The sequence below is a fragment of the Lycorma delicatula genome, chromosome 2 (genome assembly GCF_047948215.1).
Source record: "Lycorma delicatula isolate Av1 chromosome 2, ASM4794821v1, whole genome shotgun sequence".
Taxonomy (NCBI): domain Eukaryota; kingdom Metazoa; phylum Arthropoda; class Insecta; order Hemiptera; family Fulgoridae; genus Lycorma; species Lycorma delicatula.
Window position 1 is genome coordinate 101,493,166 of NC_134456.1, and position 144,179 is coordinate 101,637,344.

General features: G+C 29.3%; 4 long non-coding RNA genes across 5 annotated transcripts; 3 read left to right on the plus strand and 1 right to left on the minus strand.

The window, feature by feature from the left end:
• Positions 1 to 10,243: 10,243 nt before the first annotated feature.
• LOC142320226 (uncharacterized) lies at positions 10,244 to 66,045 on the minus strand. Its single transcript, XR_012755319.1, has 3 exons — positions 65,935 to 66,045; positions 15,650 to 15,730; positions 10,244 to 12,265 (listed from the first exon to the last, which is right to left on the minus strand). It is a non-coding gene; the product is annotated as an uncharacterized LOC142320226 (long non-coding RNA).
• Positions 66,046 to 69,954: 3,909 nt separating this feature from the next.
• Positions 69,955 to 73,965, plus strand: LOC142319050 (uncharacterized). Its single transcript, XR_012755095.1, has 3 exons — positions 69,955 to 70,113; positions 71,381 to 71,588; positions 72,998 to 73,965. It is a non-coding gene; the product is annotated as an uncharacterized LOC142319050 (long non-coding RNA).
• An 815-nt stretch (positions 73,966 to 74,780) lies between these two features.
• LOC142319051 (uncharacterized) lies at positions 74,781 to 94,457 on the plus strand. 2 transcript variants are annotated; one of them, XR_012755096.1, is made up of 7 exons: positions 74,781 to 75,068; positions 75,884 to 76,021; positions 82,201 to 82,514; positions 85,266 to 85,498; positions 91,038 to 91,271; positions 92,703 to 92,972; positions 94,173 to 94,457. It is a non-coding gene; the product is annotated as an uncharacterized LOC142319051 (long non-coding RNA). The 2 variants fall into 2 exon arrangements; XR_012755097.1 differs by lacking the exons at positions 74,781 to 75,068; positions 85,266 to 85,498 and having other exon boundaries at positions 75,729 to 76,021.
• Positions 94,458 to 105,020: 10,563 nt separating this feature from the next.
• On the plus strand, positions 105,021 to 124,101 carry LOC142319052 (uncharacterized). The gene is made up of 2 exons (XR_012755098.1): positions 105,021 to 108,809; positions 123,899 to 124,101. It is a non-coding gene; the product is annotated as an uncharacterized LOC142319052 (long non-coding RNA).
• The last annotated feature ends 20,078 nt before the right edge of the window (positions 124,102 to 144,179 follow it).

Consider the following 144,179-nt stretch of genomic DNA (forward strand, 5'->3'; position numbering starts at 1 on the left):
TTCAAGAGTAAAGAGTTAGTTTCATTTTGTAAGAATGTAGGTGCAGCAGTAAACTCATTGAGAGGAGTGAAATTTTTTCTGTTGCCTTCTTTACTGATCCCAATGTATTTTAATGCATGTAAGCAGTCTTGCTGGAAGAAGTATAGATGCTATTCATCAAAGTTGTTATTAATTAATTTTCATTTTTCAGTATATTACATTACATTTCAGTACATCTTCATATCAAAGAAAATATTCTAAATATACTGGTCAATAATGATTTTGCTACATAGTCAATATTTGCTGAATCTTATGTGTTTTTGGATGCCAAATATGAAGTCACAATTTCCCAATTGGCTTCAGATATTTTTGTAATTGCTATTCTAGTTGTCCAGCAACCACATGTGATGAACAATTCAAGTACAGTATATTATTTATTTATTTTATATAACTATTTTATTTTATTTATTTTACTGCAATAAAGTTGTAGGTGTAAAATAAACTATAATTTATTTATTTGAGTTGATAAATAACCTTGAAAACATAACTATTAATATTTATACACTAATTAAAACAATTAGAAATGATATACATATGATTTATGTCATATTTTTTTCTAAATGTAATTATGTCACCCTTAGTCATATATACTGTTTAGCATACACAAATTTTGTTTTGGTGACTCAATACTGGATGTAATACTTATAAAACATGTACCTTGCTGGTATGAAAAATACTACATTAATATGTATATAAGATGTTTAGAGATTTCAATACATTTTTGTAAGTGTATTGCAGGAAACATTTTAATAAAAATCCCATGCAGTGTGTTAACCATCCAGACAGTTCCTGTTACATTTGTGGTGAAGTAACATAAAAGATTCAGAGAAGAGATATAACCTCACTGATAAAAATTATATGAACTATAATGATGATTAAAATCATAATGATATAAACCTATAATGATGAGAAAACTTTTGGGTAAGTGTTGGCACATCCTTACCCCTATAGGGAAAGATACCTCTGCACTCCCTCTGTTTTGAGCCCTAACAGGCTTTATCGAAGGTCATCTTCAAAACCTTGGCTTTTGACATATTCCAGTCTGCCTCGGCCAGGATCCCATGAGTGACATTCTAATCAGTGTACTACTAATTAATGAACTCAAAACAAAACACATCTTACAGAGTATTAAGTAAGACTGAAAGGACCTAACTAAACAAAGGAATTGAGCTACCTACCAGGTAGAAAGTAAAAGTAAGTTCAACACACAACATGAAACATAATAATATTACACGGAACAATAACAACACAGTAACACTGAAACAAAACAAAGGACAAAAACATAATTTATAAAACAAAAAAAATCAGCAAAAACAGAATACAAGAAAAATCCAAGCAGAGCTCTAGATCCCCTCAGTAATCCTTTCTTTTGCTAAGTACACTATAAAACTCTCCACTATTGCCCATTCAGCCTAGCTTCTCCAGTTTACATGGAGTTCCAACACCAACCCGATAAGATCAAGCCGACAGGTGGTCTCCGTACGCATTAACTCGTACTTCGAGCACTCATAAAGATCATGGTAGGTGTCCAATTGAAAACAGAATCCAATTGTCCACATTGAGGACACATCCCAGAATCTACCAGGCCGAATTTCTGGTCTGTCTCTAAAAGCATCATGGCCGGAAAGAAATTGCATCATATATTTATTAGGGTGCACCCAAGAACCATCCTGCAAACCAACAACATTTGAAGATAATAATAACTCACCATCATTCAAAAATTGTTTCAATAACAAAGGCGGTGAATTTTTGAACAGGATTTTAAACTGTGATGAAACTTGGATGCATCACTTTGAGCTGGAGTCCAAGCATCAAAGCATGCAGTGGAAACACCCTGAATCACCTGTCCATAAGAAATTCAAAATGCAACCATTGGCTGGTAAGGTCATGTTAACTGTCTTCTAGAGTGCCCATGGTCTGATTTTCTGTGATTATTTGGAGGAGCAATGTACTATCAACAGCCTGTACTACTCAGCCATGTCTGAGAACAAAGTCAAGCCCATGTTGAAGAGGAAATGTCCGGGATAGCAGAGAAAAGACGTGCTTCTTCTTCAAGACAACACTCGACATCATACGGCACAACTGATGCTGAAAACTATTGACAAAACAGGTTAGGAGCTCCTCCTCATTATTCCTTACAGCCCTGACCTTTGGATTTTTATCGGTTTGGTTTGATGAAATAAGCTTTGCATGGCACAAAGTTCAAAAGAGGTAGAAAAAAGAAGTACAAAACTGGCTTTGAGATCAAGGTAAAGAATTTTTCACTAAGGGGATAAGAAGACTTGTAAAAAGATGGGACAAGTGCATAGAAGTTGGTGGGGATTATGTGGAAACGTAGACAGAAAAAATTGTATTTATTTAATAAACCAGTTTTGCTGTACAGTTATTTGTTTGTTTAATTATTGAATGACCCTTGTATTTGAAGATAATTTTAATGATTATGAGGTTGCTGCATGGAAAACATTTAAAAAGTCTTCCATTTTAAAAGAACATGTAACTGAGCTTCTTTAATATAAAGCATTTGGGTGTAGTATGTCACACTAAAGATCCAGTTCTTAGATTTTCATCTGGATTTTTCCCTACTAATTGTGGACTGTTAGTGATGATTATAAAGAATGTTGGATACACCTACAGCAAACTATACCAGAAAATTCAAAAGAAGAATATTTTAGGCATGTAGAAATTGTAGGTATAATATTGTTGTACTATCATCACAATGATTTTTTCTTACAAAAAAAAAGCATAATTACAATAAAACTATGCGTGAGAAAGAAACCAGTTATTTATTTAAAATCAGCTTCAAAAATACTATAAGATTCAGCTATTAACATTCTTGTAACGAACAAAAAAACAAAATTGTATTGTCCAGTGTTATAGAAGATTTGTAATAATTAAAAAATGATTTTAACTTTGGCTCTTCTTAATACTATGAGCATTTTAGTTTATTATTATTTTAGTTTAAAATCTCTTTATTGGAATGAAAATAGCACAAACAAAATAGTACAAACAGCCCTGAGGTAGGTAATCCCCACGTCCGGAACACAACATCTATGTTCCACGTCCAGGGCGGCAACAGCTGTACTTACGTACATTACATATAGCTGGCTAATGGGGTTCCGAGTGCTGTTCTCGGATATGCTATTTTCCGCCAAATTTCATCTACAAGCTGAATTTCAGGACTGGATTTCTCGGCCACCTGCAGGTATGAAACTTTTAACGATTATGTACATCGATTGATACCACCTTTAGAGCTGGCGATGTGGCGGCCACGGTCGAAGTTATTTGCGGGAATAACGGGGGCCTTTCGTTGTCCACATGCCCCCTGCGATGGCAAGTATGTAGTTAAGGTGCCCATGTTTTTCGGGGCATGGGCGTCCTGAAAACCTCGGTGTGTAAGAGCCTGGAGTCAGTGCAGAGACTGCACATCCGCTCTCTGCCAAGACATATGCCGGTTCCACCGGAGTACCGGAACAGACCTCTAGGGTTGGTAGCCCTGGAGTAGAGGTGTACCCCGGCGGCTTGCCTTACTACAGAAGGGATCAAAGATCATGCAAACTGATCAAAAACCAAACGTGGCAGAGGGTTCACGTAAACACCCTCGTCTAGAATCAGCCGTTTCGCCTGAGGCAAAACGGAGAAAGAGTGTGGAGTTCAAGAAAATTGAAGTTGAGGCTAGAAAAAGCTTTTTTCAAGTATAGTAATGTTCCAAAACCTAAATTCTTGGTCATTACAAAGGAGGATGGCAATTTCTCGAGAGTGAGTCCTTTTCTCATTGCTCGGGAAATAACTAAATGCGCTGGAGGCCCTGTAAAGGAAATAAGAAAAACCTTTACTGGACTACATGTGGAGACTGTGATGCACAGTCTCAGAAGATCCTAGGGCTCCAAAAGATAGGAGATTTTGCTGTACGCGTCGATCCCCACAGCACGCTCAACACTTCAAGGGGTGTTGTGGTCTGTCGGGATCTTCTAAACTGCACGGAGCAGGAAATCGTCAAAGAATTAGCACCGCAGGCAGTATTAGAATGTCTGAGGTTGAACATGAGAAGGAATGGAGAAGTCCTACCTTCGGCCTCTCATGTTCTTACTTTTAACCGGCCAACTTTACCGGAGAAGATAAGAGCGGGAATACATCGTTTGGACGTGCGGACATTTGTCCCGCAGCCAATGCGATGCTTTAAGTGCCAACGTTTTGGCCACACCGCTGTTAGGTGTGAGAGACCGCAAATATGCGTGTGCGGTGATGAAGTACATGAAGGAGAGCCATGTAAGGAGCCTCCTACTAATTGTAAAGGACAGCATTCTTGTAGATCCAGGAACTGTCCTGTCTACAAAGACGAGGGGGCTGTGCAGAAAGTAAAAACCCTGCAAAAGGTCAGCTACTTCGAAGCAAAGATTGTAAATGCCCGCAGGCCTAGAGCAACAACAACCTATGCTCAGGCTGCGGCTGCTGTTCCTGCTCCTGCTCCGGTTGCTGTTGATGAGAATGTAATCATTAACAAACTTGCGCCTACTTTGGCTGGCTTAATTGAAAGGATCATTGAAAATAAAATGAAGCCTTTCAGCAGTAAAGAAACTGTTAAACCAAGAATAATGTACAACCTCCTGAAGATACATCTTCGAATCAGAAAGTTGCTCCTTTGCAGAAGAAAACGGACGCTAAACCAGAAGTTCAAGTCCGTCTTAGTGAGATTTTAGTTGATGAGAAGAAAGTGACTGCTTCGCAGTCCGTTATGAAGGCTTCCAAGCCTCCTGCAACTGAGGTGGCCTCTAAACCACAGAGGCCACAAAAAAATCACACAGGGGGAGCAAGTGTCCCCCCCTTCCACAGGCGGTGACCGGTGCTACTCCCGTGTCGGGGGTCGGCCAGGTTGCCGCCTCTCAATCGGCGCCTGAAACCGGCGCCGATCCATGCCCGTCGTCGTGAGCGGCTTCGATGGTCTCCGATTCGGAGACTGGAAGCTACACGGGCGACGACGTTCTCCGCGAACACGAAGCTGTTCGAAATATGTAGAAAAAGAGAAAAAAAGGTTGGCCGAAAGGAAAACCTAGTCTATAATTTAATTTAAAACCAGCGAATCGATTGTACAATGGAACATCAATGGACGTTTTTCAAACATCCATGAGCTCCAACGCTTGGTACATGATGTAGACCCGATTTGTATATGTCTGCAAGAAACACATTTCAGCCGAAATAAAAATTTTAAATTAAAAGGATACGAAATATTTCGGCGAGATCAACCGCCAAATGTAAGAGTTAGAGGTGCAGTAGCCATATTAACATCGACAAGAGCTACCGTCGAAGCTGTTGATCTAAATACAAATCTACAAGCGGTCGCCATTAGAATGAAGCGTCCGCTTCAGGTCACTGTTTGCAGCATATACTTGCCGAATTTTGATTGGAAGGAGGATGACATAGCACGATTAATTTCTGAGCTTCCCCCACCTATTTTACTGGTGGGTGATTTTAATGCTCATAATTCTCTTTGGGGATCGGATCGAGTAGATCCCCGCGGAAGAGAATTGGAAAGGTTCCTGATGAATTCTGAACTTATTCTCTTAAATGAAGGATCGGAAACCTTTTTCAATGCCAGAGATGGATCGACGTCCTGTATAGATCTCGCACTCATAAGCGGATCGATAGCACCGAGGTACACCTTCCATGTTTTAGACGATTTGCATGGAAGCGATCATTTCCCGGTGCAAATTGTAACTGATGTTACAAGAAAAATATACCCCATCTCTAAAAGATGGTTGATTGATAAGGCAGATTTGACAAGCTTCACAGCCAGAACGATACTCCCTGAATCAACTCGGAGACGATGTCGACGCAATAACAAATGCGATACTTGAGTCGGCATCGAGATTCATTCCCAAAACATCCGGGAAACTTACAAAGAAACCCGTTCCATGGTGGAACGATGAAATAAGTGAAGCTATAAAAACAAAGAAAAGGGCGTATAACGCCTTCAAGAAGCGTCCTAGCATAGAAAATCTTGTTGCCTTTAAAAATACAGGGCGTATGCAAAACGTCTTATGATTGACTCGAAAAAACGATTCTGGCAGCAATACGTGTCATCCATCGACAGAACCACTACTGCATCAGATGTTTAGAGGAAAGTGAAAGCGATTTGTGGGCGTAAAAATTTTTCTCCCATAACTAGCCTTCAAGATTAAGATGAAATTAAGGACACTCCAAACAAAATCGCAGAGTTATTATCCAATCACTTCGAGAAGGCCAGCAAAACGGCTAACTACGAAGAAGATTTTCGGACAAAAAAAGAAGAACTTGAAGGTCTATTAAATTTCAGAACTGAGTATTACTCATATAATGTACCATTTAAAATGGAAGAATTCGTGAAAGCGTTGGAGAAAGCAGGCAACACAGCTGCTGGTCCGGATGAAATCCATTATAATATGATCAGGCAGCTGAATACCACTGCAAAACGCAGATTATTAGAACTGTATAATCAAATATGGTGGGATGGAATGTAGCCGCAGCAGTGGAAAAAAGTAAATGTTGTTCCAGTAACGAAGAAAAATAAAAATTTAACAGATCCCAATAGCTATCGTCCTATTTCCTTGACGTGCGCTATGGGAAAAATACTCGAAAAAATAAATGATTAATAATCGACTCGTTTGGGTTTTAGAAAAAGAAAACCTGATATCACCATATCAAGCAGGTTTTCGGCAATACCATTCTACCACCGATCAAATGATCAACTTAGAGAACATTATATATAACAGCTTTATTACAAGGAAACATTGTGTCGGAGTCTTCTTTGATCTTCAGAAGGCTTTCGATATGACCTGGCGACATGGAGTAATGCTCCAGATACATGAATGGGGCATTCGTGACAATCTGCCAGTATTGCTCAGCAACTATATGAATGACCGTACCTTCCAAATACGTGTCAACAATGAATATTCATCTGAAAAAATCTAGGAAAATGGCATACCACAGGGTTCGCCGCTGAGCGGTACCTTGTTTACCATCGCCATTAATAAATTGATATTAGCCATTCCAGTAGAAATCAGCAAAAGCGTCTATGTTGATGATTTGGCAATTATGTATGCCAGCAACAAGACTGCTATGGTGAAATACAAATTGCATATATTATTTGGGGAATATAGATATAAGGAATATAGATGAGGTAATAAATAAAGTATGGGTGCCCTTAAAATATTTTTTAATGTTAAAACAGAAAAATAAGATTTAGCAGGAACTCTTGCTTCAAAACAGACAAACACACCCTAAACACCTCACCTAGGCAGGGTGCAGAATTATTTCATGGTCCATCTCACCTAGTGAAAGGGAAAGTGAACGTTTTGCTTCAGCAAAGGTGGTCATAAACATGATGTCTTTCAACACAAATTAAAAAAAACATTGAAAAAAATTTATATTTTTATATATAGTACTATGACATAATTGTTAACTTGGTGAGTTCATCATTATTACTTAGCTTTGATGGAGAGAGTCCCTCATTTAAAATCAAATAAAAGCAGGTAATTTGAAAGAAATTATACTGCTCGTAAATTACAAAGTAAACTACCAAGATTAACTTTTTAATTGTGATTTGGGTTACAGCCACTTCTGAGATAATATGGCCTGCAATAAAAAAAGGTACTAATAAATATAAAGTTTTTACATTCTAATTTTTTAATACTTTTGTTAAAAAATATTTTTATCATCAAGAGGACGAATACAAAGAGAGTGAATGTGGAAGTGGTTGGACTGAGGTTATCCCACAGTCATTCTTTTTATGGAAGATAAAAATGAATAAAAATAAAGCAGATAATGTTAATTATCACACTGAGGAAGGTGAATAAAAATCGGTAAATATTATCTCTTTTTTTTTAGTAAATCCTTTAGTATTTATGAATACAAAAAGCAATTACTATTTCAGTTAATTTTATCAGTATTTATTGAAATATTCATTTACTGATACTACTAAGTAAATACTGAAATGTAGGTGAATAAATTATTAAATTTACTTAAATTTATCAGTAATTACTAGCTCACTGATTAGTTAGTAGTAACCATACTGAAATACTTACAGCTTACTATAATGGCCGCATTTATCAGCATTCATAATGTAAAAATCACAGGAAGCACGAACAGTCAATGGTGATCTGTACAAGAAACTTTTGTGTTTATGAAAGAATCAGTTGAGTTTTTGAAAAATTTCTTTTTACCTCAAACAAATGAAAGACGTGTTTGATTTGTTGTGCAACAAAAAATGGAAATTTTTCTCACATTAATCATATCCAGGATTTTAGAATGATGTTAGTGAGGATTTCAGTACATACAGAAGTATGTTACAGAAACATTCAATTAAGTTCTTCAGAAAAGAGTTTTTAAAGCAAATTAATGGATTATTTTTTCATGAAATGCTTAAATCAAAGTAAAGTGAAGTAATAGATTCAAAATTCCATTTGTAATCTGTACTCTTGATTGTATAAAAAAAAAAAAACAATTATATTTCATTATATAAACTAAAAGGATTTGCCAGACAACATTGTAATGTGGACAAGAAAATAAACCAGCACTTAAGCCTTATGGTCTAGAAGTACTGATGACAGCTGGATTTTAAGACCCAGTATAATTTGTAATGAAATTTCTAAATTTAGATCTAAATTCATCAGGTTCTATAAGTACCATCCTGAAATATTATTTTTTATACAAAATATGAGTAAGGGACTTGACACCAGACAAGATAATCTATGTAAAAGTCTCTAGTTCAAGGGCACCTATTCTATCCACAGTTTGTTGGGTGACTGAATTATGATTTTGCAGGATGACAGCAGTATATGAATGAAATGCAGTATACGGATGATTTCCTTTAACCAGTGAAAAAACAGTTGGAGTAGTTTATACTTGCGCCCATTGATATAGAACCCCCTAAAACAGCAGTACAGAAAAACTCTCCCTCACTCCTCCCCAGAAATGTGTAATCTATTGAAGTATCAGATTGAAACATAAGGGCAGATTCACACTAATATTTTATCTAGTTAGAATTTGTTATTATTTAGGAACCTACAAAAAAAACTGATTTTGGGAAAAAAGCAATTGAACTATTAATGCTTGACCAAAACTGACTGAATTTCCTCATGAAAAGGCAAAATTAACTGCTCCTATGAAACACACTTTTCCAAACCTAATTCACTTTATTTATAATTTGTGTACTTGTATACATACTAACTTGTAAATTATTATTGTGTGTTTTTGCACTTTGCATGGAACAAATATTAGCATTCACTGTTAGACACATCACAGAAGTTTGTCCTAAGACAGCTTATGAAGGGAATCCTGAAGATTTCCTGATGGCAACTCCAGAATCAGTAGCATATATATTAGTTTGTTAAATCTTTGTTTGTAATTTTGACTGTAATTGGAGTTGTGTTTTGGTGCCTTATGCTAAATAAATAAATAAATTAGCATTCATTATATTTCAGACCAGTTTCTAAGTATTTTTACATAGAAAAAAAATTATTAAAATCATAATAAAAAATTCTATTTCTCTCCAATCTCTGTTAGTTATAATATTATGTAATGTAATGAATGAAAATTGTTAATCCTTTTTTCCTTCTTTCTAACCTTAACTAGTTTTAATTCCTATTTCTTTCCGTGATCTCTTCTTTATAGTATGTCAGTGTTACACAACAGTAAACTATGGTTCTGTAGATTTTCATGAATTGACAGAAGAATTGTTAATAAGCTTGTTCAAAAAGAAAAAGAAAAAAATAAGGAACTAATAATAACAATAAATAATAATAATTTATTTATTTATTTTGTGCAACAGAACAGCTTTACAAAGCCTTCATATGTTGCACAGTATTACATAAAAATATATACAATAGTTACAATATCTTTAAACAGTTATAAGTAACAATTCACATACAAATTGAAAATACAATATTTAAATACATAAATATCGGAATACAATACCAATAATAAATTATAAATTCACAACAATGGAAATAATAATTAAAGTTTAAGTCATTAGAAATGAAAAAATGGCTTTCCCTAAAGTTTGTTTTTGATAATAATTATTAATAATCTTTATAATAATTATTTTATTTTATGAATACATTCATATTTAGTTAATTAACCTGCAATCATTACCATTTTTTGACAAATCTATGCTTTCATAATTCTTGTGTATTACTTTTTTGTACTGGTGACCAAATCTATATTAAAATAATTTTATTAGTCAACATAAATTTTGTTAACTGATTTAAAAAATAATGAGGTCATAAATTAAACAAGTAATTTGTTTTTATTTTTAGTGTTAATATGAGAATTGTTTAATAATTCGAGAATTGATTGACATGAAATTTACTGCAGGTTATAAAGGATTCTTCGGAGATGGTTATAACTTTATCTAGTTCTGTAACTAGCTAGTGGTTATAATTAGCTAGCTGGTTTCTTAAAGACCCTATGGTCTTATAATCCATCTTCCTGGCTGGAAAGTAAACAATTTAAGCTACAAAACTATATTTTAATTCCAATGACCTTTTGAAACTATACCCCAGCCAAACCTTTTGTTGCTGAGATCTAATTAACAGTGCATTCACCTTTGGTGATCCTGAGATATAACAAGCTACAGGTACATTTACATGAAGAAGGGATTCAGTTGCCTAAAGACCTCAAATCGATGAAGTTCATTTAGATATTTGAAACCTATCTGTCATAAGATTAACCCAACATTTCTCAACCTTTCAGCATTTGGACCCAATTTTCAATCATAGTTTTTATTGCGCCCCCACTCTCATGCAATAATAATGTATTTTTAATATTTTGATACTAATGCTGCACTATGACCATAATTACAAACCATACAAATTACTAAGAATAAGTAATTTTATTGATATTTGGCAACACCGATCAGCTGCATGGACAAAACCAGAATTGATGACTGTCTTTTTTTTCTGTTTAGCCTCTGGGAATTACCGTTGAGGTATTACCTCAGAGGATGATATGTATGAGTGTAAATGAAATGTAGTCTTGTACAGTCTCAGTTCAACCACTTCTGAGATGTGTGGTTAATTGAAACCCAACCACCAAAGAACACTGGTGTCCACAATCTAGTATTCAAATCCGTATAAAAATAACTGGCTTTACTGGAATTTGAACTCTGAAACTCTCAACTTCCAAATTAGCTGATTTGGGAAGACACGTTCACCACTAGACAACCTGGTGGATTGTGGGTTGTGGAGCTGGGTAGAGGGTAGGTTACTGTGAGCGTGTTCTGCCAAAGTCTTGCACCCACCAGTGTGAGTTTGTCACTTTGGCCTTGACAGGGATTGTCCCACAGGTAAGCATATCAGAGACCTTAGTGCTACGTATGAGCCCTGGATGTCAGTATCGTGGATCAGGCAGTACCTGACTTCCCATCCCATGTTAAATTTGTGGTAGGCGGCTGACTGGGGGAACCCAGGTAGGATCAAATTATAGGAATCATCTACTTCCACGACATCCGTGGCATAGGGTCCATGTAAAAACCATCATCTTGGAGAGCTCTGTCTTCACAAGTAAAGAGGAGGAGAGTGTAGAATTCGGTGATAAGGAATAGTGCAGTGATCTGGAAAAGAAGAAGGAAACTACTTAGTTTCTACCGAAGAACAGTGGATCAATAACAAAATATCAGAACAAAATTTAGTTATTGAGAGGAAACATGGTAATCCCTCTTCAAAAAAAAGATTAGCCCTTTCGTGATAGCTTGTGGCATTACGGAAGCTGCTAGAAGACAGGTTGAAGGGACAAGGAAAACTGCTGTGGGACTGTTTGTATAAACTATCAATGATATTCAATCGTTACGACTAATCAAAGCCAAGAAGACTATGGTCTTGGACATTGAGGTTGCTTCTCATAGTACCCTGAATACTTCAAAGGGTGTAGTCGTGTGCAGGGATATTTTAAACTGCACAGAGGAGTAAATTGTAGATGGACTTCAGGAACAAGGAATTGTTGTGTGACGTCACTCAAACACACGATGCAACAGAGTAGTTCTACCCTCTGCGTCGCAAGTGTTAACTTTAGTAAAGCGAAGTGTCCAGAGAACATTAAAGCTGCATTCACAGGTTGGATGTACGTCCATTTATCTTGACTCCTTTGTGTTGCTTTGGATCTCAAAGATTCAGACACAAAATGGCACATTGTACAAGGAAGCAAATCTGTGTATGTGGTGAACCATACATTGATTTGAATATGATGAACCGAAGAGCTGCAAAAAATAATTTTGAAAATTACTTTTTTAAATTAATAAATAATGCAGTATTTGGAAAATGTATGTTGAACATTAGAAAGAGGATCAAAATTGAAGAAGTGTCATCACCAAAGCAATTGCAAAACCAATTTCCAAAATAGGATAATCAATTCAGAAAAGCTATGTACAGTCCAGCTGTAGAAAATAAATATGAAGTTGACAAACCCATCTATATAGGATTAACATTGCTAGAGCTGAGAAAAACCCTTATATACCACTTTCATTATGATGTAATGAAACATAGGTATGGTTGTAAAATAGATCTGCTTCATGTAGATACGATAGTTTCTTTTACAATGTTATGTCTAATAACTTCTATTAGGATATGAAAGACAACCCCTCCCTGGATTCTTCATTTGATACCTCATACTGTCCACCCAAACACCTTGTTTCTCAACCATTAATGACAAGGTGCTAGGCAAACTCAAAGATGAATGTAACAGTTCCCCAATTGCAGAGTTTGTTGGGTTGCAGGCGAAGATGTACTCTTTTACTTTAGTTTTTCCTACATCTATTTTCATTCCTTCCTCCAGAATTATTAACAATTTTTGAAGCAGGAGTGTGCCATCAGCTAGAATTACCATATTATCAGCAAACCTTATATATCTTATTTTTTGTCCTCCGATATTACTTATTCCTTCTTTTCTTTCTTCTAATATATTACTACCTTCTTCAGTGTAAGTACCAGTGAGAGGCAACATCCTTGCCTAATACCTTAACCTACCCAAACAGTCATATTCTTATTTATTTCCATTGTTGCTATTTATATCATACATAATTGTTTAATTAATCTTCTATCTTTCCATTACATTTTTTTCTCTTTAAGAATCTCCATCATTTCCTTTCATTTGACTCTATTAAATGCCTATTCTATATCTATGAAACGCAAGACTCATTCCTCGTCCTCTCTCAAAATATATCTCTCCACCCATCCTTACTAAATTAATAAATGATGGCATTTCTGATTTTTTTCCATTTCCTAAAACCAAACTGTTACTTCTTGTATACTCTTCCATTACTCTTACCAACCTCTGTTTTAGGATTCTTAATAATATTTTAGCAGTGTGGGCTATTAAATTCATTGTTCTGTGTTCTGTATATCTTCTAGTACCTGTTTTGTTTGGAACTGGTATCATTACTGTTTTCACAGTCTTCTGGCCATTCTCTGCTGCTGTTCATCCTACTACACAGTTTAATCATTTCTTCCACTCCTTCCTCCTTAATTAAAACATAATATTTATTTAAAAATAAATTATATGTATGCTTGAATAAACAAATAAAAATTATTATTATTATTTTTATATCGTCACATGGCTTTTTAGCACCAATTTTTGGTGCACTTTAGCTGGCCATTGTGACAATGATACTACTGTATCTGTACGGGTATTATGGCAATGTACAGTAGACAACAACTGCCGGTGAGACAATAACTGCATATACTTAACAGCATTCATAGGCAGATTTTTCATTATTGTGATTCCATGAAAACAAACTAATATAATGAAACAGCTCATAATACATTTTAATTTGCATACAAAGACACAATTAAGTTATAACTACCAGAATTATGGACGAAGAATTGCAAAATAAAAGTTGAGTTAATCTCATTTCAAAAATAAAAAATTTGCTCAATTCAACATTTATAATTAAAATAAGTGATATGGTGTGTATTTGTTTTAAATTTTTTTGAATCTATATGTTTCTATTAATAACAGTGTATTACTGAATATTTAGTATTAATTTACATAATGAAATATAGTTTTAAAGGATAAGTTATAGTTTTATAAATGAAAATAGTGTTGTTTATTTACTTTTTACTTTATAACCTCATGTTTGTATCATGACATAATTGTTTTATTATGAGGAAGGCTGGATGAAAGAATAGGTGAAATTGATCTCCGTATCCCAGATGATAAAAATACAGGATTGATTACAATTCAGGCTTCAATTTCTTAAATTTGAACCTATTGGCTATTGTCATTTCTGTAATAAAATCAGACCAGTTATATCCTTCCACCCTTACTGTACCATAATTCTGTAAAAATGAGAGAATGCTTAACTGCAGACTGATATGCTGTTATAAGAACAACTAAAATCACACCAAAACAATATATGCAATCGTTTTCATAGTCCATGGAACTCATGATTTCCCTTGAAGCAGCAGTTAGAGATGTCTTGCTCTATAAAAATAATTTCTTCAAATGAGAGAAGACACACACAAGACATGTATTAACAATGAAATAAACTTTTTGTCAGGTTTGCTGACCACCATTACTCAAGAGGGCTGCACTCTACTTAAGGAGGTTAGCTCCAAGAACCCATTCTTTTCACTAAAATATTACATTACACAAATCTACTGAAAAATCATAAAAACATCAGTTATGTCTCTAACCATTAGAAAAATTAAAACTACACAGTTTATGTAATTATTTTTCTTTCCTAGGATGGAAACTTGCCGACCTCAATCAATAATCTTTTACATTAAAAGAAGATCTGGAATCATAAAAATACTTTTTTTTTACAGGGCATAATAGGAAAAAAATAGAAAAATATTGAGATCTGACTTCTCCTGTTTTGTTTAGTTACAAAAAAAAAACTTTTCAGAGGTGTGATAGATTTAATTCATTGTAAGATTATGGTTCAAGGTGAAGTTTTATGACATCTGGCATGACTTAAGCTGTTAAATACTGAAACAAAAAAATATTGTTTTCTATCTTAATAAGAATTTAATGCATTTATGCCCCACATACATGTCAACATAGGAAATTTCATAATTGCAAGTTTGTTTTTGGAGATAAAAAAATAGATATTCAATGCACAATTACAGCCCTATGTTTTGTTCAGTTTGTGCTGTATACAAAAGGTATAGATGTCCATCACACAGATTTTTCATTATGCACTATTACTGAAAATTTATGTAGCAACTAAAAAAGTATATGACTAAAAATTTTTTTTTTTACAAAATTTAATTTTTTACTTTGTCTATTCATAATAAAATTCTACAAAGGTACTGTATTTTCTAAATGTTTGTTTATATTTTGTGTTGTATTTCTCTGAATTGTCTATTTTTCATCTTTATCCCTGATGACAACCATTAGATAGGAGAGAAATGGTTGAAGGATTTGTTAGAAAAAGTTACTGAATCACATTTAGTATGATATTAAGATGGAAAGCAATAAAATCTTGATGAAACTACAAGAGAATAAAATGAAGAAAAACATTAATACTTCACCTAAAAATTAAGGGTTCCGGTACCTCCTAAATCAGGGTAAAGGACTAAGATGAAGTAAACAAAATTATTTTTCAAAATTTACATACATAGATATATATATATATATTTACCATTAATCGTATATTAGGGAGATGAACATTAGTAGATGTAAATTTAATACATATCTTCTCCAAGTTCACGTTGACCAGAATCTAAAACAAAAAAGTTACCAAAGTTTTAAAAATAATTGCATCAAAATATTAAATATAATTTAAAATAAATGGGTTTTGTGAATGTTTTTAACCAGCTATGTGGTTTCTACAAAATATCAGTTGAAATAACAAAAAAAAAAAGCATTTAAAAAATATCTTATTTAATTTATGAATGTTCAGCATATAAAAAATATGTGCAAAAAATAAAAACACGCATTATTATTAACAAAATTGAAAAAAATAATCTGAATTATTTGAACATAGATTCTTCTACATAGAAGCAGCCATTGCAAATTAAATTAACATATCTCAAATTGTATTTTTACATTTATTGCTTTCCAGTTTTGAAGGCTGCTGTTTTGAAGCTTTTGCACTGCAAGTAATATATATAGTCGTAATTTCTGAGATGGTCTTTCATCAGTTTCATCTAGATCTTATTTTGTGGCTGAGATGGACAATATCATTTCAATTTTACTTTTAATTCAAGTCATCGCTTTTAGGTTTAAGTTTATTCTGTTAGGTTGTTTCAAAACTAGTTCACAAGCAAGTTATTTAAATATTTACCTTTGCACTGGTTTTAAGTTATTTCACTTTAACAAGTTGGGAGTTTGTCACACTTATATTCAGTATGCCAAAAATATTACTATTGTCTTATGATATTCCTCACAATATTTTATCTGTAGTGTCAACTATGTAGTTGCATCATAAAATGCAAAAGGGGGATAGCTTCTTTTTATTCCCTGATGCAGCATCTATTTTGTTATTGTGGAATGTTGACACTAGAATTAATGTTCTTAATGTTTTTTTGTTGGGTTTACTGTTTACTCTATGTATATATATATATTATATATATATATATATATATATATATATATATATATATATAATATTGTATTTACCTTTGAAAGCCTCTAATTTTCATTTGTTGCAATGTTATTTCCAAGAGAATAATTCTTCTAGCAAATACATATCTGTCATATCAATCAAAATTTTTCTTACCTTTCCAGTGTCATGATCAACAAATTTAAAATTTTGTATAAAAAATTTTAATTTCTGGACACTCTCACTTAAAATTAATTTTTCTACTTTGTCATCATGCACTCCCAAATGTTGTTATAGACTCTTTCTTGTGCTATAGGATCCTAATAAAACCAGAAGATTGGTGAATACCTTCACTTTGATTACATGTGTTGGTTTCCCATCTTGCACATGGCCTTAATTGGCTTTTATAAAAAAATGTATTAATTTGTGTATCTGATTATCATTTTTAGCACAGAAATAATATACCCATAGCAATCATGCTGTTTAAATATCCAAATTCAGAGACCTGACAAACATTCTTTAAAAGAATACACTCACAACAGTATAATAACGAGAACATTATGATTTTGGATTTAGAGTTCTACAAAGTAATTTTGTAATTTTGACTATTAAAGTTTGAAATATATTTAGATGTATGTAATGGTGATAATGTAATAAGATAAAAAGTACAAAGTAATAACAACTTATGTATTGAAACTGGGCGCAAAGAAAAACGATTTCATATACTAAAGAAAATTTTTAAAAAACTATTTACTCAACGTAGGTTGTTCTTTTATTTATAAAACCCATTAATTCCATTCCCTGAAAAAAGGATATTAGAAAACCAAAAACAGGCAAAAGTAAAATAACTTTAATCTTTATAATAGCATCAACACTAAAAAAAAAATCAATAAAAAGATAACAATGCTATATTTCTACATACTTTTTTCTTTAAAAAACTATTTACTCAACGTAGGTTGTTCTTTTATTTATAAAACCCATTAATTCCATTCCCTGAAAAAAGGATATTAGAAAACCAAAAACAGGCAAAAGTAAAATAACTTTAACCTTTATAATAGCATCAACACTAAAAAAAAATCAATAAAAAGATAACAATGCTATATTTCTACATACTTTTTTCTTTAAAAAACTATTTACTCAACGTAGGTTGTTCTTTTATTTATAAAACCCATTAATTCCATTCCCTGAAAAAAGGATATTAGAAAACCAAAAACAGGCAAAAGTAAAATAACTTTAATCTTTATAATAGCATCAACACTAAAAAAAAATCAATAAAAAAATAACAATGCTATATTTCTACATACTTTTTCAAAATGTCATACTCATTTTGAAACAGGAGCAATTTACTATTAAAAAAAAAAGGAATGTTGTGAAACAAATACTCAAATTCTCTTGGTGATAAATTACCAAAATATTATGGTTTTAGAACCAGATTTCAAGAAAGAGATGAATAGGTAATATAAAAAAAAAATAATTTTTCCTCTAAAAAATAATTTTGTGGTTATAAATGAAACATCCTGTGTGATCCTTAAATAATGTAGGAGAGATACAAGGCTCAATAGTGGATTTAATTTTATTTTGACTGTTCTATTAAATCAGCCTAAAATATAAAAAAATCAATCTTTTTGGAACTAAATGAAGCTGGCTGTGACTTTTCACTACTATATAATTGAAGAAAATAGGTGTGTAGACTTATAAAAGAAACAAAATTAGTAAAAAAATTATCCATTCTATTTTTAAATACTAGCTGGTCATACCATCGAGTTTAGTATTAGGCATGATTTACTTTTAATACTTATCCATGAGTTAACATGTGATTAAAAAAGTCACTGCAGATGATACAATATTGATGCGATGCAGTGCTGTTCATCTACAGAAACTGTCGTTTTTTCTTTTCATTTGGGCACTAGTTTATGGGTTTTTCATTCCCTTCATAAAAAATCAGTAAACAAAATTGTCATCTACATGAAAAAAACATGAAATGGATCTTTTCAGTGTTGTCTACATGGAATGTAACAGTTACTATAACTTCAAAAATAATTTAAAAAACAGACTTTTAGAAATAAATTCATGTACAGTACACATAAATTATAGTGATGGTAACAATTCCATTTTTTTATTGCTTTTTTATTAAAATTTGTAGACTTGATCTCTTTGCTTGTCAAATAATTTATTACTTAATGTTTCAGTATTTTTCTAGTACCGCATTATTTCTGCATTGTTACGCGCCGCAACAGCCAATCATATATGATAATAATTTATCACCAGGCATCTTTTTCGCTGACATCATGATTACACTAGGATTTTTAGTGGCACTTGTGTTGTGAGTTACTAAACCCTTTAATATCTATTTCACTGTAGATTTTATACTAGATTAGAAAATAATACATCTGAATTTTTAAAAGTGTGTATGGATGTCATTGCACACATTAGATCATTGGTTTAGATTACCATTTATCTGGATACAGTTTATTCTAAGTCTGGATCTTATCAGACGGATAATCGAGCTTTTCTGGAACAAGAAAAGCAGACCGAACTGGTTATATGAAGTACAGAAAGACATGGAGGAATTAGACATAACCCATGAAAACCTAAAAACGAAAACCGGAAACTATGAGAAATTAAAAAAAATAAAGAAACAAGATTCCTATCAAAACCCAAGAAAACAATAAGCCGGTGTACTCTGAACAAGAAAGTGCAAGAAGATCTGAAACCCTTAGAAATTACTGGCAAAAAAGAAAAGCTGAAAAACAACAAATCAGCAAGAAAAGAAAGAACTTGCCAAAAAAAAATGAACTGAAGTGATCCATTATGGTCTTAAAAGTAAAAAAAAAAAAAAAAAAAAAAAAAAAAAAAAACACAGATGATACCATGAGCACACACATGTGGATGAAAGGCATTGAAAAGTGTGGTAACCGTTAAATAATTTTTCAACAATTAAAAGTAGAAAAATTTAATTTACCAAATGCTTCTATTTCAAAACAATCTTTTATTTATTATGAAATCACCTCCACAAACCCCCAGGGAAATAAATCAAACATTTTAAAAAGAAAGGATGGATTGTGAAACATCATTTAAAGGTTATTAAAAAACAAAACTTTTGACAAAACATTGAGCTACATCAACTCTATAAAATGTGGCAGCCAATTAATGTTTTTCTCATCTAGTTTCTAAAATGATCCACAGTACATCTTAGATAGGTTCTTGACTGTTTAAGAATATAGAAGAGAACTGTAAACCACTTCGAAATTAGCTGTAACAAATTTAATTGGCAACATTTTGATTATGGCTATCAAAGCCTCAAGTTCTTTACACCAGAATTGTTTTTTTAAATTTCTTTCATAAAAACGATGGTTATAATTTTATCTTTTCTGTTTAAAATTTTTGAGTTGCTCTCTCCCCCCAGGCTTGAGTGTAGTGGTATCATACCAAAAAAAAAATCATTCCAGAGTAAGAATATTTGTTAAATTTCATTTTTGTATGTTTAATGATTGAAAAGTTAATTAAGGGTTCCATAATTAATTAATTTATTACATTCTCTAGTTTCTTTTACCCAAGCCTAGGTACAAATAAGAAGATTATCTATATAGAACTTAAATAAATATTAATTTCTGTATCTAATTTAAGTAAATTTTTTTATTGTAGTTTAAATAAATTAATTAAAATGGATGAAATACATAACCCTGAAATGGAGTATGTAATTACTAAACACATCACTATGTTTTTTTTTCCATTTGTCTGCTGGCAATTTTATTAATCAAGCTAATGTGCAACTACTTTCTAATAACTCAATAATCTTTATGTTAAAAATAACAAACATTTCACCTGAAAATAGGAAATTGCCGAATTATTAAAATTGCTTACGATGAAAACATGTTAAAAGTAGAAATTTTAAAAAAGGTAAAATCAGTTAAACAAAAATATATTCATTATTGAGTAGATGAAAAAACAAAATCCAAAAAATTGTCTTGTTGGGTCTTCCTCAGTGTCAAATATTATCCGCCTTGGTATATAACTCAGTTGTTAAGAGTAATTATTCTTGTATATAAATTGGTGATTCAGTATAATAAATATAGAGATTGTTCACTTTGTATTTATATATGATCCTTTAATGTTTGAATGAATGATACAAAGATTATGTGTCTAGTGTACTAAACTATATAAATGCTTAATTTGTCTACTACATTTTTAAATAATATATAGTTTACTGTACGTGTATTTTAATAGATTGAAGTGTAAATTTTTTTTACTAAACAATATAATAATTAGTAGTGATATTTTCTAAATGTCAGCAGGTGAATTAGACCAACTGAATCGTAACAACTTTATACTTTACATGAATAAGAAGAAGGAACAGTTAGTTTTTCATTCATAATTAATGAGAAGGAAATGATACATGAGTCTGAACACTCAGTACCACTGCAATTTGGAACTGATAGAATTGATATGGGCACAAGTTAAAGGCTACAATGAGAGTCTTAAATATATATACAAAAGAGAATTCTCTTTTGTATATATATTTATCACTATAATTTTTGGTATATACACCAATCACTATAATTATTGCTGTATATACTATATAATCATTGCTTGATCAACTGAAACTGCCGACAACAGAATTATAAATGTAAATGACTGAAACTTGGTGTACACTCCTAGAAGAGGTGAGGGAAACTAAGAATGATCTGAACTTTGTACTATGAGTGTCATCTATTGACTTTGTGTGGTCTTATCAAATATCCCTTGTTGAACATAAACAGAGTTTACTAGTTTGCACATAACACAAATTTTAATATTATTAATAATGTTACGGAAGAATTATTTGATTATTTATAATAGGTATATAATAAATGTAAACTGGATGGTTACTGCATGTATAGTTATGATGAAACTTCATTGCCAAAAATTCAAATTCTTAATATGGGCAGTGCAAATTCTTTAATTGTTAACTAATATTTGGCTTACAAAAAAATTTGGTGAATACAACACTTTAGTAATAGGGTTGTTCACAAAATGCAGCTGGGGACTTTATCTCATGATTTTATCCCATTTGAGAGCAAATTTTAAACAGTATATGTTACATAGAGTATGAACAGATTCTGTTCGATGTACAGAAAGTACCCTTCCCTAAACCTGGAAGGGTAATTTCTGAAAGTTTTCTCTATTGTTTGAAATATTTTAAGAAGTTCCTAGCACCATTTACTAAAAAACCAGCTCTTTTATTGCTATATAATAATAGAAATATTTTAACATGAAAAAAAAGCTGACAACACAGTTGTCAACTGTGTTGTCAGCTTTTTTCTGAGCACAGCTCATACACACAACTTAATTTCAAATATTTATCTTTTTTTTTTTAAATATAATATTTTTTAATAATTCAATGATTCTAACTAAAGCGTGCATGCCTATACAGTATTTCATTCACACGGGTGTAGTGCTAGAAACGGCCACTTTAAATACTTTTTTACAGTTTAAATAATATTTATTCATTTAATTGTACTGCTCTCCTGTGACGTTACAACATAGAACACGACTACAGCAGCTGTACATTAGTGCTACACTAACACTTCTTGTGATGAGAAGGGGTACTAATGACACACTATACCCACTTAGCCACTAGTTTATTTAGAGCATTTTTTGGGGTAGGGGTGCAATTGGGAATTTTTTTTTGGAATTATTAATTTTTAATTGTTAACAAATGTGCCTAAGAAAAATAAAATCTTAATTAGTTGAAATCTTGAAATAATGAAGATGACCTTGCTCTACAGCCTCACCTCCCTTGACCTTTTAAGTTTTAATGGCATCAATGCCCCGTATATATAGAAGTAATCTGCCCAAGTCTGGTCAAAATCGGTTTAGTAGTTCTGGAGGTAATTTAGGGTGCGACATCTAACACCTAAGACACACGTACAGACATCCGGAAAATTCCCATCCAGTTTTTTGGATTCCTTAGGTGTCAAAACACAAAGATCTGATGAAAACCATTTATGTCCAAATTTGACTGATTACCTACTTTCACTTCTCTAGCTCTGCTGAAGCGCTAGGCGGGAAAGTAAACTTTTCAAATAAACAGATAAATTTTTATTCTGTTTGGTACAAAATAATATACTATATAGATCATATCAAAAAGGGATGTTAAAAAATCCAGATAAACACTGGATGTCCCAGCGTTTGTCTGGATTGATCAAGGCAATCAACCATCCATGATAAAATGATAATCAGAGCAGCATCCCAAAATGCACACTTAATTATAAAATTAAAAAAAATAGATGAAATCAAATTTCAAATTAATTATTTAAAAAATAAACACATGAAATAATGTTAAGGTGCATGAAGATAGTAAATGTAAGAAAAATAACTACAAATTATTTACAATTCAGAAGGCATTAATACAAATTATTTGAACACGTATTTTTGTACTTACTGACTGGGATGCAAAAAAATCATGGTTTATTTTAATTAATATTATTTTCATTGACAGATTTAGTGTAAAAGAAAATCTTTTAATTGTATTCTAAATAAATTGATGGGAAAATGTTTTAAATTGTTTTCAAAGAAATATGTTTATTAATGTATTTAAAGTGACAAGCTTAGCATTTTATATTAAGGCGCTTCTAACTAAAACAAACATGCAGTTTGATTTTATTGTAAATGAAATTAATTTGAGTATTCCAAGAAAATTTGTTCTCTAATAAAACACTAAAAAAAAATTGTTTTATGGTCAATAGAAATACTACAATTATCATAAATAGGAATTTTATCCATGCAATTAAGTACAGTAAGTATTAAAACTATGCTTCCCAATTCTACAGAATGTAATACAACATACTTGTTAGATTGCAATAATTTTTCTTCTCCAAAATAAAATTTAAAAATGTAAAAATCTTGAACTATTTAAAATAAAAAACCAAGTAAATCTGAAACTTAAACTGACAAATATTTTTAAAAAAATATTTTCAAATTATTTTTTAAACATAAGAATAATTACTTAATATTTTACTGGATATTTATAGATTTTTTGTGGTAATATTGTTTAGTATTGATTTAATGTACAGTAATAGTTTGCTATTTATTCAGTTTTATTTTTGTTTCAAAATTCATTATTAGACCACATTATCAGGAAAAATAACAAATTTACTATATTCTAAGCTATTTCAATTAAAGTTTATATATATTGCATTAATATAACATATGTGTTAATATTTAAGTCACCTGTTAAATACTGAAAACATAAGGAAATGCTTAACATACATTGAAATTATTTATTTTTTCAGTGTAAACCACCATAACCCAATCCTCAGACAGACTACTCAAACATTTTTAATGGAAAGGGTTAGATTGCGAGAAATAATTTTAAAAAATTTTAAAATATAAATTTTGACAAAAAAAATGTTGGACTATGATGACATTAACTAAAATAGTGGTCATCATTAAATGACTGCCACTTGAAATATTATTACAATTATTATTGTTGTTAAAATATTATTTTAACAATTACCTTTTCAACCATTAAACCCAGAAAAATGAAATCTGGAAAATGTTTCTACCTCAAAATGATAGATTTTTAAATATGAGACCATTAACTGCAGACCAATTTTGAAACTAGCTGTGAAAGATATAAAATGGCCCATTATTTGGTTAGGACTGTTGCCCTGGATTTCTTTTCCTAATATGTAGTTGCAATCTGTTCCGCTAGTAAACAATAAGAACCCTCCCACACACACTCCAAAAATATGAGGATGATATGTATGACATTTAAATAAAATGTAGTCTTGTACAGGCTCAGGCCAACCATTCCTGAGACATATGGTTAATTGAATGACAACCACCAAAGTACAATGGTATCCACTGTATGGTATTCAAATCCATATAAAAGAAACTACATTTTACTAGGATTTGAACCTTAGAACCTTCAACTTCAAAAATCAGCTTTTAAACAGCTTTGCAATGAGTTAACCACTAGACGGCCCAGTGAGCTGATGTTTTTTACATTAAAATTTATATTTTTTAATGTTTTTAATCTTTAAAATTGCGTGTCCTTTGAAATTATTCTTGCTGATTAAAATTTCTGATATGCTCTCTGTGAAGGCTTCGGAATGTGGTGACCTCATTCTGAAAAATAGATTTTTCTGAGGTAGGAGCATTTTCCTAATTATATACTTCTATATTTAATAATTTAAAAGTTATTTAAGGTACCTATCCTTTAAGACTGAATATATATATATATATATATATATATATACATTTAATTTAACACAATGAAATTTAAAATCATACTTATGAGCTGTATTTTTCTTTTAAAAAGATTAAACAGACCATAGAGTGGGAATTGTCTTGACAGCTCAATCTAGTGAGCCAGCTGCCAAGGTATATCAGTAGGGAAGGTATATGTGTATTGAACTGCAGTAGGTCTGATGGTTGCTCTCACTATCCTACCTTAAAACCTTTTTACTTTTATTGTATTATATTTACTGAGTGTGTTTTTATTATAACACTTTTAAAAAGAGCTGTGTTGAAACTGGGTGGAGTCCACTGAAGCATATGACTGTGGATTGAATAGAAACAAACTTGAGACATATATATGTTAAGAACAATGACAAATTTTGTTTTAATAAATTTCATTGAATTTTTATTTTTTGCTGCGGGTTTTCTTTTTTTTCTAAATTAAATCTTTAACATCTTTTAGTTTTGTATAATAAATATTTTTTTCTGTAGCATTAGGCTACTCTCTACTGGAAGAGACTACAAGCAATTAGAAGATCACACAAGTATGATTGAAGTAGCGCGTTTGATCCCAGTGCAAAGAGTGCAACAGAAAGGTCTCATCAAGTAAGCAGATATGCTTCATCCTCCAAAATAACATACAGAACATTTATATTCGTTCCAGGAAATGCGACAACCTTTCAAGGATTCTGGAAAGTTTGGAATTAGAAAAAATACCACTTTCATTCTCCTTGCCATATGCGCCCAATTGTAATGCACTTGTTATCGGGCCCAGCAAACCTTGCAATAAAATGGAGAAGTATTGTTTGTATTTTCTGAACATTGAGCCAGCATTATTGGGATTAAGTAAGCGCTCATGTTTCCCAACTATGCAGCCAATACAATTCAGTAATTTCCACTTACTCTAAAACTGTTCTACTATAAACTTCATCTCTTCATCTGTAAGGGGAATGGCATTTGTTCAGCGATTGTTTCCAAATCTCCTTGAAAATTTACTTAACTATTCGTCCAACTCTTACTCTGATATTCTAAATGTGTACTCCCAACGTCTTAAATGAAGACATTGTTGCTAACACATAAATAAACATAAAATATCTATGTTTCACACTAGTTCACTTTTACTCTAACTATATGACTCACAATTATTTACTACAATTAAAAATCATTTCACTAAAAATAAAACTATATTTACAAAATTTTGAACATAATTTTAAATATAATCTAATCGGAAGAAGTACAAGGGGAAATAAGTAATCACCATTTTATTTAACATTTCTCAGTTGATAGATTACCAAACTAAATCGTAATGTTGAAGTTTAATGTTGACTATTTCTTCAGTATTTTACTGTTTTCTCATGTCATTAACCTTTATTGCTAACATTTTTTTTTTTTGTAAACTGTAAATAATAATATTATCAATTTCATTTAGGAAAGAGTTTTCGAGGTTAAAATTAGAATTATATCAGCTCACAGGCTTTGCTTTGTCCTTTGCTGAAGCATAGCACAACAAATTGAAACACTATTCTATTTACCTGATTTTTGGTAATATGTTTTTTTGTTTTTTTTGAACAGTGTTTGATATTCTTTTTTCTACAATAAACCAATTTGATGTAATGTAGACTATTTAGAATCTGGTAAAAAATAAATTTTAACTGATTCTTCAAAGAAACTTGATTTGGCTGCCTATTGTAAAACACTAATCAAAATGGTCTTTTTTATTTTGTTTTAGTGGTAAAATTAAAGAAAAAATGGAAGGGGCTTTTAGATATGTTTTGGGAAAAACACAAAAAGTCTTGATTTTAGAAGTCTCATTTTCATATCATTTACTACGGTTACACTCGTTGTTAGAACAATATTTAGATCAGGACTCATTTCTTTGGAAGCCACAGCTTCTTTGTGGATCATGCAATGTGTGGATACATACTGTGGAGATTTTTGTTTCACAGGTGCTTGTACACTTTGGAATTTTCCAGACATTGACCGAGCACCATTGGTGCATATTCCGATGTAATTTTTCCACTCTATATTTGCCTCGTGCTAAGATAGCAAATAATGTGAGTGCTGTTGCTTTGAAGTCTATTGGTTTGCAGAAAAGTACTTCTTTTACTGTTGACATACCATCACAAAATCGAACACAGGCAATGAAATGAGCATCTTCATTGCTACCTGTTGCCTCAACAAGTTGTCACACAACTTCCTGAAAAGGTGATGCTGTACATCTTTAGCTGTATCACCAATTTGGCAGGCAACAGTACATTTGATAGAGTAGTGTACTGTAATTGTTTGGCAAAATTATCTTCAAACATAGGTCAAAATTTAAGTATTCTTGAGAATATTTTCTTAATTTTATTTTCAGAACCATGCTCTTTTATGCTCTTGTTGGTGTTTCACTATCTAACTAATGCTCGCTTAGGCCCACTTAAAAATTTATCCATGATTCTGTATAAATCTACTGCCGTGAATATTTAATATCATGAATTGCAATTAACATGCAAGTTACAACATACAGATTCACAATAGATTCGATAGCGATAGAAGGATTGTCTCAACTGAGACTGGCTGGAATTGAACAAGGTGCAGCATTTATACACATTTGCGCAGATGTTCCAGAATGTTAGAGACAAATTAGAACTTCTCGTGAAGTCGCAAGAATGTCTGATATGGTAGATGTAAGACAGAGAGCAACAGAGAGGCATTGATTCTGGTTTTGTCAATGCAGCGGATTGGTGTTGGCAAATATCAGTAAATTTACTTATTCTTGGCAATTTGTAAAGTTTGTAATTAAGATCGTTGTATAGCTTTAGCGTCAGAATATATTATTATTGTATTCATTGTTATTGTATGAGAGGGAGCGTAATGAAAATTATGATTGAAAATTGGGTTGCAAATATTGAAAGGATAAGAACACTGCACCAATTTATTTAAAACACGGTTAAAAGATTTTCTTTTACAGAAAAAATAATACATATGAATTGTTTGAATTTTTAAATTAAACTAATTAACAAACTTTAAAAAAAAACACTAAATTTTCTGCATCAACATGCAATTTTAACATATAATTTTCTGCATCATGTTCAACATGTAAATAAATCTGCTGCTTAAACACTTTTAAATTATCAACACCTCGTGTTATTTTAAATCATCCAGACAAATGCTAGGGCAGTTTTTTATTTATCAATGGAATAGCATAACCACTAACTCTTGATGTGATCTGTATAATGGATTAGTGTGTACCGATTAGAATAAAATATTTATTTATATATACCTATCATAAAGGAAAACAAAAAAATAGATTCTGTAAACAAATTCTATAATTAACGAAAAGGAACAGAAATGAAATTTTCCATTTATTGCTCACCGGTAACAAAAAAACAATGGGGTGGGTCATTCAATAATGGAAAATGTGATGAAGATTGAAGGGGTATGATGAAATATCTGCTAAAAGAAAAACAGCCCCACCTAGAGGATAACTCTAGGGACTGCTACTATGAATGCTGATCCCACTCACAATCTCTTCGATATTGAAAGCAACAAATTACTGATAAACGATTTTATGTTTTGCTCCGTAAAAGTTTTGAGTTACAAGAAAACACTATTCTGTTGTTGGTTTTGATAAAGGTAAATATCATAATTTTCTTTTTAAGAATAAGAGACTCTTTTTTTCAGCAAAGATTGCTCATCAATAATATATAAACACATTTTTAATATACACAATTCATACTTATAGGCATAAAATAATGATTAATGATCTTATAGCCATCTTTGTACCTTGATAACTTGTATTCAATGGAGAAGATTTTGTAATTATGTGAAATAATGGATTTCATAAAAATATTTTTGCTGTTACAAGTATTATGATTCAAATTGCCTATTAGAACTCCAGAATAAGTTTAAGGCTGCTTTTCCACTGAAAGGGACTATGAGTGACTACAGCCGACTTCAATTTGTACAGCTATGAGAGACTGGGGTCGTTTTTTATAGGCTAGTTCACATCACTGCTGGTTGATGTTTATTCAAAGCTTATAAAGTATTTATAGTATCAGTGTATGTAGTTTATTTTTAGATTGATCTACTTTTTAAGTGTATTGTAGACAATGATCCAATCCTTATTGGTGCCGATATTAATGGAAAGTTGCTTTTCTGGCACAGTGGGATCACTGATCATGGCGGTGGCCTAATTGACCGGTACAAATATTGGCATCACTATTGGTAGGGACATCCCTGGCAGGGTCTTTGACTGGTCTGTAGTCGACTACAATCAATCGATCATCGATTGATACTATTCGAAATAGTGGATGAGCTGCGTGATGGCCATGAGGGACACCTTCCTGTTCAGCGGGGGCGCTTCCTGCATAGGAAGGCAGACTGGCCGAAATTCTCCTCTTTGTTGGAGTCCAAACTAAAGATTTTTTCTCGAGACCTTGACGGCCTGCCATTAGATGTCCTGGCCGAAAATTTCACCTCTGCGGTGGTGGCAGCGGCAGAAGCCACCATTCCTAGAGGCACTTGCTGGGAACGTATATCTGGTTGGTGGTCTCGGAATCTGACAGGAATGAAGCAATTAGTGAACCGACTCAGAAGGGCTGCGCAACGAGAGAGTGATCCCGATCGGTGTGCGGCCCTAACTGCAGGTTACCGCAGAACGAGGACTAGGTACTTTCATAGCATTAGGACCTCCAAGCATAATTCCTGGCGCTCCTTCGTTGAGGAGCAAGGGAATAGAAACCCTTGGGGTGTTGTGTATAGAGCCATTGGACATAAGCGCAGAAAAGATGTCCTCCTGTCAGATTTGTCAACACTCGAGGGTGTGGTAATTGATAAGGACCGTGCCTTAACCACCGGCGTGTCAAACGGGAAGTTGCGATTTTCGAGACCGACATACAATCTTCTGAGATCACTGAAGCGGAAGTGCGCCAGGTGATCTGTAGTTTGGCACGGCACAAGGACCCGGATATGATTGTAATACAGTGGAGCTTCTTGTCTGAGCGCTACCAGTGGTCCTTAGTCCTCTAACTATAATATATAATAGGTTCCTCTTTGCCAGCCACTTTCCGGCGTGTTGGAAGCATGGAGACTTAGTGTTATTATTCAAAAGTGGCGACAAAGATCCTACTGTTTGTTTTTCTTACCATCCACTAACACTCTTGCCCGATATTGGCAAGGTTTTTGATAAGGTCCTATATTTGCGTATTAATGTTAGATTGGCCACTGATCATTTGGTAATGGACAACCAGTATGGTTTCCGACCGGGCAAGAGCACTGAGGATGCCATACAAAAGGTAATGGATATAGCTTCCTCCAGTCAATGTAAATATGTATTCGGGTATCAACTTATGGTGGCCCTCTGCCCTGTTTCAGATGCAGAACCGTAAGTGTACACGAAATGAACTAGAAGTGCTCTCAAGTTATTTCAGCCATCGGATCGTTTCCCTGTGTGATGGCGGCTCGGAGGTTCGTAATACCTTAACTGAAGGATGCCTTCAGGGCAGTGTTCTGAGTCTGCTTCTTTGGATCATAGAATTCCATTCGATGTTGCGTTTAAGGTTGCCATGTGGTTGTCGTGTCATCGATTATGCTCACGTCGCGTTGCTACTGCATTACTATTTTATTGCGAGATAAGATGGTTATCATGTGAGGAATTTTTGCAATATTTTTATGACTAAAGAGATGATATCATCATTTTTCTAGAAGAGGAAAACCAACCAGAAGCTAAGAAGTTTCAAGTTGGTTTATTTGTGATGGAATTGAACAACTTAGTCAACATATTCAAGAAATTAAATACCTTGCATCTTCAATTCCAAGGACAAATACACATATGTTGGATATGAGTGATAAAGTAAATAGATCTACTGATGGTCCTGAGTGCGCAAAATACTTTTTGTAGAAAATTGGAATTGTGGAGCAGAAATTCAAAGTGAAAAAACCTAGAAGTATTGTAAATGTGAATGTATGTGTTAAAACTTAAAAGGCTGAAGAAAAACATGTGAACGTTGTTTTTGTAATCATTGAAAATCATTTAGCCATGCCAGAAAAGAATTCTAAAAAGTATTTTCTTGCTGACGACAACTTGGTAGCAAGTTACGAGTGGTTAGGGATCCATTTCAAAATACTCTCGAAGGGCTCTCAACTGCCAAAGAAGAAATCTTCATAGACTTCACGGCAAGTGATGAAATCAAAAGACACTTTAGTAATAAATCACTATTAGAATTTTGGGAGGGGTGGATGATGAGTTTTCTGCACTGAAAACAAAAGCATTTTGTATGCTATTACCATTTTCAACATACCTTTGCAAAACCGGATTTTCTTCAATGGCTGCTTTGAAGACAAAAAATAGAAAAAGAACAAGTGTCTATTTCTAATATTAAATCTACCTTCAAAAAACTTTGCTCTGCAAGACAGACCCAAGGGAGTCACTAATAATTATTAAACTTGTTTTTAATTTAGTATTGATAAGCTAATTTTTAAATACATTGGGCAATACTAATACAATCATATTTATAAGTGTATTATATCAGTGTAAATGTGTATCTTATTATTTATTATATCAAAATGTATTTTGCGTAGCTTCCTTTCAGTAAATTAATAAATTTTTTTAACAATATTTTCTTTTCAATATGCTTGCACCTCCCATTTAGTGTTATCACACTCTCCTGGGGGGGGGGGGGGCGTGTCCCACAGGTTGAAAAACACTGAATTGGTGAGAAGATTTTTTAAATGTTTTGGCAATTTATTAAAAATTAAAGGAAAATAAGGCCTTTATTCATGAGCTGAAATACTCTGTTGAGTTATAAAAAAAACCAACTCTTTTTGGTATGATAGAATTGGTTGTTATAATTTTTTTAAGCATAAGCAGCTACTCTTTTAGAAAAGACTGTACAATCATAAATATAAACACTAAGTTTATAAGTTTTAATTTTATATCAGTCTAAATATTTCATACTTACGGGCATCAAATAATAATAAAAACAGCCAATTTTTGTTATCATTATGACTTATTGAGAGAGCCCATAGAAATGATATACTAAACAAGAATATATGTAAGCAAAATAAATATTTAATAATGATGACAAACTTAATGATTTATTAAGATGCTCCAAAGCACAACAGTATAATTTATTTTTGTTACAAACACAATCAATTTGACATCACCTGAGAATTTTTTTTAATAAATTAGCCCCAAAAATATTTGCTTTATGGTCAAAAAAAAATATTACAGTTATAATTACTGAGAATTCTATCCCCATCATCAAATACAATAAGTACAAAAATGTAATACACTTTGAACTAAATCAACGCTTCCCTATGATAAAGTAAATTCAGTCTAAAAGCAAAGGTATTCAAAGAGGTAATACAGTTTTAGATTCTCCTTCAATCAACCCTGATGATTATTGTTAACATACCAAGTACCATTACAGAGATTGCTGCAATTCAGTATATTTTTACTGCGGTTAGCAGATCTTAAATTCGATTTCAAGTAAAAAACAAACAAAAAAGTTTTATAAAGATGGAAAATACTTCTAGACTATTCAAAATTTTTTAAGTTAATGAATGAAAATTATAGGTGAATTATCAACCAAGTCTAGTAATATTTTGTTAATAATTTTTTATTGTTCATGTATAACACAACGAATAAATTTTGTTATGTATGTAAAAATACTAAATCTGACCAGAATTTGAATACAGTACTTCCTGGATGAAAGACAGGGCCGCTACCACTTCACCACAAAGTTTTGTGTAACAATAATAAAAATACAATGGCTTTATTTTGCAAAGAATAACTTATAATGCATTTACCAAATAAACAAAGCTGGCAATAAAGTGCTAACCCCTTGGCAGATTACAACTTAGGGGAGGAAATTATTAATTAGCCCTTAGCACTAATAACTTAATGGATTTGCTTTAGTATACTTTCAGTTAAATTTATAACGTATTCTTGTTTATAGAATCCCACAACTTTTTGATTTTCTTACAAAGAATATTAATCGATCACTGGCTCTACACAAGCAGTAGCTAATTTTTAATGGGATCACCAAACTTCTAGGAGGATTAAGGTCCAAGATTTATGGTTGTAAATCAAAATAGTAAATTCCTTATCATTTAGCTGAATCACCCGACTGATTTCTTTGAATTTTTTCGGTCTCTCTTGAAAAATGATATCAGCTTCCTCCAGTTTCATATTATTAACTGCATGCATTAATTTTGATTTTAAAATATCTAGATCTACACCTCGATTCATAATCCTATAGCTAAAGTGTTTAGGGTTCATTCTAGGCATTGACTGACTACTTACTTCTTTTGCTTGTTTTTCCCAACAAATTTTTAATTAAAAAAACTTATTTTAGCCAGTAAAATAAAGAAATTTTGACTATACGTAAAATGTAAAAATTTGACCTCACCCTTTTAATTTAGGGTCTAAAGGGAAACAGCACAAAAAAAATTTATGAACCTCATAAGAGATTATTTAAATAAAATTATTCTATCCTTTGAGTAAATGTTGAGATATGGGCCACAAATTGATTGTATCCAAATTTAAAAGGCATCAGTGACTCATGTTCAGAAGTCATCGTACAAAATTTCATAAAAATTGGTAAATCAGTCTGAAGGTATTCAAAAAACGATAACGTGAAAAAAAATCAAATACAATGTAATCCTGCTATAGCGCGGTTACCGGAGGACTTAAGTGACACCCGTGTTATAGGCTAACAGCGTTATTTCGAGAAGTAAACTTTAAATCACATTTCCTTTACAGAATATGTTTTTCGTTTAGAAGACTTGTTAGGCAAATACGAACAAAAACAACCACTACAAAATCTAATAAATTTACCAACGTAATAAAACTTAACGATACTGATAAACACAGTAAAATCAGCTCGGAATAAATCACAATATGTAATAACATTCAGACACCGTATATTGTGCTTGTACAGGGAGCACATTGATTGTCTAATCGCTGTTACAGGAAATAAGTCATGTGCAGTATATCGTAAGAATTTCTCCTATTACTGTATTAGAATCACAGTTAAGTTTTATTGAATCATGTTTTTTGGGGAATTCCAAGGCTTTAAAACTGGTCGTGACTAATTGACAGATGTTGTATTAGAAGCGTATTTTTGACAATTTCAAAGGATTTACGGTGGGTTTTTCTCCGATATCGAATACAGAGGTAGGGTGACTAACATTACTTCATCCTGTTTCATTTTTTTCAAATATTCAGATATTTTTGGGAGACAGGTTGTAATCCGCGTTATATTCGTATCCGCGGTATACCGACCCGCGTTATAGCGGTACTGTATTAGGCTTATTATACCTATCCCTAAATAAAATTACCCAAATATATAACAAAAGTGAATAATAATGAATTAGAATCATCTTAGTGGTACAAAAATGCGACTTTGAGTCCAGAAGACAAAAAAGAAAAAAATGTTTTTTGTCCCCACTCGTTTATGTAAATTTGAACAAAACCGAACGCCATCAGAGTATGATAGTTATGTAAGGGGGCATTAAATTATGTGAAAAAATTGAATTACCTTTTGAGTAAAATTTTAAGGTACGGGACCTATAACGTCCGTATCTCCCTGTCTCCTTACAATTATAATGAAAATCATTCATAAATACATTCATCATTCATAGATACAGCCATCTGAAACATTTTCATGCTAAAATTATGCTTTTTAGTTATTAAAATAGATTTCACCCGATTAGCATACTTTCCTTTATATAAAACACTGTAGCTAGTCATTTTTATTGTACAGCCGAAAAAGTATATCTGTAAAATAAAATTAATTTAAATGAAATAATAATGGAAAATCTTTCAACTACATAAGCGAACGAAGCATGTCAAATTTATTAAATTGGGCAAAAATACTAGTATTGAGTAAAAGTATTAAACAAAAAATCTGATGTGGACAGAACATGACTTCCTTGTACGCCAATTAAATTACATATACACATTTTTAAAAGTACATGAAATGCTATTTCACTAATAACTTTTTTTTTTTATATATATTTTTTTATTGATATTACTGAATAATTATTTATTGTAATTTTTCTTACAATCAGAGGTAATAATTAACAAATCAATATATTTAAATTTAAAAAAAGTTAAAAAAGAAATAAATTTAAAAAAACGAGATTCGAACCGATGTACCTTCCCTTGTAAGATCCAAATATTTCATTAATTATTTGGCTATAACTCTGGAACCAATGAAAATAAGTATCACTTATGATGATATATAGTTGAAAAGCTCTCAATGAGGGCATATTACTGCAGATAAGAAAAAGTCCAAAATCCATTTTTTTGGATACGTTTGGTTAGGTCGATTGCAATCAAAAGGGGTGGTGGCACAACTAGATGTTACAACAGTTCCAAATCCAAAATTTCAACATACTACGTACGGCTAATCGTTTTTGAGTTTACAAGATACATACAGACAGACGTCACCCCGAAACTAGTCAAAATGGATTCAGGGATTGTCAAAATGGATATTTCCATTAAAATCGAAATTTTTCTCGATCACAGTAATTCTTTTACTTCGTACAAGGAAGTAAAAATTATTTTTAAATTAATTTTGAATTAGCAATAAAGATTTTCTTTAGTTTACGTTGTAAGTACGATGTTTAATGATATAATAAGTGCGGTATTTCAATGAATCATCATTTAGTTTTATATATAACTCACCTGTATTGGAAAGTAAAATATTTCCTTAAAAGGAATTCTTGTTATAAAATGTAAAATCTCTATTTACGTTGTTGATTGTAATTCTTTTTAATTTATCTTTGTTTAAATAATGTTTTTAATATTTTTAGTGTATAAACCCCTTTTTATCCCTATGTAATTATATATTTGCTAAAACAGTTTCCTGTTTTCTATTTATAAATGAGTCGTTTGGCAATTACATGAGTTATTATTCAATTTTTTTTAACAAAAAGAGATTAATTCCTATAAATTAGTTGGAAATAAAAACGTCTATGTATTTATTAACATGTAAGTATATCTGTTTGTAAAATATATAAATATTAAATTTTATTGGAAGAAGATAATTATATATCTATTTATATTATCACTTAGATTGCCTATTCGGTAGATAACCAGCATTTAGCCTTGTACGGAATAGTTTTGATGATAGCTGCTGTATAGATCTGGCAACATCGGTAACGTTTAGGGAGGCGATACCGGTTATGAGCTGGCAAGGCAGCATACATAGTTTGACTGCTGTACGTTAAAACCACTGAAATATAGAAATACTGGAATGGGCACTGCTTATGTCCAACGTGAGCGGAAAACGAACGTGAGACAGATAGATTTAGTTTTCATTGTCGCACAATGCAGCGCATGCGCATTGTACCTAACGTACCGTCCCTTCAGAAAGTGATTCCTTTATACTTAATTGTAGTTAATATTAAGTGATAAAGTCTCATATTTCTATTTAATTAATAGAAAAATTTCAATGCTAATGAATATAAAATAAATGTTGTGTTAATCATTGTATCATATAAATGTTTTTATAAAAACTTTCTACAATAACTTGAATTATGAAAGATAACTTGTGATTTGTGATGAGAGATCGTCACAAACTTTTTGAACGGACTGTAGACAAAGAGAGGTAGACAAAGAGAGGTAGCTAAATCAGCTATCTTTGTTGGCAAGGATTTTTAACGCTAGTGCCCATTCCAGTATTTCATGGTTAAAACCGTCTAGCGGTTGTAATCTTTTACCGATGAAATATATGCTTTCTACTCCTTGTTTTCAAATTAAAATGAAAATAAATAAATGATTCATTTTAAAATGAATTATGATTAATAAACTACTATTATAATTCCATTCAAGTTATTCAACATATTTCAGATGAACAATATTTTTATAGGTTTTTAATAATTTATGTCAACATTTCACAACCGGATGTAATGAAATGTTTTTAACGGGCGTAGTGATTTAAGTTGTAGAATACTAGGTAAATATTTTTACCTAACTGGATTTTAATTAGTCAGGAATTTATTATTGCTATTAGTAAATTATATCTTTTATTCTACAATTTCAGGAAGAGAAATTATCTACATATATCCTTCGTTTGAATTGCTGTACACAGCTGCCATTATGAAAGCAGGACATCTCAACACAACTGAAATGTGGAGTAACACACATGGAATTACCCTTTACAAGTTTATTATGTCGCAAAATAGATTCAAGCCATTTTGCTAAACTGTTTACATTTCGACATTAGATTGACTAGAAATGATAAAGATAGATTTGCACCCATTTGATCACTGGAATATTTTTATAAATAATTGTAAATCTAGTTATAGTCCTCATGCTCACTGTACTGTGGATGAACAACTGCTTGGGTTTAGAAGTAATTTTTCATTTAGAGTTGAGCCTATAAACCTGACAAATATGGAATAAAAATTAAATGTTTGTGTGACTTCTAAACCTATTATATGATTAACACATTACCATATGTAGGGAAAGAGGAAGATGTACAACCACTACCAAGAGTATCAACAAAATACGTCAAGGAAGTGACACAAAACTGGCCGTAATTTGACAATGGATAATTGGTTTACGTCCATCACATTCGCAGAAACCATATTGAATGATTACAATCTAACAATTGTTGAGACACTTTGTCACAACAAAAGAGAAATTCCTCCTTCTTTTCTACCATCAAGAACTAAGAGGTATTATGTTCATCAAGTTTTGCTATTGATCGGCGAAAGACATTAGTCAGTTTTTGTCCAAAGAAAAGGAAGTGTCATACTCCTCTCAACCAAGCACGACAATAAATCAGTAGATCCAGTAACAAAAAAAAACCTGAAATTATAAATTTTTATAATTAAACTAAAACAGAAGTCGATACATTTGACCAGAAAACCATTTATACAGTGTCAGCAGGAAAACCCGAAGATGGTCTTTGCGGTACCAATACGGTATGCTAGATCAAGCTGGTATCAACGCAAATACTCTGTATAAAAATAAATATGTTGACAAAAAGGTAGTAAGAAAAGAACTTTTGAAGGAACTGGTTTGCAATTAGTTAAGTCGTACATGGAGGAGCGGCTAAAATACCTATCACAAAAGAGCTATCTGATGGCATAAAAAATTCCCTTGGTGTTGAGGTAACATTACTGACCAATAAAAATAAAAAAGAACATCCAAAACAAGCAATATGTAGTGAATGCCCCAAGAGTAATGACAGGAAAACTAAAATGTTTTGTAACAAACCAATTTGTTACGAACATAAAAAGGTGTCTGCCAATCGTGTTTTGAATAATTTATATTTTTTATATTGTACAATTTTTTTCCAAGTGTTTGTAATTCAGTTCTAAGTAAAGTGTATCAATAAAATTAATTTTTATAAGGTTATAAGTATATTTTTAATTTTGGTGCTGTAGCACCCCATTTGTGAATTCAAGTATGTATTTTTTGCCTGTGCGTTCTAGCGTATGATCAATTACTAATACATGATACGAAACATAAAAAAACTACTGTGGGAAAAAACAGAAAGTTCCCTTTCACGGTTTTTCGCCCATCACAGACCTTTATTTCTATTACACCATTGGCTATTTAAATACTGACTATTACTTTTGATCGATCAAATAAATTATGAAATAGAAATAGGAAAACGATTTTTGAAATCGATTTTAGATAATTCGATTTTAGTAAACAATTTTTGATTCGGTTCTACAGTATTTCTTGAGGTTCTGGCGATATTTCACTAACTGGTACCTCTTGTAAAAATTAATGATCCGTTACATATTTCACTTATAAGGAAACGTTTTAATTAAATCTAGCGCTCTAATATAAAATCTTTTTAATAAACAGACTGGAACTGAAATCGGAACCTCCTTACCAGCTAATTCGTGGAGCTGCAGATTGAAAATTATATAATCTGACAAATTATATAGTTAGATAAATTTATACCTATTTTCAGCATAATTTTTGCATTCCACTTTTAACAATTTCAGTCACACAACAAACAGCTGCTTATTTATCTATTTGAATAAATGAGATGTCATTTTGTTCACAATAAAAGGCTTAACAATATATATAATAAAACATTATTCGATAAAACTAATATTTGCAGAGCTATTAATGATAACAAAATTGAAATGGCCGCCATTCTGGAATTTTCAAAGGTTCATTTTCATACTTATTTATTATGTAGATGTTTTTTGGTACTTATAGAGCAAATTTCTTTAAACATCAGTCATATCTTAAGTTTTTTTTAAAAAAACACTAAATGGCGAACAGAGAGGGAAATTAGGAATATTAGCTACATGAAATTGTTTTTTTTTTTAATGTACTGAATCATTTCCGTAGTTTGACTGACACCCGTATACCTTTTGCCGAAGGGCGGGTGAAAGGCACAGATGGTAAATAGAGCGAGACAGTGGATTTGTCTACATCATTGATTCTCAAACTTTTTCGCCCACCGCCCACATTGAGAGTCAAAAAATTTCAACTGCTATATCTCAAAACAGGTGCTAAAAGAAACTTGTGGTTAACATTTTATCCTTTCAGCATAAAATGTTAACCGAAAGTATCAAAACTCAAACCTATAGCTTTATTATTGCTTTCAAAATTATAACTCAAAGTTAGAATTTTTTGCATGCATGCGCGAACTACCAACAAGTACCCTTTTTGCAAGATAGCACAGAAAATCAGCAGTAGCAGATATAGAGCTACAATTCGGTAAAATGGCATTTAAGACCGCAGCGAATGTCACGCATAATTTGATGAAGTTTGGAGATGGTCGACTGGGGGACCTCTAGTCCACTTGACATGGAATGACCCAAAACATAAGTGAACATTTTTAATTTTCTAAGTATCGATAGGACTATTCAAAATTATGGACGCCATGTAATAAATTGACAACCCAATTTTATGTCTTGAAAATTTAATCTGTCTCTTCTAAGGAGCCTTAAGAAATCATACGCTTCATAAGTATAATAAATATTTAATAATAAAGATATGCTTAACGTTTTATTAAGGCGGTTCAAAGCAAACCAATGCGGTTTGATTTTGTTACAAACAAAATCAGCTTGAACATTTAAAAGCATTTATCATCTCATCACTTCCAAATATTTCGCTTTACTGACAACAGAGATACTAACGTTATCATTAATTGCAATTCTATCTGTGCGATTACCAAATTGCTAGTGCGATTTCCAAGCGCTTCATAACAAATTAAAAGTTAGATGGTTACAATCCATCGAGTGAAAACTTCTTTTTGAACTGAAACGTAGAATTTTTATTTAAATCCTTCTTGTGTCTGATTTGAAAGAAGTTGATTAAGAAACAGCTGATGAAATTAAAATCAAGCGGGCAAATCGGAAAACGATCCGTAAGCAAAAGATAAAATAGTTAACATCTGCTGATGGTTCCGGTTATTCCGATTGAAACAAGTTATGAGAGCAATAAAAAATATATGAAAAACAAAGTTATAATCCGGGAGTGTTTTGATACAGAAAATAAATCATATTTATATATATATATATATATATATATATATATATAAACTTATGTGAGTTTTCAGAAGATTTATAGATATTAAATGGGTAAATAGTATAGTTTGAAATGAGAAATTTTTAAGACGAACTCGAAAACAGAAAAAGAAGTTTGTGGCAAATTCTTGTAAAAGGTTTCTGGATAGTGGCTATGAAACCAAGACAATCAGTAGGCCTGTTAGTGAATTTGCTTCTGGAGAGAAATGTGTTAAAACAAATAAATAAGTAAAAACAATAAATAAACACAAAAATTTAAATGTACAATTTATATAATTGAGAATGTAGGATGTAAGAAACTTGCTGGAACTAAGATATCGGTACAAAACAGAAAAGAATGGAACGATAATACATCCGGTGAACAATTGAAGAAATATTGTAGAACATTTATAAATTATGAATAAAGTAACGAACACGTTAAACTAAATATGCCGGTATCAAAAATATATGCGTTGAATAAAATCAATTCTCATATCCAATTAAAGAGAATTTGATAGCAATCTCATTGCTATAAAATTCAGGAAAAAACCATAATAATTTTGCTCTCAAAATTTTGAAATGCAGTATTACAAAGGGTGGGTTGATAAATTTCTTTAGCAATGAAAATATATAAAACCAATATAAGAACATAAATCATTTTTACTAGAAAGAAGCAAGGCCGGATTAACCGATACACAAATAAGATGATGTCTAGGGCCCTTAATTCGTAGCGGCCCGGCTTAAGTACAGGAAAAAATAGAAATAAAAAAAAATATTTTGTTTTTAATCATATATAATATCAAGTTACTATATTTAAATAGTAAAAATAAATGTCATCATAATAATCGTCAAAGTATATATTTATACTAATTAAAGATAGATATCCCAGTTACCTTGAAACTGCAGGATCTTACACATAATTATTCCCTTTTTCAAATTACAAAATCTCATTCTGATTAAATAATTAGATAAGGAAATATATAAGGTCAAACTTTGACTTCCAAAATGTTGCGATTAATTTTTGGCTGAAGAAACTTGTCAATAATAGATTCGGATAAATTTTTAAAAATGTTAACCAACAGTACTGAAATTCGAATCTGTTGGTTATTGCCGTCAAAATTGTTAGTCAAAGATAATAATTTTTACATGTGTCCACAAACTATAAGTAAATACCCCTTTTTCAAGAGACAAAAAAAGAAATCAGCCATTGCAGATAAAGAGCTTTAATTTGGTAAAATCGCATTTCAGACTTTGGGGAACCTTCACTAAAAATTTGAAGATATTTGGAAATGGTAAACTGGGGATGATTTTTTCAAAATTGGACCACTTGACATGGAATGACGCTTTTTTGTCTTATGTTATATTTATGAATGTGCTATCTTTACCAAAGTGTATAATAGTTTATCCTTCAAAAAATAACATCTATATCTAACAAACCAGAACAGAACTATTTTTCATGTAACTGAACACGATACTTTCAACTTGTGTCGAGAGAAAAGGCCTAATCACGCTTTCTTTAAAATTTTTAATAAATTACTGACCTTTTTAAAATAACTTTCCAATAATTAATTTCTAAAAGAAAGATTTTATTTTACAAAAATAATTTTATTCTGTTGATGATTATTTAAATAATAGTAATACAAAAATAAAAATTAAATTTTCTGCATCGTGTATTATTAATATATTTGATAATTAATTTTCATTAATCCTTTCTGAGCTGTAGTTATTTCGTACATATTTATTATCCTCACGTACTGTAATATTATTTCATGTGTTCAAATTAACAGTAATTAACACGGATTTAATCAGATGTATTTTTCTTAGTATATAATTGAGTATTTGTTATGCTGTTTTATTTTTTTTAAGGTTTTACTACAGTTTTATTTATCGATGCAGACCAGTGCGGGGGCAGTTCTTTCTTTTATCCGTGGAGTTATTCAGTAATTAAGATGTGATCTATGTAATGTATATTATGTTCCGGTCAGAATAGAATATTTATTTATTAACGCGTTTAACTCCATTTTGCATTGCAGTTTGTGGTTTCTAATATTCTATTTTTAATATTTTATTCTATCATACTGTTTTTTTCCCCGAATTGAGTCTTCAATAGCCTTTCTTTATTCCGTACAAATGTACGTAAGGATACTAATTACATTTTTATAAGCCAGTAAAGTCAATGTATGATATTTACTGTATCTTTCTATTACCTTATAGAAATGGGCCTATAATAACACTTATATATACTAATTTACACATTTTAATTTTTTTTTATTTCAGATAATTTGAAACTTTGTTTTTGAAACAGGCATTTTTTTCAAAATGTAATTTTTATTGTAATTATCATGCATTAGTTCCGTCTAAACTTATGAATTATCGATTACTCTGACGCAAGTACAAAATCACACACGTAGTTAAGTCTATTTTTGTAGGTGACGTTTGTCTTTTTGTTTGTGTTTTTACAGTGAAATATGAACTCCAGTATTTAAAATATTGAATTTGAATGTATATGTTTTTAAAAATTATTGTATGTTTAGTTTTATAAAAACTGTATTTTTATTAATCGTTAATATTTTGTTAAATGTTTTTATATGATAACGCCAATAATGTTTTCTATTCATGTTTTACTTCTCAAGTGATAATAACGTTTGATTTTCGCTTGTAAGAAATGAAGGGAAAGTTTTATGCTTTTTTATTACAATATGTTTGAGTGCGCGGTTAGTGGTAGAACTGTAGAGCGTAGAGTGTTTGTAACAACCAAGATGGCGTCATCGTAAAACTCGCTGCATAGGGTACAAGATCTATGTTTGCATAGTGGGGGATTTGTATACACGAACGGCAGCTGACAACCCATGAGGTGCCTCAAACTGAACGTGATGTAGCTTATTCAAGGCTCCCTTCTCTTTGTCAATGACCGATTTCACAATATTATTACTTCTGTTTCTATCTTTCGATTACTCAGCCTTACATTATAAATATTTATCTACCGAAAATATACGCAACTATACGTTTCTTAATCTACTCATTGTAATACATTTTTTCAACATATCAATTTACGATTTTTGTAGTTTTAACTTCGCATTAAAATTTCCTTTTAATTACATGTTTTTTTCCCAGTAAATTGTCAAATTTCCTAGAATTAAGAGAACTGACTTCTTTCATATTAGAGAGAAGGTTGCTGCACTTTGTCGAAAAGAAAATTATTTTTTCTTTGTAGTATTATCTAAGACTTTCCATTCATTTAATTTGTTATATTTTACTAGAGGGTAAAAAATGTAATAGATCTGGTCGAACAATTTTTGATTCAGTTGGATAATTCTAACTAAACAATGCACAAAACTAATTTTCAACAAAATCTTGAAACATTTTCTTTGCATATAACACAACTGTATATTTGAAAATAATTATTTAAAACTACTTGAAAATTTTCTGGGATTATTGTAGATTTCGTTTGGAATAAAATATTACCTCGCTGTTGTGAACACTTTAATAAAACGTCTAAATTTATCATCATTAAAATAAACATTTGTTATGTTAACTTAAATCCCGTTTACTATTCAGTTTAATTATTTAATTATTATTATTATTTAATTATTATTATTTAATTATTTCTTAAGGCTACCACAGAAACTTCAAAACGAGTTTTCAAGATACAAAAATGGGCAGCCAGATCATCGTCTGGTAGCCCAAGAAATTTCAGTCATTTAGATCGATATTTACAAAATTTTAAAATGTTAATTTATTCATGTGTTTATGTTTATGGCAGTTTTGTTAAAAAGAATGTCTGTGGGCAGTCTTTGCTGAAAAGAATATTCCCTTATCTAAGAAAGGAAAAAAAAGAAAAAAAAAAGTTACAATGTCCGCAGATCGGTCAGGGTTGTTATATTTTAAAAATATACATGTATCTGTTGTTTTTGTTTTTTTTCTAGTTTTACAGAGTCGTCTCTGCCGATGGAGCTTATCCAACACCTTTTTCCTTAATTACTGTATCGGACAGACAACACAAAACTAAAATAGGCTGAAAGGACTATTGAATAGCTACATCATTACTGATTTTAATTTTGGATTCAGAATACAAAATGGTTCGTTATTTTATCTTTATTTTCTATTAAGGTAAACAGAAAGGAGGTTTATTTTGAAAAAAAAAAACAATTGGAAATTGATTGAATTCGTAGTAAATCTTGCCGATCTTCGTGGCGTAGTGATAGCTTCTCTACCTTTCATCCGGAGGTCCCGGGTTCGAATCACGGTTAGGCATGGCATTTTTCATACGCTACAAAATTCCATTTTCATATCCCACGCACAACTTCAAGCCTCTATGGCGATATCAAGCAATAAAGAAAAAAAAATTTGTAGGTATTTTATAGTTTTTTTTTATTTTCTCAGGATTCGTTTGAACCGTATTAGCAATGTACACTTTTTACAAAGTATAGTATGCTTTTAAAATACTGTAACCCAAAAACAGTTGTAGATATGAAACAGATAGGTCTACTTCAAAGTTGCCAAAGAGGCTTTATAAAGAATAACTAGCGTACAGTCGCCGCCAAGTAAAGACGATCTTGGAGGGCAACGATTACTACCCAACGTATCCATGTATCATGTTTATACTACTAAGCGATGACGAATCGTAGTGTGCCAATGTTTCAGAGAACAATAGTGTAGCAGTGACGTGCGGGCTGATCATTATTTTATTTTTGTTTAACCTCCGGGTCCGCAGTTAAGCATTTTTCCGCAGAGGATCAGACGAATGCTTCGTAGCGTGTGAAAAATGCCATGCCTGACCGGGATTCGAACCCAGTACTTCCGGGTGAAGAGCCGAAACGCTACCACTCGCGCCACGGAGGCCGGCTGGGCTGATCATCCTTTCTTTTTCCTGTTTAGCCTCCGGTAACTACCGTTCAGATAATTCTTCAGAGGATGAATGAGGATGAATGAGAATGAGGATGAATGTAAATGAAGTGTTAGTCTTGTACATTCTCAGTTCGACCATTCCTGAGATGTGTGGTTAATTGAAACCCAACCACCAAAGAACACCGGTATCCACGATCTAGTATTCAAATCCATGTAAAAATATCTGGCTTTAGGACTTCAACGCTGTAACTCTCGACTTCCAAATCAGCTGATTTGGGAAGACGCGTTAACCACTAGACCAACCCGGTGGGTTTGGGCTGATCATCCAAACCGCTGTTATGTAACGGCTACGTACCATGTTATTATTAGGCCTACTACGGGAATGAAACGGTTTTACTTACGTTCATTTTGTTGCATAAATGTTCAGTGCGCTAAAGTCTAATGAGATACAGGTAATCTTTAGACGGCAAATAATATATTCTTTCTGTTCACAACAGGAACTGGCTGTAGTGAGCAGCAGCCTGTTGCAACTAAATTAATGTATATTCCTTGCGCTCATAAAGAATTGCCTATTATTCAGGAAGTTTTTGTTGTATCTTATAAGCGTATTCATCTCATCAAAATAATGACAAAAATTAATATGAAGGGTATCTCTGGAAACTATTTGTTTTCGAGTTCGGGTAGCGAAAGTTTCGTTCACTTTACTAAAACTATATGGATACAAATTACTGTGCAAAATGACTGGTTCTATAAACAATCTTACTTTAAAAATGAAAAATATAGGTTCTAGATTTATATTTCTAGCAGTTTCCGAAAAAATTGTTGCAAAACCAACAAATTTCAATCAAAAAACATACTTTTTAGGCTTTAGGTAATTTTACTTTGTAAACTTCCGATAACCAAAAAACATTTTAAGAAAAAATTTATAGAAAACTTGATTACAAGAAAATTTATGTAATTACAGTCAATGAAATTTGAATAATTTTCTTTTAAAAATCCATTTTTACTGAAAATTAAACAAGGTCTAGCCAATATGATCATGAGTTTAAAATGATAGCTTGGAGCTTTTTTTTTTATTACAAACTGTATAAGTCTGAATTGTAATTTAATATTAATTATTAGTGTATACTGTGTTCCCTACGGATGCCAAAGTCTTATATTGAGAAGCAGGAAGGGTGAAAAATTTCAGTTAATACTTTAACTCAGAACAACGTTTCCATAACAATTTGAATTTGGTAAGATTGCTTCAATTTGTGAGACATTGATGACATTAAAATAAGTACACTTTTCCTGTTTATCACCATTACAAGTAATATTATGTGGAAAATTTTGCAAACTCGTCCCTTCACTAAAATCATCAAATTTATAAAATCAACCAATATTAGTAGTCATTAATTCTATTGTGATTTGGTAGTTAATTATAAATGTATACATTTCTAAGGGTAAAGCTATAGGGGATTTATGCAATTCGTTATCGTTAATATTTTTTTACGATATAACGTTATGTTTGATAATGAACAAATTAATTCAGTGTAGATCAGAAAGTTATTACTGTATTCATAACCAGCAAAGCCTGATCCCTAAATTCGAATTCTTAGTACGGACATATAAAGGCATTATTAATGTTTGCGATCAAAGATGCGATCATGAAAATTAACTTTTTCACAAAATCATGTTTCCCATTCAAGAAACAAAAAATCAATCGTAGAATGTCGGATAAGGCAGTCGCATTCGTAAATCATCGGGTATAAATGTACACTTACACTCGAGACGGTCATTTGTAACAGCTAATGCAATACCGTCAGTGTACGTTAATTTAATGCCAAATTAAATTATTAAAAAAATTATTCTGAGAAATAGATTTTCACTTATCATATGTAGTGCAAGATTTTTAGATTTTTTTTTACTTTATCTTCAATAAAAATGGACTTAAAGAAATTTTATTGACTTTAATAACATCAGTTTAAATTCTATACATATTTTGTCTTGTAATTTTAATTCCTAGTTGGCGATTTATCAAAGTAAATTTATGCCAGATCTGAAAACCAAGCAGCGCTTTTCAACTTCAATATTTGCGTTTTACAACAGTTTTTTTTTCGGAAACTACTAGAGATTAAGTTTTAGGACCCGTACGTTTCAGTAACTTAGCATATAAAACCAATTGTTTCACTCAGTAATCTCTGTTCATATAGGTTTAGTACAGTGGGCGACATCTTTCCGCTAACCACAACTCGAAAACAAAGGTTTCCAGAGGTGTGTTTTTATCATTATTTTGATGAAAGGAATACGGCTATAAAGTACGGCAGAAACTTTCTGAAACGTCCGCTATAAATTGGTAATTTGTTTATTCTATTTTTATTTTATTAGACGGACCCTATTGAAATCAAGCGAATCCTTATCGGACTAACTTTGTTCACAACTCCTTTGAAAATATTTGACCAAAGTTTTTGAAATTCTTTCTTGCATTATCTAGACTATTCAGAGGGTGCACAATTCAATTTTGGTATTTCTAGAGAACAACCACAAAATAAGGGATTTAACGAAGAACACGATATCGACCGGATTGTTTTATGATTAAAATAGTAATAAATTTAAAAATCTTCAGCAAAAATTTGAAGAGGATTTACAGAACATACAGTTTCTTATGTGTATCAGTTGTTTAGGGCTTATTATGCAACAACAATTTATTAATGTATACATTCACAATGTAAACGGAATCCAGGTGGTTCTGAACAACGGAGGTAACGAGTTTCAAGCTGGCTAACTTACAAGGGTTTAGACGTTTAAAAAGCCGCTTTTAAACCATCCAATTTCAGTTCAATTCAAAGTTCAAAATTTTGAAAGTTTATTGAAAAGTAATAAATGTTCAGCAGTGATTGAATGTCGAGATGAGTTACAACGAAAGTTGAATGTTTCTAATGAAATCGAATATATTTTCATAACTTATAAAAAAATATACACTGAGGCCAGTTTGAAAATAAGTACATATTTGTGATATAGGTAAAATATACGTATATTTTTATAAAATTTATTGTCAGTCGATCATTAATAAATTATACTTAAATAAAAATTCGATAATTATTTCAATTCAAATTGGATTCATTACTAGCAATCGGATTGGAATCAGCCCGTTTTTGTCGTTAGACACCCCTAACGTGGATAAATTTTTTTTTTTAATTTTAGACTCTGTCCACTAATTGAACCCGAAACCATGTTGCTAAAGATTATACAAACTGTGCGTTTTCACGAAAAAAGTTATTGCTGATAAATACTGAACAGCAAGAATTTACTACTCGATTATAAATTTACACGATCATGTTAATACGATGTAGATTTAGTTTCATTGTTCAGCGCAGTTATGTATTACAGAAAGGGGTATTAGAAAATTTTCTTTGTCGCCGATATTGATCTAGGTTGTATTATAAATAGTGGGTAAGTTATGGCATTGTTATGTTAATTCAATTCGTATAGGGTAAGCTTACGTGATTCCCTGCATGTAGTACTGACTACCATTTAACCGGTTTTAGGCATTAATTAAAATCCTTGAATGTTGTTTATTTTTTATACATACTTCTTTCTTTTCCTTACAGGATCCTGTTTTTATTAATCATAAATAGACGATATATATATATATATATATATATATATATTTTTTTTTTAAATAAGAAAGGGGTTCGTAAAAAAAAACAACAAAAAAGAAACGGTCTCTTAACACAATGTAAGTGTTAACCAGTTTCACTTTTCGGTTCAAGTGAGGCTACAAAATTGAAAATAATAGCTGAATAACTGCAGTTAATGTTTCTGTGAAAAAATGGAACTGACTACTCTGTCGCGAAATCCCGCTCCAGTGATTTTATAAAATGCAATGATTTTTCATTGTAAAGTGAGGACTCCCGTAAATGCGAACTCGTTTTGGCTGTTAATGTATTCAGAAAGATGAAATCAGGCTTTATCTGAACAAAAAATATTATTCAAACATGCAGACCACCTCGAATAAACGGTTGAATCACTAACAGTATAAAGTCGTCTCTTAAATTCAGGTTTTCGGAGTTCTTGCACAACTCGAAATTCGAAAAATTTTTATGGTCTTGTGAATCACCCCGACTGAGAAATTTTCTGAATGACTTTCTTGGAAAACGTAAAAGGGAACGTTCAACTGTAATCATGCAACACTGACAGACGGCCACTAAGTTCACAATCAGCTGCATTACTATTTCAAAAAGTGTAGATACTTATCGAAAAATAAGCTCAGAAAGGCCTGGGGGATTTCAAATAATGATTATAAACTTTTCCTTGAGCGGATTCGGATTAGAGATAGTCGGTCGAATAACGGACGTTTTTCCTATGCTGTATCCTCGACCACCTTTCTTCGTGTGTGTGTATGTGTGTGTGTGTGTGTGTGTGTGTGTGTGTGTGTGTGTAGGGTAAAGCTTAACTCTAACTAGGACATAAAGATTATCAAAGAAGTCCTTCAAATTCTTAAGTATTTCAGGCATGTTTGCGTATCATTTGGGAAGGGTTTTTATAGTGTGCAACTGTTGATGAACTTCAACAAAGTGTTGAATATAGATAACTACTCTATAGTTACGATCGTTTATTTATGGGACAATTTCAAATAATAAATACTGTAACATTGAAATTTCATTTCATAAGTAATGGGAATTGTTTAGACGTAAAATATGTCATCCAAGACTGGTTTTCTAGTTTGAAAGCTAGTTTTTCTATTTTTCACAACAATATATATTTTTAGGATGTATTATATATTTTTTTTCATAAAAAGTTTCAGCTAAATCGAACTGTAAATAAAATATATACAATTAAAAATGTGTTGAAATGTAATCTAATGTGTCGGTATGAAATCTTCGCGACATTCTTCATACCGCATGTTTTATTACATATTAAGTATTTTTGTTATGCTGTTTCAAAATAAAACGTAATAATATGTTCGGAGGCGACACTTTATTTATGGTATGTATTGATTTTAGCTAGATGTCTAAAAGCAACGTGCGCATGCGTGAAATCTCGAAAGAGTGAAAAGAGAAAAATGATAAATTTCTGTTATTAGAAAATTTGTAGGCTGAAGAAACGTTATGGTGGACTGAATCACCTCAGTTGTCCTTGTTTCTTAATATTGTTTGTTTAATCAAGGCCAAATTGATGTTATTACTACTGCGGATATCATTCAAAAGTTGTGAGATATTGCGCAATGTTGCAGTGTTTTGCAGTTGGCAATGATCAATCGTCAGACATGACGTACGCAGTAAACCTGGTTTCTGCACAACTTCCTAATTCGGTGTATTTTTCCAGTTATAATTTATTACAATTATTATTATAATTTAATACAGTTTACAAATTAAATAAGGGAGTAGTCATCCTGATGAATGAATAATTTGTATAGTATATTATCTACTTATATTTTAAACATATTTTCATCCTTTATTATATGGCAAAGTATTTCTTGACAGTATAATAATTTGAAATAAAATAATATTGTAGAATAATAATTCCATTTAAATTTTATAAAAACTGAAGGGATGTAAAAGCTGATTACATATATTTTTTTCTTTTGAAAATAAATAATTTAAGCACATACATTTATATCAGTTGATCGGGTACCTCTATCTGACTGTCTCGTTTGACTTACAAGAATGGGGAATAATAAAAAAGAAATGTAATACCCAAGGTTCCGCTCTCAAATCCCGATCATTAAGAAAGGAATTTTTAATACACTACAAAGTTTTTTATTCCATATTATCACACAAGTTCTGAGCGTATTTGTTTAATTAATCATAAAAACTACAGTTAATTATAACCACGAGTTTTATCCTTCTATATTATATCCCATTAGTTTGTAAAGTGATTTACAAATCAAATGAACAAAATTTTATGGATTAAAAAAATAATGACTTCATGAATAAGTTTTATTGTTTCAGCTTTTTCTCGAAGAAGCCCCAAAGTATTATAATATAAAATATTTTCTGATAATCCAAGATTAGAGGTCTTAATATCTTGTTTAAAGTACCTCAACATGTTCAGCCCGGCGCGGCGGCCATATTGCGGTCGATATCCTAGTGCTAAACAGAAATTCTGCATAATCTGTTTGACGCATCGGCGTCATCCGTCCACGCAAAAGCTCTTTTTTGTTTATCTGATGTCATTAAATTTGAATGCCGAATATTTTTTATGTAGAAAAAATTGTGAAAAAAAGTTTTCGTTTAAAGACCACGATGCAGGTACTACATTCATTGAACATAAAAATCGACAAGCCACAACAAAAAATTAAGGCTTGCAGAGAAGAATTGAAAAAAGCACTGATTTTTGACGCGAATGTATATATTTCAATCTGTTTAAGAAAATGCGTGAATCTGGCAAAACCGGTTTCAAATACTAAATGTACTAAATGTTTATGTGTTAAAAGAGAAATTTGGAAAAGATAAATACGAATATGTAAGAATACCTGATGTGTAGGAAAATAACGTGAACATTTTGTCGAAAAGCAAAGAAATTTTAATAAGTAAAAAATTCCTACATTTTGCGGGACAATAACAAAATAAATACTACTGCTTCTTATTTTGAAGTTACCGAAAGTAAATTGTTAAATAGTGACCGTCCATTTTTAACAGCTTGAAATTGATACTACTACATAGAAGGAATAGCGTGAATGTACCATTTTTTATAACGCCTAGTATCTGTACGGTTTAAACGTGTGTAAGATCTCAAGTTTATTTATTTTTTATTTTTTGTTTTAAAAAGCAGATTTCTTATGCTCTGTTGTATTATATTCGAGATGTTAGAATACGCGATTTCACTTTTTGAGAAAAATCTATTTTTCTGATAATCTTCTACAATATCGATATCAAAGTTAGTACATACATCTTTATACTTTCATCAAAAAGACCACACTTTTAGTTTGATTCCTGCACTTGTAAAATTTTAAGTGAAACAATAGAGGACATCGACAGAAATTATGTCATACGTGACATGGTCTTCATCTAGATCTACTTGTATTTTTATTGTATCTAAATATTAATTTTTAAGCTATTGCTGATTTTACCAAGGCCGTGGACATATTGCGTTGTAATACGTTAATGAATATTCTTATTATGTCTTTTTTATATAAAGTATGAACCTAAAATCCTAATGTTAGCAAAGCAAAGGGGTGAAATGGGAGAGGTGCGAAAAACAAAACCCTTGCTCCGGACACTGTACAACCTAAAATTTCGCTCCTGGCTGTGCAAGCTCTTGCGGTGATCAGAATATTACTCGCTTTCATATAATAGACGTAAAAAGTGAATTATTTCCAGTTTTGCGTAATTCATTTTTGTGCTTCTTTAGTTTTACATTACAGTTTTATTATTTTCAATTAATTGTACTAATTTTTTTTTTTAAATAAGCGGAAATAAATATTTTTTAAGCAATTTTTTTTAAAGAAAAAACTGATATCACAAATTTAGAAGTTTTCAGATGTTTTGATATTTTTACTCACCCGCGGCCCGTAATCTCATTAGCCATTTAAGCTCACATCTTCTTAAGCTATTTAATATTCTGGAGAGTTCAGAACAGATGGTTGTTTCTGAATTTCAAACCTACGATTTAAATATTTCGAAATATTATACAATACTGCACAACAATTAATTAAGGAAACTTATCTGTCGTCACCCTTACGTCGGTTAGGATTAGAAGTTGCATTTTAAGTTACACAAATGCTCTTTCATTGATGGTTCTCTCCTATGAATGTAAATTATTCAATTTTCCTATTGTCGGTTTGCAAATTGAGTAAATGGCGTAAGTAACCGTGGAGATATTCCGTACCCATTATTTCCAAATTCATATACCGAATAAATTTTCAACTGCTTACATAGAATTTTCAACCCCTTTTAAATAATTATTTTCGGATGTATATGTTATTTGTGAATAGGGTAAAAATGAATGGTTCAAGATTTTGTGGCAGATCAACAATAAAACCGTGAGAAAAAGCAAGGGATCGAGTTCACTTCCCTTTGTATACAAGTATAACCTTTTTTTTAACTTTACCTACGTAATACGATTTCTATGTATAGAAATACGATTTCTATCGTTTTCCTTTCTTAGCTTCATACTTTTATTATACGTATATGTTGAAAAAGGTAAATAGTACTCAACATAGAAATCACAGTGTTCTTAGCAGAAAATGTAATTGGAATAAATTATTATTATCTTAATAGCAATTGTTTAATACGGTTATTAATTACGATACATAATTGTAATTTGTAAGTACATATCCTCTTAAATTTTACTCCGATTTAAAAAATGACATACGAGTATGTTTTCGATGTAACTGAAGCAATAAGATTTTACTTTTTTTGACGAGTTTGAATTTATACGTTATACATATTAACAATACAGGATGGACATAAATTATTCAGCGTATTTTAGGGGTTAATAAAAAATTAACAAAGCAATGTAGCGCGTGTTAATTTTTACTTTCCCGTCTAGCGTTACAATAGAGGTATGTAGCTCTAGACGGAAAAGTATCGTAATCGGTTCAATTTGGACATATGCGGTTTTTACCGGATGTTGACGTTTTGACACCTAAGGAACCCAAAAAACCGGATGAAAATTTTCCAGATGTTAATGTTCGTATGTATGTGTTCGGTGTTGGTCTTTAAATCACCTTATATCTCCAGAACTAGTGGCCGATTTTGGCCAAACTTGGTCAGTTTACTTCTATATACGGGGCATTGATGCTATTAAATTTTCAATTTAAAAGGTCAAGGGGGTGAGGCTGTAGATCAGTCACTCTCAGTATCTCAAGATTTCGTCTAATTAAGGTCATATTTTTCATAGGTACATTTGTTAACTATTATGTTAATAGAAACTCATTTGTTAAAAATAACAATATTTATATAAAGGTCTTTTTGCAAAATCGCATCCCCACCCCAAAAGATTTTCTAAACAACTGCTATGTTGTGACATCACAAATGAGCGGTAGAATTAAATAAATGAATAATATTAAAAGTGTAATAAAAGTAGTAACTCGGTCTGGCTGGGTCTCGAACTCGATCACCTGGTTGACTCGGTACTTGGTGCGTTGAGATCGCAACTACACAAGACTGCCGGCCGTACAAGCAAAATTTGTTTTATGTAAGTTGTGAAATTACATTAGTTTAGTAGTCAGTGCCGACCGTCGCCGCTAGTACCGCCACACCCGCGCGAATTAAATACGATATGCGCACGCGCGCTTTAGTTAGAATCATTGAATTAAATAATCGAAATAAATATTATACTTAAATAAAATGATAAATATTTTAAATTAAGTTGTGTGTGAAAGTCGTGCATCAGAAACAAACCACAGTTGTAGGACTTTCTGAAAAATAAATAGGACTGAAAGTCATACAACTGTGTTGTCTGCTTTTTTAAACATTAGTTTAGGTAGTAGTTACTGATGACCTTGAATGAATACGCTGATGTGGTGTAGCGGTTGGGGTGGATCGTCTGTTGTGCAATGATTACCGTGCAGGAGAAAGCAATGTTCGTTCCGTGGTTTCATGACAGCGGATCTGCTACCACTGTTTGCAGACGTTTTCGTTTAGAGTATGGCCATGATCCTTCTAATAAAGATTCTATTAAACGTTGGTATCATCAGTTTAAGGATACAGAAAGTGTAGTATACAAAAAAAGGTGCTGACAGACCTGTCGTTTCCGAGGAAGTTGTGGATCGAATAAGAGAAACTTTTCAGAGAAGCCCGATAATTCAACTCGTCGTGCATGTTTAAAACCGGGAATACCGCAATCGGTAATCGTTAAAGTTCTACACAAGCACCTAAAACGTCATGTATACAAAATTCAGTCGGTACATGTAATTGAAGTTGACCTTGAACCACGCGTTACAATTTTTCCTAGATATTCTGAATAAAGTGAACAAAGATAATGTGTTTTTAGAAAAATTAATCTTCTCTGATGAAGCTACCTTCCATGTATCTGGTCACGTTAACCGTCATAATTGTCGAATTTAGGATAGCTAGCGAGAAGGGGTAGCTCTCTTTACCCGAGAAGCTGCCCCAAATCCGACAATTATGTGGGAAGAATCTCTGCTCATGCCGTTCAACAAACACAACGTGATAGAGCGTGAATTAACGTTTGGTGTGCGTTGACTGCTTCTGAAGTGATTGGTCTATTCTTCTTCTCCGGTAGAACGGTTACTAAAGACATGTTACTGGAGTACGCAGTATCCACAAATTGGCAACCCAAAGTTTACTTCCAACAAAATGGCTCATCACCACACTGGGGTTTACATGTTAGGAACTGCTTACATGAACGATTTCCTCAACGTTGGATTGGCCGCCATGAACCAATTTCCTGGCCACTTCGATTCCCTGACGTTACGCCATTCAATTTCTTTCTTTGGGAGTTTGTCAAAGACAGGGTGTACGCACGAATGTTGTCAACATCAATGAAATAAAAAGAAAAATCCAAGGTTTAATTATTGGAATAACTCCAGATGTTCTTCGTAATGTGTGGCGTGAAACTGAATATCGATACGCGTTACAAAAAGTACTCATGTGGAACTTGTTTGAAGTTAATGTAAAAACACTGTATGAAATGTCCTATTCAACAATCAAATATGCATTGCTTTGTTATTTTTTAATTAACACCTAAAATGCTCTGAATAATTTTTGTTCACGCTGTATAATTTTTAGAAAATTAATAATTAAAATTTATAATTTGTTTAAATTAAATTCATTTTTTTCCGAAATCTTAGTTTTATTTTATCTGCTTATTTACATTTTTTCAATCCCTTTTCGTTTAATTGCGTCACTAGCTTTCTTTTTACTTCAGTTAAGGTTGTACATCGATCTCGGTATGGATTTTGATAACCTTGTTTATTTGTTAATTACAAATATACTCTATTATTATTTATTATGTGTGCTTCCAATCCTCCCACCACCGACACTTTTTTTCCTGTTTAGCCTCCGGGAATCACCGTCAGGTAGTACTTCAGAGGATGAATGAAGATGATGTTTATGAGTCACCAAAGAACACCGGTATCCACGATCTAGTATTCAAATTCATATTAAAGTAACTGCCTTTACTAGGATTTGAACGTTGGAACTCTCGACTTCGAAATCAGCTGACATGCGAAGATGCGTTCACCACTAGACCAACCCGGCGGGTAATAGTGTCCTTCTAACTTCGGATAAATTAACGTTACAGAAGTGGTACAGGGATTAGAGAAGAATATTCAAAAGAATGGAATTTGGAACTTAATTTAAATAAATCCAGAATTATGATATTCATTAATGTTGCTAGGATCAGGATCATGTTGCCTGAAAAATGTTGGTTTAATCAAATTGAAGTAAACAAATTGAAATATTGAATATTTATAATCTAAATAAAAATCTAGGTGAAAATTTAACGTCCATTTTGTCAGCGATGAAGCATTTTTAAGGATGAAATTGTCATTAAACTCTTTCAGTAATTTGAAATTAAATAAAAATATAATATTTAATGTATAACTGTAATTTTTTTGCCGATCCAGATCTGTACTCTGTTACGGGACACAATTGTGCGAAACCAAAATGTTTTAAAAATAAATGCTTTTTATTACATCTTGAGACCGGTTATCATCCTAATTTTATACCTTACTTTAAAATCTTATTTTAAATTTATTCTAAGATGTCTTGGTCTATCGCGTAAACGTTATAGGAATTTTCTCTGGGATGAATTAATTGGATAAAGAAATATTTTGTTTACAAATAACGAAAAGATCTCAAACGGTTGTAAGATATGCCTTTGACGAGTTTAACGATCGGAAATTTAGATTTTAATAATTTACTAGATAAGGTAGAAAATAAATTAAAGGCGAATTATAAAGTGAAATAAATACATAGCCGAAGGTCGTTGCTTTACCAGGATCTGAAATAAAGGATAATGAAGATTTCACTTTAGTGAAGTGGTTTTACAAAGTGAAAACGGAATTAATTTATTTAAATAAATATTCGTTTACGTGTAATATACAATTTTGTTCTCTTTGTAAAAGAATTAAAAAAGTACTTAAATGGAGAAAAATGGAAAGATCTAAAGCTGTTTTTGTAAATAAGCTTGGAAGTACCGCGATTGTCTGAAAAGCAAAAAGAATTTGTTCTTTTCTTTACTTCTTTATAGATAGTCTAACGTTTGGTTCTTTTTTGTTAGGGTTAATTTTTTTATATTTCAATATGTTAAATAATAAACAGCAATCGGTAGCAAAGAATTGATTTCGTCTCCTATTTTATCGATGGTAGCTAAACATTTATTTTTTGTGTTCAACTCTCCGCTACTCGTAGCTTCATAAAGTTGAATAATGTACATTGTTTATGAAGATTGAATCTTGTTGTCGGAAATGTAATTATGTTTATAGTGGGTTTTCAAATTATAAATATAACCTAGAGTAGAGCACCGTAGCTCAGGGGTAATTTTTTTCACGGTAAGGAAATAAGTAATACGTATACTAAGGCTTGTAGTAATTTAAAATGTAATTCACTATTTTAAGATCAATTATAATTCAGTTTTTCCCCTTTTAAGCAATATACACAATTAGAACTGAAATGCATCCTCCATGAGGATGACTAGTGTAGTACTTCTAGACAATGCATTGCAAACCAGACTAATTTCAACTACCGTTCCAAGAGCGTCTTTTTAATTCATTCTACTTTTTTTTTTTGTCTTCAGTCATTTGACTGGTTTGATGCAGCTCTCCAAGATTCCCTATCTAGTGCTAGTCGTTTCATTTCAGTATACCCTCTACATCCTACATCCCCAACAATTTGTTTTACATACTCCAAACGTGGCCTGCCTACACAATTTTTCCCTTCTACCTGTCCTTCCAATATTAAAGCGACTATTCCAGGATGCCTTAGTATGTGGCCTATAAGTCTATCTCTTCTTTTAACTATATCTTTCCAAATGCTTCTTTCTTCATCTATTTGCCGCAATACCTCTTCATTTGTCACTTTATCCACCCATCTGATTTTTAACATTCTCCTGTAGCACCACATTTCAAAAGCTTCTAATCTTTTCTTCTCAGATACTCCGATTGTCCAAGTTTCACTTCCATATAAAGCGACACTCCAAACATACACTTTCAAAAATCTTTTCCTGATATTTAAATTAATTTTTGATGTAAACAAATTATATTTCTTACTGAAGGCTCGTTTAGCTTGTGCTATTCGGCATTTTATATCGCTCCTGCTTCGTCCATCTTTAGTAATTTTACTTCCCAAATAACAAAATTCTTCTACCTCCATAATCTTTCCTCCTCCTATTTTCACATTCAGTGGTCCATCTTTGTTATTTCTACTACATTTCATTACTTTTGTTTTGTTCTTGTTTATTTTCATGCGATAGTTCTTGCGTAGGACCATCTATGCCGTTCATTGTTTCTTCTAAATCCTTTTTACTCTCGGCTAGAATTACTATATCATCAGCAAATCGTAGCATCTTTATCTTTTCACCTTGTCCTGTTACTCCGAATCTAAATTGTTCTTTAACATCATTAACTGCTAGTTCCATGTAAAGATTAAAAAGTAACGGAGATAGGGAACATCCTTGTCGGACTCCCTTTCTTATTAGGGCTTCTTTCTTATGTTCTTCAATTGTTATTGTTGCTGTTTGGTTCCTGTACATGTTAGCAATTGTTCTTCTATCTCTGTATTTGAACCCTAATTGTTTTAAAATGCTGAACATTTTATTCCAATCTACGTTATCGAAAGCCTTTTCTAGGTCTATAAACGCCAAGTATGTTGGTTTGTTTTTCTTTAATCTTCCTTCTACTATTAATCTGAGGCCTAAAATTGCTTCCCTTGTCCCTATAATTTTCCTGAAACCAAATTGGTCTTCTCCTAACACTTCTTCCACTCTCCTCTCAATTCTTCTGTATAAAATTCTAGTTAAGATTTTTGATGCATGACTAGTTAAACTAATTGTTCTATATTCTTCACATTTATCTGCCCCTGCTTTCTTTGGTATCATAACTATAACACTTTTTTTGAAGTCTGATAGAAATTCCCCTTTTTCATAAATATTACACACCAGTTTGTATAATCTATCAATCGCTTCCTCACCTGCACTGCGCAGTAATTCTACAGGTATTCCGTCTATTCCAGGAGCCTTTCTGCCATTTAAATCTTTTAATGCTCTCTTAAATTCAGATCTCAGTATTGTTTCTCCCATTTCATCCTCCTCAACTTCCTCTTCTTCCGCTGTAACACCATTTTCTAATTCATTTCCTCCGTATAACTCTTCAATATATTCCACCCATCTATCGACTTTACCTTTCGTATTATATATTGGTGTACCATCTTTGTTTAACACATTATTAGATTTTAATTTATGTACCCCAAAATTTTCCTTAACTTTCCTGTATGCTCCGTCTATTTTACCAATGTTCATTTCTCTTTCCACTTCTGAACACTTTTCTTTAATCCACTCTTCTTTCGCCAGTTTGCACTTCCTATTTATAGCATTTCTTAATTGCCGATAGTTCCTTTTACTTTCTTCATCATTAGCATTCTTATATTTTCTACGTTCGTCCATCAGCTGCAATATATCGTCTGAAACCCAAGGTTTTCTACCAGTTCTCTTTATTCCGCCTAAGTTTGCTTCTGCTGATTTAAGAATATCCTTTTTAACATTTTCCCATTCTTCTTCTACATTTTCTACCTTATCTTTTTTACTCAGACCTCTTGCGATGTCCTCCTCAAAAATCTTCTTTACCTCCTCTTCCTCAAGCTTCTCTAAATTCCACCGATTCATCTGACAACTTTTCTTCAGGTTTTTAAACCCCAATCTACATTTCATTATCACCAAGTTATGGTCGCTATCAATGTCTGCTCCAGGGTAAGTTTTGCAGTCAACGAGCTGATTTCTAAATCTTTGCTTAACCATGATATAATCTATCTGATACCTTGCAGTATCGCCTGGCTTTTTCCAAGTGTATATCCTTCTATTATGATTTTTAAATTGGGTGTTGGCAATTACTAAATTATACTTCGTGTAAAACTCTATAAGTCGGTCCCCTCTTTCATTCCTTTTGCCCAGCCTGTATTCACCTGCTATATTTCCTTCCTTGCCTTTTCCAATGCTTGCATTCTAATCTCCAACTATTATTAAATTTTCATCTCCTTTTACGTGTTTAATTGCTTCATCAATCTCTTCGTATACACACTCTACCTCATCATCATCATGGGCGCTTGTAGGCATATAAACGTTAACAATCGTTGTCGGTTTAGGTTTTGATTTTATCCTTATTACAATGATTCTATCGCTATGCGTTTTGAAATACTCCACTCTCCTCCCCATATTCTTGTTCATCACGAAACCTACTCCTGCCTGCCCATTATTTGACGCTGAGTTAATTACTCTAAAATCACCTGACCAAAAGTCGCCTTCCTCTTCCCACCGAACCTCACTAATTCCTACTATATCCACATTCACCCTATCCATTTCCTTTTTTAAATTTTATAGCCTACCAACCTTTTTTAAGCTTCTAATATTCCACGCTCCGACTCGTAGATTCATTCATTCATTCATTCACTCATTCATTCTACATCTATTATAATCTAAAATAATTTTGTTCGATTTCAAATTGTTATTATATTCTAGTTCGTATTGCACTAACGAGTCTACTGATAACAAATTTAACGTATATATCTGTCAGATCCTGGATGATATTGAATAGTAGATCGTGGATAGTGATGGTTCTTTGCTGGTTGGATTTCAATTAACCGCACATCTCAACAATTGTCGACCTGAGACTGTACAAGACTGCATTTCATTTACATTCATACATATCATCCTCTGAAGTAATACCTTACGATAGTTTCGGAGGCTAAATAAAAAAAGAAAGATCCTGGATTATGCTTCTTAAAAAAAAAAACAAACAAAAACCGTTACGGGCGGTTAAACGATTTTAAGTAATAAATAAAGATGTAAATGATAAATAAATATTAGATGAATAAAATTCTGGAATATCAAACTTTTATTGCCATCGGTTATTTTTTATAGCTATTTAATTTTTACTTTTCTAAAAATATCCTAACATCCTAATAATTATGTTTTTTTTTATTTTTACGCTAATGAAATGAAAACGAAAATGAATCGCGATGTTGTTTTATAATTTTTTTTTTATTTTACGCAGAAAATATTGACGATTCTAAGGGAGTGATTACATTTTTTCTATTATTTTTTTTTTTTTTTTGACAACAGTAAGAGAGTACAATAATAAATACATACGTATAGCCTTTAGTGTAGTTTAGGATATGTTTGTTACCTGTATTAAATAAGAAATATTTTTAATGTTCCTCCTCAGTCAAAGTCCAATTGTAATAAATTACTTATTTTTATAACGTCAATATGTTTGATTACTCATTTCATTTTCCGGTTTTCTTTCCCAGTTATTTATCTTGATTTTAGGTATGTTTCATACGTATTAAGATATTTATTATATATAAACATTATTTACTATTCAAGCTTATTTATCAAAGAATTGACAGAAGTTTAGTTTGTAATAACAAACGGAAAGAAGAAAGGTCTATTTTGAAAAAATAAAACCTGTTTGCTTTATATACATAATTAATATTTGCTTTTCTTAATTATACACTTTGGTATGAGACGAATACAAAATTAATTATGAAAAATAACATGTTATGAAACATTTAGAATCAATTATATTCCTCAAATTATTGTTCTGTTAAAGGAATTACTATAATTTTAAATTTCTTTAATTTTTTTAATAGAAAACTATTTTAAACTTTAACTTGAATTTCAAATTTTTTTAACTATGGAAACTAAAAAAAAATAAAATTTAATAAAAACTTTTAAAAATTACAAAATTGGACTAAAAAGAAAATAGTTTAGAAAAATATCCGACATTTAATAATACGTCGTCTGAGATTGAAATATTTGTTTCTTGGAATCCATGTATTTTGCTTCTTATTCTTTTAATTAAAACTTATTAATGCTCAAATGAAAACCTAGAAGAATATAAAAAATTGAAATCATTGTTTAAATACAAACATCTGAAATAACGTTAAGGTAAATAATTTAAGTATAATCAAATTACTATAAAATATTTCACAAATTCAGAATCTGCTGTTAAAAATTATTTTGAGCATACAATGTAAACGTTGAATAGGATGCAGATAAAGGGAGGTTTTGTTTTGTTTTTAATTAGTTCTATTTCAAAATTTATCAACAGACTCTGTAAAAGAAAATTTTTTAATTGTATTTTAAATAGATAGGTTGTGAGATTTTTCAAATGATTTGAAAATTTATTAAAAATGGCTGTCCTTTATGATTTTAAATCCATTTATTTATCTTTTAATTTGATTTTATAATAATGATCACTAGTATACAAAATGTTATTTACTCCAATTTTTTGTCCCACAAGTGAAAATGGGTGAATGTAATAGTATTGAAAATGAGACATTCTGTATTATACAGGAGAATATATGAAGATATAATAAACATTTAATAATGATGACAAGCTTAGCGTTTTAGAGTTAAAACAGTATGATTTGATTTTGTTACGAACTTAATCAATTAGATCATCCAACGAGAACTTATCGTCTAATATAATACCAAGAAATTTCGCTTTGTGGGCAACATAATTAATTGGAATTCTATTCGGTTATTAATGATGATTGTACCAACCTACGATTCGAACCAATGGAATAAAGAATAAATGATCAGCAAAAGAAAATAAGATGGAATAAAACAAGATTTTGCTATTATCTACGACCACGTGTAGCAGTATACGTATTGAAACTTATAACAGGAACGGTTTGGCAACCATGTCACGGCAAGCAGCTGTGGGTAAGTAGAGACGTAAGCAACCACGGATAAAAGATCAACCTTCCCTTCGATAGTTTCCTTTTTTAGCAGTTCAATTAAAAGAATTTAATTCTTTATAGATAAAACTCTCAAAAATATCCGTACTAATTATAATTATTTTAAATGTGATATTCATCAATTTAAAATATCGAAGATATAGAGCCTTGACCCATGTTCTATGTTTTATTTGGGAAAAAAATTGTTCCACAAAATGAATAACAGCTCATTTATGGTTAAAGGTAAAGGTATGAAATTTGAGGAATAATAATTTAATAAATAATACACATATAACTCGTGTAAAGTTTGAGTGGGATCAGTATAGTAGTTCTTTAATGGGATGCGATCAAAGTCAAGCTGTGCAATAGAAGTCTTAAAAAAAAGTGTTTTTTCCATTCTCACTACAAATATATATTTTTAAAAAAATGAAAGTTTAATATTATTAAACACGGAAAAAATGTATAAATTTTGGTATGATTTATTTCGAAATCGGAGGGGTAGTTTTTTTTTATACTTATTATAATTAACAGTATACTTATTATAATTTCTAAGACGCCAGTAGTTTACTAACGATTAATCTTATAGATTTCAAAAAATCGAAGTTTAGTGAAAATTTAAAAAAAGGGTTGTTTTTGTATTTGAAAAAAAGGTTTCATACTTTTCATTTTAAAAGATTTTAATATTATTGATTCTTTTTTTAATTTGGTTTGTCCTACCAAAAAGCCTACTGCTATGGAAAGAAGTGCTAGCAAAAAACCTTGTTCATAATAAGATTAAAAAAAAAAAACGATATAGATTATTCCTACTTGTATTAGTGTTAGTGTACCTGTTTGTTGACCTAACAGGCATTTTTTAATACACGTATTCCAAAAAAAAACTACATGAAACAAATTTTAGAAACAGGCGAAATGATAAATTTTACTGTATCATTTTGTTTTTCCTTTATTTTCGGTAGAAAGTATTCTATATTTAGTCGTAAATTAAAAACCGATCATCTAAATTACTTCTAAATTATTATACTATATTTGTTCGTACCTACATTTATTCGTAATTAAAGAAAGCCTTACTTTTACCGAGAGTAGGACACTGTTCGGCTTTTTTTACACGAGTAACATGAATATTCGTTTCTAGAATCGAATATAAGTAGCTTTAATGAAAGTCTCTAGGGCTGTTTTCTAGAAGATTAGTTAATTAAAATTTGTTTGCTATTGAAAGGGAGCGGCCATTTTATACCCTACCAGAAAATCAATAATGTGCAAAAGATGCTCCGCTTGATAGCTAAACAAGTGTATGAAATCGATTCTACATTACGCAACCTTATTCCATGCACACAGATTCTTGTACGCAGAACTACGCATTATACACATTATATTTAATCAAATTTTTTGTTAGTAGAAACATAATTTGTTTTCCAGTAATGGATGTTTACGTTAAACATATTTTACCTGTTCTAGAGAATTCGAAATATTTGCGTTTTTATGACGTAATATATTTATTTTAGATTCACTTGAAATAATCAAGTTATCAATTTGTAGCAAAATACAGAGAAAAAAAAAATTATTTTTCCTTATTCCAAGTCTCATCTCATGCCCGTTGGCGATCATTTTTCTTCTGCAGTTTTTTAGTTTGATAAAATAATACCAATGCGTGATAGCGGATCTTTTTATATGAAAAACATTTTTTTAAGCCGATAAAAATTTAAAATCAAAATACTAAAACAATAAATTTTTATTTTAATAATAGATATTTCAATAAAATCTGCATTCGAAACAAAAAACTAATTTTTCAAATCTTTAGATTTCAACTTTTTAAGTTACCCCCGAATTAACGATTCCATTGTTTTTGGTAATCGATTATTTTTAAACTACGATTAGATAGATAGAATATCCATTAATATAAAGATAGTATTTCGGTTGTTATAACAACAAAGACCTATAAAGCAAAATTTCTGGGTGTTAGATGACAAATATCTTGGGATGAATAATTCGATTTGATTTACAACAAAATCTAACCGTATTTTTTGGATTTGAAACTTCTTTAATATAACCTGTCATCATTATTAAATATTTATTATGCTTTCATATAATATTTTTTGAAGTATATCATCTCATGGGGCTCTCTCAAAAAGTCAGAATGAGTTTTCAAGATAAAAAAATAGGCTGTTAACATTGTCTGGTGCCCATTAGCATGAATCATGTAAACTTTGATTAATAAAATAAAATAAAATATATTATATTATACCTTTGATTATATTTATGATAATATCTTTGTTAAAAGATATTACACAATTCTTTGGCTTACGGGAAGGAGCCCTGTAATGATTCCGTTGCCATTTTCATTTTAATGTTTAATAGATACCGACCATTTAAAAAAACCTTACTAAATTATTTAAATGATTTGTTTTTATAGAATATTACTCTCTCCCAATGAAATTTTAAATAATACCATTTTATAATTTTTTTAAATTTATTTCTTTTTGCATTCCGTTCAATATGTTGTACATAATAGTAGGTACTCTTAACTAATAATTTTCATTAATTCTTCTGAATTAAGAATTATTTTTTATGATTTGTACCTTTGTGTATTTTCTTTAACATTGTTTTCTATGATTATATTTTAAATAATTAATATGGACTTTAAACACTTCTGTTTTTTTATTTCATAATTAATTGTGTACTTTGCGATTCTATTCTGATCAAGGTTTGACCACGGTTTCCGTTGTTCTTCAGGCAAATGTTTGGGCTTTTTTTTTTATCCGTAGATAGTATGTGTACTCTCTTCTTTATTAATTTTTTATAAAACTGAATTACGTAACCTCATAATACCATTATAAAAAAATTCTATCCAGCAGTTAAGCATTAAACTATGTTTGAATGTTCTCTAGATCGGTTTTATTAGCTCATTGAAAAACAAATGTTTGCTAATGCTTATAATGAAGTATTTTCTTAATGGAACTTTTAAGAATATTATAAATAAATACTTACATTTGTGATTATTTATTCTTATAAAAATAGTCTTTTATTTTTATTTATTCCACAAATTTCTGGGCTAATCTAAAAACGGCGAATACGTGACCAACTAGAGATGGGAAGTTATTGATTTCGCAACATCGAGTGCGCAGTGAGACGGTTGTACGTTTCATGACGTCAAGTGTTATTAACCTATTGGATAGTGCTGTTCTGCGTGTTTGATTTTATGAAAGTTATACAATGTGAAGTAATATTTTTTATAAATTAATGATTAAATAAAATTAAAAAAAACACGCTATTTTTTGTATTTCATAAATAATTACTCTAAACCTATTTTTTTGTCTTCAGTCATTTGACTGGTTTGATGCAGCTTTCCAAGATTCCCAGTCTAGTATCAGTAGTTCCATTTCGCTATACCCCTAATCCTTCATCCCTAACAGTTTGTTTTACATATTCCAAACGTTGCCTGCGTGCACAATTTTTCCCATCTACCTGTCCCTCCAATATCAAAGTGACTATTCCAGGATGTCTTAAGATGTGGTCTATAAGTCTATCTCTTCTTTTAGGCCTATTTTTCCAAATGCTTTCTTCATCAATTTTCCGCAACACCATCCACCCAGTGATTTTTAATATTCTTCTCTAGCACTACATCTCAAAAGTATCATTTTTAAGCTTTCAAAAGCTTAATCTTTTCGGTTCAGGTACTCCAATTGTCCAAGTTTCACTTCCATATAAGCTACTCTCCTTTCAAAAATGCTTTCCTGATGTTTAAATTAATTTTTGATGTAAGCAAATTATACTGAAAGCTCGTTTCGCCTGTGCTATTTGGCATTTTATATCGCACCTGCTTCGTCCATCTTTAGTAGTTCTACTTCCCAAATAACAGAATTCTTCTACCTCCATAATTTTTTCTCTTCCTATTTTTATATTCAGTGGTTCATCTAATTTATTTCTACTACATTTCATTACTTGCGTTTTGTTCTTGTTTAATTTCATGCCGTAGTTCTTGTGAAGGACTTCATCTATTCCATTCATTGTTCCTTATAAATCTTTTTTACTCTCAACTAGAATTACTATATCATCAGCAAATCGTAGCATCTTCATCTTTTCACAGAACAATCTAAATTGTTCTTTAACATCATTAATTACTAGTTCTACATGAAGATTAAAAGGTAAAGGAATAGAGAAAATCCTTGTCGAATTGCCTTTTTTATTACTGTTTCTTATGCTGTTTGATTATTACTGTTGCAGTTTGGTTCCCGTAAATGTTAGCAGTTGCTCTTCTGTGTCTATACCTGAACCCTAAACTTTTTAAAATGCTGAATGTTTAATTCCAGTCTACATTACCAAATGCCTTTTCTAAGTCTATAAATGCCATGTATGTTGATTTTTTTTTCTTTAATCCTTCCTTCTACTACTAATCTAAGCGCTAAAATTGCTTCCCTTGTCCCTATACTTTTCCTGAAACCAAATTGGTCTTCTCCTAATACTTCTTCCACTGTCCTCTCAGTTCTGTACAGAATTCTAGTTAAAATTTTTGATGCATGAGTAGTAAAGCTAATTGTTCTGTTTTCTTTCTCATTTATCTACTCCTGCTTTCTTTGGTATCATGACAATAACACTCTTTTTGAAGTCTGATGGAACTTCCCCTTTTTTGTAAATATTACACATCAGTTTGTATAATGTATCACTTCCTCACCTGCACTATGCAATAATTCTGCAGGTATCCCATCTATCTCAGGAGCCTTTCTGCCAATCAAACCCTTTAATGATCTATTAAATTCAGATCTCAGCATTGTATCTTCCTTTTCATCCTCTTTGAGTTCCTTTTAATACCAGTTTCTAATTCATTTCTTCCATATAACTCTTCAATATATTCCACCCACCTATCAACCTTTTCTTTCATATTATAAATCAGTTTACCATCTTTATTTAACAAATTATTAGATTTTAACATATGTATCATAAAATTCTCCTTAACTTTCCTCCATGCTCTGTCTATTTTACCAATGATCATTCCTCTTTCCACTTCTGAACACTTGTCTTTTGCTAATTAGCAGTTCCTGTTTATCATTTTCTTAATTTTTGATTTCCTTTTTCCATCTTCATCACTAGCTTTCTTATACCTTCTATGTTCATCCATCATTTGCATCATATCCTCTGATATCCAAGGTTGTCTACCAGTTCTCTTTGTTCTGCCTAAGTTCGCTTCAGCTGATTTAAGAATTTTTTTTTAAGTCTTCCATTCTTCTTCTATATTTTGTACCTTAACTTTTTTACTCATTCTCCTCCTTAAAAATCTTCTTTATCACCTCTTCTTCAAGCTTCTCTAAATTCCACCAATTCATCTGACACCTAACCTTTAGGTTTTTAAACCCCAATCTACATTCCATTATCACTAAATTATGGTCGCTATCAATGTCTGCTCCTGGATATGCTTTCCAGTTAATGAGTTGATTTCTACATCTTGCCTTAACTATGGTATATCTGTCTGATACCTTGCAGTATCACCTGGCTTTTTCCATGTGTATATTCTTCTATTATGATTTTTAAACTGGGTGTTGGCAATTACTAAATTATACTTTGTGAAAAACTAAATAAGTTGTTCCCCTCTTTCATTCCTTTTGCCCAGCCTGTATTCACCCACAATATTTCCTTTCTTGCCTTTTCCAATCCTTGGATTCCAATCTCCAATTATTATTAAATTTCCATCCTGTTTTATGTGTTTAATTAATTCGCCAATTTCTTTGTAAACACACTCTACCTCATCATCATTGTCAGCTTTGGTTTTGATTTTATCCTGATACAATGATTCTATTGCTAAGCTTTTTGAAATACTTTACTCTCTTCCCTATCTTCTTGTTCATTACAAAACCTACTCCTGTCTGCTCTATATTTGACGCCGAGTTAATTATTCTAAAATTACCTGACGAAAGGTCATCTTCCTCTTCCCACCGAACCTCGCTAATTCCTACCACATCTACATTTAACCTACCCATCTCCATCTTTAAATTTTCTAACCTACTATCCTTTTTAGACTTCTAACATTCCACCCCTCCTAGTAGAATGTTATTTTTTAATTTTCTGGTGACCTCTTTCTTAGTAGTCCCAACCCGAAGATCTGAATTGGGGACTAGTTTACCTCTGGAATATTTTACCAAGGAAGGAGTCTCTATCTTTGTTACATGAAAATGTATAGAGCTACATATTCTTGCTGTTGTAGTTTTCCATCGCTTTCAGCTGTGCAGCACTCAGAAGATTGAGTGATGTTGATATGGCCGTTTAAGTCCTCCTGATCTACGCCCTTAACTATTACTGAAAGAGCTGCTGCCCTCTTTCAGGAATCATTCTTTAGTCTGGCTCTCAACAGATACCTCTCCGATATGGTTGCACCTTCGATCCAGCTACTCGCCTCCTCGCCGTCGGCAAGGTCTCATGATTCAAAGGGGGAAATTTTTTTGTTTAAAAGGTGATTAATTCTGCGAAAATTAAACTTCAGGTTATTTCCTGTATTGAGCACAGTGTTTCAGAATAAATAGTGAAAGTTTAAAGAATATAAAATTGTAGTTTAAATTATGCATTAATAGCGAAAGAAATAAACCATTTACCTTAGGGAATTGATGTAAAAATATTTTACTAAAGTTTTGGCCCGATGTAAAATTATGTTTTTGTTTTAAATTTAATTTAGTATAAAAAATACATTTTCTTATACAAAATGGAAACTGTATTTTATTAAATTCATATAAAATCGGAATGAGATATGCTTTATTTAGTTATTCGTAACGTTTCCATAAAATAAATTATTTTATTAAAAGTAGAAAATTATGAATTAAAAAAATTTAATACAGCATAATACGAAACACGCTCAGATAGAACACAATAGAATAAAATGGAAGGTTCGTTTCGTTTATTTTGTCATATTATGTAAAATGGAATTGGGAGGGAGGCTATATGCTGACTACGTGAAATGAAAGAAAGAGATGGTTGTTGGTTTCTGGGGCGAGATGCGCAATAGTTTTGTTTTGGTTTATTGCGCACCTAATGCCCCACTCGATTGTATATAATAGCTGGGGTCGAATATTCTAGAACGTTTTCTCTTTGTGTCCAGGAGGTTGTTGCGTTAGGAACTCTTACTTATTTTGCGTTCAACTCTCATCGAGTCAACGTGGCAGTTCGTGATCAGTGATATATAAGGTAACTAATTTTAATAGTCAAGTTACTCTTTCGTTAATTTTTTGTATTTAGTTAATTTGTTGGGAATAATAAATAATTTTTTGCGTTTTCCATTTTTTTTACGATTTTTATATTGCTGCGTATAAGAAGACACGCCCTGACTTGTCTTCTAATACTACACCATTTAATTGTACGTACAAGTAAAATAATAAACATTTTATTAGGTTTAACTTTGATGAACTTACATTTTTTATGGAATTAATTTATTATAATTATCAAATTGCTGTAATTATAACAATTTAGATATCTGTTTGATTTCAATGGATTAGATATGAGTTTCGAAGTTATTAATATTAGGAAAACTACTGTCTGTGGCTTTTCTTTGAACCATGGTGTAATTTCAATATTTAAACTGAATGTGTTGAGTGGGACACACCCTGGCTAAGACGCCATTTTGTCCTATTTACGGAAGAATCTGGTGGGGGTTTTTGTGAGGCAAACTAATGAATTTTTTTATAGTTTCCATTCTCTTATCCGTTTGGATAATGTAACCTGGACTAAAATTTTCCTTATTGCTTGTATTGGAAAGTTGATGTTTAACGATCCAGTGTTAAATTTTGTATTTGTGAATTTAAATATAGAGAACTTTTAATTGTATTCTAAAGAATATAAAAAGGTTGTTAAAGAAAAATTGAAATAATTTCATCGAAGCAATATCAGAGAAATAAAATTATTTAATATTAGGAAAACTACTGTTAGCTGTGGCTTTTCTTTGAACCTTGGCGTAATTTTAATATTTAAACTGAAGGTGTTGAGTGGGACACACCCAGGCTAAGACGCCATTTTGTCCTCTTTACGGAAGAATCTGCGTTGGGTTCTTTTTGTTGTTGAGGCGAACTAATGAATTTTTTTATAGTTTTTATTCTCTTTTATCCATTTGGATAAGGTAACTTGACTAAAATTTTCCTTATTGCTTGTATTGGAAAGTTGATGCTTAACGATCTAGTGTTAAATATTGTGTTTGTGAATTTAAATACAGAGAACTTTTAATTGTATTCTAAAGAATATAAAAATGTTGTCGAAGAAAATTTGAAATAATTTCATCGAAGCAATATCAAATAAAATTTCTCCGAAATAATTCGGATAATTATAATAAAGGTTTTTATATTGATTGCGCAATTCTTGGAGATTTCAAACTTCTTACTATGGTACTATATTTCAACGCGTGTAAGCGTGGTGACTAATTTGCGTGAGGGGCGTAGTCTTTACAGATTGCTCTTAATTTCAGGTTGGCTCGGCATTCAGGCCGGAGATGCTAGTTCCTGTGAGTTCCAGTCCCATCATGGTTGAAGCTTCGTCATGCCATCCGTGGCCAGATTGATCATGAGCTATGCATAGGTGAAAGCGGTTAAATTGCTGCACACTTGCTGTGGATCCTTCTGATGTAAGTTGATACATCAACAATTCGCTGTTACTCAACCTGAGCCCCATTGAAGGTAAGTGTTTAATTATGACTTGTTTGTTGGATAAGTGTATATTTATGTTCCTACCATAAACTTGGGATACCATAATTTTTCATCATCCCCATTGGAAAATAGTATATTAGTTTTCATTATGGACTTGATAATATTAGTAATTAATTATGGGTTTAATATATTTAAAAAATGAAATAAAACGCGATTTTAATTATGAATGTTTTGACTATTTGTGAATTTGAGTTATTTTTGTTAAAAATTGTACAATTTGCTACATAACACTTGAAATTGTATAACAAAGTATATGAAATTTTTTATTTAAAGTAAGAATGAAAAATTTTGCTTATTACATCGATTTTAGAATGAGAAATCTGTGAAGAAAGCTTTGCTTTACAATTGTTAAAATTCTTTTAAGGCCAGAGAATAATGCTAATTTACAACTTACTATTAGGTTTTGCTCAAAGAGAAGACTGATGTAGTTTTTCATACAATAATAGGCTCAACTTTTAACAAAATGTTAAGATTTAGTTGTAATTATAGCATAGTTTTTTTTCATAAACTATTAATTTGAGGAAAATACTAAAGAAGTTGACATTCATTGATAACATTCCAAATAAAATTGAATTCTTATTTTACATAAATTTTTTCTATTCATTTTGCTTGTTTAAATAAAAGTTCATGTAGTGCAGTTCTACATTAATTTATAGTTTTTTGAGTGTTATAAACATCAAAACCTTAGTTTTGTGGTTGATTTGTGCATTAATAATATTTTTTTCTCCAAGGAAGTTGTGTGTGGTAAACAGTTTGATTACTGGGAGCAGCTGTTTTTTGTTTATGGAATTTTAGTGATAATTCTTAATATTAATTTCTGAGCTACCATATGTGGAGAATTTGTTTTTCCAGAGCCATTTTGACTGCTTTTATCTTTCCTTTCCTTTGTCATATGGTAATTAAAAAAAAATGCTTTCATTGTACTAAGACAGTTTCTTCATTTATTCAGAATCTATGCATTTTAATGTAAACTTGACAATCTTAATTCATCCTATTGATGTTAGAACGATTTTTTAGGATTAGGCTAATTTTTTTTTCAATATAAATTATGTTAAAATGCAAAGTAACATTTTGTTAGCAGAACCATTATGCAAAAACACTAATATTTTTGTATCTGTTAACATTAATAAATTTTCCACGTTATGAAACGTTGGCTTTTTTTAATATGTATATATATCACTGTCTTAAATATATAATTTCCTTTTTATCTAAAAGTATTTTAAAAATTTATATTTTAGAATAGAGATTAAAAAAGTTTAGCGACTTGATGGATATGTATGTATGGTTTGTATTAAATTGTCTATTTTTTGTTTTAATAAATTTTATTTACTGATATTAGAGTGGTTTTTTTTTGTAAAATGAATGGTTCTTTTTCACAGATTCTTGCGGTTGGGATTGATTGTAAAATAACTAAGAAAGGTGTAGATCAGTTCAAATGAGGAGATAGTTGGTGGAATATAGCTTATTATAAAAAGGTTTCGTCTTTTAATCATCTTCCAATACCATAATTTATAGTTAGAAAACAGAAATGACTGAAGTACATCATAAAATTTCTTTATTAGATTGCCAACTTTATTGCTAGTTGGAGCATACACCGGCTATATATATATATGTATCTCATAACGTTTCATTGTGTGGCAGTAATAAGGAGCTTTACTCGATAATTGGTATTGCAGGTTTATAAAATTTTATTTTGGTTATTCTGGTTAAATTTTATAGGTTTTTTTTTAATATATAAACTAGTGGCTTTCTCTGCCTTAGGAAATTTTGATTCATTTTAACATAGTTTTAATTATTTTTTCACATGGGTTTAAGTAATACATGTTACCTTATAATTACGCAATTTCAAATTGCAGGATTTGTATTTTACAATGGTTTTCAGTTCTTATTATTTTAATGTGTATGTTTTCAAATATTTGGGAGGAGGATTGTATAGGATTCTGTGAAATGCTATTGATTCTTAGTAATTTTAATTTTTAATTTCAAATTTATGAATTAGCTTCTGTGAGAAATATATTAAGCAATTTTTTTTTTATTGGAGGCTGCTGGGATTAATGGTTTTTTAAGTAAACTTTCTGCATGTTGAAATTACAGTCATTAATAATTACTACTGTTCTAATATGATGTATATATTATCCTTTTAATTCATTTTTTATGTGTAATTTGTTTTCGATTAATTTTGATGAAGTCGTTCTGTTTAAGATTTGTAATGTGTAATGTTAATTATGCAGGTGAAAGCCTTAATCCGATTGTGATCTGTTAAGGAGTAGGCGTACACCTTTAGATTCTGTATATGTTTTACTGTGTAATAATTTTTTTCTAAAATAAATTAATAAAAGATTTTAAATTAGTTTTCATTGTTTATTAGAACCTGTTCAACTATCTTCTTGAATAATTAAATGTTATTAAATTAAAATGTTTTTTTTTATCACCAGATTTGCAGTGTTCATCTTTAAAGGTAGGGTATATGATTAAACACAATTTGTTTTTTAATTTTTGTTTTTAGACAATTTTTTGTTATGCGTTAAACAACATGTGAAGTTAGCAAGAAAACCGAAAACGTTAACTCTTCATCCCATTCCAATCTGGATTTGTCTTGTAATTAGTTTTAAAAAATGTGTTGAAACATTTATAACGCCTGTTATGTAAATATCAGTCATCAAATGCGATCATTAAATAATGATGTGGGTCAGTCATGTGATCATCAAATGTAATATATATGGATTTTTTTTTATTCATTAATAAAGGTATATTTTTTTTTAATTTTCCTACAGAGTAAACAAGGAAGGAACTTGTTTTAATGAAAAATGTATGTATATAAAAATAAAACAATTTGAATTTTAAAAAATTGTGTATCGTTAACAAACTTCAATCTCTTAAGAAGCAGTATAATATCAGCTTCAGTTGTTGATCATTTGATCATGACTAGTTATAAAATTCTACTTTTATTACAGAAACTTTAATTACGGGTTTTCTTGTAACATCTAATTTACACCAAGAAGTTATTTATTACTAGTGTTCTCCAGCATGTGTATGTATAGTTTTAATTAATTTTTGTAGAACATTGTTGCATTTATATGTGCCAATCTTAAATCTAAAAAATATTTGCAGTTTCTAATTTTTTTTATGAATTTTTGTGTACCTTCAGGTCTAAAACTACTGTGAGCAGATTACTTCAAACTAATTTAACTTAATTTTAGAAAATATATTATTTCCATTTCATCTGTTAATAGCTAGCTGTTGGATGCTAATGCTAAGCTTTCCCCATTTAATACATATTTTTAAGCTTACTTAAATTGTAAAGGGGGTTTATATATAAAATTTATAAATCTGTTTGGACATATTTTTTTACAGTTTTAGCTGTCTGGAAATTATTTTAGATGCAGTTATGTAGAAGTTGTAGTTCCAGTAGTAATGTGGGTCTGGTTCGTGTTTTGAAACGTGTGAATAGTAAGTACGTGAATGCTTGTGGTAGTTCTGGTAAGGGTACAATTTATTCTTTATAGAAATTGTCACTTGTATTTATTCATGGTTATGAAAAAGTAATGGAAATATTTTAATTTTCTTCTAAAGGTATATTTATGTTCTGTCTGTGTAGTGACATATTTGTTCCAGGAACCAAATGTTCCTGCTTCAATGTTTAGATTGTGGTAGTTTTTTTATAGAATCAAATAATTTATTATTTTTTTTATCATTCATCTGTAAATATATTGTGGCAAAATTTAAGAAAAACATAAAAATACAAAAAATACACCCATATATTTGTCATCTTATTTTTAAGTATTTTTTATTTAGATTTAAAGTAATTATTCTTTTTTAATATAAATTTATGTAAGTTTCCTGAAAACAGTGCTTGATACTAGTATTATGTGTTATATTAAATGTGAGTTGGCCAAACTCCAAACAATTTTAAAGGATTTTTACAGCACTTAAAATTATAAAAAAATCAATTTTGTAAGAGGTTTACTTTCTAAACTAAAGGTTTATTATTTTATTACTTTGTGATACACTTATTGCATTTTGAATTTCAAAAAATGTAAGCAACGTTTTCTATAAAAAATCACATTGATTGTTTTGCTTTAAAAAAATTATTTATATTAGCTAGTGGTGTTCTCTTAGTTTTAAAAAACTTGCATTAAATTTTTTTTTGACTAAATGTTTCTGTGAAGTATTGATGAAAGCAGTGTAATGATTTTCATCTGCTTAAAGCAGTTGTGATTGTCTTTTTCTTAATCTACCAATGCAATTTTTTTTTGTTCTTTGAGAACTTCTATAGGCACCTGCAGATCTCGAATAAGGAATTATAGGGTAAACCTCTCTCAGCTGAATGTAAAAAAAGTATTGAACGGAAAAAAAAATAACATTGAACATTATTTTTCTAATGGGCTAATAGCATTAAAAATGTAAGTTGAAACAAATTTTAAAATTAAGTTATTGTATTAATAGAAGTTTGTATTCTTAAAGTACACTAAATTGTTTTAATTTGTGTTAGTAAACCTTCAATTAAAAATAAGGACATGGAAGGGAAAATTTTATTCCTGGGGGGGGGGGGGTGTATTACACTACTGCCCAAAAAGGGGAGTGTAATGTATTGAGGGTTTACGATTGTACGAATGTTTCACCATAGCAGTTCAGTGGCTGAACTGAGTTAGAAAATGTAATGATACAGTTGCAAACTGATAAAAATTACTATCAAATTATTTTTTGCCAAGTGTAATACACCAAGATTTTTAAGTTAGACGATTCACTTTAGAAATTGTAAATATCTTTTTCCTTAAGTTCAGTTTCAAACTATGGTAAATGATAAAACATGTCCCCAAGGCAAAGCTTCCTCTAGTTTTGCCTGTCCCATATTATTGGCTCAATTGTTCTACATATTCAGAATTTAATTTTTAAAATGATTTTATTGTGATATTTTTTTGTCATGCCTTTTCATTGTTGCTACGAGTATAGTTATCCCAGATTTTAACAAAGTTCATTAAATTGTAAGATTAAGATAAATTTAAAAGTTTGTATTTGTATTAAATTGTCATGGATTGTTTTTAATATTACTTTATATTTTCTTTGACTATATATTTATTCGTGTATATGCTCTGCATTATAACATAGTCATTTTAACTTTATGGTCTTGTGGGATGAGAATTTGCAGTGTTAAATTTAGTTTGCATATTACAGTGGATTTGATGGTCGAAGAAATTGCAGCTAAAAAGTTTTATGAGAGCTGAATAATCTGAAATTGACTGCTGGTTCAAATTGTATGTTCAGTTTCATATTGTTCTGTTAGTCAGTTCTGCTTAAAATTTAAAGATGAAAATGTATTCAGGAAAATAAGTTATTACCCTGTTGTAAAACAGATTGTTTGACATGCTATAAAAAATTTATTTGTATTCTGAAAATTTGGTTAATATTAGGTTGCCATTAATTTTCCCTTTTTCTTCATTTTTGAAAGAGAAAGTAGCAGGTAGATAATTGTGTTGGATATTTCTTGCAGGTTTAATTTATTGTTATTATCTTGTTCAAGTAATATTTGTTCCATGCTTTTTGGTAACTTTTAACTAAGTATGAGAAATATGTCTTGTATACCTGGAGTAAATGATTAAAGAAAACAGGCAGGCTATATACTCAAGCATACCTCTCCCCTATCATATTTTTAACTTTCAACAAGATTTAAAAAAAATATCATTATCAAGTTGATAATTTATAAAAACTGGTTATGCTTATGTATATATTCTAAATCTATTTACAATTTTGTCCAGATTCACAGCCCCCCTCCTCCAAGGGTTTACTATAAAAAAGCTATTTTACAACTGTCACTATCCAGATATTTTCCTGAATGTATTTGTTCCTTTATAATTTTACACAATAAGTGCCAAATGTTAGTGTAGCAACTAGACAACATTTTCTGCTATTGGGACCCTTAAATTTAATGTGATTTTACTTTTACAATCTGAATATTATTTTTCTTTGTTCACCTAGCTTCAAATTATTTACAGAATTTTATTAATCTTTTCTGTCTAAATTTAGCTGTATATTTTGGGCCTGTTATAAATGAAATATAAATAAATGCTGTCAAAGTTACCTCCAAATTGTGCTGTATTTTACAGCAAGTTGATTTTTTTTTTAACATGTAGTAACCAGTTTTCTTCATATTTTCTTTTTGCTGAATTTTGCATCATTTTCATACTTGTTTATTGCTCATAATTTTTGGTTGTTTATTGCAATGCAATATTCCAATACTTCGACCATATCGCTCACATTTTAGACACTGGTGAATGGATAAGTGTAGGGTTTAAAAACCAAATTTTGTCCTGCACAATCTGAATACTAAAAAGCATTCTATTCTTCTAAACAAGTTTTTCTTTATTTAAAATCTTTTTTTAATACAATTTTTTTTTATTTGCAGTCTGTTTTCGGATTTGTCCCCCTCCCCCCCATAACTCTTCATTCTTTCTCTGTGGCTTCCTTCTATCTGTAGTCTTAATGCTTTTCTGAAATAATTCTTGTAAATTTATTTCTATTTTAAGATATTTGTTGCGTGATACTTAGTTCTCTGGTATCCTTTAAAAGCTTTATTAAACTAGGCGTTTTTTTTTCAATAAACATTTTTTTTATTCAGTTTTTCTCTATTCTGAAAATATGTCGAAAAAAATGTGTTCTTTTCCTTATAAAATCTGAACAATTTGCATTAAATTTATGAAAATTTTATTTTTTTCCTGATCGTCCATTTAATATTTACTGGCTCTAATATTTTTTAAGACTTCTTTTTCTCTTCAGTTGTTAATTTCACTTATCTTATTCATACATAAACATTTAAAGACAACTATTATAATGGCTAATTTTTTTTCTGAAAATTGATTTTTTTATTGTTTAAATTAAACAATAATAAATTTTGATTATACAAAATCAATTTTACTAGTTTTTAATTTGATTCTTTAAAGAGTGGCTTAATTTCATCTAGATCAGTGATTCTCAAACTGTGCCGTGGCTTCTTTACAGGGGCGCGGGGTTTAAGTATTGTAAATGCTTCATAATTGAATCAAAATGTTAATAATTATTAATTTAATGGCAATAAAGTAAAAAAAAGTTAAGTAAAGAAGATACAAGAATTATATTTTTATCTTGCTTACGACTTTTCATACTTATACTTAGGTTAGGATAGGGTGCTATGGAAAAAAGTTAATTGAAAAAGGGTATCATGACTCAAAAAAGTTTGGGAACCACTGATCTAGATATTTACATTTTTTAAACTTTTCCGTATTCTGTTTTTAAAGACTTTCATTTTTGTCATACATTCAGTTTTTCTTTTCATAAATTGATAAACCTATATTTTTGCAGCTGTTATTAAATTAATAAATTTCTGCAGTTTCATATCAGGGGACAAAATTTCCAGATCTGCTGCTTAAGGCCAAAAAAATGATTTTGAGATTCTTACATTTAACTTTTTCCTTGTCTCATTTTTAATTTTTAAAGTTATTGTCTATTCCATTCCCTAATTACGTTTTCCAAAACTATATTGAAAATTAAGGCCCGTAATCGCTTTGCCTCGCTTTTTGATTCATAATGTTCAAAAACCTTTTGATAGGGTCAGTTGTAAAATTTTTTTTTCACTGTACAGTAGGTTTTTAAATGATTGGCAAAGATTTAGCGATTTTTGCCGTGATCATTGCAAGGGATCTATCTGTTCTTTTGAATCTTGGAACTTTGATGATTATTATTTAGGTTATTTTAATAAGTTCTATAAGAATTTCTTATATTCTTTAAACATTTTGTATTTTATTTAGTTAACCTCCCACATCTTTTTTAATTATTCCTTGAAACTTAAGATGTTTCTTGCACATGTTGTAATCTTACTTTTTATAGAATACCACTTTCTGTATGCAGTTAATCAAATATAATGCTTCATCACATTCTCCGTTTTAGCACACAACCACTTTTTTTTTTTTAGCATTGTACTTGACAATTCTTAACAAGTTTCAGAATGTTTTCTTTGAAAGCCTTCCAATTTTCTGTTTTTAATAAACTGGATAAGTTTTAAAACTTTTATTTGATTTATTTTTGTGTCAAATTTTAAGAATTTGTTTTTAAATACTATTTTGAGTGTTGAATTGTTATTTCAATTTTGAATAGATGAGTGTTTCTATATTACAAACTATATTAGATTTCTTTCAGATTTGCTATTGAAATTTTGATGTGTTCTATTTGATTAGTTTGTTTAAATTTCTTTTTCTTTTGCTTCCTGGAAAGTTTCTTTTAAAACAAGTAATGTCAGTTTATTTGAAAGCTTTTTATAAATTAATTAGTCTCCCTATTTTTATTTGTTCTATTATGACCAGAATAATTTGGAACTACCTTTTTATAAGCTCTTTATCTACTTGGATATAAAAATCCCCATTAAGATTTAAACTTTTGTGGATGGGATTTTTAAAACTTCCTCTTTTATTCGCCCCTTAAAATTTGTCATCTTTTTGGTTTTTTTTTTATCGTTAATTTGAGCATGGTAAATAAAAATTGAGTAAATATTCTTATTTATGACAATAGCTGCTACAACTAAAAATAAGGGCAGCTTTTCAAAACTGTCTACTTTTCCTTTAAAATTTTTACAGTTATCCAATACAAAAGTTACATCTTTTAAAAAACTACATTCTTGTAATGTTAACATTTTTATATTATCTTGATTTAAAGTTTCTTCAAGCTGATTTAAGCGTGTTTATGGTTCAGAAGTAACTTTGTTTTTGTTATGAAGGATTTCAAAGCGATTGGTAGGGTTTATTGCATGTTGGTTTTGGATCTCCAGGATGCTTTAACTCGAACACATCACTTGTGGTAGAGGATTCCTCTACAGAGTTGATTCCTGGAGTAGTTATGCCCAAAGAAGTTCAGTCATGGTCTGAATATTAAAAATTAAATCTTGGAAAAGAAGTAATTTCTCTAAGAGAAACTGAGGTTAGGCTTGATGAAATACAGCTATCTTCTACAACTGCCGCCTGATTTCATCTGATTGTTTTTAAGTACTATTTTGAGTGTTGAATTGTTACTTCAATTTTGGATAGATAATGATTGTTTCTATATTACAAACTATATTAGATTTTCAGATTTGCTATTGAAATTTTTTATACATGCGTTTTGTATAATGTTTGTCTAAGGTATTGATAATAAATGGTGTTATATTTCCTTATCCTTTTTAAGAGAAAGTTATGACTGCATAATGTATTCGTAAAAAACTGTCAAGTATTTAAATTCAATATGATCTTATTGTCAGATAATTTGATTTTAATTTGTCTGGTTTAAATGCTCGATTTTAGTTACCTTTAAGTTAGATTGGAACAAAAAAATTATGTTTTTCTTTATTGATTAATTCAGTTTAATTTTGCTTATGTGAACTTCATTCATGATTAGTATCTTTCTTGATTTTCCTTTTCATTAGAAATCAGTGGTATATTTTCTAGGCAAATCTGTTTGGCTTTATTACTTATACATTTTTTCTTAGAAATACTTTTCCCAAGTGATTGTTGATGTTGTGCTTAATACTGGGATTACTACGTAAAGAAAATGTATTAAAAGTCTAAATGGTTGTAAAAAAATAAAGAAATAGTTTTTAGTTTTTTTTCTGTATAATTTTATGATTTTGATCTATTTAGCATTGGCCTTTGTACAAATTAATGTCATAAATTCTGTTCATTTTTCTTCCCTCTGCAGATCTGTTAAATGTAATAGGTTTTAAATGTGGGCAAATTCATTTTTCTCCTTTGTCTGTATTTAGATGGTTGATTAAAACTGTTTTCGTGTGTGATGGTTGCAAGATTGCCTTAATCCTTCATTATGTTAAAAGAAGTATTTTATCTTAAGTTTTTATTTATGTGTACTGTAAGACGAATAATTAAATGTTTTTTTTTAATCTCCGATAACTTAACCCACTGGTTGGTCTAGTGATGAATGCGTCTAAAAGTCTGCTGATTTCAAAGTCGAGAGTTTCAATGTTCAAGTCTTAGTAAAGGAGCAGTTAGTTTTGTACAGATTTGAATACTAGATTGTTGATAATGTGTTTTTTTGTGGTTGGGTTTCAATTGACCACACATTTCAGAAGTGGTCGACCTGAGACTGTACAAGGCTACACTTGCTCTCATACCTATCATTTTCATTCATCGTCTGAAGTAACTGGACAGCAATTCCTGAAGACTAAACAAGGAAAACATTTCTGATATTTTCATCTTTAAAAGCTTAAAATTATTCTGTTTGAATGAAGGTTTTTCTGTATTTCCAAAGTTTAATTTCTTTTTGTTAATTGCTTGGTGGTATCTTAAAGTTTCAATGTGTTGCTTAAAATATTTTTAATTGTTATAGTTATAAAATATAAATTATTTGAATATGGTTTATAAAAAGTCGTTTGTTAATGAAAATCTTAAATCAAATAAGGCTATATTTGTATCGATGGGAAATAATTTATGTAATTTAATTACTTTTCTAATTTGCATTATGTGGTTTGCTTTAAAAAGAGCTCGATTAACACAATGTTTAGCAGCTCTACTCTTAATTTTTTTATTGAATAAGATGTATGTTTTATTTATTTTTGTATCAATTGCAGATATAATGTAACTAGTGTACTTACGACAAGGGGAAAATTGATGTTAAAATTAATAAAACTATACATATCCGTGTGAGATGTTTTATAGTAACAAAAGCGATAGTAAAATCAGTCTGATCAATGGCAGTTAACTTTTGTACAGGATTTCTTAATACTTGCTACTTGTTCTTACAAGCTGTTGTTATTGGTCTAGCTAGCAAAAATTGTTACTTGGCTGTGGCATTCTCTGTATGGACTTTATTTGTTCTACTGGAGAACATCTTATTAATTTACAGAATGCTCTTCATTGGTCTACCAGCTGTATCCATAAGAATGTAAGCATTTTGTGTTAAATTTTTATTTATCATTGCTTGTTTTGTGAATCTGAAGTATAGTTAACACCTCTTTTTATTGTAAACTGAAATTAATTTTATAATATTTTATTATAAGCAGACCTTTCCCCACTGGTTATCTGAAGTTGTATTACAGTTGGGAAGAATTATTTCTTCTTTTCTTAGTAAGGAAATGAATTTTTATGATTGTTTAATTTTGCTTTAAAAATTTGAAGAATATGTGATTGTGTGTTTATTCTAAATGAAGAGCTGTACTAATACTTTTCATCCATTGAAGATGCAAATGCTGCCAATATTTTAGTGCATTGAATAGGAGCAGTTGGTACAGTGCTCCTTAATATTGCGATTACACTGCTCCTTGGTATAGAGGGGGGGATATATTATGTGGGACATACTATCGCACTTTTTTTTATAATTAGTGATTATAAATTTAAATAAATTCTATTCTGCAGTGGAATAAACGGTAAAAAAGGTAATATATTCTTTGAAAATAAACCAATTCTTAATATTGGTTAATATTAAGATTCAAATTAATTGTATGTTTTCCCCTTTGTTAATTTATTCTAGACTGCAAAAGTGAAGTATAATTGAGAAAATAAACATATCTCATTAATGCTTTGTAATATAAATTTGATGTAAAGCACATTCACTTTGTTAAAAAGCATTTTATGGGTTTTTTTGTAGTTGAAAAAAAAATGAATTTAATGGTTACAAGTAGGTTGTTAAAAATTGATTATTAATTTTTTAAAAATATTTTCACAATTAGTGTAAAACATTTTGTTTTATAGTTTTTATTAAGGTTATTTTAATGTTTGCATTCATTTACATTCTTTAATTAAATGTTTCTGTTACAATTTTTCATTGTAAACTTAATTTCCAAGCAGTTTTTGTGTTTTCATGAATTATCAAATTGGTCTAGTCATTTAGACCTGTCATTCCAAAATATTTTATTATGATATGCTTGGAGTTCAGAGAGGACTAATAATGTTTTATTATGTCGTGTCAATTTTAAAATTAAGTTATGTTGAGGAACATTTTATTTATTTCTATATTAGAAATAAATTTTTTTTATTATAATTAAATGAATTTTTAATTGATGTGGACAGATTCATCATGTCCATGAAACTGTTGTCTGTAAAAATAGGTAAATAACGTGAATAGGATTTTGATAAGTGTAAAGGGAAAGGGGTCTTTTCAATTAATTTATAAATTTTATAATAAAAATGTACAAGAAGTTTGATAATGTTTTTTAGTAAAACAAAATAAAATGTCTTTGATTTAGTGAGCATAAAACTGCCTTTTAAAAAGTCTTAATGTCACTCATGGGAATTAATTATATTTATCTATTGAAACTAAGAATAAGTGAATATCTGTTCAACGGCTATCGTGTTTTACCTTCCTGTTCATGGTGTCCAGATTGTGAAATCTTCAAAACAACTAATATTAAGTATTTGTTCAAATTTTTCATTACCCAATGAAATAAATACTTAAAACTTGTTCTAAATTGTGCTGTTCATTCTGGGTCGATAAATTTACATTTTCAATGAGGTTATGAATTTGATAGAATTATCTTCGTCCTTCAATGATAGTAGTAGCATTGAAACGTCAATTGTGTTTGTAAAATACATGTTGTACAGTTTTCATTTTAATGTTTTATCTTTTTACCTTTGAAGCGATAACTTTTTAAGTACAATTATTTTTTTTGGTTATAAAATTGGATATATAATGTGAGAAATCTATTGTATTAAATTTTTCTCCCCCTATCACGCTTTCCCTTGTGCAGAGATATGCATTGTTACTGACTTGGTACAATTAAGGCATGAAAAATTCTATACATATTGGTTTACCTAGATCAGTTAATAAATTGGGATTATCAGATTTGTATTATAATTATAGAAGTAATGTGTGTAATGTATTTGAATGCCATTGGCTGATTTTTGACAATGGTAACTTTATATCCAAATTTCATTAATTAATGAGTGAAGTTCTTTTTTAAACATATTGATCATATAGTTCCTGATAGAGGTACACTGGTTTATTAAAAGCTTGCTGTCATTCTGTTCTTGGTTGTTCAGCCACGCTTCTGGATAATTGTGTTAAGAAAAGAAGCCTTTTAAAAATACGCTATTTCTCTATTCTTGCATTTAAAAATGATTAAATTACATTTTTTTGTTTGTAATTCTGAGAACTAGAAAATGTCAAAAGAAATTTGGCTTTGTTATTTAATTGCTATTAAAACTAATAAAAGTATTGGTTATGTAAATCCCTTTTTGTTTATTAATATTTGGTCCCTTTTTTGTTTATTAATATTTGGTTTGATATCTACGCACCCCTTCCAGTTAAAATTTTTATGTTAACGAATTGATCTTCAGGATCTTTCTTAATGTAAAGAACTTCTGGTGGTTTAATTTTTGTCTGACCAGACCACTACAGTCTATTTTCAACAATATGGATTTTCTCTTATAAAATTCTGTGTTTTTCTTTTTGTAGTTCTTTCTGTAATTCTTAAATATATAGTTAAAATTGTTATGAATAGGCGCTACCTAGAAATTAATTCCTGTGAGTCTACCATAATTTTCCCTTAATAATTCAACAAAAAAATTTCTAATTCTCTGTATTCATTGTTATACATTTCCTTGTATATATTTTTGTACCACTGCTACAAACCGCTGTAATTCCTTAAATTAGTTATTCAGTGAGCTAATTGTTTTGTTTTATGTTGCTTTTTAATAGGAAAAACGTTTTTCTTCCTTGGATCAAACACAATTTTCTCCAGCAGTAGTAAAAATTGAAGTTGCATTTAACTTGTTAAAACAGTTTTATACAAAGATAAACTTTTTTTTATCAAAAGGATTTATTAACCAGAAATGTTCTAAATTTTGTCGACCTCAGGATGGTTTTAAAAAGCTATTACACATATGTACATTAAGATTTTATCTGTAGAAATCCTGGACATTTCTATGTAGGTAAGAGGCAAATGTCCTTTGGACATTCTTTACTTGTAAGTTTTTAATATAGAGCTGCTATCTATTAAAGAATGGTGGCAACGATATAAAGTGATTCTCATGCATAATCGCATTGCCTGCTATTGATTTTTTGTTTGTTTGGTTTGAATCTTGATTAATTGTTTGGTTTTCTATTTGTTTCTTTTTGAGATTTTATAGCTATATGAAGAGAAATTTATGCCAATTTTATCTTACATTAAGATTGGTGTTAGATTTGAATCTACCATGTTAATACAATGCCAGTAGTTATATAGTAAAATTATTCAATGTCCATTGCAACAAGCCTAATAGCAAGAGATTATGAAGAGATTGTATTAAACCATCTGCTGGGTGTCTGATAAAGATCTGGTGGAAGGTGCATCCTGATGGTTTTTAGTGAATATGTTATTGAAGGTATTAACCAAATTCAACTGCGTAACCAATTTTCTTATATTTATTTCATATATTTTAATATCTTTTTTTGTACATAAATAAAAAAACATACTGATAGTGTATTTCATTAAGGTATGTGTTTTCATATTTTCTTATATTTGTCCTAATTTTATATACATATTTTTTTTATATAAATGAGAAAACACATCTTAAGTAAAGCTATATACTTTAAGTGTGTTATACTTCAGTAATGAATTTTAAAAAAAAGGTATATTTTTTAAAAGACCTATTAGATTAAATTTAATTCAGTACTGTAACTGCTTTGATTTCTGTCAGGGAAGTATTTTGTCAGTTTTTGGTGGAAAGAATGGATGTTGGCAAAATAACATTTTTTTAAACTTTTATTTATCTATATATTTTTCTTGAAGTCTTAATGAGATCAATTTTGGCTAAACTTGATCTATTTTGGTTTATGCAAGTGAGCTAAGTTGCTGGGAAAATATGTCTGAAAAGTTAAAAAAAATTATTGGCTAAAAACTAATAGTTTTTTATTATGCACACGTCTGAATGGATCTTGTAATTTGTGTTGCAGATTGACCAAATATTTTTGTGGTTTCTGGTGAATATATGTACTAGGTGAACTGTTTATTTTTTAGATTTTATTAATCTTATAATATTTATTTGTTGTAAAATTTTTTTCATGTTATTATTACAGTGACTAAAACATAAAATTACATTTCCTTTAAGTATTTTATGTAACGATGAGATTTTCAGAATTAAACTTGTTCTGTATGATAATGAGATTGGTATTTATATAAAGGTAATTCAGCTGTATTTCTGATACAACATTTTTAGTGCAATAACCAGTCTGGCCTTGTTCTAATTTAATTTTTATCAAAAATGTTAAAACCATTGTATTATTTATACCTTTAAATAACAATATAAAGTTCATGTAAATGTAACATTAATAGTATTTGACCCTTCTGCTGTATTCATAACTTTAAAATATGAGTTTTCATTTTGATGGAAAAGCTTTTAACCACTGCTTGTTAAAAGTAATTTCCATTTATAGTATGAAATATCTATGCACTGGCAATTAATAAACCTTAATTTTAATTTAGAAATGCTTTTTCTCTCAAACATATCACGACTGTTTTTTTGTCATTACAATTTTATGGATTATAGAAGAAAATGTATTGTGCAAGTTTTTGTTTTTCTTCTTACAGTGTATAAAAGAATTACAAATGAAATAAATAGGCTTTTTAGAGTTGTAGTGTTCTATATTTTGACCTATAAAATTTTTAGGTGTCTTCAGCTGGGTAGGAGGGATTTTCCAAAAAAAGGAAAGTCAGATTGGTGTAACTACTGCACTCTAATTTTCCCATGGTCTCTCGTGCCAAGATGGATTTGGTTGTACAATGATTTCCCTGCCAGTTCTTGTGTCTTCTTGCTCCTATCCTCACCCGAAAATTTAAACAGGTGCTTTTTAATTGGTCCCACCATCTGTATTTTGGCTTCCGGTGGCCTTCCTTTGTTGCCCAGTCCTACTTTTGAAGAGGGATCCCTCTTTCTTGTCTTCGTAAAATATGACCTGCACACTCATCTGCTTCTAACTGGGACTCCTTAAACAATTCTCTTTATTTCTTGTTTTTCTTCATCTTCCGCTTTCCATCTTCATTTATTGAAATTCATTCTTAGGATTTTATTTCCAAAAAAACACTGAATTGTTTCCCTGCCTGTGTATTGAGTATCCTATGTCTTTGCCCCATGTAGTACAGTTGGTCTGCTAATGGTATGGCAATCTCAATTTTGTTTGTGTGGTTACTTAAAAGATTTGTTACCATGTTGATTCCATGAAGGCTCTGTTACTTATTTCTGGTTTCTTGGTGTTTTTATCTAATATCAAATTAAACTGATGTACCTTAAGTGCCCTCTGTATATAGTTGTTTAGCTATGGGTATTTTCTTTTGTGAAAGGTATGTATTTTGTATTCCTCATTTGGGTTTGGACTTAAATATTCTGTTTCTGTGGGTGGACTTTGGTAAGACCTAGATTCTCTACAAGAACATTGGGGGGAGGACATCATCCCCCAATGCCCACATAAGTTGGGTTTTGCCCCTATCCTATTTCACATTCGACTGCTTTGCTTCCTGCAGTGTTTCTTCTAATGCTAAGTTTAATAAAAGTGATGACAGTTATCTCTGTTTCGCTCCTGTTATGACATAAAAAAATCTTAAGATTATTTGACTTTCTCTCAAATTTTAACACTGGGATTTATTAATGCAGGGATTTTTTTAAAAAGTTTTATATGATGCTGAATATGTCGTCTTTTTCATAAGTATTAAAAAGCTTTTTGAAAAGTTTAAGCTTATAAAGTGTATGGGAAACTTCTGAGGCTCTGTTATGCTCTTTTATTATTTATTTAACTGTATCTTTGAGGAAAATCTGATCTGTTGTGGAGCAGTTCACAAGTGTACTGGTTGTAGAACCAGCCTGATGGTTCACTATTATTGAGCCCAAGTATTGTTCTATACATAGTTCTATCAGATTAGTAACAGTTTAATTTTTATTTTTAAATTAAACTTTCTGTTGCAGTTGTTTTTTCTGCAGTAAATGTATACTGCAAATAATGCAATTTAAAAGAATGATTGTGATTTTTATAATTTTTTTTATTAAACCACTGTTTAATAGATTTTACTATTTCTGTAATACTGTAAACTGCTTATGCAGAGTCTGGTTAACTGTTGCTTAATTTATTCATAAAATTGCACAGATCATCTAGTTCTGGTTATGGAGATAATTTCCATCTTCACCCCCATATGAAGTAAATTGGCAGTTTTCCACCTATATTACACAAACGCATCTCTAAATTGTACCCACCATCCGTATTTTAATTGACAGTGTTAATTTAAGGTATAAGACCATTCTCAATACCATAATAATCAAGTAGTATTTATCTTTCCTCCTCTTTTAACAGTTAATTTCCAATTAATTCAAACTTAAATATCGCTTAACAAAACAATTCTTTCATTTTCATAACCACTGTACAGACTTATGTCTGTGCACTGCATTAGAAACATCTGTCCATATTGCATTCAATTTTTTAATGTTCATGCAGTGAAAACTGCTTTTTTGCCGATGAGTTGTTTTTTAAATTTATTTGACACTAACAGCCAGCATAACAGTCATTTATTTATTGTTTTGATTTCTTCCTCGTGTACATCTCGCTTTCAGATGTATAGTTACACTGGCAATGCCTGGAAAAAAGAAACCAGTCTCATTGCAGTTAAAAAATGTTTCTTTAATTACAATTTGTGCACATGCAACTTTTCCTTCTACTCGTTGACAACAAATTCTCATCTACACACATTTTTATATGAAACGTTTAATTCAAAATTTAATCAACCCCCTGATGCTGTAAACTCAATGTAACTGTTCTTTAGCAATTTCTATTGCTTTTTCACTTATTAAAAGTTCAGAGACCAGAATGTTACTAGCACAAGCCCTGTAAAAACGCCTGTAAGTCAAATTGTCACTACTGTGCCTGGTGTTTAAGGAAATGCATGTTTGCTTAACTGTTTTATCATTTTCAGTCCATGACTTATATCAACTTTTTCATAAGATAACGCTTATCCGAGTTCTTCCAACATCTAAATGTTTTGACAAATTGTGCTCAGAGTTTTTTTTTTCAGATAGTTATAACTGCTACTTTTTCTTCTAATGTCAAATGTTAACAATTTTGAGATATTTTAAGTTGCGGTGACAGTGGTTGTATGATTTTTGTTTCATAAAATACACAGTGAACTTGCAGTAAAAAATGTACATATAGAAATGTATTAAAAGGAAAAATGTAGAACTATACCATAACAAAGTATAATGGGTTAAGTTCTCTTAACATGGCAGCATTGGTATATTATGTCTAACATATAAATAATAAAGTTCAGCTTGCCAACACATAAAAGTGCAAATCATTTGAGCGCTTTCGGATTATTCATCTTCTGGAATATCCAATTAATTATAAGATATAAATAGAATAAATTGGAATAAAATATGGTAAATCAAGTAAAGTTATATAATATAAAAACCAATCGATGGTCATGGTAATAAAATTAAAATAAGTCTTGCATTAAAGTAAATTATGTCTTGTCAATAAACTAATCTGTGTTATAATATAAAATAAATGCAGTTTGGCTAACCTGTTAATCTTTAATTATTGTTAACAATTAGTTTAAATAATATGTCGTTCTCGAATTTAGTTTGTTCATTTATCTTATTTAAATAAATGTAAAATTTCTCTAAAAATATTAGTTTTATAAAAATTGTTAGTATATTCTCATATATTGAAGAAATCATTAGGATTACAATTATATCCATATGGTTAGCAAAATTAGAACTGTCTTTATTTCCTTTATTTATGCTGTTAATATGTTCTATTCATACATTCTGTGTTAGATGTTCTCTCAGTTAGAATATATCGCATGTGTTCAATGTACTGTATACACTTGCACAGAAACGAATAATGAATCAAATCACACTGGATGTTGAATTGATAAAAATCGTAACATCAGCGTCTAGACGGGAAATGATGCAAATAAAACTGATAAAATAAATTAATCACCCTGGAGTATATAGTAAAAGTAGGAAAATTATGATTTTTATTACTGCTGTGTTTTTCTGAACAGTTTTTATTCTTAAATTCATTGTGAGAGTCTGTGATTTAATTATTGAGTAATCTGTGCTCCATTATTGAGTAGTTTATCCATTAATACAATTTTGAAACTGCTGGAGAATCTAAAAGTCTGATATTAAGAGGAATCCATTATTGGAAAGTGTCCGTTGGAGAAGTTTTATTTGACTAAGGAGTCCAAACCTTTTGGAGTTTTATTTTACTGAGGAAGTCGATAATTAATACTGTTTAATTTATTACAGTTTTTTGTGTCTGTTAACAGACATCAGTATTGAATGATTATAGCCTAATACAAATTCATTAGTAGTAGGGGGTTTTTTTTATAGCACATGCTTAGAATTTTATAAAAAAAATATCTTGTTAACCAAAAGTAATAATTATTGTGCAGGAAAACATTAATTATTGAGTGATTTTATGATCATTTTTTTGTTTTGTTTACAGCTACTATGTATTATTAAAAGTTGTGTCATAAATTAGTTAACATCTATATTATTTAATCCAATAAAGAGCATAACTGAGAAATGTGTCTTAAAATTTCATCTTTGGATGAAGTTTTTGTGGTTAACTTAGCACAAATTTGTAAAGTGTTAATTTAAATGATTACATCATTGGTGAAAATAAAAAGGATTATATTTTGCTATTATGATTTCAAGTTCACTATGTATAGGTAATCTGGTATGGTAACGATTATTTTTTTTTTTGTATGAATGAAGTAATTATTTTTGATTTGCGTATTGTGTTGCTTACAACCTTGATATTATGTTTCTATTTTTAATCTGTAGTTCTTAATATCTTAATTTTAAAGTTTATATAAATTTCAGTTTAGTTTTCTTCATTATAAAAAAAATTAAGCAATTATAATCTACCTATTACGTTGTACTTTGCTTGTAAATTTAATTTATAGTTGGGAATTTGAATGTAATGAATTTGATTACATGTGTTAAAAAAGAAAGTTTTTTTATGTTAATATATACCAGAGTTTTAACTTTTACATTTTCTAAAAGAAGAAGCAATAAAGTCTAGTAACTATTCTTAGTTGTGAATTTGTAAGAAATCTTGATATTAAATTACTAAAAAATTGTTAAAATTATATAAGGATAATAATTTTTCAATCTACTAACCATTACGAAAATTATTAAAAATGTATTAGGATAATTTTTCATTCGTTATTAACCATACTCGGTCTGATAATGTAGATAAAGTATTGTTTACAGTGGTAAAAAGATAAAGGAATGTAGTTTATTAATTGTAATGTTAAAATTGTTGATGTAAATAAAAAGCATAAGTTGTACTGAACTGGTTAAGAAATAACTTATTTTAAAAAATGTCAGTACATTCAGGATTATTTTTTGTCATAATTGTGTGAAGTACAGAAGTCACAAATTATGGTCTTGTGTTTTTACCGGATTAATTAAAGAAATTATTTTTTATTGCTTCTCTTGCGTAATAGGTAAATTTAAATATTTTATTTTTTTATCATTACAGTTAGAAAAATTATAACTGAATTTTAAATTTCAATTTAATTTTTATTTCTGTAGGTAGAAAATTTTTACCTATTTTCATTTTTTAAAATTTTAATTTTTTTGTTGTGTTCTTATGGTTCTTGCCAAACTGTTTATGTATTTCTTATATCATAAAGTATTAATATGCTCAACTGAGTTTTCCTTTCTCAGATGTGTGGTTTAAAGTTGTTTTTTTATCACATATGTACTACATAGGTAAATTATTAATAAAATTTTTTAACTTTAAATAAAGGTTTATTTCTTAATTGTAAATAATTTTTTTTATATTTGCAAAATTAACTATAAAGAGCCTCATTTACCGTACATTATAAACTGAAATATTATATTCTGAATTTCCATTGCATTTTTGTTTTTAAATTCTTACTTTAATAATAAAAGACATTTAATAAAAAATAATTAATAAAATTAAGTAGTTTAATATTTGTTGAGATGAAAAAACTTGTGATAGTTGTAAATTGAACTACAATTTGTCTGTAAAAGAATAGTCTTGATTTTAAAATTTAATAAATATTCAGCTTTTATTAATCTGTTGATCGAGCAAAGAATAAAGAGGGAACTTTACAGTTTCATTGGTTTCTGATAGGTAACACCAGAACTTTGTTCATCTCTGTCGGAGAAAATTGTGGTAAGAGAAATGTGTTCTACGCTTCGTCAGTGTGTGTAGTTATTGTTCACCATGATCTCAGCTGTTAATACAGTGCTGAACCTCCGACAACTCTGAGCATTAGGCAGTTGTATATAGACTTGGGTTGTCTGTGTGAGGGGAAATCAAGTGGTCGATCTGTGTCTGATGATATAGAGCACATTCCTCAGAGCTTCTCACACAGCCCCTGAAAATCAACTTGCTTTGCTGGTAAGAGAACTAAACATTTCCAGAATTGTCTGTCTTATTTTGTATTGTTTGCTTATGAAACTGTACAGGGTTCAGTTAACTGCAAGCTCTTTATGAAAATGACAGGATGTATGGAGTATACATGTGAAAATTTTGGTAAAAAAGTTCATGATTAAAAATGTATTTGATCATAAATGAAAATCTATTTAAATATCAGGATGCAGTTTAAATAAGGTTCAGCTAATGCAGAAATATTCTTCTAGAAGAATTTCACAGTTAGCTTGTATTTAATATCTGAATAACTAAAGAAAAAAGTACAGATTTTGGTTTTATTTTTGACATTTTAAGTTTTTTAATAAAATTTTTAAGGATATGTTGGACTACATTTTTTTTTGCAGAAGCTGCAAAAAAGTTTGATTAATATTTTGATAAACATCTAAATAAATAGAACTAAGGGATTTTAGTTCTATACTAAAATCCTCTCTACTAGAGGATTTGTTGTATGGAAAACGTTTTCATTTCAGGATTAATTTGCTTAATTATAATTTCATATGCTATGCCCAATTATTTAGGATTAAAATAAAATTTAGCAAGGTAAAAATTTAGCAAGGTAGTAAGTAAATCATGATTACTGTTGATTATAAAAATTTTTTTAATTATGCACTAGATTTTATGTTTGTTCCTTTGTCAGTGAAAAGTCTTATAATTACTGTGAAAAACTAATATATTAAGGTAGTGTAATGTTTAGACATGCTATGGGATTTTTACTGTGTTTATCTTGAATATTGATAAATCTTGAATTTATCAACTGAGGTCACTCTGGCATAATGTGAATTTTTTTTTATTTCTTTGTAACTGTATCTTTGATTTAAACAGAAAGTGATAAGTGTTAATTTACAAATAAGGTTTAGTAATTAATAAAAATAATTTTATGATAATCCTATTATTTGTAGTGATACTGAAAATGTTACTAAAATAGCTTCAGTATTTGATGTTAAAAAACATTCACTTCATTAATCCAATTTTACAGCATCTAGAAATTAAACTTTAAAGAGTTTCATTACAGGTAAAAAAGTGCTTCTGAAAGCATTAAAAGTGGGAGTGTTTTTCTTTATAGTTTCAAAGAAAAATATTAATATTAATATTTTTTTTGATACGAAACAAATTTACTTTAAATTTAAACAATTTCATTAATTGTTTTGTATGTTTTAACTTTCTCAGGTGTGTGTTAGACTTTAAAATCATAAAATGCAATGTGTGTGGTACAAAATAAAAACAAGTTCTAGGATTAAAGAACACATAAAATTTAGATAATTGTGCTAAAGAAAAACTGAACAGAGAAAGTTTAAGGTTTTAATTGGTGCAGCACTACTAATAAAATAATCCACTGAACAAGTCAGAGAAAAGGCTATGTAAAGTTCATTTGGCTTGTTTGCTGTCTGTATTTTATTGGTCTAAAAATTTTAAGGTATAAGAATTGCCAAAGCATTAAGGAAAAAAAGAAAACGAGGACATATTACTTAAGGTACATAGGTACGTTCTAGAATTTAAATGTAAATTGCTAATTTTGAGCATGGGCCAATTTATTTGTGTGATGTAATTGCTTTTCTTAGGGAATGCAGTAAAAGAAAGTATATAAAGATTATATACATATACTTGTAAAGTATGATTGACAATGTAGTTTTCAAATACAGTGAATTGTAACATTAAAATATCTAAATGGTAAATCCTCTACATTATATTAATAGTGATCAAGAAAATTGATCACTACTACTTTACTTTTGCTTTTTTATGTTGTGATTTTGTGTTTAAAAGCAAAATGCTCTAAATTATTTCTTATCAGTTATAAGTAAATTATAATATAAACTTAACAGTTTTCTAATTAACAAATTCAAATATTTATGAAACATCTAAGTTTTTGTTTCATTTTTATACCGGGTACTAAATATTTTTTCAAAAGCTTAATCGTGTTTTCAGTTCTTCTTTTCTGTATATTACAAATTGATTATTTCCTGCTTCAATGAAATTAAAAGTGGATGGTTTAATCAAATATTTTATTGTATTTATTCTGGTGAATTTTAAATATAAATAAAAGCAAAGAATACAAATAATATACGATAGTGTTTCTGAAATAAAAACTCTCCTGTTAACAACAGATATTATTTTTCATCAGTTAAAAACTTATCATTTTAGTAAAATTTTCAGGGTAAATTTCGCTTTGAAGTAAATAAGGCAATGGTATGAAAACTGGTTGGCATACATGATTGCAAAATTTTAAATAAGGTGGTTAGGAACCTTATAATTAAGTAGCAGGTTTTTGAAAATCACAAGATAAGGTAACACGTAATATAAACTTATTTACTAAACTTTAATAGGTAATAAAATTATATTTTGCTTGATACAATGTATACTTTATTTATTTGTCCCGTAGTGCAGTTAAAAATTTTAGAAGAATTACAAAGTTTAAAAAATAATTTTTGAATGATAAATAATACCACTTAAATACACTATATTGCTGTAATTTACTTTAGAAATTAATAGAAAATCTGAGATTTCATAGATTAAAAAAAAATTTCATTTAATATTGTGTAAAAGTAATAGTACTAGTTGAGTAGAAGAAATTGTGCGGAAGAAAAAAAATCCCTTTTAGCATGGTGGAAGACAGAGGTAGATTTCACCGGTGTTAAGTAGGGGATAAAAAAGATTTCCATCGTAAGTTGAGAAAATTTTTAATTTACTCAGTACAACAATGATGGCATACAATGTTTAGCATACGACAAGCCCAATCTTAACAATTGCAGCAACATTTTGGTCATCCGTTGCCGTAAGGGTTTTGGTCAAAAAAAATTTGTATCTGAGAAAAGTTTTACAAAATCTTTAGAGGACTAAAGACCATTTTAACAGGATTCGATACTGTGCCTAATTAAGGGAGGTATGAATTTCTTTTTGTCTTCAAAACCCCATTTTTCCACCCTCAGGGCCAATGGTTGGTGAAATCAAAAGCCTTTCACTTACATAAAGTAAAATTTGACATTTTACTTTATAAGAAAATTATAGTTTTTTTTTTAGAAAGTCCCCCCATTTCCACCCCCTGTGGTCTGATTTTGGCTGTTAACAAACTCTACAGAGATTTTCGAACAAGGTATTTTTAAGGGACAATTTGAAAGTGATTATGCAAAATTATGGTAGTTATATTATGGAGTACTTAAAATAAGTTTAGTTTTTATAGTTCAACATGAGTTTAATTACAAATCATTTTTACCTTTACTTAATGATACATGTGTTATATGCTTGCAGAGTACATTTTAAAACAAAGAAAATCAAATCCAAAAGAAAATAGTGTACACAAGATTACAATAGTATTGAAAATAATCATATAAGTGAATGTTTAGTGGTAAATTAAAACATGAAAAAAATTTTTTTTGTTAATGTTTGATGATGGCAAATAAACTGCAAGAAATGGAGCTAAAAATTCATGAGTTCTTAAGAAATTATTGATTATTATTTAACTAATATATTTATTTCAGATACGATAATATTCATTCCATTCTTTTCATTATAAATAAGAAACAAATTTAGTATCGCCTAACAGAAAGTAGAGAGTAGAAAAAATGTATAAAAAAAATATTCTACTTAAAGAACAGGTATTTGTTTTTAACCATGGTATGACATTTTTAGTTTAAAAGAGATTGCTTGATTTAATAGAACTGATAAGTATAAAATGTAATATTTCTCTGAGCTAATACTTTTACCCAATATAAAGTTGTAAGCAAATATTGGAATTTTATTTGCAAAAAGGCACGTAATTACAAAAAATGAAGTTATTTCCATATTATGGTTATTTTTTTAAAAGTACAATAATAAATGGTTTTTGAGGAGAGATTGTTTCTGATTTTCAAATGCCTTCAGTAATAATAGGACATTAAAAAATACTCTTACATTATGAAAAGAACATATACCTGATATAGCTTTCATATTCTCTTTGATCTGTTCTTTGTTAGATTTTTTGCCAATTGCAACCCATTAAAATATATAAACAATATATATATGACTTAGAAAATTTAGTAAATATAAATACACTTGCAACCACAAAATTTGTAATAATTCCACTGTTATTAGTTTCAGTGGGGAAAAAATAAATCTTGCACCGTTTTATAATTTTCCTTTTCATTACTAATGTTTTTTCTTAAATATTATATAGCTTAAATAATTTTTCTTGTTCCAGTATTTTCTTTTCCCATTCAATATTATCCCTTCTTTATATGTGGTCTATTAAGCCATACCCCATCCATGATTGTTTTTTCACATGTTTAAGTGATTAAATTCTTTACATTCTGTTAATCCATAGCGTGTTCTGAATGTAAAGCATTTTGTTCTTCTTCATGTGATCTAGTGATCTCAACTGGCTACCTGGTCGGGGGATGATTTTGTAATTAAAGTATTGTTTTTGTTCAGGAGTTTTGTAATTCAAAGACTGATTGATTTGGAGAGCACCTGTTACTTTTGTTTAAAGGATATAAAACTGTTTGCAGTTTATGCGTGTTACCTTGATGTTACATTTTTGCAGTTTTTGATATAAAATGATTTTATTGATTCAGCTTTTTTTGTTCAACAACAGTAATCTCATTCATCTGTTCGATGCTCCAGATAAGTAAAATAACATTTTGTTTTTAAATTGTTAAAACAAAACTTAACGTTTTACCAGTCTATATAACATAAAATTCTAAAAGAAAATGCTGTATTACTGCTGTATAAATTAATTCTTCCATAACCTAGTTTGTTTCCAATATAAATGTTGTCCTCTGTCTTCTGTATACTAAGTGCAAACCCATCTTAACTTTATCAGTAGTGGAACTTCAAGGAATTTATGATGTTTATAACAAATGTAGCATAATTATATCTTTGCATATGATGTTGGTTACTTTTTTATATATGGCTTCAAATATCTGCGGGAAGATCTCAAGACATTCATTTAGCAACTAGATAAAACATTTATTAACTCAATTTTATTATGAAGATTAATCTATCTAAAAATATTCAGTTCTTGTTGAAAACTTCCAAGAATTCGTTGAAGGCATTTGGTGACTATATCACATATCTAAGACATTTCAACAGTTGCTTTTCTAGCCTCGAGTTTTTCATACTTAATGCTAAAGTGGGTTTTTGTTTTTGTTATCTTGTCATTACAGAATATTCTAACCGAGTAAAGCTAGAAGGTGGTGGCAAGTTTACTTTTATTTGAGAGTTTAAATCTTTTATAATTTCATGAGTGAATTTACGAAAATGATAAATCTGCTTTAATAATTCATTTTTTCTTAATGTGCAGTGGACAACTGTAGTAATCGCTTACTCTCAAGATATAACAACTTATTTCTGCTAAATTAAAATTGAATGAAAGATTTAATTTATTTTAATCTGGTCTGATTCTATATATATTTTTATTTTTTTGTTAAATAATTTTGTTGGATGAAATAACAGAGTAATGTACTTTTTTACCAATATTTTTAGTGCTATCATTATTCATATTATCTTCCTCAATCGCATTTTTGTACGTTTATGTATTTAAGATATAAAATGTGAAGCTAAAGCAAAGTAAAATTTGTATATTTTCACCAGCGGTCTTAACTGGGTACTTTGTCAGGGGTGAGGGAAATCTGATTGTAACAGAAGTATTCTTTTTCTTTCTTTTTTTTTAGATGTTGCAGATGTAAATAGGCTTGAAAAAGTGATACAAATAAATTAAAAAATGTGAATAATATTGTGGATAGAATAAGTTTTGGAGTTATGTCTGTAATTATGTTTTGTTATTGTTACGCTGAAGTAGTAAGGTGTTTGAGGGTGTCATCTTTGTTAGATCTCTTAACAAATAAAATTTTCACACCTGTGATAAAATTTCATGGTTTTTTTTCAAGTCTTAAGATAAATAAATCCGTGATGGGAAGCTGTGTAATATTGTGTTTTATTCCGGTAAATAAGAAATTATGTTTACCTAACATAATTTAAAACATAAAAACAATTGTGCCACAAAATTGTACAGAATATGTTGAACTTGGACAACAGAACAATAAACTTTACGATATGATAGTAAGTAAAATAATTTTATTTTTTAAACTTTTAATTAAAATTTGATTTTACTTAGTCCAAATGCAATTAATTTTATTAATATTTGATTAATGATTGATTAAATTCTTAAATTTTAATTGTTAAAACAAATTAAGTTTTTTTTTGTTTTAGTTTTACTTAATATTCTAAAGAATATATTTTTTTTAATGTAATTGAATTTTAAGAAAAATAATGCAGTAAAGACAAAATTTTAAATAATTTGGTGAAAAGAGCAAAAAATATGGAAATAAGTTTAAACCTAGGAGACAAGCTTTCTAAAACAGGTTTACACTATATTGAACAAACATTTTATTTTAATTAAGTTCATTTTTATTTAACAGATTTCTTTTAATGTATATAAATTTTAATATTTTTAATTGAATTGAAAATTTAATGACAAAGTTTATTTATAAAGATTATAAATTTAATAATAGAACATTTTAATATTTTAAAGAATATTTAATTATGAATAATTTTAATTGTTTCTAAGAAAACTAAGCAAGTATGGAAATTTATATTTAAATTGTTTAAAATATACTTTTAAATCAAAATTTTTTTACTTTTATATTTATAAAATTTATATTTCAAGATTTATAACTGGTTTATACTAACAATCTTAAAATAAATTATTATCTTAAATAAATTTTAATAACTTAACTTTATTATATTAACTTGAATATATATTGGTGTCATAACTTGTCTTAGATGAAATGTCAAGATTGTGATATAGAATGTATGACATATGTAGTGATCAAGCAAGAGAAACTGAACTAATTTATTTTACTTTGTTGATATTGGTGGGTGGTCATGTCATGATCTTTAGGAAGTCAAATTAATTGTGTATTGTTTATGGCATCTCATTTATAATTCTTACTCTTTTGACATTTAAAACATTGAATTTTATTACTTATAAATGAATTATGATGTAAATTATGTTGGCAAATTTTTGAAGTTTCTCCATTTTAACAAGATTTCAAGAGTATTGTTGATTGTACGTTAGAATTTCTATCAGGGTGTTTGGGATTTGCTGTCAGGATGTTTGGTTTAAAATTGTTTTTCAGATTATGGTGGTGTTAGCTGGATTACCTTACTTTCCTTACTGAAGGGTAAACTTTTAACAGGTTAAAGGTTACTGTGTGCATTGTGTTAAAATGAAATTTGCACTAGATTTCATGAAAGGCAATTTTATAAAGTCAGATTCAGAGTTGCAGAATGAGGGTATTGTATTCTACCATTGAGTAGTTAGTTACTATTTATTAATGTTTGATAAGCAAATACTCCTGAATATGATTTATTACTAAAAAGTAATTTTAAAGTATTAAATAGTAAGTAATTATTTTTTTAATAGTTTGTTGTAGGAGATAGTTTAAAAATTAATAATGTGCGTTTTATAGTTATATAATAACATGTAGGATACTTTTTAATTTTATTTTTCCAGTTCTGTTACTGAAAGATCGTGTCCATTACTTAAGAATGTCTGAAAAAAAATTTGGTTTGTGTAAATCAATAGGCAGAATTACAATATAACCCGTATAATATATATCATAATTGTTTTAGATGTGTTGCTTCTCATTCACTGCATTTAAACAACAATAGTAAAAACCAAGAATGTTCGCTACGGTATGTAATGTAAATGAGCTACTTGATAGATAAATTTCTTAAAACATTTTACTGATTTACTATTATGAAGGATTTCATTATGAATAATTTTTATAATTTTTGTTTTATAAGCATTAATTTTTATGAATTTGTTACTTTTGAATCTGTTTTATAATTCTGTACATTTATAAAATATGCAAATTTATAAAAATTTATAAAAATATATCTTTTATTAACTTTTCAATTTCACAGGTGTTCTCCAGCCTAACACCTTTGATATGATATGTTTGCAAACAAAATATTACTAATGTATTACTACTTTTGCTGTTGACAGTTTGTAATAGGTGTACTTAAAGTTTGGTAGTACATCTTTTGTATAGTAGGACTTTTATAGTACATTTTTTGAGATTCTCTGATAAAACAATTGTAAATTTTTAGAGGTTACATTTAGATATATTTCAAGATCATTTAAAAATTTATTTAAACATTTTTTTCTGATCTATTAATATTATTTTTATTATTAAAAAAATAAAGTAATTTGGAAATACACAGAAAAGTAAGAAAAAATGGCAGAATGTGGAAAGTAAGAAAAAATGTACATTTGGTGAAAAGATATTAACGTACTTTATCCTGATATTTTCTTGCAGATATGTGAAAAATTAAAGATTAGTATTAAAAATTACATTAGAGATAAGAAGAAGCTTATGTAACTTTGTCTCTCTACTTGATCTCGAATAATAATGTTTTTGTTTAGGTTTTTAATTTTAAAAAAAGTAAGAAGATAAAATACATTAGGATTATATACATAATGGTTTGTATTAGAGTATATAAGTATACAAAGTTGGGAAATTTCTGAAGAAAAATGATTTTAAAGTTGTGTGCAATTTTGTCTTAAGATTGTATAAGTGGATCTGTTATTCGATTTGTTCCAACAGCTAGTATTTTTGTTTATTAATATTTATTTGATATTTTAATTAAAAAAAAAGTTTGGTCTTCAGTATTATTTGGTGTATTAACTTTTTATTCAGTATTATTTGGTGTATTAACTTTTTATACTGTAACGTATATTATAATTATTAGACATAAAAATATTATAAAACATAAATATATTAAAACACAAATATATTAAATGTATTATTCAGTAACTGCAGTTTTTGAAATGGGAAGGAATATTTTTTTAGTTGTATTAAAATACGATTTCATGATTTTTTTCAAAGTGAAAAGTTTTTAAAATTAAATGTTTAAAGAATGTCTAAAGAATAAAAAAATAAATTAAAAAAAATCTTAAAAACTATTAATAAAATACTTTGTTTCCTCTTGAGTGATAAATAGTTGAATATTTGATTTTTATTTCTTTTGGTAAAATTTCCTGTCTGTACTAAATCTTGAGCTAACAAGGTATATTTTAATTCTGGTTTTCCAAGAACAAAAATTTCTCTACAGACTTTTGAAAACTTCTATATTTGAAATGCTTGTTTTAAAAAAATAAATGGGTTTTCCGTTATGATGCAGATAACACCTCAACCACAGGCATTTGTGAAATGTTGTTTTAATTTAAAGAAAACATTTTCAAGATTGTATAAGAGGTAAGCCTCAGTTACTGAAAATTTTCATATAAGAAAGTGAATCAAAACTAAGGTTGATGAAGTACAAATTCAGCATACATTTTAATTTGTCTGGAATGTAAATGTTAGTGGCAAGTTACGTATGTCTTGAGGTAAAGCCTTTAAAAAATGCAAATGATTGTGGTATAATCTATTAAATTTTCATTTAAATATTTCAATAATAGCCAAATTATATAAATTTGGAAATATGCCAAATCTGTCAAACTTTTCTCTTATTGCTGCTGTAAAATTTGGTTACACAAAAATATAATGTTAAATTTATATTAAAGTTAATTTCAGAATTTTACTTCATCATTACAAATGTATTATTTTTTTGCTGTTACTAATACTGTAAAAGAAAAATAGAATGCAAATTAAGTGCTGATATGCTTTTCTCATTTATTTAGAACTGCATGAAAAGAAAATTTTCATCTGTATATTGCTGATTGGATTATAGTCTTATTATTTTTTATGTATAATAGATGGCTGTAAGCTAGTAAGAATTCAATAATTTTTTTTCTTCATAATAAATTGATTTAAATGTTATTTTCTCTTAATAAAAAAGAGAATAAGTAAAAGAGAAAAAGTAACTGTAAATTGTCTAAGATAGTTGATTTTGGCATAATTATTGTTAGCTTGATTTTATTCTTTTCCAGATCTGTTCAGTTCTTCTCAATCTCTTGTAAATTTATTATTTTGAAAGTACCGATCAATAAGCATCTGAAAACTGTTGATTTAACGACTGTTTTGAAGTAAAAGTTATGGAAAAATTCTTAGGTAAAAATAGATAGGGGCTGGTTTAGTGCCATTAACTTGTTGGAAATTGGATTGATTACCGCATCCATATGCGCGGGGATCAGGAGGAGATAAGCTTTATCATTTGTAAAGCCCAGAAATTCATGAAGGTTGTCAGTTGTATGAGATCTACGTGTTACAGATGTGGAAACTGGTCTGTTTGATGTATTTTCAATTCTATTAATATTTTAACAACATTTAAGATTTATATCAAAATTTTGGCAAAAGCAGGTGTATGTTATGACAAATAACTAAAAGAAATTTGGTATGTATATCTGTACAAGAATCTGCTGGTAAACTATTTTAATTTAAAGTTGTCTTTTTAAGCATTTATATTTTTCCAGTTCTCAAATTTACCTGTAGGTAGCATAAGTTTATTTTGCACAGCTGTGTAAAGTTTAAATTGTAGGTGGTGAATTCATAACTAACATAACATTATTTTTAAAGTATAAAACAGATTTTCTACTACTTCCTCCCGTTATTCTAGATCATTTATTGCATGGGTTATCTATAGTTTTAAAGAAATCATACATGCAATTTAGTCTTAACTGGTAATGGCTGCCTGGCTGGAGGATGCGTAAACGTTTTCTTTTTTTAAGTATACTGTGGCAACTAATGAAAATTCTGCAATACATTTTATAATTTCTGCTATTAATGAAAATTAAATGATTTTTTTGATTACAAATATCTGTTATATTTTACTAAAAGGTAGTCTTCATTAAATTTTATTTATTTTAAATAATATTTTTATTAATCTTTTTCTTTTGAGTTAAAAATAATTTTATATTACATCATAGCACAAGGAAGTAAATGATTTTTTAAAAATATTTTTGGAAATTTTATAAATATTTAGAACGTCTTATAAAATTTTAGTGTTTTAAATTTGGTATTAACTGTGTAAAAATTACAATTTTTTTTTATTTTAAAAGAATAGATTGGGTTTTATATTCCGCAAGGCACGTGATAATGTAGTGTGTAATGAATTCTGATAAGTATCTAAAGGGGCTTTAATAAACAACTTTGGTAGTCTTAAATCTGAGTTTAAAAAAAGAGTTTATGAATAGTTAATTCAATAGATTAATTCAATAATTTTGCTCTTATTTTGCAAAAGAGAAAAGGCAAGTCATCTTTTTCTCCTCGTCTTTCTCTCTTCAAGTCTGTCGTCTTTTTCAAGTCATCTTTTTCTCCTCAAGTCATCTTTTTCTCCTGAAGTCATCTTTTGCAAGTTGTCTTTTTATCCTCAAGTCATCTTTTGCAAGTCGTCTTTTTCTCCTCAAGTCAGTCTTTTTCAAAATCAAAACTATAATTGTGTTTTTTATACATTGTTTTAAAATTATATTTTAATTGAGGAGTCCAGATTAATCAGAAATTGGTATATTTCCTCTAATAACGTAATGGATATTGTAAAGAATTGAATATTTGTAAAACAAAGTAATGGATATTGGTATTTGATATCTTATTCCCAGGAATGGGAATAATTCATTAATTGCTTGTTCTTATATGTTTCAGTTTAGGGGATAGCATTTTTAAAAATTCAAATAGCACAAAAATGAGAAGAATTGGATTTTGAGTTACTAAAGTACGTGGTATTATTTTTTTCCATTAAAGATATGATAAAGCTATACTGGCTGATCATTTTTTTATGAATTGTTTAAAAATGAATTTTTTATGAATTGGCAAAATACCTTAACACAAATATTGTTACTGGCATAGTTTTTCTTTTTTCATTTCAGTTATAAGAATAGCTTAAATTATGCAAAGTAAGTATCTTAAAAGGATATGAATTTATTATACTAGCATCTGACTTATTGACACTTGAATTTATTTTATTTATAATATTTATAATTTGAAGTGTATTCAATTTTCATGGTAATTGGCATATGTAGAAAGCAATTTAAAATTTCATAATTTAATTATATACATGGTACATCAATAATATCAGTAGTGTCAAGCAGTTTTAACGTTATAAATATATTTTATTTTATTTTTATGTTTTTTGCTATTATTATTTTTCCAATAATAATAATAATAATAATAATTATATTTTAATGGAAGTAACATTTGCTAGCTCTTGAAGAAAAGTTATAAATTTGTTAGTTTTGACTAGTTTATTATGATTTATACCAGATTTAAACTGTATCTTGCATTGAATTTGTATATATATTTTTTTAAAGGTAAGGCAATTTAACCTAGACAAGTTATTGTTTGTCTTTTTATTATGCTGTTGTATAAACCATCTTAATATAAAAAAAAGGTAATATTTTTAACTGTACGTAAAGAATAACAATAATTTATTTTTGTGGTAAATTTACTGAGAAAACATTCAAAGTTTTAGTAGTTTTATTGTTAAAAATATGTGTGGGTTTGAATTGTTTTTGAAGTACAGAGGTTTTTTCCTGATGTGGTCATGAATAATAGAAAATATATGATCTTGATAACAATGTATGAGTAAAAATGGGCATTAATTTGCTTAAATTTCAGTTTGTTATATTGTATTAAGGACATTCTCTTGTAAAGTGAAACTCATTTTGAGATTTACAAACTTGGTGAGAAATAAATATGAAAATGAAATGAAAGAAATTAACCATTAAATAGTGAAAATTTTCTTAATAGTTTTAATAACTTTATGTAAAGCCATACCCCATCCATGATCGCATTCTTGTGTGTTTATGTGAGATTTCCTTTGTGCTCGGAATTTTATAGTAATCTGTGCTTAAAGTAAACAAGAAGCATGTTTACACGTGACTTTGCGATCTTAACTGGCTTCCTGGTAGGGGTTTTCACTTATAAAATGTTAAAATTTTTGTTTGACAGTCTTAATGTGGTAACTGGTAAAACTCCAATTTGAATTGGAAGCTGCAGGAATGGCCGTACTGTGCTCAGACCAAAATGAAAGTTTCTTTCGTCTCCATTTTGCGGTTGGGTTGAATCAAAGATTTGGTTGGTATATAGTAGAAATTCTGCCTATATCACTTCACTAACTTTTGATATTGTTTATATTTTATAATATAAAATATTTCAGTTATGGTGGATAGTTGTATAAATGTGCTTGTTAAACATTTTTAACATTCGGTTTTTTTTTTGTTATATAACATCCCCCTAAGGAGGAAAGTTTTTTTTTATTTTAACTATTTCTCCATTACAGTTATTATGATAAAACGATATGGAAATAATTAGTCTTGGTGTGAGAGAGAGGAAGATTCCAATCAATTAATCAATTTCGTAATGATGTTTAGTTTTGTGATTTGTAATAAAATGTCAGGTTTGTTAAATAAAGGTATTTACATTTAACAAAATAATTTATGTATATATATATATATTTATTTAAATAATTTTTTACTTCAAATTGAAATATTTAATAATTGAAATATATTAATTTTATTAATAAAATCCATTCATTTTAAAAAGTCTTTTGTTGTGTTCGTGTTTTAATTCAAGTGCTGATAGTGTCTACAAGTAGTGAAGTTTTTTGGCTTAGCAAGAAAGTAAGAGGAAGAGGGAAATTTAAAATGTGAAGTTATAGATTGTGGTAAATTGCTGACTTTTCATGTTAATTAAATGTGATAAATAATGTTAATATATTTGAGTTGATTAAAACCATTGATAGAACCAGTCACTGATTATGATGGTTTAAAGTAAACCAAAAGATCTTGAGGAAACGCATCTTTTTTGCTGGTAAGGTGGATATAACATTTTTTTTATTCTATTAAAAAAAAAATATAAGCTGAAACCATATTTAAGAAATTTATTTTTACTTTTATTTTATTGGTTAAATTTTGTTTGTGATATAAAATAGCTAGTGAATAATAAATTATTAATGTTAAATTATATTGCTGTCTGGTTGTTGTAGCATTGTATTAACTATAATTAATCTAATTGATATTATTATTTTGTTAGATGCAAATCTATCTGACCTTTTCTTTTGTGGGTTACCAATTTTAGCCAGCCTCATTCCCGTTATAATTTGTTTGCATATTACATTTACTGAATCTTTGATTATTTGCTAAATTTTGATTATTTGCTGAATAAACCTTGATTGATCCCTTAAAAGAAGTTAACAGTTGCACGTTACAAAATTATTTTAACTGGCTTCCTGGTTTATCATTTCAGTTACTGCGTTACCAGATATTCAGTTAATTAAATTTTCTAACTTTATATATAATGTATCCAGTTTACTCAAGATATATGTAAAGCACGTATTCAAATTTTTATACTGAATTAGTGAACAGAGGATGAGGTATCTTATTTCATTAATTCTGTTTTATTACAAACACCTGTATTATTGGTTTGTTCTTGAGGTTTTGAGTTTTAAATTATTTTTAATCTAGTTTGATATGTACAGTTTGTGCAAACATCTGATATTACATTTGTGTTTTGTGTTTGTGGAAGTGATTTGTTTGTTGTAGGCTATACATAAACTGTTCATAGTGAAGCAGGTATCGTATAATCTTTAGTTTAAATTGAATGGGATATTCTGGTGCTACATCCTTAATTTAACTAGCCTTTAGGTAATATTAGCCAGTCTGCTTGGTTTGTGTTTATAGGTTTTCCTTGATCAGCAGCTCATCTTAGTATTCAACTAAGTAGTGGTATTAGCAGATTTTAGAGGTGGATATCTTCCCATATGTGTGAAAGCTTAGATATGGGAAAGCCCATTTCCATGGGAAATGAATATTCAGAAAGCTGGTGCTACTATGGGGTATACTGTTAATTTGGATGTATCTTAAAAGCCTCTATTTTGTGGCGAGTAATTCACAGTACATAAGTTAGGATCTGGGGGAAAATCACCATGGTAGTTTGTTTGCCTTTCTATAAACATTTTCATCACTAAACATTGAGCAATAATATTTATTGTTTATATATAATTATACTTAAAAACTAAAATAGTGTTTTTACTATTAAGCCATACCCCATCCATGATCTCTTTCTTCCATGTTTAATATGAAGCGTTTCCTTTTCATTTAGCTAATCCACAAGGATGCTAAGTGCAAAGGTAAATTTGCTTAGTTTATTTACATGTAATTTGGTGGTCTCAACAGGCTTTTCTGGTAGGGGATTCTCTCATTAACAGTAAAGTTTCTGTTTAGGTGTTAATTGCAGTTGTAGTTGGACATGCTTCTTTTTGTATCGCCTACTGGGAGAGTAGTGTTGCTTGCTGATATTCAAGAGGAAGTAAATTGTTTGTGGACTGGGAATTTTGTATTTTCAATTTGATCTTGATCACCATTATTTGTTGTGCATAGAATGCTTATGCTGACAGTTCTAGTCAACACATTCATCTTTTCCTGGCTAACTTACTTTAATGGATCAGTAATTATTTTCTCAATTTTTACCTTTAATTAAATTGATTTTAAAAATACAGTAATTTTTTAATAACCTTTTTGTTAGGTGCAGTCTTATGTAATGTGTAAAAAATAAAAAGTGGCAATATTTGAGATAGTAAAATCATTTTTTTGTTGTTTTTTAAATATTGAAAAAATTGCTGTGTTTGTTTTGGGTTTTTATTTTGCAGGTTTTTTATGTATGGAAAATAATGTAGGGGAATTGAAAGAAATTATCCGTTTCAAGTTGTATCTTTGAAGATTAATCATTCCTTTTAAAATTTCCATTTGCTATGTGGGCTATTTTGAAGAAACCTTTTATAGGCTGTATGTATTGAGGTGTGTGTTGTTAGTGGTGAAGTAAATATGTTTATTAAAAGTGGGAAAGTGGCAACTAATTTAAATAATATTCGGTGAAAAAAAGGAAGTTAAATGAGGTTAGTGGTATATTCACACTAAATTTTTCCTGTGTTTTTTAATTATTTTCTTTTTTTAAATATGTATTTATTTACAAATGATTTGTTAAAACCATTGTTGAACTGGGTAAAATTGTCTAGCTTGTAGGGGAGGGGTTTAGTTTGTGTTTCTAGGTTTTCATGGTTAGCAGGATTTAATGTTACCTACAAAGTACTATAGGATGCTATAAGGATAAAGAAAGACTTTATAGTGAGCCTCTATTATTCAGCATGTTCTCTTAAGTTCTATTCAAGCTGTCATAGAACTTGTTTAATAAACAATATAAAACTGATGTTAGCTAGCCTGGTATTAGATGCAGCTACTGTGATATTTCAATTCTGCATTGATAAAGGTAATCATTTTAGTTCATTGATGTTATTAATTTTAACTTGTTAGTAGCTAGCCCTTTTATAAAAAAAATAATTTTTTCTTATTCTTAAAGAAGTAATGTATTAGAGATTTGTACTTCCAAAAGTCTCAACTGGCTTTCTGGTGTAGGTTCCCTAATAAAATAAAAATTCTGTTATAAGATAAGAAGTTAATTGGGAATTAGAGTATCATAATTTGTTCAGCAGTTAGTTGATTGTCCTAAAAATGTTAATCTGGTAATTATTTATATAGATTAGCAATTATTAAAATAATTTACTTTTATAATGGCAATGATAATGAGGCAGTAAAAATTGTCAATAAATTTTAAAAACTTCAGTTCCAAGCACTGGTGGTGACAGTCCATTGAAAGAGGTGGTTGTGTAGTTTTAATTGTGTTGCTGTGATTCAATTCATGAGGGTTACAACTACTTAGTGAAAATCAAAATTATTTGGGAAAATAGAATTGCTGATATTTTTTGAATGAAATAGAGATGTGAAGTGAATTTTTTTGCACTTGTTTTAAATTGCCTGGTGTGATGGGGTTTGTTAAATGTCAGGTTCGCATTAATAATTATTATCTTAACTACTAACAGTGAAGCTAATTCGGTTCCTTAAATGTTAGTGCTGTAATTCATGATCTTGTTTTTCATTAATAGAAATTTTGTTAAATGCTTTTACAGTATTAATTTTTAACGATGTCAGTTTAAATAATGTTAAAAGTGATGTTGATATAATATGTTGTATTATAAATATAAAATTGTTAATATAAAAATGTTATTAATGTTGTATTGTCAGCTTAAATAATGTTAGTGATGTTGATATAATATGTTGTATTATAAATAATATAACATGGTTAAAATTGTTAATATAAAAATGTTATTAATTTGTTGTATTATAAATTGTAACAAAAAAAGTTTTAGTGCTTTGGTTACAATGCAGAAATTTTATTAGTAAGCAATTTTAATTAAGCCATACCCCATCCATGATTGTATTGGTTGCATATTAATAATGTGAATTAACATTTTTTATTTAAGCTAATTTGGCTACAAATATAAAAAAAAGTAACTATTGTATAATATGCAAGCAAACTGTCACAACTGGCTTTTTGGTAGGGGATCATTCATTAATATTATTTCTGTTTCTTTATAGTTTTACAATTACAACTGCACTTCAGTATAGGTTGTTGCCAGTCTACTTAGAAGTTAGATTCTCTGTTATTTTAGTTAATGAGAACTTTAGTGAATTCATAAACCCCAAGGATTTTGAGGTATTTAAAGTACAAGAATACGCATACTTCTATTCGAGGTATATATATGTTACATATATTATAGGAATGTTATGGGTTTAGCATTATTTTTCAGATTTTTTGACTTATATCCAAATGTGACAAAGTAAAAACTGACAAATTTTCGTACACCAGGGTACATGTTATGTGGAACCAAATTCTTGGTGGAGATACTTTCCATGTTGTTTTATCATGTGGAATCAAGGCTGATCAATATTATTACAAGAGTATGTATAAATTTTCTTGTATTTTAATATACTACTTTATTAAAATTTAATCAATTTTGATTTTCTCATATACAGTAGAGCAGTTAAATTATACTACTCTCTGTGGAAAGTTAATCCATTCTATTAATTCTAATTTCATAAATGGGTTTTCTTCATAAAAGCCATACCCCATCCATGATCATTTTGTTGGATGTTAAGACACTGCTAGTTTTCAGTTTCATTTGGATATCAGATGTGATGGCAAAACAATTGTTTGACATTCAACTTAGTGGTCTCAACTGGCTACCTGGTAGGGGATCCCAAATAATAAATTGTTTTTGTTTAGGCAGCCTAAAGAAGTAAAATGTACTCAAATATCGTGTGAAAGATTCGAGGAATATGGAAATATTTTTGTAATAGGACCAGAAATGGCACCGCCCAATGTAAATTTGGTCATTTTTCTTATGTCTATTCTGTTGATGGCAGTTGTATTGTAATATTATTCGTCGATTACATTCTGCTTCATGGTTTATAGATCGGTAAATAATGAGTACATTGCTCAATTTTATTCAAGTAACTGCATAATTTTTGCAAAATTATGAATACAGGAAAGCTGATAAATGGGATGAAGGGGAGAGATATAAAATTGTTCTTTTTGAAATTTTAATGGTAAGATATACATAACAGGTTAGTGTTCTGGTAGTTACGTAGAAGGCTAAATTTTAATCTTATTAAGTTTTGTATGTTCTGCGATTTGTTCATATATTTAAATTTGCAATTTAAATACATTCTCGTGTAAATGGATAAGGTGATTATTTTTTCATGCTTATTTGAAGGTAATTTTTGCCTTGCATCAGTTAAAAATGAATACATGTTATTTTTAATATCATAGTATAATATTCTTTTAAGAAATTTTAACTAAATTGTTATTCTTGTGTTATTATAAATGTGGGGGGATAGATGAAAATATTTATTATACTAATTATTCTTTTCATTTGTAAGTTATTTTTGTCGCAGTGTTTTGTTCTTTATTTAAGGTTGCAGTTGCAGTTATAGGTTGTGATAAATGTATTAAGAGTTATTGAATAATTGTTTTTAAAGTTGGAGTTATAGGTTGTGATGAAATAAAATGTATTAAAGACTGATGTTTTGATTTTTAACTATTTTGATTGTTCATTTTTACAGAATTTTAAAAGTAAATTTAATATGTAACTAATAAGGCATACATTATTTATTATAAATCTGGATTTTAAATGAATTTAATTAAATATGTGGAACATTTTATATATATATATATATATAACGCACAGGAATATTCGGAAAATAGAATTTTAACAAAATATTTGTCTTTCTTGTTGAATTTTAAATTTTTTTATTTGGGGGGAATGTGTAGTTTTGTTGTGAAGTTGCTGTGGTTTTATTATTTTTCAGATGTGATGTATGGTTGTGAGTCTTGAACGTAGTTAGATCATACCAAAGATTATAATTGTCCAGCTTTAAACCTAATTAAATACTCGGTGTGAAGATATTTAAGTTTGTACAGAAGTAAATAATAGTTATTTAATAATGAAGTGAAATGATGTATGTAATACTGTAAAACAATAGAAGCTATGCTATACTTTAGATGGTCCCTCAAGTAGCTACGGAACTATAATTGATTGATTTAAGATAAGTTTTTATGATATGTGTAAGTACTTGATTACCTTTAATTTTTTATATTTTTAAAGAAGTAAAACAAACTGATTTTGAATAATAGAATACCTACTCTGTTAATTATTTACCTACACTGCGGTTTAATTATTTCATTATAACCAGTTATAAAGAATTATTTAGCATTAAATAAACTATTACTAACTAATATCCTTTAGAAATAAAATAAAAACTGGTTAATATGTTGTAATCTGATATGTTGTAAACTCTACTAAAGGTATATAGATAATTCCCTTCTCCATGATAAGTATGTAAATGTACGATTAAATTTTTTTCTCTTTTATATTTGCATAAAGAATATATTTTTGGTAATTTTTTTAGTCGCTGGGTTTTTTTATATACTAGTGGAGAATACTCTGATAAATTGTGAGATGCCTCTGTCCATCTAGTTGTGGTTAATGTAGTGTTGGTTCCTACTTTTAGTATGGACATCAACATGGGCTATTGTTAATTTTATTTACTATCTTCTGTCAACTAATCAACTTTCTATCAACTAATTGGTTGCTTACAGTGTTTACTGCAGAAACAGTATGAAAGTAATAAACAGTTTATAAGAAATCTGTAAGAATATTAAAGTTAAATACTATCGCTAGTATTTATAAATATTAAAGTAGTAAAGTTACTTGTAAATGTAAAGCAGTAAAAATGTTAATGGAATAAAGTTAGCAGGAATTAAAATAGTAATACAGATTTCACTTTCAGTTAATATTTATATAGATATTTAATTATATTATTTAGTTATTAACATATAGATAGATTTATTAGTTGATATATATTGAGATATATTGTATTAAGAAATGGTTGCGTATTTTTAAAAATTACCTTCCAAAACATAAATAAAGCCATACCCCATCCATGACTGCTTTCTCACTTGGAGGATGACTGATATTTTAATTGTTAATGTTCATAAGAATTAAAAGAAAAAGCACATTCAAGTGACCTAGCAGTCTCAACCGGCTACTTGGTAGGGGTTTTTTAATTTATAAAGAGCTGTTTTTGTACAGGTGAGATTTTTTAATGCAATGAATGGAACTTATGGCCGGTAAAAAATAGTACTGTGAGTAAAAGATGACCATCACCATTACATTTCGGGTTTAGAAGCATTAAGAGATAGGATAAGTGGTTGGTTAAAATTAGATTCCACGTTTGCTGTCCATAGTGGTCATATTACATTTCATTAACATCATTTCATCTTTCAATGTAATTGTTGTTAAAAGATGTGGTAAATATAATCTTTATTATACAGTATAAAAGTAATGACATTTTGATGTACATATATAATTAACTCTTATTTATTATTAAATGGCAGTTGATACAATTTTTTTCTTTACAAGACACTACTAAGTTTCATCACTAAATTATTAGCAAGTTTTGTGCTTTATTATATTTTTCAATATATTATGAAAAGTTCTTTTGTACCTGTTGTACAACAATGAAAACATTATTGTTTTAATTTACACATGTATATCATAAAGTGTAAACATTAATAAAGAATATGAAGAGTTTTATGGTTTTATCAACTGATCAGTATTCATAGTAAATGAATAGTCAAAATTTGTATTTTTTTATAATTATAAAGAATTAATGCAGGTATTTATTTATATAGAAAATTAATCCTTAAATGTTTTACTTTTAAATATAAGGATTTGTTTTAAGTTATCATAGTAACTGAAAGTTTTTAAAAAAAAACTACTACAGTTTATAAAAACAAATTCAGTCTTTATTGCTCAGTTTTCTTTTAAAATAATCTTTTCCCTAGCCATTATTTAACATGTTAATATAAACAGTATTATGTGTTTTTTATGCAATAAAGTGGCAAGGTATTTCTTAATCTTTCACGTTAATCCTTTACGTTAATCTGTATTTTTGCGGTATCTCGTGTGTTTTCTAAGTTCTTTTTCAGATAGAGCAGAATTATAAAACATTTTAGAAATCTGATGTGAGGTGGGGTTGTTCAGGGATAGTCATTGCTGGAGAAGGTATTTTATTTATTACTATTTCCTAATGTGATTATTTATTACATTCATTAATAAGGTGTTAATTCTTAAGGGTTTTTTAATCTTTCATTTTTTATGATAATCCTTTAATCTGTAACTTTGTCTGCGCTGGCTCCTGTGTTTTATAAATTCTTTTTCAGATAGAGCAGATTTATGAAACCATTTTTAGAAACGTGATGTCAGTTGGGTTTGTTTAGGGATCGTCATTGCTGAATAAGGTATTTTATTTATTACCCTAATGTAATTACTTTTTACATTCATTAATAAGGTTTAAATCCTATGACCATGGTGCAGAGGTACATTAAAAGTTTTTAAATGCATATTAATAATTAATATTTGGTGGGTATTGGATGCTTAATAAAAAGGTTTGTTTTATTTCATTAAATCTTGATTGTAGTTTACCTTGAAAGAAATAACGGTTGATTTTTTAAAAATATAAATATGCCTGTGTAAACTAATTTTGTAGTAAACTAATTTCACTTATACCACTGTATTTTGACATTGGTATAGTTTTCATTTTGATAAGTACACTAAAGTAGCCACATCACTATCTGCTACATTCTGTGATTTGATTTGGTACTGCTTAACTTTATAACTTGCCTTGAAATTATTCTTTATTCTGAATTGAGTAAGCTGTTGTATAAATTACATTCTTCTTGTAAATTTTAGGAGCATGATGCACAAATCCTTCCTTTCTCTTGAATGTGTGTTCTGTGTTCATCCTTAAATTTTCTCTTTGTAATGTAATTAACATATATGTTTACATGCCTCAAATAAGTTTTCAATGTGCTTCAGAAAAGACATGTTAAAACATTATTGTACTTTGTTTTTACATCATTTCTGAAAAATACTTAGGTCAGTGATTAAATATTTTTTGTTTTCTTGGCTTGTGGGTGCTAACTTGGCCAGCTCATTTGGGTATTCATTTTTCATTTTCTATCGGTGAAGCCTGGCCTTAAAATTTACTTAAAATTAGGCAAAGATATTTGGTAGGCCATACTATAACAATGTATTTTTTCCATACTTGTCCTTAATCCATTCCAACAAAAACCTGTTGTCAAATAAATTGTATGCTTATGTTCAGGTTTAAGACTGAAAAAGTTGTTTCTGGAAATGCTGTAAATCTTGTCAATCTTTATCTAACCTTGAAAAGTGTGATAATCTATATTGGAGTTATATTAAATTGTGATAGCAGATAAGCATGCAACAAGCAGTTCAGTATAGTATTTCTGGATTAAGAACCCCAGGTGCTTTTGTCTACTTTATAAAATAAAGCCTTGGTGTACAATTGTGCCTTCCATGTTTGCCATAGCCTACTAGGTTGTTTCTGCCCCGTATATCCATGGTCATTGTTTTTATTCTTTTAATTATGTATTAACAAGATACAGTTAGTTTTATTACCAGTTTTATTGTAATATAAAATGGGAATATAACTAAATTGCTATCAGATGCTCAGCTGGCTTCCATGTTTCAGTTGAACTGTAAGATTGTTTTTGCGTCTTTCTAATGCAGTGTGTGCTGAAATTGCCAGTGTCAATCATATGTGTTTATTGCATAAATCATTTTCAGTAGTTTTTGTTAATGTGAAAATAGTAAAATATCTGAAAAGGCTACCATAAATAAAATTGTTTTCTATTGTAAAATTTTTTGTTTGTTATAATGCTTTTTGGCTTTTATAGTAAACATACATCAGTAAATATTAAGGTGTTGAACTTTTGATTGACTGCAAATTTTAACAACGCACATAATCTTGACAATTGTTAGTATCCAGATAATTTTTTTTTATTACTGATTATTTTTGCATGTAATAGTGAAAAAAAGATATCACTTTAGTTTCACTTCAGTAAATTTACGTGTAACATAACATACACTAGTTATCATGTGATAATTTTAGTAGGAATTCCACTTAATGTTCTTCCAACAATAGTTAATTTGTATCGTTGGCTTCAGCTATTAAGTTACTGTATTGTGTTAAAATGCATAGCATTAAACTGGTGGAATGAGGAGTTACAGATTTATTGCGTTAAATTAATAGCACGAGTTTAAGTAATGTTAGAATAAAAAATTGGTTGCTTCTTTTGTTTTATTAATGTAGAAAACTGTGACCTGTGATTTATATTAAAACAATGTAGTTGGCACGGCAAGAATGCAGTACATGCAGTCAACTTAGAATAGCCTGTTATATAATGGAGTTATAGTGTTTGTATAAATATTCATATAGTGAAAATAAATTTTATTTTAAATACCTTTTAATACAGCTGCTAATAAAATAACTAATAATTTGACAGTTGAATTTTTTGTGTAAGAAGTACCATTTGGTACAATATAATCATTAGCATTTGGTACAATTTCATATATAATAGTAATTAAAATGGATGCAGGTAAAAATCCTTCTCAGGTTTGTACAAATCTTTTATTTTACTGCTATGGATTTAGGACCAACTGATGAAAACAATAAAGCAATAGAAGGGTATGTAAAACAAATTTTATGTACACACATTTCATGCTATGTAATGCTATTTATTTTAGTAATATTACATTTAGTGTTCTGCCCGTGGGTGTGTTCGCATGTGTTCTTCATGTAAATAACTTTGTTTTTATGCATTTGTGAGCAATTTTTTTGATTCTCAGTACAGGTGATAGGGGTATATAACACAGTTTTCTTTTCCAGTTAATGCTTGATGATAAAAGATTCTCATTTATAAATGTATTTAACTGTTTTTACAAGTTATTTTTTCTATATTTTTTTCATTGATAAATCTCACTTATTTGATGTGGTGGAACCATAATGATAAATCTCACTTATTTGATGTGCTGGAACCATAATGTGCGTAGGTGTTTTAACTTGCTCTTTGTTTCCTAACATTTTCCTTTTCAGCAGTCCAGCTCACATAATTTACTCGGACAGAAAATTATTTTGATATGAAGTTATTGATAATTTGTATGAGTAATCATTGCACAGCAAACCCATTTTCCACATAAGGGATTTGCAGATTTTGTATGGTAATATCAGTCACAATTAATGGTGGAAACAGTAATTGACATGACTGGGAGAGGTATGATGCTATTATTATATAGTCAGATTTTTATAATTATTTTAGTTTTAGTCTGGTCTAAACAAGATGCAAGAAGTATTCACCAGTTATATAGTAATTAATTAGAATGTGGTTTTATACTTTTAAGCAAGTAGCTGCTGTCTGTTAAGTTACATAATATTAAGGTATTTAAAATTTATCAAAGCATGTATTAATGAAATTTTTGTTGTTAACTGTGTAAAGTAGCATCATTCTGTGTGATAAAAAACCAGAAGCAAATTGTGCTTTTTGGTTATAACTTCTTTTGTACTCCAAAGTATTTCATTTGTTACATTTAATTTATTAAGAAAAGTGCACACACACACACGCACACATTTTTTTTATTATTTAAGTAACATCAAAATGTAAAGTAAAGCCATACCCCATCCATGATTGTTTTCTTGAATGTTAAACAACTTTTCATTCACCAATCCTTTTGGGTGGTTACACGCACGAAAAGCAAGTGTTTTTCATTTAAGTCAGTAATCTCAACCGGCTCTGGTAGGGGATCCAAAATTAAATAATTTTTTTGTTTATTATTTTATTTTTTGCAATATATATTCAGTTACATGAGAAATAAACATTTACTTTTTTCTACATCTAATTAGTATATGTGGTATGGATTTTTATGTATGTCGCATTTATCGCTGTTTTCAGTATTAACAGTAATTGTTGTATATTATTCATTCGTAATCTTTTCTCTTAGTTTAATACTGTCGTTTAGGTTTTACTTAATACTCAGGATTTTTATCACATTCTTGGCTTTTCCTAGAACTATCATTTTATTGTATAGATGCTGGGTGGTATTTTAAGATCGTGCAACTTTGTACATGTTATCAGTAGTAGTGCAATGTTGATAATATATTTTTATTTTCATTTATATTTAATTTTATTTTATTTAATATTAGCGCAGTGTTTTGATCTGATTAGTTAAATGCCATTGAATGGCTTAAATGAAACATTACTGGTTTTAAGGTTAATGCTTTCTTAGACATATTCTTCTGAATTTCATTTTCTTTTAGTTTTATCATAATATAAAATTTTGACACAACTAATTTTGACACTGCTCTACTGCAATTGTATTTGTTATAAATTTTTTCCTATTCTATTATATTGTATTGTATTTTATTCTATTCTATCTTCAGTTTAATGCAGGGTGCAAGGTATATTTAAAGAATGTTTTGTGTATGTTTTGTTTGAAATAGAAGTAAAAGTAAGCATTGTATTGCTAAGTGTTACTGCTTTGTTTGCAAGATGTCATATTACATACTGGGATGGTGCATAACATGTTAATAGTGAATTTCAATATTTGTCTAAAAGCTTGTAATAAACTGTTGAATTGTAATATTATACATACAAAATGTTATAATAAATCTTACTTGTGAGCTTGATCAAAAGGTACTTTTTTTATTTTTTTTTTAGTGTTAAATTGTTAGAAAAAGTTATAGACTGAGCTTGATCAAAAGGTACTTTTTTTATTTTTTTTTTTAGTGTTAAATTGTTAGAAAAAGTTATAGACTGTCTTTAAATTGTATAATAAATTCTAAATCTGCTACATGTAAAAATTAAGGTATGCAATTTTGATACTATATAGTGTGCAACATTTTAACGTACGAGAGCTCTTCTTATATTAATATTGGTTTGTTGTTGGTTTTTAAATCTAATGTTACAGTTATTGTGTTAGCATTAAAAATAATGTACACACTAGATTAGTTTCTTTTATTATAATAGTAATTAGAGTTAAAACAACTAAAATTATTTGTAATTATTTCATTTCGGTAACAACTTTTTGATATTGATCGGATGAGTGCACTGCTTTTTCTTGTTTAATTATGTCACATCCGTGGTTTATCATGAATGAGTGTTGCGTGCGATTCATACTTATGCTAGCGTTGGCTTTATTCGTTTGTTCATTATTACCTTAGATTGATAAAAACTACTGGTTTACGGGTCTTCATTAAAGTGTCGCATGGAAAAAGATTGCATTAATTTTCAGAACAAATCGAATATTAATAATGCACGCAATGTATTTTCTTACGCATGTATTATATTTTCTTTCCCCGATATAATATATAAAATTTGTTTTAAATTCTAAATGAGATTTTTTTAATATTATTGCTTTTAAGAGTTGTTTAAAATTTAAGTTTTTAAAAGTTTTCTTTGTGGTGCTCTTCACTTAAACCATGTATAGAACATGTAAATTTTGTATTGTATATACCACCCCTCAATTTTTTTGTCAACCTTTTTTTTTTTTTATGTTATTGTCAATAAAACTAATGTAATTGTGATAATTGTATGAACATGGCTGTATTTTATATTTAGTATTTGTTAAATGTTAATCTCTAAAATATATAATCTTGCTTTCTTTTCATGCAGTTATTTATTTTTTTAAAAATCAATTACGTGTCCATAGTTTTGGTTTTTTTGTTGATATAGTTAAGTTTTAACCTGTCTGTTAACACGTCAATTGAGAGATATCAAAATACATTTATTACATTAATTGATATATATTGGTTACAAATTTCATTTAATTTTATTTTTTGTTGTATTGCTTTAGTAATAAGAAATAGATCACTCATCTGAATTTTTCTTCACGGTTGTACTGCTATTAAGTATAAGAAGTGTGTTGCTTGATTTTTTTTTAATACTGTAATTGCATATAATGATTTTAATTTGAATTAAATTAAATGTCTAAAATCAACCAAAATTATAACTTTGTTTATGGGAGTACTTAAAAGTAACATCTATTGCATGATAGAGTAGCAATTGAGGATAGATTGTATAAAACATTGTTATGCTAACATGTAAAACAATAGAATAGTGTACAGCAAGACGCTTGAATTGTGAATTTCACTTTCTTCCTTTTAAAACATTTCTCCATTAAACATTTAAATTGTTATTTAAACGTTACTGGAATACTGCTACTTCATTCTTCAATCATTAAATTAAAATGTTTTAATTTAGTTTTAACTAGATTAAAAAGTTTTAATTTTTAGTGATAAATGTTATATACACAAGGAAGTCTGTAATGTAATTCTTTTAACATAATAAATAGCCATTTGTTATTGTTGCTTCTTATCTCCTGTTAAGTTTTTTTTTGTATGAAAAATTCTATATTCTTTTTTGTAAGACTTGCTTTGTGTGTCTGTATTTTCTTAATGTACGTTTTCTCATTAAATTTTTTGTAAACTTTTGTTTTAAAAAAGAAAGTAGCTAAATTATTCAGTATATTTTAATTTAAATATTTATCAATTTTGATATTGTAAAATTTGAAGCATGGAATCCACTATTTTTTTTATTTTTATATAAAGTGTTATAATTTACTTTTCTTAAAATAGTCTTACTTTTACTTACCAGTAAAAATAAATTCTGTATTTTAATAACTAGTGTAATTTAAATTTAAGATGTGCTATTCTGTAATTTTTTTTTGTCATGGAAGTTAAATATTTTATGTTTAATTAGTGTATACTGCGATTTATTTTAGCTGTTATTAATTTTAACTATATATATTTCATTCTATTTATTCTCAATGCCTAATTTATTACATTTTTGTGCACATAAATACTTTTACTTTTTGTATACTATAATTACTATTTTTTTAATGCTTTGTATATTTTTCAATATTTTTTTAAAAATCCTAATTTTACTCAAAAACATTTTATGCTACTTAACATGGAATACAGAAGCAACAACAATCTGAATTATGGTTGATGGTTAACTATGCTTGTTTAATTTTATCTAGTATTTTTTCATAAATTTTTTTTGTATAACTTTTTTATCGAAGGAATATAAAGTGGCAACAAATGGTAATTTTTTTTTATTCAAGCATGGTCTAAATATGCTTTTTATCAGGTAACAGGTTTCTTGAATTGGGTAGTGAAGTGATAATTTTATTGCATTGTATGTTTGTTAATGTCTCTGTAATGACTAGTATGGTTTTTTCAATCACAATTTTTTCTAATGTCTTGATTATTTCTGTCCAATATTTGTTTTGATTAAGGCTTATTTAAAAATGTATACTGAATTTGTTAATTTGCTGTAATTATTTTGGTAACAATTTTTCAGTGCATTGTGTTGTATGTTATTTCATTTGGGTAAATTGATGATTATTCTAATAATAGGGTTAAGGTAATCCATTATGCTTAAAATGATTCATTGTAATAGTAGGTTAGAATTTTGATTGTTTAATTGTAAAACTAAATTATCTGTATAAGGAAATACTTCTTTTATTCCTGTGTTAAGGAACTTTCTTGAAGTTGTTTATGATCTTGACGATAAAAACCTGTATAAAATATGCTGAATCATATTAATATAGTATTCCATGTGTTAATTTATTTAAAAAATTGTGATTACAGGCTTAAATTGTTCAAATAATTTTATTATTTTTTTTTCAAGGAAAAGTGGAGCTTAGAAGTTGCTAAAAAAATTATTTGTCCACAGGTTGTGATGTTCAGTGGATTTTTTCCTGGAAAACTTTATTTGTTAAAACCATTACTTATTGCCAGCATATTTCAGAGAGCACATGACATGTGCGTGGTGGCTGAGCGCGCGCGCACACATACACACACACACACACACATACATACATACACATACATACACACATACACATACATACACACATACACATACATACACACATACACATACATACACACATACACATACATATATACACACATACACATACATACATACACACATACATACATACATACACACATACATACACACATACATACATACATACACACATACATACATACACACATACATACATACATACACACACACACATACATACACACATACATACACACACACATACATACACACATACATACACACACACATACATACACATACATACATACATACATACATACATACATACATACATACACACACACATATATACATACACACATGCACACACACATATATACATACACACACACACACAGCCGGACAGAGCACACATGTGTGCTTTGTGTCGTATATATAAATATATATATATATATATATATATATATATACACACACACACAAATACATGTACACTCATTAAAAATGTAATATTAATTTAGCTGGTTGTTATAATCTGAAAACTTTATTTTTTTTTAAAGCTTGTGTGAAAATTAGAATCTCATCGGTTTTTCCATGTACGTTTCCTTAAAGTTTTTTATTTTATTTTAGAATTTTTTTGGTGTCTAGTTTTTCTGGATTTTTTTGTGATATTCTTTACATCAACTCTTTTAGGATTATGTACATAAAAATATTTTTTTTAGGAAGTCTTTTTGTTTGTTACTTAATACACTTACACTGTTCTTTTTTAATAATAGGTGTCTTTTTTAATAATAGGTGTGTATAGTTAATTAGCGAATTGGTTTCCATAATGTATTAGAGTAACTATTTTGTATCAAGTATTAGTGGTGTTCTCCTCTATCCTAAGGGTAGCGTGGATCTTATTTTTTTTTGCTCTGTTTAATTAGAAAGTTGATTTTTCCACCACATGACATTGGGTTTTGTAATTATACATTTTCATATACACCTATTGCTAATTTTTCTTGAGTTTCCAGGTTATAATAGGATTTTGAAAAAGTTATGTTCCATTAATAAGTCTGGTTTTATGGTGTAAGTTTCATGGGATAATTTTCATTTATTTTTGCAGTTATTTTCTAATAATGGACAGATTTGCAGATGTTTTCTAATATACAGATTTTTTAAAAATATTCATAAAATACTTTTTTTTCCAGAAAAGTGTACTAGATAGTTTTTCCGTTGGCAAATATAATAATATTCACATAGGGTTGTTGCTGTTGTTTTAATTTGTTATTAGAATTAACAAATAATTTTGTCTTTTCATTTTAAATGTTTAGATATTTTAAAGGATACTATTTTATATTTGTTTTATTAATACTTTTTTAATTTTTTTATTAGATTATAAAATAACATAGACTAAATTTTTATTTTAAACAAAAAAGTAAAATTAATTTTATTTTTCGTTCAATTATTTTTCAGATTCATTCCTAAAATAAATAGAAGGTTCTTTTCAGTACCACTTGCAAATTGCTTTCTCTTGAAACTTAAATAACTTTTATATTACAGGAAATATAACCGTGTGTATACAAGAGTTTGAAGGTGTATATTAAATTTATTGGAGTTTTTTGTTTCTAGATTATAAGATTGTATTTTTATTGCCATAATGTTCATTTTTAAAGCCATACCCCATCCATGATCGTTTACTTTAGATATACATATCTGACCAATTTTCTCTATTATCTATAAAAAATTTTTTTTTTTTAGTTTGATATAGAAAATGATATCTATATGTTTGTAAATGATCTTAACCGGCTCACCTGGTAGGGGTGCCCCACCTAAAATTAATATTTATGTTACAAAAACATTAATAACTCTCTTATGTTACAGTTAACCTATTTTGGTTGTTGGGTAATTTTAATGCTCTTTCTAGATGGTAAATGCAATAATTGATAAGATAAACCATGGGAAAAATGAATGCAAAAAGTTAAATAATCCAATCTACGAAAAAAATATGTATTTAATTTAAAATTAATTTTATTTTAATTAGTAGATTATATTGAATCAAATAATAAAAATATTTGTGTAGATAATGAATTTTTTTTTATCTGTAAACCTGCTCTGCTATTCTAATTATTTCTTAAGTAGCAGAAATATTACCAATTTCTTTTGAAGTACATATGAGACTACCATTATAATTACGATTTATTTGGGCGGGTATATGTTGTCATACATGGTTAATTTTATTTGACCTTGTTCTAAAGTTAACTGTATAGTAGCACTGCCGTCCATAAGCAATTTCATTGCTATTAATACAGAACAGCTTACACAATGCTATAGTCTGAGATAATGGAAATTAGCTCCTTTTATACAATTCTATACCTATAAATTTAGATGAATTGCAGTAACAAAAAAACCGAACTGAATAGCAAAAATGGCAGAGCGAAACAAAAGTAGGTCTACACCCTTTCTTTTTCTTGCTTAGTCCTTTGCAATTACCTTTCAGATAATACTTCAGAGGATGAATGAGGATATGTATGAGTGTAAATGAAATGTGGTCTTGTACCAGTTCGACCATTTTTGAGATGTGTGGTTAATTGAAACGCAACCACCAAAGAACACTATCCATGATCTAGTATTCAAATCGTGTAAAAATAACTGACTTTAATAGGACTGAACGCTGAAACACTCAACTTTTCCAAATCAGCTGATTTGGGAGACGCGTTTCATGACTAGATCAACCCCCGATGGGTAGGTCTACACTCTTCCAACTCAACTCCGCTATTTCGTTGTTAAAACATTGTAACTTATTCTTTAATATCTGATTTAAGTGGTAGGGTGTTGTAACCTCCCTGTAAGATTATAAGGTATTAGAAATGTACGTGATAGTTGTGAAGTTCATTATTGTGTTTTTTTGAAATGCATTTTCTGAGATTGTGGTTGTTAACCATCTCACGTTAACTACTAATTTTCAAAAATTGTTCAGTTACACTATAAGAGGATGTTTTTTATTTTTTCAAGTGAGTAATTTTTCATTTAAACGTTATGTTAATTTATATATATTAAATTTAGCCTAAAACACAATGAGATCTAACACTAATCCTAAAATGAAATGGTTTTGTAAAATACTGAAAATATACAGTTCTCTGTTTTAATAATTTACTCTTGGTACTTATTCCATCTATATAACAATATCCAATGCTTAATTTTGTATTCTGTGTCCTGTCCTTATTCTTTTTCTTATGAACTCTCGATAATCTTGCAAGTTTACCCACATAGTCTATAGCATGGACCGATGTTTAACCACTTTCTCACAACGAATATTCAACTTCACGCAATATTGTTGTATTGCGCAGAGTACACGTATCGGGAACATAATGATTATTAACACATTTATTTGTAAATTGTATGCACGATGAAGAGAGCAGAGCCACCCTTAATGCATTCGGAACAGTGATTCTATGCATCAGTTCTTGGAACAGATGAACATGAATCAATATTTGCGACTAGCGACTGCAGAATGTGTTTCTGGTAATGAATTTTTATGTCTTTAATAACCTTCAGATTCTAGGAGGTTAACATATATGGTGGGGGTGTAACTCGAACTAATGTTGAGTTATATTAGTTGTGTTTGGAGGAAAGAACACAAGTTTTATGTTATAATTTCCATGTGGGTAGCACGACGCATTATCTAAAAACTGTAAAATATTTCTATTTTCACTAACCGTTTTTTCATTTGAATGATATAGCCATTTTTCCATTATGTTAAACTTTTCATCTTTACACTTTACACCAGTGAAACTCAAAAATAAACCTATAAATAGATTTATTTGAAACCTTGTTTTTAGAAATACATTAATCGAGATTGTGGTTAATTTGAATATAAAAATCATGAAAATGTAAAAGAAATTACCGTTACAAACCCGAATTAGTTAGTTTATAAACATAAATATATCTGTTAGTTTTCAGGTTTTTCTTTTCTAAAATTATATCTATCATTATTAATTTAGTTGTAAGTTTTAAAACCTCCTCACATGATTTTATTGGTTGTTTTAAAACTAGTATTAATATTATGTTTATTTGATCCTAACAGTGACGTAGACCAAATAAATACATTAAATTGTATGTATATTGATACTAGCAAAAGAAAACGAATACAACAAAAGAAAAAAACACCGTACTTAACTGTTATACTTATGGTATGACTTGGGATCAACACTTCCTGGATGTCGCAAGGTAAAAGGAAAGCCGCGAATGCAAAACAAAGCCGGAATGAGAAAAATTTTTAAAAACAAACAATTTCATAATTTTGTTAGTTGCCCTGCCCGTACGTTATTACTTACCACATTATTCACCGACAGCAGTTTTCTTCCGTTTAATATGTTGATTATATTATCATCCCTAAGAAAATTATCTCTTAAATATACTCTTAGATTTCACGCACTAAAAATTCACAAAATGAATAGTCTCTTCCTATTTACTAAAGAGAGTAGTATTGTTAACAAACGTTAGCATTGAGAACCAGAACACCCTACATGAAGCACAATTTTGAGCAAATTGGAAACTGGCTGTGTCAAATATTGTAATGTTTGTTACAATAATCTGACTTTGAGAACATATTTAACAGTATTTCTTTATTGACTTTAATAACGATTACATTCATTTTTCAATTGTTCGTTTGTTTTCATAATTGCACAATTATTTAAAGCCTCTTCTAGATTCACTTGGCCCGTCTACATTCTTATTACTTTTTCTACTTAGTCATATTAACGTTAAGGCCGGGCAGATAACGTGCTCTGTGTTTAATGAATTCTTAAAGACGTTAAAAAGATGAGTTCATTGTTCCTTCCGAATACTGCATATTATTTTATAGCTTCCTTGATGGCACTGATATTCATTTTAGAAATAACCGTCGCAGATTAGAAACCGTTAGATATCTACTCTGTAAAAAACGATTCTATATGTAGAAAACTGAATTATATTCTATTCTCTTGCTGTTTCAGAAAAATTGAAATAATGCGCAAGCAATGCGCAGAAAATACTGCGCATTGTTTTATAGGTTCCTTGATTGCGCTCGTATTCATAAAACAATGAAACGGCTTAATACACTTTATTGACTGTAACTTTACGTATTCGGTAAATTAATTTCATTTTACTTCTCAGGTGGATTAAACATTGCTTATTGCGTTATATGAGACAGTACTTTTAAGTAAATGTTATTATTTTTATTTCTTTATTAGGCGACATGTTGACGGCGAATGATTAAATAAATCTGTTTCGTTTGTAAGAAAATTCATCCGTATGTTTTGCTTTGAAACGTGTCAATTAATCCTAAGGTTGTCACATGTGCAACATATAATATAATTTGTTGGGCGCCGTTAAAAGACACAATGGTTTATTAAAAACCAAAGACGGACTGTCGGATGATTAGCTAGTTCTCATCATGATCATTATGTCGTGCGAATAGTATTGACCTACCTTAAGAATATTAAATATAAATTAACTTATTTTTTAAAAAAAGCAACCCTAACCACGTACACCATCCCACACAACTACAGCTATAACTAATTGCCGCTATAATTCGACTAGCCTGAAAAGGCTTACGTTCCTGTTGCAAATTGAAATAAATTGCCAAAGCGTATCTATACTTTGTCTAAAAGTACAAATACAAAAAAAAGCGTTAAAGAACAAATATTATTATTCTGTTGATAAGTTTTTCAATATTAATCTTCCGTTCAATGCGTACGTAATAACGGAGTTAAATAAATTCTAGATTGCTGCTTGGGAATTGTGAAATATTTTGAAGTACGTATTCAATAAATCGTAATTAACCTACCATTATTCCACATGTTATTATTTATATTATTGTTAATAATAATAATAATTTAGTTTCCAAACTAAGAATCAGTTTTTTACACGTACATTGAGATGTCGTTTCAATGTACAACATAAGTTACAAAATAAACACAACCATTACTTCATATTGAACACAAAACATGCTGACAAGTGTAACTGCAGTTTTCTAATTTCAACTGCAAAGCAAGTTTATAAATAAATAAAATTTATTTTTGTGTTTATGATAGTTTAGAAAAATTACAATCAATTTATCATAAAAAAGACTAAAGTTCTACAAACGAGGAGAGAAGTGGCTTAGTAGAAATTAAACAGTTTTATAAATTATAGAAATATTAAAGAGAAGAAAATCATTCAGTTTGTGATTAATAGCGAAAAGTTTATTTACGATGGGCGCAACGTTTCTGCTTGCATAGTATAACTTGTTAATTTTAGTCGAATATCCAAATTATTTGTCAAAAATTAGTATTTAATTCTTACTGTTGATTAGTACCATGCATTCGTGGATGTTCATTTATTTATTTGAATATATTTATTGTAGTTGTAGCGTATAAATTTTTACTTAAGAAGAATATTAACGAAAGTGGAATATTTAAGGGATGAACGTGCATTAATATGACGGGAGGTAAACATTGCGTAATAAATCTTATGTTGGCGTACTTCTTTTAAATGCTGTATTAGAGTATACAATTAATCATTGCATAGATAATTACTACCAGTTCGTACCGGATTGCTACAATTGATTTACGTTATTTTGTAAAAGCAGTAAACGTATGCGTGCGAAAAGTAAAAAGTACAAACAACTTTGTATAGATTACGTTATTAATACAGCTTAAGATAATTATCGTTGATGTAAAATGGGATTAACGTTTTATTATTTACAACTGGTTATTACAAGAAACAAGCAAAACCAATCTCAAATAAAAGATAATTTGAATGGTTTATAATTTATATGAAATATATGCCGTGCAAACAGAAAATTTTACATAAATAAATATATAAAAATACGATTACTATTATTGACGGTAGTATCTAAATTATTTATTGTTTTTTTTTTGCAACGCACTTCGATCGTATATTTTACATAATTGAGATAAAATGGCTATCACCGCATTTCCATAATTGACGGTTTTTAAATATGATTGACTGTTTATAATGTGCGAAATAGTCACTGGACATAATTGCAGAAGATACAGTAATAGGCTAGCTGCATTTATTTTTACTGTTTTAGTTTTAAAAATATTGTACCTGTTTTTCAATTGCTGAAAACATATCCGTTTGATGATAGGGTGGAGCTAGATACCATCTTATTACAAATGTAATAGGTGACGTTAATTGTGTTATTTAGAAATGCTATAACTGAAATGGTGGTTAATTTGAATTGTAAAGTGATGAAAATTTAAAGGAAATTACCGTTAGAAACCGGATTAGTTAGTTTATATATCGATTGTTTTTGAGGTCTTTCGTGGTACCATTAATGCGATAATTTACGTAAATGCCTGTGTGTTTGATATCCCCTTTGAAATTGCATTTTCCATACGAATTTAAACCTAAATATCGAATATTGAGTATAAATAATTTTTACATTTGTAATTTACACAGTAGGACTTTACCAATTCTCATTTTGATTACAAATAAGATTAATTTATTTCATTTCAAATATTCTATATATTCCGATTGAATTATTTAAATTTGAGTTCAATTATAATTACGAAGATTTCAATGAATTTAACTTTTAAAATACTATGAGGCATTAAATATTGTATATTAAATTTATCATTTTTTATTTAGTTTTAGTAAGTTTTAAAACGATCTCACCTGATTTTATTTGTTGTTTTGAAACTTAAAGTAATAACGTTACGCTTATTGGACACTATCAATGACGCTAACCAAATTAATGCTATACTTTTGATGTGTAACGATACTAGAAAACGGAAAACGAATACGAATACAACAAAAGGAAAAAAAATAAACCGTACATAACTTTTACTTTATTTCTGGTTTGACTTGGATCGACTCTTGGTGGTTGTCTCAGGGCAATACGAGAACCGCGAAATGCAAAACAAAAGACGGAATGAAAAAAAGATTTCAAAAATAATAACTAGTAATTCAATAACTTGTTAGTAGCCCGTACGTTAGTACTCCTTCCATCATTCAACACAGAGTAATTTTCTTCCGTTTAATATGTTTAATATTTTATTATCCCTAAGAACATTTTCTCGCAAATATACTATTTAAATTTACGAATTAATATATAAAAAATGAATGGTCACTTTTCTTATTTACTCGAGAAAGTAGTATAGTTAACAATCGTTCTAGCATTGAGAATTGACGTCCTATATCGCGCACATTTTTGGGCAAATGGAAAATGCGCTGTTTGAAATATTTTTATAATGTTTATTTAATTAACGGTAAACATTTTGACGTCAATCTGACTTAGAAGACATATTTTATAGTATTTATTTTGTTTTTACTCTGGTAACTATTATACTAATTTTTCAATTCTTCTTCTTCTTTTGTTTTTATAATTGCACAATTATGAATGAATGGCCTCTTCTAAATTCACTTGGCCTGTCTACCTTATTATTACTATTCTACTTAGTCACATTATACGCGTTAAGTCCGTACAAGTTAAGTGCTCTGTGTTTAATGAATTCTTAAAGACGTTAAAAAGATGAGTTCATTGTTTCCTTCCGAATACTGCATATTATTTTATAGCTTCCTTGATGGCACTGATATTCATTTTAGAAATAAGTGTCGCAGATTAGAAACCGTTAGATATCTACGCTGTAAAAAACGATTCTATAAAAGGAGTATAGAGTATTCTATTATGTACAAAACTGAATTATATTCTATTCTCTTACTGTTTCAGAAAAATTAAAATTGTTGACAATCTTTCTAAAAATCTACAGTCTCATTCCAAAAGGAAAAAAATTATCCGCATAATATATAGAACGGCATTTATTTTAAAACTTAAGTGTTGGTTGTTACTGTACTTTATAATATAGATTGCACTGCATATTATAACAACAATGCAATCTGGCCACATCAAATCTGTTGAATTTTATAACAAAAAAAGCGCGAATTTTAGAAGTAATTCAGAGTTTGGTACTTTACAAACATCCACATATTATCTTATAATTTTTTTTTGTTCAGCGAAATTTTATACAATAACACATAACTAAAAACTGTGGCTTGCACGAAAGGTGAAAACCATTCGCGGAATTAACTACACAAATACGCCAATTTTTCGAGTCGTGAATTTAATGAGTAACTTTAAAAGTGGCCAATACATTGTCAGATATTGCCAGTTTATTTGTCAGAAAAATGATTATTGATAGAATGTTTAACATGACTATTTACTCGGATTATAAAAAATTAGGATATCAAATAAATGTTATTCAAAATTTCGCACGGTAAAGCAGTGAGTATTTCAGGAATGAGCTGCAGAAAAAGTTACCAGAAGTGTACAGCAAGTACATTTAGAATTTCTAGAGCCTTTAATGTATAATTTACGTTAATACGTCTACATCAGTTTTTTTATCTGTTTAACGTATCCTCAATCACTACACTGGATTAGATCGTCCTCATAGAGAGGTGAAAGTTATAAAATATATCATGTATATTTAAAACTGTAAATTGAGACGCTATCATCCATTATAACGTTTAATAATTTAAAAAAATGTATGATTGTCTTTGTAAGGTTTTTTTTGTTTGGACATAATGATCGTTCGATGAGAACGTAATCATGGTTTATTAAAAATATGGAAGAAATATTTAAAAAAAATTTATTACAATAAAACTTGTCGCTAGTTTAATTTTTTTGGTGTTATATATAAATTAGAGTAGGATCCATGAAAATTGACTTGACATTCATAAACGTAGGTAAATCGACGTAAGAAAATATTAAAATTGTTGTATTATTTTTAAATATTGTTGAATAATTTTTATTTAACAATAAGTTAGTGTCCGACAGTGGTTAAGTCTAGAAGAATCTTATCTGTATTTATATTTTTTCGGCGTTTTAATGGGGTTTTCACACGCTAAAACATGTCGGTTTCATCTTTGCGTATTCCGTATTGGGTAAATTAATTGCATTTTAGTTCTCAGGTGGATTAAACATTGCTTATTGCGTAAAAACAATTACGTTATATGACACAGTACTTTCTGTAAATTATATTTTTTTTGTTTCTTTATTAGGCGACATGTTGACGGCGAATGATTAAATAAATCTGTTTCGTTTGTAAGAAAATTCATCCGTATGTTTTGCTTTGAAACGTGTCAATCCTAAGGTTGTCACATGTGCAACATATAATATAATTTGTTGGGCGCCGTTAAAAGACCGAATGGTTTATTAAAAACCAAAGCCGGAGTGTCGGATGATTAGCTAGTGCTCATCATGATCATTACCTCGTGCGAATAGTAGTGACCTACCTTAAGAATATTAAATATAAATTAACTTATTTTTTAAAAAAAAGAACCCTAACCACGTACACCATCCCACACAACTATAGCTATAACTATTTGCCGCTGTATTTCGGCTAGCGTGAAAAGGCTTACGTTCCTGTTGCAAATTGAAATAAATTGCCAATGCGTATCTATACTTTGTCTAAAAGTACAAATAAAAATACAAAAAAAAAGTTTTAAAGAACAATATTATTATTTTGTTGATAAGTTTTTCAATATAAATCTTCCGTTCAATGCGTACGTAATAACGGAGTTAAATAAATTCTAGATTGCTGCTTGGGAATTGTGAAATATTTTGAAGTACTTATTCAATAAATCGTAATTAACCTACCATTGTTCCACATTGTTAATAATAATAATAATTTAGTTTCCAAACTAAGAATCAGTTTTTTACACGTAAATTGAGATGTCGTTTCAATGTACAACATAAGTTACAAAATAAACACAACCATTACTTCATATTGAACACAAAACATGCTGACAAGTGTAACTGCAGTTTTCTAATTTCAACTGCAAAGCAACAGTTTATAAATAAATAAAATTTATTTTTGTGTTTATGATAGTTTAGAAAAATTACAATCAATTTATCATAAAAAAGACTAAAGTTCTACAAACGAGGAGAGAAGTGGCTTAGTAGAAATTAAACAGTTTTATAAATTATAGAAATATTAAAGAGAAGAAAATCATTCAGTTTGTGATTAATAGCGAAAAGTTTATTTACGATGGGCGCAACGTTTCTGCTTGCATAGTATAACTTGTTAATTTTAGTCGAATATCCAAATTATTTGTCAAAAATTAGTATTTAATTCTTACTGTTGATTAGTACCATGCATTCGTGGATGTTCATTTATTTATTTGAATATATTTATTGTAGTTGTAGCGTATAAATTTTTACTTAAGAAGAATATTAACGAAAGTGGAATATTTAAGGGATGAACGTGCATTAATATGACGGGAGGTAAACATTGCGTAATAAATCTTATGTTGGCGTACTTCTTTTAAATGCTGTATTAGAGTATACAATTAATCATTGCATAGATAATTACTACCAGTTCGTACCGGATTGCTACAATTGATTTACGTTATTTTGTAAAAGCAGTAAACGTATGCGTGCGAAAAGTAAAAAGTACAAACAACTTTGTATAGATTACGTTATTAATACAGCTTAAGATAATTATCGTTGATGTAAAATGGGATTAACGTTTTATTATTTACAACTGGTTATTACAAGAAACAAGCAAAACCAATCTCAAATAAAAGATAATTTGAATGGTTTATAATTTATATGAAATATATGCCGTGCAAACAGAAAATTTTACATAAATAAATATATAAAAATACGATTACTATTATTGACGGTAGTATCTAAATTATTTATTGTTTTTTTTTTGCAACGCACTTCGATCGTATATTTTACACAATTGAGATAAAATGGCTATCACCGCATTTCCATAATTGACGGTTTTTAAATATGATTGACTGTTTATAATGTGCGAAATAGTCACTGGACATAATTGCAGAAGATACAGTAATAGGCTAGCTGCATTTATTTTTACTGTTTTAGTTTTAAAAATATTGTACCTGTTTTTCAATTGCTGAAAACATATCCGTTTGATGATAGGGTGGAGCTAGATACCATCTTATTACAAATGTAATAGGTGACGTTAATTGTGTTATTTAGAAATGCTATAACTGAAATGGTGGTTAATTTGAATTGTAAAGTGATGAAAATTTAAAGGAAATTACCGTTAGAAACCGGATTAGTTAGTTTATATATCGATTGTTTTTGAGGTCTTTCGTGGTACCATTAATGCGATAATTTACGTAAATGCCTGTGTGTTTGATATCCCCTTTGAAATTGCATTTTCCATACGAATTTAAACCTAAATATCGAATATTGAGTATAAATAATTTTTACATTTGTAATTTACACAGTAGGACTTTACCAATTCTCATTTTGATTACAAATAAGATTAATTTATTTCATTTCAAATATTCTATATATTCCGATTGAATTATTTAAATTTGAGTTCAATTATAATTACGAAGATTTCAATGAATTTAACTTTTAAAATACTATGAGGCATTAAATATTGTATATTAAATTTATCATTTTTTATTTAGTTTTAGTAAGTTTTAAAACGATCTCACCTGATTTTATTTGTTGTTTTGAAACTTAAAGTAATAACGTTACGCTTATTGGACACTATCAATGACGCTAACCAAATTAATGCTATACTTTTGATGTGTAACGATACTAGAAAACGGAAAACGAATACGAATACAACAAAAGGAAAAAAAATAAACCGTACATAACTTTTACTTTATTTCTGGTTTGACTTGGATCGACTCTTGGTGGTTGTCTCAGGGCAATACGAGAACCGCGAAATGCAAAACAAAAGACGGAATGAAAAAAAGATTTCAAAAATAATAACTATTAATTCAATAACTTGTTAGTAGCCCGTACGTTAGTACTCCTTCCATCATTCAACACAGAGTAATTTTCTTCCGTTTAATATGTTTATTATTTTATTATCCCTAAGAACATTTTCTTGCAAATATACTATTTAAATTTACGAATTAATATATAAAAAATGAATGGTCACTTTTCTTATTTACTCGAGAAAGTAGTATAGTTAACAATCGTTCTAGCATTGAAAATTGACGTCCTATATCGCGCACATTTTTGGGCAAATGGAAAATGCGCTGTTTGAAATACGTTTATAATGTTTATTTAATTAACGGTAAACATTTTGACGTCAATCTGACTTAGAAGACATATTTTATAGTATTTATTTTGTTTTTACTCTGGTAACTATTATACTAATTTTTCAATTCTTCTTCTTCTTTTGTTTTTATAATTGCACAATTATGAATGAATGGCCTCTTCTAAGTTCACTTGGCCTGTCTACCTTATTATTACTATTCTACTTAGTCACATTATACGCGTTAAGTCCGTACAAGTTAAGTGCTCTGTGTTTAATGAATTCTTAAAGACGTTAAAAAGATGAGTTCATTGTTTCCTTCCGAATACTGCATATTATTTTATAGCTTCCTTGATGGCACTGATATTCATTTTAGAAATAACCGTCGCAGATTAGAAACCGTTAGATATCTACGCTGTAAAAAACGATTCTATAAAAGGTGTAAAGAATATTCTATTATGTACAAAACTGAATTATATTCTATTCTCTTACTGTTTCAGAAAAATTAAAATTGTTGACAATCTTTCTAAAAATCTACAGTCTCATTCCAAAAGGAAAAAAATTATCCGCATAATATATAGAACGGCATTTATTTTAAAACTTAAGTGTTGGTTGTTACTGTACTTTATAATATAGATTGCACTGCATATTATAACAACAATGCAATCTGGCCACATCAAATCTGTTGAATTTTATAACAAAAAAAGCGTGAATTTTAGAAGTAATTCAGAGTTTGTTACTTTACAAACATCCACATATTATCTTATAATTTTTTTTTGTTCAGCGAAATTTTATACAATAACACATAACTAAAAACTGTGGCTTGCACGAAAGGTGAAAACCATTCGCGAATTAATTACACAAATACGCCAATTTTTCGAGTCGTGAATTTAATGAGTAACATCAAAAGTGGCCAATACTTTGTCAGATATTGCCAGTTTATTTGTCAGAAAAATTATTATTTATAGAATGTTTAACATGACTATTTACTCGGATTATAAAAAATTAGGATATCAAATAAATGTTATTCAAAATTTCGCACGGTAAAGCAGTGAGTATTTCAGGAATGAGCTGCAGAAAAAGTTACCAGAAGTGTACAGCAAGTACATTTAGAATTTCTAGAGCCTTTAATGTATAATTTACGTTAATACGTCTACATCAGTTTTTTTATCTGTTTAACGTATCCTCAATCACTACACTGGATTAGATCGTCCTCATAGAGAGGTGAAAGTTATAAAATATATCATGTATATTTAAAACTGTAAATTGAGACGCTATCATCCATTATAACGTTTAATAATTTAAAAAAATGTATGATTGTCTTTGTAAGGTTTTTTTTGTTTGGACATAATGATCGTTCGATGAGAACGTAATCATGGTTTATTAAAAATATGGAAGAAATATTTAAAAAAAATTTATTACAATAAAACTTGTCGCTAGTTTAATTTTTTTGGTGTTATATATAAATTAGAGTAGGATCCATGAAAATTGACTTGACATTCATAAACGTAGGTAAATCGACGTAAGAAAATATTAAAATTGTTGTATTATTTTTAAATATTGTTGAATAATTTTTATTTAACAATAAGTTAGTGTCCGACAGTGGTTAAGTCTAGAAGAATCTTATCTGTATTTATATTTTTTCGGCGTTTTAATGGGGTTTTCACACGCTAAAACATGTCGGTTTCATCTTTGCGTATTCCGTATTGGGTAAATTAATTGCATTTTAGTTCTCAGGTGGATTAAACATTGCTTATTGCGTAAAAACAATTACGTTATATGACACAGTACTTTCTGTAAATTATATTTTTTTTGTTTCTTTATTAGGCGACATGTTGACGGCGAATGATTAAATAAATCTGTTTCGTTTGTAAGAAAATTCATCCGTATGTTTTGCTTTGAAACGTGTCAATCCTAAGGTTATCACATGTGCAACATATAATATAATTTGTTGGGCGCCGTTAAAAGACCGAATGGTTTATTAAAAACCAAAGCCGGAGTGTCGGATGATTAGCTAGTGCTCATCATGATCATTACCTCGTGCGAATAGTAGTGACCTACCTTAAGAATATTAAATATAAATTAACTTATTTTTTAAAAAAAAGAACCCTAACCACGTACACCATCCCACACAACTATAGCTATAACTATTTGCCGCTGTATTTCGGCTAGCGTGAAAAGGCTTACGTTCCTGTTGCAAATTGAAATAAATTGCCAATGCGTATCTATACTTTGTCTAAAAGTACAAATAAAAATACAAAAAAAAAGTTTTAAAGAACAATATTATTATTTTGTTGATAAGTTTTTCAATATAAATCTTCCGTTCAATGCGTACGTAATAACGGAGTTAAATAAATTCTAGATTCCTGCTTGGGAATTGTGAAATATTTTGAAGTACTTATTCAATAAATCGTAATTAACCTACCATTGTTCCACATTGTTAATAATAATAATAATTTAGTTTCCAAACTAAGAATCAGTTTTTTACACGTAAATTGAGATGTCGTTTCAATGTACAACATAAGTTACAAAATAAACACAACCATTACTTCATATTGAACACAAAACATGCTGACAAGTGTAACTGCAGTTTTCTAATTTCAACTGCAAAGCAACAGTTTATAAATAAATAAAATTTATTTTTGTGTTTATGATAGTTTAGAAAAATTACAATCAATTTATCATAAAAAAGACTAAAGTTCTACAAACGAGGAGAGAAGTGGCTTAGTAGAAATTAAACAGTTTTATAAATTATAGAAATATTAAAGAGAAGAAAATCATTCAGTTTGTGATTAATAGCGAAAAGTTTATTTACGATGGGCGCAACGTTTCTGCTTTCATAGGATAACTTGTTAATGTTAGTCCAATATCCAAATTATTTGTCAAAAATTAGTATTTAATTCTTACTGTTGATTAGTACCATGCATTCGTGGATGTTCATTTATTTATTTGAATATATTTATTGTAGTTGTAGCGTATAAATTTTTACTTAAGAAGAATATTAACGAAAGTGGAATATTTAAGGGTTGAACGTGCATTAATATGACGGGAGGTAAACATTGCGTAATAAATCTTATGTTGGCGTACTTCTTTTAAATGCTGTATTAGAGTATACAATTAATCATTGCATAGATAATTACTACCAGTTCGTACCGGATTGCTACAATTGATTTACGTTATTTTGTAAAAGCAGTAAACGTATGCGTGCGAAAAGTAAAAAGTACAAACAACTTTGTATAGATTACGTTATTAATACAGCTTAAGATAATTATCGTTGATGTAAAATGGGATTAACGTTTTATTATTTACAACTGGTTATTACAAGAAACAAGCAAAATCAATCTCAAATAAATGATAATTTGAATGGTTTATAATTTATATGAAATATATGCCGTGCAAACAGAAAATTTTACATAAATAAATATATAAAAATACGATTACTATTATTGACGGTAGTATCTAAATTATTTATTGTTTTTTTTTTTTGCTACGCACTTCGATCGTATATTTTACATAACTGAGATAAAATGGCTATCACCGCATTTCCATAATTGACGGTTTTTAAATATGATTGACTGTTTATAATGTGCGAAATAGTCACTGGACATAATTGCAGAAGATACAGTAATAGGCTAGCTGCATTTATTTTTACTGTTTTAGTTTTAAAAATATTGTACCTGTTTTTCAATTTCTGAAAACATATCCGTTTGATGATAGGGTGGAGCTAGATACCATCTTATTACAAATGTAATAGGTGACGTTAATTGTGTTATTTAGAAATGCTATAACTGAAATGGTGGTTAATTTGAATTGTAAAGTGATGAAAATTTAAAGGAAATTACCGTTAGAAACCGGATTAGTTAGTTTATATATCGATTATTTTTGAGGTCTTTCGTGGTACCATTAATGCGATAATTTACGTAAATGCCTGTGTGTTTGATATCCCCTTTGAAATTGCATTTTCCATACGAATTTAAACCTAACTATCGAATATTGAGTATAAATAATTTTTACATTTGTAATTTACACAGTAGGACTTTACCAATTCTCATTTTGATTACAAATAAGATTAATTTATTTCCTTTCAAATATTCTATATATTCCGATTGAATTATTTAAATTTGAGTTCAATTATAATTACGAAGATTTCAATGAATTTAACTTTCAAAATACTATGAGGCATTAAATATTATATATTAAAGTTATCATTTTTTATTTAGTTTTAGTAAGTTTTAAAACGATCTCACCTGATTTTATTTGTTGTTTTGAAACTTAAAGTAATAACGTTACGCTTATTGGACACTATCAATGACGCTAACCAAATTAATGCTATACTTTTGATGTGTAACGATACTAGAAAACGGAAAACGAATACGAATACAACAAAAGGAAAAAAAATAAACCGTACATAACTTTTACTTTATTTCTGGTTTGACTTGGATCGACTCTTGGTGGTTGTCTCAGGGCAATACGAGAACCGCGAAATGCAAAACAAAAAAAGGAATGAAAAAAAGATTTCAAAAATAATAACTATTAATTCAATAACTTGTTAGTAGCCCGTACGTTAGTAGTACTCCTTCCATCATTCAACACAGAGTAATTTTCTTCCGTTTAATATGTTTATTATTTTATTATCCCTAAGAACATTTTCTCGCAAATATACTATTTAAATTTACGAATTAATATATAAAAAATGAATGGTCACTTTTCTTATTTACTCGAGAAAGTAGTATAGTTAACAATCGTTCTAGCATTGAGAATTGACGTCCTATATCGCGCACGTTTTTGGGCAAATGGAAAATGCGCTGTTTGAAATACTTTTATAATGTTTATTTAATTAACGGTAAACATTTTGACGTCAATCTGACTTAGAAGACATATTTTATAGTATTTATTTTGTTTTTACTCTGGTAACTATTATACTAATTTTTCAATTCTTCTTCTTCTTTTGTTTTTATAATTGCACAATTATGAATGAATGGCCTCTTCTAAGTTCACTTGGCCTGTCTACCTTATTATTACTATTCTACTTAGTCACATTATACGCGTTAAGTCCGTACAAGTTAAGTGCTCTGTGTTTAATGAATTCTTAAAGACGTTAAAAAGATGAGTTCATTGTTTCCTTCCGAATACTGCATATTTTTTTATAGCTTCCTTGATGGCACTGATATTCATTTTAGAAATAACCGTCGCAGATTAGAAACCGTTGATATCTACGCTGTAAAAAACGATTCTATAAAAGGAGTATAGAGTATTCTATTATGTACAAAACTGAATTATATTCTATTCTCTTACTGTTTCAGAAAAATTAAAATTGTTTACAATCTTTCTAAAAATCTACAATCTCATTCCGAAAGGAAAAAAATTATCCGCATAATATATAGAACGGCATTTATTTTAAAACTTAAGTGTTGGTTGTTACTGTACTTTATAATATAGATTACACTGCATATTATAACAACAATGCAATCTGGCCACATCAAATCTGTTGAATTTTATAACAAAAAAAGCGTGAATTTTAGAAGTAATTCAGAGTTTGTTACTTTACAAACATCCACATATTATCTTATAATTTTTTTTTTGTTCAGCGAAATTTTATACAATAACACATAACTAAAAACTGTGGCTTGCACGAAAGGTGAAAACCATTCGCGAATTAACTACACAAATACGCCAATTTTTCGAGTCGTGAATTTAATGAGTAACTTTAAAAGTGGCCAATACTTTGTCAGATATTGCCAGTTTATTTGTCAGAAAAATGATTATTGATAGAATGTTTAACATGACTATTTACTCGGATTATAAAAAATTAGGATATCAAATAAATGTTATTCAAAATTTCGCACGGTAAAGCAGTGAGTATTTCAGGAATGAGCTGCAGATAAATTTACCAGAAGTGTACAGCAAGTACATTTAGAATTTCTAGAGCCTTTAATGTATAATTTACGTTAATACGTCTACATCAGTTTTTTTATCTGTTTAACGTATCCTCAATCACTACACTGGATTAGATCGTCCTCATAGAGAGGTGAAAGTTATAAAATATATCATGTATATTTAAAACTGTAAATTGAGACGCTATCATCCATTATAACGTTTAATAATTTAAAAAATTGTATGATTGTCTTTGTAAGGTTTTTTTTGTTTGGACATAATGATTCGTTCGATGAGAACGTAATCATGGTTTATTAAAAATATGGAAGAAATATTTAAAAGAATTTTATTACAATAAAACTTGTCGCTAGTTTAATTTTTTTGGTGTTATATATAAATTAGAGTAGGATCCATGAATATTGACTTGACATTCATAAACGTAGGTAAATCGACGTAACAAAATATTAAAATTGTTGTATTATTTAAAAATATTATTGAATAATTTTTATTTAACAATAAGTTAGTGTCCGACAGTGGTTAAGCCTAGAAGAATCTTATCTGTATTTATATTTTTTCGGCGTTTTAATTGGGTTTTCACACGCTAAAACATGTCGGTGTCATCTTTGCGTATTCCGTATTGGGTAAATAAATTGCATTTTAGTTCTCAGGTGGATTAAACATTGCTTATTGCGTAAAAACAATTACGTTATATGACACAGTACTTTCTGTAAATTATATTTTTTTTGTTTCTTTATTAGGCGACATGTTGACGGCGAATGATTAAATAAATCTGTTTCGTTTGTAAGAAAATTCATCCGTATGTTTTGATTTGAAACGTGTCAATCCTAAGGTTGTCACATGTGCAACATATAATATAATTTGTTGGGCGCCGTTAAAAGACCGAATGGTTTATTAAAAACCAAAGCCGGAGTGTCGGATGATTAGCTAGTGCTCATCATGATCATTACCTCGTGCGAATAGTATTGACCTACCTTAAGAATATTAAATATAAATTAACTTATTTTTTAAAAAAAAGAACCCTAACCACGTACACCATCCCACACAACTATAGCTATAACTATTTGCCGCTGTATTTCGGCTAGCGTGAAAAGGCTTACGTTCCTGTTGCAAATTGAAATAAATTGCCAATGCGTATCTATACTTTGTCTAAAAGTACAAATAAAAATACAAAAAAAAAAGTTTTAAAGAACAATATTATTATTTTGTTGATAAGTTGTTCAATGTAAATCTTCCGTTCAATGCGTACGTAATAACGGAGTTAAATAAATTCTAGATTGCTGCTTGGGAATTGTGAAATATTTTGAAGTACTTATTCAATAAATCGTAATTAACCTACCATTGTTCCACATGTTATTATTTTTATTATTGTTAATAATAATAATAATTTAGTTTCCAAACTATGAATCAGTTTTTTACACGTAAATTGAGATGTCGTTTCAATGTACAACATAAGTTACAAAATAAACATAACCATTACTTCATATTGAACACAAAACATGCTGACAAGTGTAACTGCAGTTTTCTAATTTCAACTGCAAAGCAACAGTTTATAAATAAATAAAATTTATTTTTGTGTTTATGATAGTTTAGAAAAATTACAATCAATTTATCATAAAAAAGACTAAAGTTCTACAAACGAGGAGAGAAGTGGCTTAGTAGAAATTAAACAGTTTTATAAATTATAGAAATATTAAAGAGAAGAAAATCATTCAGTTTGTGATTAATAGCGAAAAGTTTATTTACGATGGGCGCAACGTTTCTGCTTGCATAGTATAACTTGTTAATTTTAGTCGAATATCCAAATTATTTGTCAAAAATTAGTATTTAATTCTTACTGTTGATTAGTACCATGCATTCATGGATGTTCATTTATTTATTTGAATGTATTTATTGTAGTTGTAGCGTATAAATTTTTACTTAAGAAGAATATTAACGAAAGTGGAATATTTAAGGGATGAACGTGCATTAATATGACGGGAGGTAAACATTGCGTAATAAATCTTATGTTGGCGTACTTCTTTTAAATGCTGTATTAGAGTATACAATTAATCATTGCATAGATAATTACTACCAGTTCGTACCGGATTGCTACAATTGATTTACGTTATTTTGTAAAAGCAGTAAACGTATGCGTGCGAAAAGTAAAAAGTACAAACAACTTTGTATAGATTACGTTATTAATACAGCTTAAGATAATTATCGTTGATGTAAAATGGGATTAACGTTTTATTATTTACAACTGGTTATTACAAGAAACAAGCAAAACCAATCTCAAATAAAAGATAATTTGAATGGTTTATAATTTATATGAAATATATGCCGTGCAAACAGAAAATTTTACATAAATAAATATATAAAAATACGATTACTATTATTGACGGTAGTATCTAAATTATTTATTGTTTTTTTTTTGCAACGCACTTCGATCGTATATTTTACATAATTGAGATAAAATGGCTATCACCGCATTTCCATAATTGACGGTTTTTAAATATGATTGACTGTTTATAATGTGCGAAATAGTCACTGGACATAATTGCAGAAGATACAGTAATAGGCTAGCTGCATTTATTTTTACTGTTTTAGTTTTAAAAATATTGTACCTGTTTTTCAATTTCTGAAAACATATCCGTTTGATGATAGGGTGGAGCTAGATACCATCTTATTAGAAATGTAATAGGTGACGTTAATTGTGTTATTTAGAAATGCTATAACTGAAATGGTGGTTAATTTGAATTGTAAAGTGATGAAACTTTAAAGGAAATTACCGTTAGAAACCGGATTAGTTAGTTTATATATCGATTATTTTTGAGGTCTTTCGTGGTACCATTAATGCGATAATTTACGTAAATGCCTGTGTGTTTGATATCCCCTTTGAAATTGCATTTTCCATACGAATTTAAACCTAACTATCGAATATTGAGTATAAATAATTTTTACATTTGTAATTTACACAGTAGGACTTTACCAATTCTCATTTTGATTACAAATAAGATTAATTTATTTCCTTTCAAATATTCTATATATTCCGATTGAATTATTTAAATTTGAGTTCAATTATAATTACGAAGATTTCAATGAATTTAACTTTCAAAATACTATGAGGCATTAAATATTATATATTAAAGTTATCATTTTTTATTTAGTTTTAGTAAGTTTTAAAACGATCTCACCTGATTTTATTTGTTGTTTTGAAACTTAAAGTAATAACGTTACGCTTATTGGACACTATCAATGACGCTAACCAAATT